The 129325-nt window shown below is 35.4% G+C and overlaps 1 long non-coding RNA gene across 1 annotated transcript; it reads left to right on the top strand.

Moving 5' to 3' along the window:
- The first annotated feature begins 7804 nt into the window (after positions 1–7804).
- On the top strand, positions 7805–102858 carry LOC149577915 (uncharacterized). Its single transcript, XR_016364022.1, has 2 exons — positions 7805–8557; positions 102380–102858. It is a non-coding gene; the product is annotated as an uncharacterized LOC149577915 (long non-coding RNA).
- The last annotated feature ends 26467 nt before the right edge of the window (positions 102859–129325 follow it).

Genomic DNA, 129325 nt, shown 5'->3' with positions numbered 1-129325 from the left:
TATCAAAGTTCAACTTAGACTCAGTTTTGGCCCTTTTAGTTTTTGAAAGCTTTCCCAGGCATTTGTTGACCAGGTGATCAATAGGCATGGATATTGGTACTAAACTCCTTTTCTTCTCAATAGAAGTTTCCAGTCACTTGGGGGTAGTAGGTTCTTTACTTTCCATAGGAGAAATTGTTGCTAAGGCCAAGGCATTGAATTGAGAACCAGTGTTTTCAGGAGACTTCTAAGGATCTGGGGTATTATCAGCCACGAAGGAAATGGGAGACTACTTCAAACTTACCTTTGCTTCGGTAGGATCTAGGTCAACTGTGACTGTCCCCTTCTCTTTGCTTGACATTGCCTTCTTAGTGCTAGAACGAGTTACCCTTCTAAACTTTTGGACCTCTTCTTGAACTTGAAGTTGAAGTGGCTTGGGAGTTGCTTCAACTTTGACTTCAGCTTTATCTTTAGGAGAACTTGCAATAGAGTCAACAACATTAGTTGATTCAACATTCTTTGATTTCAACCAATTCTTAGTTCTTTTCAACACCTCTGAAGTACGAGACATTAGGTCATCTTCTTCCCTCTTAGTCCAGTTGAGCTTAAGGATAGGTATGCATTCAATTTGTTCAACATAGAATGGGTCAATCACCTCTTCAACTTCATCTTCATTTATCTCCTGGGTATTGAGATCTACCTTAAACATACTAATCTGACTGACTGTCAATCTGGACCATAATCTCTTTTTGACTTCAAATTCATCAGGACAATTTGCCCAATAATCTTCCAAATGAGGAACATGGGTTAATGAAGATGCATGCCTAAAATTATCCCTAGCAAATCCTACATAATCAAACTCTTTTCTGGGAGTATATGGTTTGAGGCATAAATGTGACAATATAGGTTGTGCTAATCTGGCCTGTTTGTAGTTTGAACACCTATAGTGATCAATTTAAGTAGGGAACAAGAATGAAACTAACTTCTTTTTACTTTTAGAGCAGTCAAACACAAAAATGAGCTACCTACATATCTCTGATAAAACAATATTGTCTAAACAATAACTTAGCAACTTAAGTGGTTCACTAGAAAAACCCCCAACTCTAAGATATGTAAATTTAGGGAATTGAATATAAGAACAGCCATAAATTTAATAGCCTGCTTGGATTCCTTTGATAGCCTATGATTTTCATGACCTTGGAGCTTAAAAACTAACCTCCCAAGAAAGACATCATTAAACCTCTTGAATTCCTTGCAAGATTCAGTTGTAGGAAGGTCTTTGTAGTATTGGTAGATAGTCATCTCTTCTATCTAGGGTATATGTGGAAGTCCCTTCCATTCTTTGGATGCCACTAAAATATAAATTAGGAAGGAATACAGAAAGAACGAGTTGAAATTACCTACTGCTATGTAAATTCTCAGTTATTAAATCTGCCCAATCAATAAATTTTTCACCTTCAACAATCTTCAGAATGAAAAGATACATCCAACTTTCCCAACGAAAGTCATGACCATTGCCTTTGACCCTATTAAGAAGTAACACAATGTCTACTATTTCTTTAATGAAATGTTCAATTGTTAATGGCCTAGGCAATCTCGAGCCTCCTTTAGCTAGTCTCAATAACCAAGTTTGAGCCACAATGGAGTCATAATCTTTCTTTCTGTCATGATATAGATGCTTAGATTCCTCAAAGGTCCATGGTTCATAGGGTTCTTTATGAGAGATTCTCAGGGCTGCACTAACACTTGTCCTGCTTATTCTTACTAACACCTCCCTTGAAACTTTCTTTATGCATCTGGTGTTAAGGTCGTAGTGATTTGCGCACTCAGTTCTGGGCATTTAATAGCTGCTAGGAAGGCATCGACTTCCAACAAACCACTACTGGCTAACTTTTGATGTATGGGACCAGACTGAACATCCCTCGCTCATGCAATTACATCCCTTGGGTTTTTATTTACCATGAAAGTATCCTAAATTTGAGGAAGGGAGATCACAAGGAAAGATTTTTCAAGCTTAGGCATTTTGGGGTGAAAGAGCATCATGGTTCGATTTAAAAGACACAGATTTAAAGAACTAAACCAAAAACACTTCAAATGAAAGCCAAGCACAAAAATGACGAAGTGGGAGATAATGCACTTACAGTTTTTAGTTGAGTTCAAACTTCCACCTTCCTTGCTTACCAGTTGGCGTCAAGAGCTCAAAATGATTAAACGAGCACTCGTACAGGACAAGGGGGGTAATTATGGGCAGTAATTTCTTAGAAACCTAAGAACAGATATGAGCAGGCGAAAAATCTATTACAAACGTGCCACCTTTACTTTGACAAGACTTATAATGAAATTTGCAGTTAATACCCATCAAATCCACATGTAGCTCGACCTTTCATGATGTCACAAAATTCGTGCACCACCTTTTTCCATAAAGTAACCATACTTTAGCACGATTTCTCATAATTACCATAATTATTGCCTTTTGCATCTTTGATATCACCTTAAGGTGGGACCCATTCCATTGCCTCATAAGGATGAGCTTATAATCTGGCTATGCACTTTCTACAAGAAAATAAGCACACATCAAAAAATCTCAAAGTCAAAGTTGAACTCGAAGTTTGAATCAATTTCTGCTTCAACTTCAACTTCAACAAGTGGACTTGGGTCGACAGGTAGGACACTTTGCCGAGATGAAAAGGAAAGAGTGAAGTTGAACTTGAACTTGAAGTAAATCAGGCTTCAACTTCAACTTCAAGTTGCAAAATGACACTTGGGTGGTAACTTTGCACATCAAGAAAAAGATAGGGTAACATAACTCATCCAAGTCATTTATGTTGTCTCAAGTGTTGGGGCAAGGGAAGCAAAGCAACATGGTTATTTTCTTTAAAATAATGTGATCAACACATTATTTCAAAGAGAGGAAAAATGTATACACTTAAAAATTGCCAAGTCAATCAATTAAATGTTTTAATATTTAATCCATATCATTCTTCTCTTAGACATGATGAATTATTAAATTATTAGGTTAATTCATCTATGTTATGTCATACTATCCTAAGTCTCATAAGTTAGTCCTATTAAGTGATTTAATTAATTACTTAATTACACACACATGATGTGACCAAGTCTCCTAGTCCACATCCATGGTTTAAGTCACACGACACATCACACTTGCACCAATAATTAATTTAAATTAATTATTAATTAACCCTATTCTCTAACATGGCTTTGTCCTATGGACACTTATCTAATCAGATAAAGTCCTTGCCACCTCTCCTGCAATCTAGTAGATGGTCAAACCACCTCATTAAGTCAAGGGTGACTCACATGACAATTTTATTAAGAGTCCTGAGGAGAGTTGAGTCTCATTAGTCTTCTTTAAGTGGTCTTTGTGAGAGGGATGACAAATAGCTTCCCAATCCACATTAAATTCCTTTGTGTCAAGGTGAGAGGAACATAACCTCTATTTTTCCACTCACATTCCAACCACTCCCTCTTTTCTCTCTATTTGCTCAACCAAGTTGATCTCAACCATCCACTTGTCCAACTTTCACTTGCAATTGTTAGATTATGCCACCTAGGCTAGGGTCTCTCAAAAATCTATAAAAGGAGCATCATTTCTCCCATTATGGGCAATTATAATTTTGGAGCATTATAGAAATCTTAAGAGCAACTAGCAATTCTCAAGCAAAGCATTTTTAGCAATATAATAACATTCTAGGATCATTAGTATAGCATCTTCACAATGATATTAGGATTATAACTCACCAAATTTTTTCTATCATTTTGTCTAGTTTGAGAGTATTCTAGGACCTTCATCTTAGTGTTGTATTAGATTCGTAATCTCCAACACTTTGGAGAAATCTTGAAGAGAGGGCTAGATCTAAAGAATTTGAGAGCTCACCAAATCAAGCAGTTAAGGCTAAGAGGACAATGACGACAAGATACATGGGTAGGTGAAAGGTAAAAGTTGTATTTTTTATGCCTTTTGCTTGTGCAATCTTTATTGTGTATATAGATAGATTAGATTTAACTAAATGATCTCTTTTTAGGAATTACACACTTATTTTGGATACACGACCATACACATTGAAAACAAAAATGCTTGCATGAAACTGTTTTGAGATAACCTTCAAAATCTGCTTGCACTTGTCTTGCCTAATCATTTCCACGTCTAGAATATAATCACTCAAAAGGACAAGAAGATTGCCCAAGGCTCTATGAACCTCTACAAAATTGCAATCTCAACACTTGTAACACTTTGAAAAACTATCAAAACCATTTTCTTTAATTTTTGTCTCTTGAAAAAGAGCAATATTTGGTCTCACTTGATCAAGCCCCCTTTTAATCAAGTGGACCTTGTTAGGGGAAATACAGTCTTTGACATTCCATGATAAAACCCTCATTGCCTTTAAGACAATGTTATGTCTTTTCTTGATCTCAATTTACTTTGGCCAACGATGTTGCTTGCCATTTCCAACTTAACCCAATTATATTTGAGTGCTCACTTCTTCTTCCCCCCTAGCTTGGCTTTGTTTTGAAGGGAAGATGTTTGTTCAGACAATCTCTTTTCAATCACTCCAAGGCTATAATGAATATCCAATTCATCCCCCCTCCAAATTCTCATTACTTTAATCTTCAGACTCAAAATCTATAGAATTATCTCCACTATTTTTTACCCCATCAAAGGAGCTTCAAAGATTATAGATAGGAGAAATCTAAACATCTTTGAAGATCAAAACCCTTATCATTTTGATCAGGTGATATAAACCCATCGTCCTTGTCCGCATTTAAATTTGGGGTCAAGTTTGTCTTAGCAGAGGTTTGGATTGGAGCACCATCTATGATCCTGCTTGTCTTATCCACCATAAGCACGATCCTATCAATGACTTGCCTCTCTACATCCTTGCAAGAAATAACATAAATTCTATCCTCTGCAACATTGGTCTATCCTTCCCTAGTATCTTCTCCCAACCTTAAAGCTATGCAACACATTCCACTTAATTATAAAATTATAAAAAAGATAAATAAATAAATAAACTTTGCTTTCACTACAAAAATAATGTAGAATAGATGAAAAAAATAAAATATTTATCACAAAGACACTTTAAAACAAGGGACGCGATGCGTCATAGTTCCTACCATATGCTATAAAGCTCGTGAACTAAAGAAATAGATATCAAGGAAAATAGTGCAAGGTAGTTGCTGTTACAAGAACAGTGCAATTGAGAAATTGCACAAAAGCTTTTTGAATTTCTAAAATTACCAACCATTCCGACAAAATACTATTTTTTAAAATTACATACATTGATGTAATACATGTTCCTTTCTGTGAAATGGATGCAGTAGGCAAGAAAACCATATCTAGAGGATAGATAATAGTATGGTAAAGGGATTTTGGCTCTATGTGATGGTTAGTATATGTAGGTATAAAGAACAGAACAGAATATAACAATATAATTTTTTTATATGTATACAATACAAAGAGCACTGGCCTAGCCTAGCTATTAGTCTGTTTATAAAAAATATTAAAAGGTTTCATGATTACACCATAGTAAGATGTTTCCAAATCGAAGAGCAACTGTCGAGCCTGCTGGTCAGTAGGATGTTTCCAAATGAGAGAAATTAGAAGGTGGATGTTACCTAGCAATGAAGACAGCATTGTATTTTCTTGGGCGAGAAATGGGTATTTTCAATCACATATTGCGATTATTTTATAATTGTAATTGTACTATTATTTTAGTTTTACAAATCAGATTGTATTTATAAAGTCTAAATATAATGAAAATATTATATTTCTAAATTAAAAAGAAAATAAATTAAAAGTATAATTTTATTTGAATATAATTCAAAAAGATCAATTAAATAGTGCGGGTAGCAACAACGATTATGAAAATGAAAAATTAAATTAATAATAATAATCAAAGGAAAACTTTATTTAATTTCCTGACATGTTTATTATTAAAATTTTGAGATAAAAAAAGTAGTTTAATCAATGAATGCATGCAGCGCACATGCGTGCTAGTTGTTGAGGAGTTTGTGCAAGTTGCAGACAGATCTTGGCGTTATGACACGCATTGTAATAGGTGTAAATAGTTCAAATTTCCCTAAATTCAAATGCTTGCTTTGATAATAATTTTGCTTTGATAATAATAATTCAAATGCTTTGATAGATGGATTTGGGGGCCAAGCGACCAAGGTTGAAAACACCAGAGAAAAGCCCTTTTGTGTCAAGATTTGCGTGGGTGACATACTGAGAATTTGTTACAGTTTAAATTGTACCAAATATGACCATTGAGTCTCACGGCTATAGTGTGAAATCTGATTCTACACAACAAATTCTGTTGCCTTCAGTGGGAGAAATTGAAGCAGCAAGTCAAACATCGGTGGAATTCAGGTCATTATAATTGAGGCCAAACCTGGCGACAAGGGCAATGAGATGAGACACTCATGCCATGATTCTGATGTCGGGTGTAGTGGCTGTGTAAATGCTATGTTGCTTTCTCTCATATTTCTGTAGCAAATACTTTCTTTAGAGAAAATAGAGGAAGTAAAAGGGCTTAAATTACCAAATTCTTATACTATTGCCAATAACATGTTCAATTGCACACAAAATCTTTATTTTCATTTACAATTCTTATGCCTAAGTAGCAACGACATTGGTACTCATCTTCTATTATTGTAAGACAGCAGCGGATAATTAGAGCTAACAACGGATAGTTGGATTGCGATTGATCCTAACATCGCATCATCGATAAGCCTTATAAATAGTAGGCCATGGGCAAATTGCTTGCAGTGGTATTACGTAGTAATGAAGTGAATTCAGTACTGATTCCATCGTTGCGCACCTGCCTCACAGTCTGGTTGTAGGCGCAACAGCCGTTATGAAATCTATAGAATAATCAATTATGATGAGCCATAGTTAGTTTCATCTCCATCCGGGGCTCTTTTCAGCTGCTAGGAATTGACCGTGGCGTTTTTGGGCTGCACAATTTGTGGCACCAATCTTTTATCAGCTTCCGTGTCCTTCCAATACATTGTCCTTTCTAAAGGCTACAGTATTGCGGAGCCGAGAAACTTCATGCTCAACGCAGAAACTTCCAGAACCAACATTTAAGGGCTTATAATATAATAATATAAATTAATTCCATGAAATGTAAAGAAGAAGCGACTTATTTGCTGTTACAAAAAAGAAACCAAAATAAAATTAACAGAGAGGTGAAGTGATACCTAAAAGAAGAGAAGCCATATTCAAAACCAGACAGAGAAGAATTCGGTTTGCAAAAATCCTACCTATAGGGAGTAGGGGATTCTAGTTCCCCGCCTATGGCTAGTGCCCTAGCCGCTCCTTCATCTCTGTAGTATCTGCTTCCAAACCCTTAATTTGTCTCTACGGCAAAAAATCTTCCAAATCTATTGTGTTGGATTCAATCTGTTCTAATTTAGGTGACCAACATAATTTAAAACATTATCAGAACCCCCAAATCTGTTGTGTTGGATTCAATCTAGATGTGGCGGTGGAAAGACGGTGGAAAGAAGATGGGTTTTAGATAAACATCATATTAATGAACATTAATTGCATACGACCACCTTTTCAACCATCAACTTTTTATCCACCGCCTTAGCTTTTAATTTTAACCTAATTTTGCTTAGGGAAAAATATTTTATTCCTTGCCTAAATTGCTGAGAGCCAATGACAAGGTAAACAAATTGTATTTAAATATTTTTTTAAAATATTTTAATTGATAAACTTCTAATAGAACTTAGGATTTGGAAAAAATAATTAAAGTTGAACTAGTAGCATCTGACTGGCCTTTAGGCAGGAACTAAAAAATCCAATTTTTTTTTGAAAACGTATATTTTATCAAATAAAATAGATATAAAACTATTCAAATAACCTGTCTTCATTAGTTTTTAAGACAAAACTAGTTTAGAAAATAATTTTAATTGGTTTGAGATTTCCCAGCAATTCAACTTTATCGGCCTCGGCTTTCTGGAAGATCTCATTTGAAGGCAATGGGATCCCTCTGCAACTTTCGTCCTTCCCTTAGAATCAATACCATTCACACCAAAAAACGAGTCTTAAATCCCTTCAATGTACCTAACATTAGTACAAGACTTACGAGAACCAGGAATCAACCATCATGTTTGGTGCTTGCACAAAAAAATACCAACAATGGAAGAAACCCAGAAAAAAAGCCAGGAGGTAGCGATAGTTCTCTCAATGTTGGGAGCAACGGGATTTTGCCGAAGAAGGAAAGGGTAGCACGGAGTAAAAGGGGCAAGAAATATCAACGGCCAAGTGTTCTGGGAGAAACTTTTGCTATAGTTTTTGAGATTTCGAAGCTTTTGGTTCAAAGTTGTATCTATACTTTACTGAGACTGAAAAACTCAATAAAGTTTCAGTTTAACCGGCAGAATTTGAAGGACTTAGGTGTGGGCTTGCTCTACTTTCTTGTTGAATTAGTTTTCTTCTATCCTATCGATTACAGCTGGGAAATATTTTGGTTCGTTCTGGTTAATGTTCTGAAGTTCGTTGTTGTTCTTTGGATTGTCTTCCACGGCTATATTTGGCTGACCGCGTAAGGTATTTATCTATTTTTCATGCTTTATAGTCACCAGAGATAAGAATGTTGTACATAGTATTTTCCTGCATTTTGTAATAATTTCTTTTTTGTCGGCATTTAATTGAAACAAAAGGTTGGGTGCACAGATTCGAAATAAATAATTTAAACGTTCAAAAAGCTGATAAAAAACAGACTACAAAGAGAACAATTCTTCAATGCACTAGATTATTCACAAACAATTTTACTGTCAAAATGTCTTGTAAACTGTTGTGCTGATGGGCTACCTTGTATGAATCTGTATTCATTTGCTATACATGGTCGTGTTTGTTATTATTATTTAGTTGCCATTTTATGCGCAGGCTGTACTTTATAAGCGGTGTCATTCAAGGCTGTTGATTTAATTTTAAAACTGATTGATGTCAGGGCTTAAATGCTAAAAATTGATAGTCAGGCTGCCCATCTACCGTGAGATTTTCCTGCTGGGATTAGTCACCGGTAGGTGTACTCGTCACCAGGGAATATATACACATTTTGGGGTCTAGGGATTATGCTTAACTATAAGAGGAATCACTCCAGCCTTGCATATTGCACAGTCCTGGCATATATTCGATTTTTTGTACAAGTAAAGAGGGTTTGCACTACACAATTGGATGCTGGCTCGAAATGATGATATTTTGGTATGTGTGCCTGAAATACATCCTGGATCAGAGTAGGAAATTGGTACGTAAAAACCCCAGGTGTCATGAAACAACCACAACTTGGGATATATGTCTTTAGGAAACAGAACGAAATGATAGGAACGGGCATCAGTAGGCATGAAATGCATTAAAACAAACAAACAAATGTTGAAGTTTTACCTTAATGCCTGATATAGGTTGCAGAAAATTGCATTTGAAACAGGTTCTACTCCTCGAAAGCATTTCCAGAGTTTGTATCTATCTGAGAGGAAGCATTTGGTACTTGGAAACATTTTCTACATTCGGAAATACAACTGGCCTTCTGAAAATGACTCCTAGGATTTATGGTGGTCCCTTCATCATGAGGATGTTTCCAGGATCTCCACGGGTTGTTTCCTTAGCATCTTGGATATATGGGGATCCTCATAAATTGGTTGGCTTCCCCTGGCCCATGTCAAGAAATACATAATTTGTTTTAGAAACTCTTTTGTAGCAAATGGTAATTGATTAGCCATGGAGCCCATCCGTACCTAAAATTTGTTCAATTGTTTAGTCTGTGTCTGTATGGTATATTGTGAGCAGGCCTTACTGCAGTGCGTCAATATGCTAGTTGACAGGTTAAACTAAATTTGATCAAGCACATTTTTTATTTCTGTAGATGAATACAGTAAATCTGTAACATTTCCCTTTCATGTTTTGGTATCGGAGTATTAAAATGTATTTGGCTTGATATATAGACATGTTTTATCCGGACAACTTTTATCTTTGGTTACCAAATATACATGGAAATTGATGCAGGAGCATCAAGAACTGTCTGATAGATAGTGCTGCATCCCCCAAAAGATGATTTCATTTATTTTTGTTTTGTTTATTTTCTTTTAGTTTGTTTGTTGCAGGTGAGTCTCTGATTCTTGAACTCGGCACTTAAGAGAATTTAATTCCAAAAAAATAATAATTTGGTTGAGCAATTTAATATTCCAAAGTTCAATTAACCGGAGAAACAAAGGCTATCCATTGTTCTTTTATTTTTATGGTTTTCAAATCAAGATATTGCTGATTTATAAAGTGGGTCATTTTATATGCATGGTAAAGAACTATTGTACGCTTGAAAGTTCAATTCCCAACCTTTGGTTGTGGCCGGTTCATACAAATTAAGTTATATAGGAGGAGTCGATCTCTGGAGGAGTTACATATTTGAATTTCAGCAGGAGTTGCATTTCCAGATTGCTAGCAAGTGTTCTTGTAAGAAACCCATGCCCCTATTTTGGGTTTTGGGTATATAAAAGGTATGAAGAAAAAGAAGAGTAGAATGCCTGGTTGAAAAGAAGGGAATGTGAAGAAAACGGCGAGGAATTGAAATTGCAAAGGTTTTTTGGGCATCTCCGTCCAGAAAAAAAAAGGTCTCTTGGAGGTTTTGATGTGAAATAAACTGTTACTTGCTGTGTGGCTGCAAAGATCAAGAACTCTAATCAACACTCCACTCGATTTTAGAGTTTGATCCTTTTCCTGGATCAAATGATACCAGAACACAATGATTGGCTGGGTTGTGCTTTGAGAATTTTCTGGTTCCACTTCAATAGAAATAAGACTGTGTAGAAGGTGTAGAGTTCCTCCACTGAGAGAGTGGGTAGAGAAAGCATCTTCCAGGGTTTCTACTAAAGATAGTTGTGTATTTGAATTTTAACCCATGATTGTAGATTAAGAGTGAGAGGCAAGTGTTTGACAAAATGTCAAACAGAAAAAACTAAAAGATTTTCTTGAAAAGGCCAATTGAGTGGGCAGCTACAAAGCAAAATCAAAGGAATAAAATCCTTGAGATGATGGTAGACATACATTTGAGCTTGGATAGGTTGGAGGGTGCGCAACATGAATTAGTAGTAGATGTGATCAAAGATGATGGGAAATGCCATGCAGGTGACATAATGATAAAAAGAAAGTGTCGATGATATAAGAGGAAGATATAGAAGATATTGTAGTAGCAAACACATCTCTTTTTTGAGGCTTGGAGGTAAGAATTGAAGTTGCAGCAGAAATAATTTAAGAGGACAAAGGCATGAAAAATATAGGAGTAAAATTTCATGAGGAATAAGTTGAAACAACAGAATCAAAAGAGGTATTATTTAATTTTCTGGTCATGTTGATGTTGATTATGATGCTGATTTATATACAAAAGAGATAGATGAAGTTGAAATGGGCTTTAATAGTCCAATATTTGACAAATAAATTAATGAAGAAGACAATCTTCTAGGTTCCATTTGGTTCATGGAATTGTAGAATTCTAGATATCTACAATACTCAGATTAGCTAAATCTGTCATTTGCAAACCTAGTAGAACCATTTGGTTCACTTGGAAGATGAGTGGGAAGATACATTTTCTTCATTTGGTTCCTGAAGTTGGAATTGGAATTTGTTGGTTAATAGTTTGTTCTCTTAATAATTAGATAATCTTGACTCATTGATACCCAATGTTTGGAGAAACAAAAGGATGTTTACCAACAAATGGGTTAGTGTATTTATCTTATCACTGCCCTCTAAAATGATTAGGTACAGCTCCCTATGATTCTTGCAATAATATGCAATTAATATGTCTTTATGTGATAAAAAATTCTTGATATTATAATCTCTTAACTTGAGAGCAGTAAAGGATAACCAAGTTGTTTGTAGGTACAAACAGCTCAGGCAAGATGTATATGAATAACCTATCACACTCAATGGAATGACTGTAGTAGATTATTTTGATATTCTCTAACTTCTAATTTTATTCTAAATGCATTTACCCACCTATATGCAAAAGTTGGAAAGAAAGAATTATACATATGAAGGCAAGTAGAATTGCTTTGTCTATTAGCCTTGAATGAAATGGAATTCAACAAATATCTAATAGATTCACATATATTATCCTTCAATTAGATTATCTAACATGTATGAAACTATCAAGAGAAGAAACAAAACCATATATGAAACAATTACTGAACTGCAAATATCAAAATGAAGTGGAATCCATTTGATTATTTACAGGATCATACACAATTGTCTTTCAATTCTAAGTGCAAAGCTATCTAATGCGTGGACTACAAAACATGGAAAGAAAAGAAAATACTGTAAATGGAATTACAAAACCATTCCCTCTCAAGTTTGTCGACCTTTATTATGTCACAAGATATTACATTTATAGTTTGTTGTTATCATTTCTAAATTTTGGTAGAGCCACAGTCATATAGTAGAGAATAAAATATGGAAATATCCAATTTGTATTGTGATACGAGCACGTGCTATCTCTTCTATTGATGATATTGAATCCATGATATTTCTGAAAACACACCATGATTGTTCATCTTCATGCAGTCCTAGAAAATCCTGTGAAAAATTGTTTATTCTTCATTTTCTGTCTTTTCGCGCCAAATCCATATATTTCATATTTTAACGGTCACTGCATTTTCAAATTCTGGCCATCGTTGAGACTTTCCTTTATGGTTTCCATCATGGGTCCACCAAGTACACGTGTCTTCTTGTCGCTTTGACTAATTTCTACGCATCTCTCCATAGCTACATGGCGAGAAGCATTGATCTTTTAAGATTTGATGATGCTTGCAAAATTGACCCACCTCTGTCACTGTTAGAGAATCTATCCAATCAGAATACGCCAATCTGGAACCCATTTACCTTTTGCAGCTCACAAATTGAATTTGGCCCCACAGTGCCACATGTCGAATTGTCGCTAAGTTGCACAAAATAACGATCAAGCAACTTCATGTAGCGAGATAATGACATTTGTGGATCTCTTTCTGATTTGATAGTGATAACAAAACGATGTCAGCTCTCTTTGTTTTCATGGTGCGGGTCCCCCTTTTTGACTAGGCACATCATGGCGAACAGTTGGCACCATTCCATTGCTTGGAGAATCTAACATTGACTTTCTTTCCTTTCGCATAAATTATCAAACGAGCATCTTTATATAGTGACATTATGACCTCCGTAGATCATCTTTGATCTGACGGCTGAAGGCATCTAGCTTTCGTTTAATATTTGAAACGGTTCCCAATATGACAAGTAAGCATCTAACTTTTCAACTAGCCAATAGCACGCTTTCTTTTGTTCAATTGACTTTTCAACTTTGGTCTTTGCCACCTTTGACTTGTTTCTTTTGCCATTTCTGCAATTTTTAAGCATTCATTCTCTGAACTATTCTCACGATCTGTATATCAATCTTTAGCTTTAGTCTTCAATGTCCTCTTCTGTATTTGCTTTGTATATATTTGTGAAAATGCATCCTTCTCTAGATATAGATCCTTGACCTTGAAATTAGAAACTTTCAAAGATGAAGAAATGCTGTCATAAAGAACTGCTCCTTCACATGGATCTTGTATTCAACATGATTAAGAACAAAAATTATGAATCATTAGAGATATTCAGATCTTCTTCTCATCAGGAAAATGCATAACAAACCCTCCCAAAACCTAATTACCTAGTCAAGAAATAATATATTGCTCATATGATTTCCTGCATTAGGTTGACTCAAAGGGAGATGAGAAGAAAGACCATTATGAGGGAAAACTAGACTCAAGACTCAAGACTTTAACTTTTGACTTGACTCAAAAACCCTAAGGCAAGGGTATAGACTTAAACTTGGGCAACAAAACTACGCTAAGAAGATCAGATCAAAACGCTTGCTGAAAAGCTAATTTCAAGTTCTGCTCGGTATTTGTGGTGTTGGAGGAGTGGAGGAAGTCGAAGAACTCAGGATGTGTGGGTTGACGATAGAGAATTTTTTTGCAATGACCAAATTTCTGCCCCTATGTCTATTGCCACGCCTTCGAAAGAGCTTCAAATTTGAAGGAGGGAAGGGGATGGTGAAGGAGGCGCTTTAGAGGATCACCGAGCAATGCAAAGGGGCTGATTTTGTCCCATTTGTGGAGGCATTGCGAGAACTATGAATGAAGAAATATGAGAATGGGGATTCCATCGTTTGCTTGGATGGAGGATCAGCTGGTCCCGTTCTCCATTGGGGAGTTTTGGATATAGCAGAGGTGATAGCCATGAGTTTAAATTAGTGGAAAAGTCTTGAAGGACACGGTGTTTGAAGGATTTTTTTACCTGTAAATGCAGGAGAGGGTAGAGTTTCTTCATTCCTCTTTCCTTGCTAAGCAGAAACAACAGCCATATATTAAAATTACAAGACAAATTCAATACAAAATAGGTTAGCAAGTAAAGTATCTTCTGAAACCAATCAACTGACTAAAATGTTCGAGGAAAAAGATATCCATCCAGTTTACTCAGAACAGAAATCGAGAGAAAGGGCAAAGATTCACTTTTTACACTGTAGAAATGCAAAGAAAGCTACGGAGAACTTTTAGATCACAAACAATTCAATGAGAAAGAAATCTCAGAAAGCAGATTTGAAGAAGATGCATGCAAATCTGCTCGCTGTTGTCTATTATTAAACAATGTAATGTTCTGACAAACGTCTATTATTAAACAATGTAATGTTGTGACAAACGAATGTGAGAAATCAATAAAATGTAATTATTTCCAATCCTCAAAAAAGTGGAATTGAAATTCTTTTTTCAATTTCAGGTATCTAGACGGAAGACTAGTATTCTGAATTTGAGGGAAAATTAGAATTCCAAAATTCTAATTCCATTTTGTCATTTTGGACACAAACACAAAATTTTACAAATCCAGAATATGCAAATGCTAATTCCAGTCTAATTCTAGAAACCAAATGTACCTCTATTGAAAGAGGAGATACAAAGATTAGGACTATTTGAAGGGAAGATGATAACTGGCAAAAGGAAAGAGGTTGCAGCAGTGTAATATCCTCAGATATTCTCTCCAATTTTTTTACCGCAAATTTTTTTAGAATATAACAGATAAATTATGGAATAAAGACTGGCAATCTTAACCAGTAAATGCGCATAGAAAATACTGAAAATGTTATTGCCTTATAATATTCAGCAATACAATAACAGTCCAATCCTCAAAACAGTGATAACAGTCAGATTTGATAACCAAAAATGAATCTAAAATGCAACTGTGAACTCTGTTGCGAATTCACCACAGCTGATGAATCGGAGCTACATCCAATCCACCAAGAACCTGAGGGTTTGCATTCTCAGATCCTAGAATGAAGTTGACACCTCCTTTATTTCTCCAAAAGAAGTCTCAAACTAAATCAATATCCAAACATGCCCAATATGAACTCCTCATCCTTCATTTATGCTCTAAATGGTGATCCTTCAGTTATCCTTCTCCAGTCCTTTCGTCTTTTTCCCTCTTGTCACCTTAACCCACTTAATAATATCAATTTGACCCATTTATTAAATTTGCATTAAGCTTCCTAAAGCCAAATTTGATATTTTATGAATTTGACTTCAGAATTTCTAATGTCCAAAAAAAAGGAACATTTCAAGTCCTCCCTCAAGCAATCGGTGCCAGGATCCCATATAAATCTGCAAGTAGCTCTGTAGGCCAAACTGGAAATTACTGCTACACTCATCTGCTGCACTTCTCTGATTAAAGCTGCTCCATGCCTGAAATTGTGCAACCATTTGTCGATATGCTGCTGAAGTAAAGCATCAATCATACCAATATTAGGATCCCACACTGTTACACTATCACAATTATCAGATATGAGAAGATATAAATGTCTCGAGGAGCTATTAATACTGGACAATTCTCCATCTATGAGTGATCTTCCATGGAAATGCATACTAATTTCCATCATAATCATCCATCCTAAACTACTGGTGAAGATATCAAACTGTTCAATCGCTGATATCAATACCAAAGGTGCAGAGAGGCTATACATTTCGTCATCAATCTGAAATACACCTGGGCATATTGTTGTCATGAGTAAAGAAAGGACTAAGAATCCATCCCCTATGATCAAATTATAACTCCCATCAATTCTCAACCAAGATCTATTTAGCTGGTGAAGCAAGGAGTCTCTCCAACTCATGTGTAAGTTAGAAACTAAAACCATGTGTAAGCTGATTGGACAATGAGAAACAGTGTTAAATCTGAAAATTGGATCACCACACCAATCCTGTGAACCAAACTCACCGCTAGGAACTACGATTGGGTCCCACATCCTCTAGTCAAGATCATCCTCATCACGGAGATCAGAAAGTTCTTCAGTATTCAGCTCAAAGAGTGGATTATCAAATGTCTAGTCAACATCCACCTTGAACAAAGAATTCAATATGATCCAAATCTTTGTTACTTGATCTCTTGGGCAGCTAGCCAAGTCCTAAATCTGCTGAATGCTATCAAGTTCCTTAATCACTTCTTGAAAAAACTCATGCCTTCCTTTATCCTCTTGTTCCAATCTGATTTTCTGCTTCACGAAGAGCAACCAGTGTATTATCCAAGGCCTTTTGAGCAACATTAAGCTCCTTGTTGAGCCCATTAATCTCATCCTCTTTTTTCTTTAATCGACCAACATAATTTTCAGCAACCTTAAAGATGTAGTTACTCTCTGAAAGTAGGCATAAATAATCTGATTTCAACGATTCCAATGCTACTTTAACTGCATGTAAATCAACAATATGAGAATCTCTTTCCATTCTCATTTGCCTCTTTTTCATTTGTGCTTTCATGTACAAATCCTCAACAATCGTGTGAGTGTCATTATAGCTCATTAAAGCCGCAACAATCATATCTTCAAGAACTCTCAACTGATTCTTCAAAGCATGCTTCTAATCACTGTCATATGAAAATGCTTTTTCCAATTGGGCATCCAAGTCACCATCATCCTGGAATGTCATCTTTGTTTGGTCCTCTAAATTGCTTCCATTCCTTAAAGAGTTGCTGCTATTAAGAGCACATGGTTTATTGCTCCTCACCAAAGGGTCATCAATATCATTGTAGGCCTCAAGCTCCTTGTTTGATTGATTTGTATGAAAGGACAAGGTTGCTGTCATGTCATTATTTTCTAGCCAATTCACATCATGCAAAGACTCCCAACATGCTCTCTCTTTGAGCATCCTCTTCAAAATGCTTGTCTATAACCACCTCAAAGTCAGCTATATGGAGAGTTGTATAACCAATACTTGTGTTAGTTTGTAGGGGCAAAGCTGTGAGATTTTTATCTTCTTCATTGCTGGCCTGAATTTCTTGGTTTGCTTTAACTTCATTATAATCCTCACAAATATGATTAGATGTCCAAGTTAGTTTATTTGTGAAACAAATATGTTCTTTTTTCATTTTTGGAGATTCCACAACTTGTATGCCTGCTGAAATTAACTGAGGTTAAGTCATAAACTTTTTGAATATGTCCAACTTATATTCATTTAGCTCCTCCACAAGCTTGTAAGCCATAGGTGAGATTATGTTCTCCCTTCTCCACATAGCCTCTAAATCTAATTTCAATTGCTTACATTTGTTATCATTCTCATCAAGGATTGATGGCATGATAGTTTTAATGCAAGCTCTCACATGGTCTAGTTGATGTTTTCTGCATTCCCTTAAGAAACATTGTAGCATTTGTAGAATCATTTTTTCACAGCCAAGATCTAACATGATGATGAAAAATCTGGTTTTTTCCATTAGTTCAAGAATCCTTACCTTCTTTACACAAATAGGGTCCTTGTCATCATGTAATCCACACAAGCTATCCACTATCGATTGTAGAACCTTCTCCAAGATGTTATCAACATAAGGTGCAATAGGAGCTGTTATCCTAATAATCTCACTCAAACAAGAGGCAACAGTAAGTTTCACACCATAGTAGTACGTAATAGAGTACTTAGCATTAGTTAAGCTTTGTTAGGTTGGGTAGTTAGGAAATGAGGGGATGTGTCCATTGGTTTTCCCAACCAACAGACCATTATATGAGAACTTTGAATCATGAATGATGTACTCATGTTTTGATAATCAATAAAAGAAATAACATTTCCTTGCTGCTTCATATTTTGGTATGAACAATAAATGTTTTGTTAGTACTATTGAATCTATGTTGTATTACATTTTTTATCTTGTAAGAATAACCATTCTAGATTTTGGTGTTGTTGCCTAAGTCTAAACGTGGAGGTTGTCAGTGAGGAAGGATGGATTAATGGGAAGACCCTTCCCACCACATATACTAGTAATGAACAATGACAGTGAAGAGAAGGAAATAACCAGAGAAGATTGATTGACACACGATCTAGTGATGGCCTGTGAAGTTTTTGTCGACTAGTACGTGCAAAGGGAAGCTTGTGGGAGAGTGGTCCTGGAGAGCACGGTACGGGACAAACTTTCGGTACCACCAACGGTGTATGAATCCGATCTACTTGGACAAATTCCTCGACTATTGGCAAGAAACTTGGTATGTGTGGAGGAAGAAAGAGCGAAAATAGAAAAAGAACGAAGAAGGCAACAAGTGCTCCAACAGTTCGCTGAAAAGACACAAGAATGGGAACTGGAGGAGTGTGATAATTCACGGAAGATAAATAGACACTAAACCAATTCATGCCCTTCATTCCAAACAAATTACCAAGGTGGGTGCTAGAGGAAGAAATCAAAGAAGTTGCCTTGAGGATGTTTTGGTAGGAGGGAGTGTCTCGTTAGGAGGGAACGTCTTGACATGAGGGAAAAATAATAGAAGAATGGCAATGGACAAACTATAACTCCCTGGATTCATAGGGGATGGCTCGGAGGACCCCACACGTCAATGTAAACAATGCATAACCATCTAGCAAGCAAATGGAGACTTGGGATATAGCTCTTGACTAGCATGTAGACTTGGAGGTAGGCAAGAGGAATATATAGAATAATCTCCATGCAGCCTTTGAAGAAGAATTCAAACTCCTTCGGGATGATGATGAAATAGTTACAAAGAGCTATAATACAAGACAAGGGAAGAATGAATCGGTCAGAGTGTATAGTATGAGGCTGAAAGAATTGATACAAAGCTTGACAACAAGCTTGCAGATGGATTGAAGAAAAGGTGGTTTATTGAAGGCTTGACGCTGTCCCTAAGGAAAAAGATGAAAATAGTTCCACCATCAACCTTTGTGGATGTGTTTACACGCGCAATGGATATAGAAAGTGAGAATAAAACCTCCAAGGCTAGAAGGCATGGAAGTGGAAGTGAAAGCTTAGAAGAAAGTGGAGATGAATCCAAGACCATCCAAGCTCTGAGGAAGGATATGATGTGATTAATGAAAGAGGTAATAGGAAGTAAGGAAGAGAAAAGAGGAGGGAAGGAACTATGGTGCATAAACTGTGAAAAGGAGGACTATACAAAAGGGACATGCTCGCAAAAAACATTTTGTGAGATCTGTCAGGTGTTGGGACACGTAATCAAAGACTATTTTTACAATCTAAAAGCACAAAATGCACAAGTATTCTTCACCTAGGGAGAACAATCCACACCACCCTCCACCCCTCCATGAAATGCAAATACAGAAGCCTCACCTAGAGGATATAGAAATAATAGGCAGGGGAGCAATAATAACAACAATAACAACACATCCAGGAAAGATATCCAATACGACTCTAAAGGAAGACTTATGATCCAATGTAGATAGTGCAATGATTGGGGACATTTTGCACCCGATTGTCAAAATGGAGGAATGTCGTGTAAATGGTGTGGACTAGGTAACCATGCGGATGCCAATTGCCCTAGACAAATTAGGGTGAACATGCCCGAGATTGTAGAACTTGAGAATGAAGTATTAGCCATCACAAAAATGCAAGCCAGGAAACTAGAATATCCAGATGTAGCTACAGAAAAAGAAAGATTCTAGGAAGCTAGAAGGGTCATTAGAGATAATATGATAAAGGAAGGAGAAGCAAGTATGGTTAAACCCCCAAACACCCAGCCGGTAACAAACATCATGAAAAAAGTATTGGAGACCACCATTCCTATGAAAATTGCAGATCTACTAGAAAATCTACCTTAGTTGCGAGTAGCAATAACACAAGGGGAAAGTATTAAAGGAATACCTTTTAAGGAAGAGAAGGAAGAGGAAATGTAAATAGGCAAAGAAACCAACACCTTGTTCACCATAGGAATGGGGAGGACATCGATAGTGGTGGAAATGGAAATATTGGGATGTAAACTATCTAATACTATTGTCGATGAAGGCTTCAGGGTGAACATCCTACCTGAGGAAACTTGGAAGGCAATAGGGAAACCTACACTTGGGCCACCTACATTCCAATTGGTGGGTGCAAACCAACACAAAATTAAGCCAATAGGAACCTTGATGGGGTAAAAGGTAGTAATTGGTACACAAAAATTCCTGTTGAACTTTATGACAATCACCTTGGAGAAGAAAGGGTATGATGCGTTGTTGGGAAGATGATGGATAGTGGTAGTAAAGGCTACTCGTAATTGTAAGTGGAATACCCTATCCATGGAAGTTGACAGTAGGAAGTATACAATAGATCTAAGGAACCAGTCGGTAAGTGAGGATCTCCTATCTGATTCAGAGGAGGGAGAAAGTGGAGAAGGAGTAGAACCAGACAAGGAAGAAGTACTCTAGCTTGGGGAGTGCTCAGAAGACGAAACTAGCTCTCTCAATGGCCTATTTCATTGGCAGATGGGGGACTATGAAGTATTCCAGCCGGAATGTGACATGTTACAAATTGAAGATGCGAAGCTAGAAGAAAGGTACTTGGAAGCCTATAAAGTAAAGGAAAATGGGACCATAAAATTATCAACTGTAGAGAATACTCCGATAATAAATCTCATTAATGGATCTAGATTAAAACGTTTTAAGGAAAGAAAGGAACTTGCTCTTGCCTACTTCATAAATATAAAAGATGACAAGGAGGAGGTCAAGAGGAAGGTTATAAAAAGAAAAATAAAGGACAACCACCCAAAAAGAAATAACGGAGACACAAAATGGTCATACCATGTGCAAGCAAATCCTTTAGGGACTAAAATAAATAGAGAAGGACAAAGGATCAAAAGAAATGATTACGTCCAAGTAGCCATACCAAGGGAAGTTACACAGTACTAAAAGGACACAACGGTACAGAAGGAGACAAAGCACGTGCAAGTGGCCGTACATCCAGATTGGGAGGAGGCCTTATGTCTAGCTTGGGAAAAGGTTGTACATCGAATTGGGAACGAGGTTGTACGTCTAGTTGGTGAGGAGGCCGTACTCCGAGAAGAAGAGGTTAGGAGGAGAGGGATGTACATTGGAGGAAGAGGAGCCGTATAGGAGCAGCTAGAGTGAGTAACGAAGGAGGGAAGTTTGGTATTGTATGGGCACAAAGAGCCAAGGGGGAGGTTGGAGCCAAAGTTTGTATGCGAGGGGATAATGTAGTACGAGAAGAGGAGGCCGAGTTTGGAGCTAAAACTCGTACGCAAGGGTATAGTGGAATTCGAGTAGAGGAGGCCAAAGTTCAATGTATGCAGGTAGGAGATCAAGCCCGTATGCAGGGGGAAGATACAACCCGTACAACAAGAGGAAGCGTACACACACATTCAACCATACTCACACTTGTTTCTACAGCTGTCGTATGCCATAGACAGGATAAAAGCTGGAGGGAGGTGGATAGTATACAATTAATAGAACAGGAACGTGGCATGTGGCAGTACGAATGAAAGGAAACCACAACTGGAGGTAGTAGAGGAACGATCTACTGCCACATAGAAGTAGAGGGTAGAAACAGTTGGGGGAAATAGCTGGAGAGTGGACAAAACACTACACCATACCTCTAGCTCACGAACAACCGCCTCTCATACAAACACTGGCAGACATGGAAGTTGTATTCCAAAGGACATACTTAAGAACTCTAGCAAGGAAAAGACTTGGCAACACGGTTGGCTAAGGAGTGGGAGATTGAAAAAGTTGCACTCATTGACAAGTGGAAGGCAAAAAATGCTGCCTTGGAAGAATCTTGGAAGATAGAAAAGGCTGCTTTGGAAGATAGAGTCACAACAATAGAGGCAAACAAAAGATGGACGCTTTTGTGTGTTCTACAAGGAGTTCGTGCCAACCAAAAGACAGTTGAACAAGATCTTCAGCGACTTTGAGGGGCTCCAAGCACAGGGATGCCTTCCCAATCCTCTTCTTGAAATCTAGGGTTTTTGTTTTGTTGGGTAGTCGTTTGGAAGATGATTTCTTTTTTTTGGGGGGGATAAATGTAGTATGTAATAAAGTACTCAACATTAATTAAGCTTTGTTGGGTTAGATGGTTAGTAAGCAAGGGGATGCGTCCGTTGGGTTTCCCAACCAACAAACCATTATATAAGAACTTTGAATTATGTATGATGTACTCATGTTTTGATAATCAATAAAAGAAATAACATCTCCTCACTATTTGGTATTTTGGTATGAATAATAAATGTTCTGTTAGTACTATTGAATCTATGTTGTATTACTCCGTGTATCTTGTTAGAATAACCATTCTACAACCATTTTTTGGATGTTTTAATATATTGGACTGCACTAAGGCAACTATTGAAGTCTGCAAGGCCTAATTCAGAAGCCTCCAATCAGATTGATCAATCTCGGATAAACATAATTCCAATTCCTCCAATTTAGGGAAAAGATCATGGGCATCCGGTGATTTCAAGGATTTCAATTGTAAACCAATTACGTAGAGCCAATTGCCTATTTCCTATTCTTTTTGCAAGTCTTGTAGCTGATTACTATTGAATGTATCATTAATTTGCTTTGAGAAAACATTGTTCTTCAGATTTTCCATTGTGTAATTTGGTCAAAGAGTTTGCATTTATTCACTATTGAATACCAATAGCTTTGCCAGTCACGTTAACTAAGTTAGTTGATTGCAGACTCGCAATACCTCTTGCAATATTCTCACCAAAAGAACTGCCATATGCACTAGATGAACATCCTTTGCTTCTACGAACTTAGTACAATCATTTATCCATCTTAGAAGAAACAGTTTGTGTGCTACTAGGAGCAAAATCATTGTTACTGATCTGAGATTTATTAACAAGCTGCTTAGTATGTGTTCTTTTTCTTGGATCGCTGTAAATGTAATTGTATTGCCTTCTTGGTATATACTTTCAAAAGACAATGATCTTATTTTTATATAGAGAAAGAATCCAGAGTAAACATGTTCCTTCATGGGACATGTCTATTCATTAACATAATGATAATTATAATAGTTATTTGTGTATATATATTAATCATTGTATTAATTTCTCTAATATAATAACACATGATTATATAAATATATAATATCTCATATATATATATATATATGTCACACACACACATATGCACTTTAGTCTCATAGTTTATACAACTGAAGTTGCTAAACATCAACATTCCCTCTTAGCTAGGGAGGATAAACAAATGACCATATATTACGTTAATGTAATATAAGAATATCTTTGATTAAACGATATTCAACATTTTGAGTTCACATTTGATATTCATGAGTATTGGCCTCCAGTATATCAACATATGATATTCACCAAATACACAGAGTAACATTTTGATGTCACATATGATACCATGGGTATTGGCCTGCAGAATATCAACATATGATATTCACCAATTACTCAATAAGGTTTGATATGACATCTAATATCATGAGTATTGGTCTTCTAGAATATCGACATATGATATTCATCAAATACTCTTTGAGTAATGGCCTCCAAAATGTCGAGATGCAAGATATTCACCAAGTATTGTGAGTAATGGCCTCTTGAACATCAAGTTGCATGATATTCACTAAGTACTCTATATAATGGCCTCCAGAATGTCAATTTGCATAACATTCACCATGTACTCAAAATGTTTATGAGGTATGTGCACACGCATTCTCATAATGTGTACTATATAAACATCCACCATGCGAAGTATAATCTATCATGATCTGCACAGACATCATAAGACATCTATCACCATAGAAAATTAAGTTATTTTAAGATCGCCACCTCTCAATAACTTATGCAAATACAAGTGATAATCATTTGGAAGTCGTCACTTCCTCATGATGTACACAAGAGATAGGCCCATTAAGGTCATACAGTCACACACAAGGACTTTTGAACTCCCTCTGAAAATCAATCATCTGAGCTCCTCAACCAAAGGTACCTTTGATGAAGTGTCATAATCTCTTTGAATTTGATATGGTCAAGATCTTCAAAGATCGACTAAAACATATCCTATATTTGCTCGTTTAGACAAATATTTCAGACTCCCTCTAAATATCAATCTTCTGAGCTCCTTTACCTTAGACGAAGTGTTAGGCTTCCTTTGAATCAATCTTCTTTTTCCTCCAATTGATAGTTATCGATGACATCCATGTCACCTTCTTTGGTGGCAGCAATGTACTTCCTTTTACACAAACTATGGGTCTTTATCTTTGATTACTAGGCAACATTCGAAACAAAAACTAAATATTTCATAACTTGTAAATATTTAATTCTTCCCTTGCCTGTAATAGAAATCTCTCACAACGTTTATATTAATTCTTCCATTATTTGTTTACCATCAACCATGTACTTGATGCCCCAATAAAAACAATATAGTCATCATCATCAGCTTTGAAGTATCAAACTCATCTACCAATTCCTCATTGCCTTTGTGATAGGTCCCTCTTATCCCATGATGCCCATACGTGTGCTATGTCTATGGGAATGATCTAGGCATTATATGTGTCATGCACTCTTTCCAAATATACTCAGCTTACCCGTTATTGTTACTATATGCCTCTCTTACTTTTTTCTCTCTTCATTTCTATTCTTTAACAACACGTATGCTTGACAATCAGTTGACATGGCTAATTTTTTTGTGTGAAAAGATCAAAGGATGTAGTCGAATTCGAATGCTATATGTACCTTTTGTTACCCTATGTATTTTGTCTTCTATTTACATGATGATTTCCACATAGGTCACCCTTTCAAGTCGTAAGATGCTGGTTATAGCTTTCATTCGATGTCAATAGTGGGTCCCTGCCTTTGGACTTCTTTGTGATTGATATCTTCATGGTGATTAGTCTGCCTAATTAGCAATGGATCGTGTTTTGTTTTTATTCTCTAAGGAGTAGATCACCATTCGGAGAATATTTGCTTAGATCTATTTTCACACAGCTGTTGATTCCACTCCCAACACATACAATAATCACAACAATTTGCTACATTCTGCTGGAAGTGAATATCCCAACAAAGCAATTATAGATTATATTCTTCCAGACCCTTGTATCGCTTCATGGTGCTCCTCGCATGGTGTTGAATGAAAAAATCAAATAGCATACTTCCTCTGTTTCTTTGGTGAGATATAACTGCCGCTAGATATCAAACAAGAACAAGGATTTTCCATGCTTATTAAATGAACAATTCATCCCAAGCAGTGTTTGGTACTATGATTGGGAATCGCTTGCATTAAATATTAAATGATGCTAAACTCCATATCATATAAAAATGGCTCGATGGAATATTTCAGTGAATTGGGAATGCATTGACACTAAATAACTCTTGAATACCTCTGCGCAAAATTTGATATTCCCAGACTTCAAAATCTGCTATGTGCATTATTAGTCTAAATGAAGAATTTGGCCCCAAATTTAATTAAATGGGAGGCTATCATCTTGGAAATGAGGCTATGATACCATGTTGTTTTTCTTGGATCGCTGCAAATGTAATTGTATTGCCTTCTTGGTATATACTTTCCAAAGACAACGATCCTATATTTAAATAGAGAAAGAATCAGCATGTCTATTCATTAACATAATGATAATTATAATAGTTTTATATATATATATATATATTTGTGTGTGTGTGTGTGTGTATCATTGTATTAATTTCTCTAATATAATAACACACGATTATTATATACATGTATAATATCTCACATAATAATATATATATATATATATATATATATATCACACACAAATATATATGTGCACTTTAGTCTCATAGTTTTTCCAACTGAAGCTGCCAAACATCAACAATATGCTAACTGTATGTCCTTTGCACTTTATTGTGTTTCTACCACTTATGGCTTGTCGGTTATGGATAAACACTGACACAACTAATGCTAGAGAGAGTCTGCACCACAATCCTCTGTTATAATGTCGTCTCAGCCTGTCATCTTCCCACAAACTACAAGACCATTCCTTTCATCCCAATAAATATAATATCAACCCTTGCAATCCTCAATATTCGGCTGCTTAAATAATAGAACTACTGTCGTTGAAATATTTCTAAAATATTATAGTCAAGATTAATTTCTTCCCCATCATTCACCAAGTTCAACATAGTCAGTCTTAGATGCCCAAATTCTCTTCGCACTAGATACAAGACTGTAATATTTTCCCGAACATTAATTTTCCAGGAGAAATCGTTTTATTTCTCATTGCCACTGGTGGTCACTGTTTTAACTTGTAATCTCCGACACTTGGCTTCCTTGACATGCTGTAAGAAAGAAGGAAAATGCACAGACACAAAAGACATTGAAAATTGTATAGAGTAGTTTCCTTTGCCCAAAGTATAACTTTTCCGTGATTAATCATCTTCAGTGCAATTTAATATTTCAAATCAGTTCCTTCAAAATTCTTTAGCAAGGTAGCCTATAAAATCTTCATTCACGAGACACTAATATGTATTGCTGATAACTTTGGATTTCTGTTCCTGATTACGAGCGCACAATATCTCTAGCATTATTATCTTTTCATTGGTATAAATTTTTGTCGATGAACTACACAAGGTTGCTTCCAAACATTATTCTCGGCAAATAATGAATAAGTGCCATTATATTGAAGCTCGGGTCTTGCATGATCAATATTTAAATAAAATGTAGTTCGCTACATACGACAATTATACCTTTGCAAAAATTCATATGGTTTCTTAGGTTTGTCAATGATATTCCCACAATAAAGAATATGGGCTCTGTGAATATTGGTTGCTTAGTGTCCAAAAATTGATGTTTTGCATATAAGATGAATCTTTAACACCCCGACCAAAAATAATTGAACCTCCAAATATAAATCTCAATATTGCAAATGCTCCTCAACCTCGGAGAAGACTTTTGAGAAATGTAAACACCTTTGTGCTATTACTTTGAAACTCAGAGGCAACCAAATTTGTTTTGATAAATATTTCTTTAAGTTTGCCTCTGATAAAATCTCTGGTATTTGAATATTTTAATGCACAAATTCGACCCTTTAGGATGGCAGGATACACTGCTCTGATGCCAATGTAATATCCTTAGATATTCACCCCAATGTTTTTACCACAATAATTTTCAGAATATAACAGATAAATTATGCAATAAATACCAGCAATCTTAACCAGTAAATGCTCATAGAAAATACTCAAAATGTCATTGCATTATAATATTCAGCAATACAATAACAGTCCAATCCCAAAAATAGTGATAATAGTCAGATTGAATAACCAAAAATGAACCTGAAATGCAATTGTGAACTCCGTCACAAATTCACCATAGTTGACGAATCAGGGCTATGTCCAATCCACTAAGATCTTGAGGGTTTGCCTCCTCGGATCTTGGAATGAAGTCGACGCTTCCTTTATTTCTCCTAGAGAAATCTCAAACTGAATCAATATCCAAGCATGCCGAAAGTGAACTCCTCATCCTTCATTTATGCTCTAAACGATGACCCTTAAGTTATCCTTCGCCTGTCATTTCTTCTTTTTCCCTCTTGTCACCTTAACCCACTTAATAATATTAATTTGACCCATTTATTAAATTTGCATTTAGCTCCCTTAAGCCAAATTTAATATTTTACGAATTTGAACAGAATTTCTAATGTTGAAAAAAGGGCAATTACAAGCAGATACATGCCTCTTAAGGTATTAAGGTGTAAGATAAAGATTTTGCGGAAGTAAGGAAAGAGGAAACTTAAGATAAAATAAGAGATTAAGTGATCCAAATTATATAGAAGATCAAATGTTTGTAAGTATTTCTTCATTTAATTTTTTTTTTCTATGGCTTTTTAATTGGCCTTGTAGGAGGTCTTCTACTCAAAATTTCAAGTCGAAACTTTCATCAGTCCCTAAAATCGGGCTGCCATAGGCTCGCTGCTTTAGGGACTGAAATTAGACTTTTAGTTCTTCTTTGCAATGGTGTAAGCAGTTTCAAGTTCCAAGTTCTATGTCGAAAGTTATGACCCTGACAAGTTGGGGTAATTAGACATCTATTTTTGGATAGTTTTAGTTTAATTTTGTTGTTTTTATTATGGCCACTTAAACATATCGAATTCATGGCTATGGTGATTTTTGATATTCCATCATTGTATATACTCTTTCCATTTCGATTAATAAGATGGCTTTTGGTTTGCATACAACTCTTTATAGTCTGTGCAAGATTTTCGAGAATTTGAACATTGGTATCCTAAGGTATTTGATTCACTAGATATTGTGTTTACAGCCCACTTCGTAAATTCAGATCAGTGGTATCAGAGTGGGAACACTCCTATATGCCAACAAACACAAGAACTTCCTATCAAAGATTAGGATTGGCCACGAGAAATTTGTCGGAATACCTTCCTTTGCGGTGCACAGAACCAAAGATGTTGGATAATTCGGCAAACTCTGTGAAGAAGATGGTGGAAGAGGCTTTGGCTAGGCAATGAGAAGAGATGATGAGTAAGTTTTCAGAAATTTTGAAGACCCAAAAAGTGCCCAATTTAGTAGCACCGTTCCATGGGAACACCCTTTTTAAAGTACAAGTGAATTTTGATATCCCAAATTTTGAAGGAAAAGTTTATGCTGATGTTGTTGATAATTGGTTATCCAAGTTAGATTGATACTTCTCTGTAAATAATTTTTTTGATGCGGGATAAATAACATTTGCCCTCTTGAAAGCTGAAACCCATGTCAAACTAGCATTGGAAACAAGAATATTGAATAAAGAAAGTGACGATGGAGAAGAGTTGGGAATACTCTTTGATAACAAACCCAATTGGGGAGAATTTGTAGAATACATAAAAGAAGCATACTTGTCTGAAGATGTATGTGAACAAAAATATATAGAATGATAGTTGCTTCGAAAAAAGATGGACCAATCTGTACAAGATTACACCAATACATTTCATGCACTTTCTACAAAAATTGGTATAGAAGATTCATAGAAGCATTGAATTTTGAAATATCGTAGTGGGCTTCATAGATACATTCAAAATGAAATGGAACTCTTGAATATTGAAACATTGGCAACTGCTTACAAATATGCTACAAAACTCGAAGAAAAATTTAAACAGAAAGGAAAAAGAGATTACTTTTCAAATAATAAGCCAAGGGCTGAAGGCAGTTATAAATTTGGAGGAAATCTAGTGGGGAGGGACCCTCCCTCAAATTGGGCTACTAAAAAGATAGAAACATATACGGGCATGTGGTGTGAGATACATAAGAGTCCAACTCATAACATAAAGGAGTGTCGACACATCAATAACTTAATGACAGAAATATGAGGAGAGGAAGCTGAGCTCGAATCCATACTAATAGAAACTCCTGACAAACAAGACAATGGTTCGGTGCTAGAAGAAGACTCGTATGCCATAGTTGCAACAACGAAAGTAGTTCCATGTGAAGATGAAGAGATTGTTCCATTCACAGATTGGGTTGATGGAAAGCCTCTACATTTTATTGTTGATAGTGATAGCCAAAAGAACTTAATTTCTATGGAGACGGCCAAGAGATTAAGTTTAAAAATGACAAGACACCCACAACCATACTCTATGGGATGGGTTAATGAAGGAAAAGACATTTAGATAAATCAGCAGTGTCGCCTATCATACTCAATCAAACCATTCAAGGATGAAGTAATTTGTGATGTAGCACATGTAGATGTATGTGATGTTTTGTTGGTACAGCCATACATATATCAAAGGCATGGGTTGTATGAATCTAGACCACACAGTGTCACAATCAAGCTTGGTGAAAAGAGATATTGAATACCAGAGGTATGCCCAACTCAAGCTGTTTCTTTAATTAGTGCTAAACAATGTAAACGTGTAATTGCTCAAACTAGAACTTTTGTACTCCTCATGATTCGTTCTGAGAAAACAAAGTCAGTTGTCCTTAACACACACGCTAAGGTGGCCACAATAGTAGACCAGCAAAAGGAGATGGATAAAATCTTGAAAAAATACCATACTGTGTTTAAATCACCAGCAGGGGTTCCAACACACTGTCAAGTCAAGCATTCTATTGATCTAGTACTAGGAACACCATTACCACATGAGCCAATATATAGGAGGTCAGTTTTGGAAAATGATGAAATTGAGAGACAGAGTCAAGAACTGATTGAAAAGGGACATATTAGGTCAAGTGCTTCACCTTTTGGCAGCCCTATTGTTTTGGCAAGAAAGAAAGATGGGACATGGAGACTATGTATTGATTACAGGGCACGTAACAAAATTACTGTGAAAAATAGATATCCAATTCCTCGAATTGATGATCTTTTGGATTGTTTGAGGGGGCTAAGTTCTTTACAAAAATTGACTTGAAATCCAGATATCACCAAGTACCAATTGATCCAGTGGATGTATGGAAGACTGCATTCAAGTCCAAGGAAGGTTTTTTTGAATGGCTGGTTATGCCTTTTGGCCTTACAAATGCTCTTGCTACATTTATGAGGTTGATAAATGATGTTCTTAGACTATTCATTGATTCTTTTGTAGTTGTTTATTTGTATGATATCCTCATTTTTAGCAAAACTTGGTATGAACACCAGCAACATGTTGAACAAGTACTCTTGAGTTTGTAGAAACATAAACTCTATGCCAACACAGACAAGTGCTCTTTTGGTATGCAAAGAATCTAGTACTTAGGGTACATCATTGATCGTGAGGGTGTTCATGTGGACCCTTCAAAGATACAAATAATCAAAGATTGGCCATCTCATAAAAATTTCATGGAACTTCACAGTTTCTTGGGTCTAGCCAACTTCTATTGCAGATTTGTATTTGGTTTTTCACATTTATCATGGCCTCTTAATCAGTCACTCAAAGGTGGAGCACAAGCAAAATTTTAGTGCACAGAGGAAAAACAAAAAATATTTGAGGAATTAAACCTTAGATTATGTTCAGCTACAGTATTGGTCCTTCCAAATTTGCAACAATCATTTGAAATAGAAACAGATGCATCAGATTACGCTCTTGGCACTGTACTCATGCAATACGAGCACCCCGTTGCATATCATAGTGAGACATTTTCTAAAACAGTTTGAAGGTACCCCATCTATGAGAAGGAGTTGTATGCCATTGTTCAGGCTTGTAAATAGTGGAAACACTATATTTTGGGAAAGGAAACTGTGATATATATAGAGCATAAACCTCTTCAATTCTCGCAAACACAAGGCAAGTTGCAAAATGATAGGCGTCAAAGGTGGTCAGCTTATTTGCAACAATTTCACCTCAACATTCGTCATAAAAGGGTAGTAGCAATAAAGTAGTAGATTGTTTGAGTAGGCTTCCAATCAATAGGTTTGACAATGGTGTTGGATTCTTGTGGTCATCAAATAGAAACTTGTGCTCAACTATATGGTAATGATCTCGATTTTTGTGATATTTACAATGCAGTCTTAGAAGGGAAGCATGTTCTTGAATTTTATATACACGATGGGTTACTTTGTCATATTGGTCACATATGCGTCCCTAGTGAAGAAAGAAAGAAAATGATATGGGAAGCACACTATATTAAGATAATATCTTATACTTTCTATAATAGTCAACTACGTTTCAGTAGTCCGTCTTTCAGTCTAGATAGGAATGTTTCCTATCCCGTCTCTTTTTTCTTCAGTCCAGATAGGAATGTTTCCTATCCTGTCTCTAGTTTTGTTTCTAATTCCGTCTTCAGTCTTCGTTGTTTCTTTTAGAAACAACGTCCTTGTAATTCTTTATAAGGAATACATTTGTTCCTCTGTTAATCAATGAATGATCCGGAAATCCGTTAATCTGCCAACTCTTCTTGAATCTTGTAACATGGTATTAGAGCTATTACTTAAATTTTTTCGAAAAAATTTATAATTTCTTCGTGAAATTATTTGTTTAAATTTTTTCTGTTGAATTTCTCTAAATCCCGCTTAGGGTTTTCGGCCTAGAGAAATTCCCGAACTCGGGTCTGCCTGTGTTTGTTCAGCACACTCTAGCCCCATTCGTTCATGCACATCGATCCTTGAAGAAAAATCTGCCATTTTTTATTAAGAAATCTGAAGTTTTTTCAAGCTTTTTTCAACTAGGGCCGTTTTTTTTCGAAACCCTAATTTTTGGGGTCGAAAAAATATTTTGTTTGTAAATTCTTGGTGGGTTTTTCGAGAGCTCAACTGGGTTGTCGTCCGTTTTTCTGGGTGCCTCGATTTTTGTGCCTTGATTTTCGAGCCAGCAGATCCAGAAAACGACAGCAGATTCCTTCATTGAAAAATGTGCCATGGCATCTTTGACAAATATTTTGCTCGAACATAATTCCAAATTCAATGGTCACAATTATGGAACCTGGAAGTAACGCATCATCGCAATCTTCGAATATCGAAACACCGATCAACTTGTTCTGGGTGTTACGCAGCGTCCGACTTCTCTGGGTCCTGATCAAGATACATGGGATCTGAACAATCAAGAGGCAGTAATGCTTCTCAAACTATCCGTAGCTGATGACCAGCTTTCTCAGATTCCATCCGGCAAGACAGCTGCCGAAATCTGGACACATCTAAAAGGTCTTCATGAGACTTCCGACAAGAGCAGAGCCTTCTGAATCTGTTTTTGTTTTTTTGGGTTTGTTGATTTTCTCCTCAAAAATCATTTCAAGTTGTTTATAATACGCAAGGTTGTGTGAGATTCTGGGTTTGTTGATTTTCTCCTCAAAAATCATTTCAAGTTGTCTGTAATACGCAAGGTTGTGTGAGATTCTGGGTTTGTTGATTTTCTCCTCAAAAATCATTTCAAGTTGTCTGTAATACGCAAGGTTGTGTGAGATTCTGGGTTTGTTGATTTTCTCTTCAAAAATCATTTCAAGTTGTCTGTAATACGCAAGGTTGTGTGAGATTTTGGGTTTTACCGTTTTTTCCACAAAAACAAAGTTTTGTAAATGCAACTTATTTTGAGTCATAGCACTCTTCTGGCAAAGCTTCTTGGTTTCAGCATTTTGTAGATCTAGGGAGGGTCTCAATTATCACAGAATGTTCCGACATCCGTACGTTGACCATTAAGGGAGGGTATTAAGATAATATCTTATACTTTTTATAATAGTCAACTACTTGTCTGTAGTCCGTCTTTCAGTCTAGATAGGAATGTTTCCTATCCCGTCTCTTTTTTTTTCAGTCCAGATAGGAATGTTTCCTATCCTGTCTCTAGTTTTGTTTTTAATTCCGTCTTCAGTCTACGTTGTTTCTTTTAGAAACAACGTCCTTGTAATTCTTTATAAGGAACACATTTGTTCCTCTGTTAATCAATGAATGATCTGAAAACCCGTTAATCTGCGAACTCTTCTTGAATCTTGTAACACACTATAGTCGGGTGGTAGGACATTTTGGTATTGGTAAGACTATTGCAATTTTCCAAAAGTATTTCTATTGGCCAAAAATGAAACTTGATATCATTTTATATATAAAATCTTGTGTTGCATGTGCAATTGTAAAGCCTTCAAACCGTAAATTGGGCCTCTATCTACCATTACCTATCCTTGATAAAATAAACCATGGCATTGTGTTTCAATGGATTTTATGTCTGGGCTCCCAAGTAGCAGAAGGGGAAATGATTGTATATATGTGGTGGTAGATAGATTTTCTAAAATGGCTATCATGGTGGCCTGTAAAAAAATGATTTCAGCAGAGGATATCAGCAAGCTATTTTTTTAACATGTTTGGGTTCACTTTGGGTTTGCCAAAAAACATTATTTCAAATAGGGATAACAGGTTCCTTAGCAATTTTTGGTTTTCATTATGGGTTATAATGGACATGAGGTTGACAAAGTCTACAACATTCCATCCTCAAACAGATGACCAAACAAAGGTAGTCAATAGAATGATTATCCATATCCTTCGAATGTACCACTCCAAACACCCACGTATGTGGGATGAGAGTTTGCCTTATGTGCAACATAGCTACAAGTGTGCACTCCACACTACTTTAGGACACAGTCCATTTGAGGTTTGTCTTGTGTATCAAGCATTGACACCTATAGATGTAGTGCTACCTATCTTACAATCTAGTCAACCACTAACTATTGAAAAGAAGGCAGATAAAGCAGAAAAATTTATTGAAAAGATCAAATAGTTATAGCAACAAGTTCATGATATTCTAGAGCAGAGTAATAAGAAGTACAAGGAAAGACATGATCAGCATAGAACTCCCCATCATTTCCAGATTGGAGACAAGGTATGGCTACATCTTTAAAAGGAGAGCCTCCGAGGACCTAATAGAAAGCTTCATCCTATTCGGTATGGGCCATATACCATTAAGAAACAAGTTGGTGGGAATGCTTTTGAACTTGATCTGCCACAGTTTTTGGGATTACATCCAGTTTTTAATGTGGAACTGTTGTGACCCTATTTTCCTCCATTATTGAACATCTCTCAAGCTGCTGAACATATTCATTCTACAAAATTGAATCCATCCACTACTACTCCATTACAGTGTGATCATGTCATTGAAGTCATGCTGAAATCTTTGAGAAATCAGAAAATTCCTCTGTATAGAGTGGTTCGAGCTGGTCAATTCTCTCATCAGGGCAAATGGTTAACCAAGGAACAGATTGGAGCACAATTCCCCATTGATTGCAGAAGATTGATGCAATGGGACCCATTGCCTCTTAAGGGGGGAAGGAATGATCTAGATTATATAGAAGATCAAATGTTTGAAAGTATTTTTTTCATTCTAAAAAAAAGTTGTTCTATGTCTTTTTAATTGGCCTTTTCGGAGGTCTTCTGCTCAAAATTTCAAGTCAAAACTTTCATCAATCCCTAAAATTGAGCAATTGTAGGCTTGCTGTTTTAAGGACTGAAATTAGATTTTTAGTTCTTCTTTCCAACGGTGTAAGGGGTTTCGAATTTTGAGTTCTACGTCAAAAGTTATGACCTTGACAATTTGGGGTAATTAGACACCTAGTTTTGAATAGTTTTAGTTTAATTTTGTTGTTTTTATTATAGCCACTTAAACATTTTGAATTCATGGCTATGGTGATTGTTGATATTCCATTATTGCATATATTCTTTCAATTTTGATTAATAAGATGATTTTTGGTTTTCATACAACTGTTTCGAGTTTCTGCAAAATTTTTCAGAATTTGAACATTGCTATCGCAGGTATTTGATTCACTAGATATAGTATTTGCAGCCCACTTCTTAAATTCAGATCATTAAGTGCAGCAATAAGCTGGTACAATTTGAATTACAACAATGTATGATACATTTTGTTGACATGTGAGAAGATGAGAGTAAATGACAACCATGTGCAAAGAAGAAATTGAGATTTTTGATGAATTTGTTAATGTCGATTTCTATATAGAAGCTGTAGAAGATGAAGCAGAGTGAGAAGATGAGTTTTGGTGGGGTTCATATTATAGTAAGGTGAATCTCATAAGAGAAAGAAAGACGAGAAATAAGAAGGAAGAGACATGAATTTTCAGAGCAAGGTAAAGAAAAAGAAAGAACAAGTGGATAAGAATGAGAGGTGGTTGAAGAGGAACCACACTATTCTCAAATGTTCATGAGTTTCAGCTCATGGAACATTTCCACCTACTGGGGGTTTGTGGTAACCTTGCATCACCTAAAAGATGGATTTATTTATTTTTATTTTGTTGGTTTTCTTTGACTTTGTGTTTTGCAAGCAAGTTCTTGAACTTCAATACTCGTGAGAAAATTTAATCCCAAAAGAAAATTATAATTTGGTTGAGCAATATGGGGTTGGGCCTATGCATTGCTTTTTAATTTTGATGGCTCTCAAATCATGATATTGTTGCTTTGTATCATTAATTCACACATTAAAGAATTATTGTAAGCTGGAAAATTCAATTCTCAACCTTCGGTTGCGGTCATTTAATACAATTTAAATGCTCTAGAAAAACCTACACCCTTGAATAGCCGTTTGTCATTCTCGGTGCCAAATTGAGGAGTTACAGAGGAGGGTTTGCTGGAATCTATGGAGGAGTGACAAATTTGAATTGCAGCAGGAGTTACATTTCTAGATTGCCAAAACATGTTCTTGGAGGAAACCCATGCCCCTATTTTATGTTTTGGGTAATATTTTAAGGAGGTGTGGAGAAAAAGAAGAGTAGAATGCCTGGTTGGAAGAGAAGGGAATGTGGAGAAAATGGCAAGGAGTTGAAGTTGCAAAGGCTTCTTGGGCATTCCCAATGTCCATAAAAAAGAGGTTTCTTGAAGGTTTTGGCTTAAAATAATAAATTCTTAGTTGTATTGTGGCTGCAAAGATCGATGCTCCTTTTTCAGTTTCTTGATCTTTGTTGTGCATCAGAAATGTGGCTACTGCCCTAGGCATATGGTAATCTTCTTTGCTACTCTAATCCCCTTTACATAGCATCCTGATTATTTTGAAATACCCTTCATCTTTCTCTTCTCCAACAGCTAGAAGTAGTATTGTGTTATACGATTATCAAGGAATATGCACAAATATCCTGGTGATCTATTTGATCAACCTTTCCCCTAGGTTTATACCTATGTTGCACTTGCTGTGGCTTTTTGGTTGAGCATCACTATCAGATCTTTAAGTAGGTTGCAGAAATATGACTTTCAATGCTGGAAGAAGCAAACAGAGTTACTGTACCTTTACAAATTGGCACAAAATTTATAAATTGAAAGAATGATAATACAGAAAACTATGAGCTTAACATACAAAATAAACTTCAGGCTACAAACACTGTGGCCTTATCAGCTTGACACAACTGAATGAATGAATGAAAGAGCCATAGTCTTAAGTACTTTGTAATCTCTCCTTTAGATCACTTCTTCGACAATTTATTTTGATGGTAACATTTTCTGTTCTGTCCAACTGTGCTTCTTCAAATAGGGTAAACTTATGTCTGGCTTTTGTGCTTTGATGTTAAAGGTTCTAATTGCTGCATTTATAATGTTCTGATTCAAAACATTAACACTTCTATGATATCCACATAGCCAGAATGGATCTCATTGTATGCTGGACACTCCATCATCAAATGTTGTTGTGTCTCTACTGCACCCCTGTTGCAAAATAGGCATATCCTTTCTTCCCACCCTTCCTTGGGTATCAACTGTCTACCTATTTCACACCTCAAGTGATGAGAACTAGTGCTAAGTTGGGCTATGATCATTTTTGCTCTCCATTTGATATTTGCTTCTATATATGTTTTTTTGTCAGGGTCTCCCACGGGGTTAAATTCTTTAATATAATAGGATTTTTTGCATCCATGTTGTCTTGACCATATGATATTACTGAATTTTACTCAGTTTTTAAAAATTTCCTCATTGGTTTCCGGACATTCTTGTATGTTGACCTCTCATTTTTTCATCCATTTGTCATTTTGCTTCATCCACTTGTCCTTTCTTCTATCTGGCTTTTCCTCGATAATGAATACAGGTCAGCACTGTTGTTCCATTATTATTTGGTCCCTTTAAGTAGTTTAATAACTAGACCATTGCCGAGGCCTCTAATGGGAAAATACCTAGTTCTGCCAATAATACATGATAAGGAACAACAGTTTTAATCTTGAGGCTGCTGATGATAAGATGTTTTTGAATTCTTGACCCACCTAAAACCTTTTCTTTGCTGTGATTACATACAGAATGTCCAACTGCATCCACAATCTAATTAGCATTGCCTCCCTGTCCACCCAGAGACCCAGGCTTGCTGTAAGGTACTGGAATCAAATGCATGGGATTATTGAGATCATTTGAAAGAATGGTATACGTCCATCTGCAAGAGTATGGTGAATAGATTAGAGATTAGCAGATTTCTGTTCTAATGTGAGACAGCCATATTCTCAATAACCATTTACAGGTTCTATTGGAATACAAATCACTTCTTGCTTATAAAAATGGCCAACAATTCCTTCAGAAATGCAATCACATTACCCTGCAAAACTTGTACAGGGGATTCCAGAACGATGACTTCAGGCTGCACAACACAACCATGAGACTGCAGCAGAGGAGGCTCAAAGTAAGGGGCAGAGCATGAAGAACTTAACCTCCATTTGTTTTGTGCTGCACTGGTGTCTCCATTATGTGCATGAAGTTGCCTCCAATGGAAGCCTGGTAGCTGAAGGTACATGATTTCTCGGATCCATTAGAACACAAGCAAAAATTTAACCAGTTTCAAGAGCCCCAACATCAGAATAGGTGAAGACATGGCACAACTGCCTATCAGAGATGGCACCATGGTAAAATACTAAAAAGAGTTGTATACTCTCCTGAAGATCACTTCGTTGCCGTACCTGAAATCAAAATGTAAAGTCTTCCCCAAATGGACCCCAGTGTTTAACCATAATTCATCCATTAGGAGCTAACAACACTTACATAATACTTCTCATTAAAGACAGGAGAAGTATATGTAAGGTTTAGTCTCTCCCCTTCATTTATTTCAAAAGTGCAGATGCATTTTATATTTGGTGGTTTAATCTTAAACATGATCACCACAAGGACTTGTTACCATCTTGATGGATTTAACATGCTAGGGAACGAGATTTGCTTAGTCGAATTCTCCAGTGACACTCGCTAGTGACAACCATCCTCACTTGAGAGGCTGAGAGCATAAGGTTTGAAACCAATACAGACCATTGTCCTGCATAAACAGATTGTGAGTACTACTAATAAATCTCTTCCTAAAACAACCATAGAAGAGGTCTATAACTACTTAGAAAACCACAACACATTGAGGCTACAGTGACTGCTTGCTGTTACAAGACTGGCTGGTGCAGTTATCATGTATTGATTATTTTTATTGCCATTATGACAAGTTTTACAACAGAGGACCATACTTATAGGTAACTACTTGAATAATGGGTTGAAACTAGTCCACTATACCTCAGTTCAAGAGCATGGAAATAACAACTTCTCAAAGTCCAGTTTATGTATAGGGCCCCTGGACACAATATTACATTACAAAGAATTAGCCGAAATATTGTAGAGGTCCCTAACATGTTTCATTCTTGCTTCAGTGTCAAAAGTACGAACAGGGTCTAAGAAATGTTTCTTTTGAAGACTAATTTTGAGTTTCATCATTTTGTTTTTAATTGAGACGGGCATACTTTTATTCTTGACACAAGCCTTAGTGGTCTTCTTAATGACAACTCAGCTAGATCCTCTATGTGCACTAGTTTGCGTACATACAAAGTTCAGTGCTATTACGCTAAATCCCCCTTATTGAATCTCTACTGCCCAAAACTCAGAAACATAGCTTTGCAAGCACACATCTTATGCCTGGAGAGAATTTTCTGTAACACAAGCATTTATTATAAGGAAGATGTTGGGCATTATCATGCTCTTGTAACACCAAAGTCCCCTATACAATCTAGACCTCTTCTTCCCAGTAAGGCATCTTAGTCCCTAGGTCAGATGGTAACAGTCATGTCCCAGATATCAACATGGAATACAAAGATGCCATCAAGCTAAACACTAATGAAGTCATATGCTCTCCAACCATCTAACAATGAGTTTCAAACATTAGTATGTTATGAACGTATACCAAGATGAAGTATTCAATGCCCTCTGCTATAGTCTAATCACTACAACTTTTCCCAAATTAAAGACAGAGATTCTGCTAAAGGAATGTATTGTTAATATGAAACATTCATTCTTTACACTACTGGAATGAATGCCTTCATTTGTTTATGCAATGACATCATACTTAAAAGAGTAGTCATGATTATCACCAATTTCATCAATCTAATGATCCAACCCCTATAATTATGTGACAAGTTTACAAATTTGTTACTTTTTTTCTCTTTGGAGAGCTGCACTCAACAAACTAGGTGATGTTACAGTTATTCACAAATTTACAATCACAATGATTGACAATGAGGAACCTTATAGCAAGAAAACTGATAATATAATCATTATGAACTGCTGTGTCTAAATTTAATGCGAAATCTTCTGAATAACGAATGCATGCTTCAAAAGTCTGACAAACTTTGCTTCAAAATCAAATACTCTAGCAGTGTCCGAATCCCTTCTCGAGGAGTGCAAGCTTAATAATACACATTGATTCTATCTTTAGAACCATACATCACAAATGCCATTAGAGTGTTGCTCAGGGAAATTAATAATCAAGTTAATCATAAAGAACCTAACACAAAATGTTCCAATATTTTCTGGAGAAACTGACTGGATTGACTATCAAGTTCTGAAACTGTAGATAGGCTACAATGCCTTTTTCAAATGTGTGTGAACTGTACAAATTGCCGTTGTTGTATAAATGCATCAAAAGTAACACTTTTCTTTTTACAAATCCTTTGTTCTAGGGTTTTAACCTCATATTTTTCATTCAGAGATATCAACCATAGCAGCAAAAAACTTTTGTGGAAAAAGTAATAAGAAGAGAACCTATTTTTCAATTTAGAGGCATTGTAAATCATAGTGATATAGAGAGACCATAAACATGAGAGCAGGGATCCAGGGTGGCGGCCCTTGGCATGGGCAAGGGGGAATGCTCTTTGTGGGGTTCTAAGTGCAGTGCCCTTCCAGAGGGTTTGGGGGCGGTGTCCCTTGTGGGGCTTGGGGGAAATGCTTCCGAAGGGGTCAAGATTTAGTTTCCCTTATGAGGGTTTGGGGTTAGTGTTTCTAACTAGGTCAAGGTAGCACCCCTAGCATGCTTCATAGAATGACATAGGGCAGGGTTGAGGGGTGCAGCCCCCATCATGAAGCCAAATTAAAGCCTTTGAAATCATGCAAAGCTTTATGGTGTATTCTATACTGTATAATTTAATTTCTTTTAATGAATCTGAAAGACTTCTTCAAAGTCCAAACTTTTAAAAAAAATACTCGACTTTCACACTTTTAGACTTGCCTATTGTCTATGTTTTATTTATTTATAATTATTAATTAATAAGTATATGATATTAATATAATTAAGTTATTGCAGCTTTCAATTATAATACAAGAAATAGATAAGAGCTTAAAACCCTAACACTTACCCACAAACACAACATTCAAATTTGATGAAACCCAAAATAAATTTAAATCTGTGATGTCTCCAAATTGGAATTAATCTGTTTGTACACCAAAACAACAATGCCAACAATAACACACTAAAGTTAACCCAATTTGGTGCAGGAGCACCTAAAGTACAAGAACACAAGGAGGCCAAGAGTTCTTATATGAGATATTGAAAGTAATTTGAGTCATTTATGATGTATTCGAGTCCATTAAGTCAAGATGTAAAGGCTAGAGAAACCATTTGTCATAAGTTGTCAAAATTGTGCAAGGAGATCTTAATCTGATCAATAATGTCAAAATGGTTATTTTATAGGTCCGTAGACCTATTTTATCCATGTAAAGTCATTGGAGTCACAAGTTTGGTCTAGGTTGGGGTTATATAAAAGTTGTAATGCAAAAATGCATAAAATATTGTGAAAAAAATGCATAATGTTGTAAAGGGGAGGATTATTGGTTTAAAAGGTGGTTGGGAAGTTATAAACTACCACAACCACTATAAAATCATTCTATTGGTCATTCCAATTCAATGAATGAGAAGAAGGAAACATTTTGGATCTATTTTGGAGATTTTCTATATTGCTGTTTTGATTGGTGTTTTAGTTTTTGTGTTGTTTCCAGGCCTTGGCCGACCATGTACAGCCTGAAAACCATGTATAATCTTTATATTTTGATAGTGTGATGAATAATATTCCTTCTCTTTTCGGTTTGGAGTAATTTCATTAAGTTTTGAAGAAGTTATGAGCATTTTTGTGAAAGTGGTTGTTTGCAGATTTGAGAATCCTTGACAACAATCATATTGCAGGGTTTGGTACAGATACATTTGGAAGAATCAGAACCTCTAAATATATTCATTGGAAAGAGATGTGAATCAACTTTCATTCCCTTGAGTTGTTTTCATTCCAATTTATGGAAGTTATACATCTTTTAGTGAAAACTTGTTTTTAAATACTTTCAATGGAGTTGCAGGAAATGATTTGTGCTCACATAATGATTTATGATCAGAAACAATTAATGGCCTACATATTTGGAAAGTAGATTTATAGAAGGTTACTTTGAAGTTGGTTTAGGATCATTTGGATTTGTATTGAGAAACATATTGGATGCCCTAGGTAGGGTTACATGTTTTGTTTCTGGTTTATGACAGTGATAATGGGTCTTGGTGCAGAGACCATAAGTTGTAAATTATTTAATTGGATTGTTCTAGGCTTTGAATATGTTTGAATAGGCCTAGTTGGGAACAATTGCTCCAAAGGGTTTTGCATGAAGAAATCAGGAATAAAAGTTATGAATATTATACTCTGGAATAGAAATCAGACTATGTGAATGGTGAAATGTTGATAAAGCTTGTGTTGAAAATATTTTGTTTTACCTCATGAGATGCCTCTAATAGAAATGGATATTGAAGGGTATCGGAATGGATCCTATTAATTGGTTGGTTTGTAAGATGCTTTGCATCACAACTAATCTTTAACAATTTAAGAAATAAAGAACAAATTCACTGGTTAGTTGTTATGTCCCCTTTTTGGGACATTAGTCGCCAAATAAATAGTTGAGTTTTAAATTGCCAATTTATATCAGATTTAATGACAACTTAATTTAATTATTTAATAGAGCCATTAAGTAACTTCTATGACCACATGAGGCAAGAACCTACAACACAACGGTAAATTGTGAGCCTCTTATCAAAGATGTCTTGGGTACGAATCTACCCATGCTTAATAAAATAATAATTAATAATAATACATAATAATTCATCTTGGCTTCGGCCTTAGTTACCGATTCGGGATACGAATCCGATTCGGGCACGTGAATCGGATCCGTGGATTCGTGATTTTTTTTTCCCCGATTAGGATTCGTGAATATATATATATATATATATATATATATATATTACTGATCTTGCCCAAGCCCCAACTAGTAACATATATATATATATATATATATCTATATATTTATTTCTCTCATTTATTAGTATATATAATGCATAAAAAGGTCATTTTAGCACTAGAAAGCCAAAAAATATATTTAAAAAAGTCATATTAAATAATTTAGACTCACTTGAACCTGTCGATCCTTGAGGATTCACGCTGGATCCTTGAGGATTCGTGTCTGGATTCGTGCAGATCCGGGCAGGATCCTTGTTTTACACAGTGGATTCGTCAGGATTCATGGCCCACGAATCCGGACGAATCCATTGTGTAAAACAAGGATCCTGCCCGGATCTGCACGAATCCAGACACGAATCTGGATCCGGATCGGACCCGAATCCGGATCCGGCCTCTAGGGCACGAATCCGGTAACTAAGGCTTCGGCCTCTTACCGATCAAAAAAAAAAAAAAAAAAAAATTCTATGTCCACATGGAATTATAAAATAAAAGTTACTCCGCAATTATTTTTCCTCCAAGCAAAATTTAAAAATTAAAAGAGGGAAAATGTGGAGACAAAAAAAATGGAAGGTCAAGAGAAAGGCAGCTGGAAAGTCGAGTATTTTACTGAGGAAGGCTATTAAAGATGAAGGGGAGAATTTTCAGATATTAATTCGTTTTGACAAATTCTGACTGATGCATTCTCATTGGCTGGATAATTTTTGGAGTTAAAAACCTTTGGAGATTGACAGGAGACCTAGACGGAACGCTGGTTCTTCTAATAGTGGATTTGTGATGGAGTTCATTTTTGTGCTAAATTGGTGTAGTCTATGTCTGGGACAAATGTGTAGATAAGTTAAATGCCAGAGATAATAATATTGATGACTGTATGAGAATTAATGTTCTGTGATTTTAATCTGAATTTTCATTTAAAGTTTCAGTGAGGTCTTATAAGGTTTGATTACAAATGAAGTAAAATATATGCCATAGTAGCATCAACAACAAATCAATATAATATGGCATGAATTCTAATGTTTCAGTTGATTAGTTTTATTAAATTACCCTCAAACATTTAATAAGTTTGCTAATGGGATTCATTATGTTTTAGCCCGATTATTCTATAGTTTGCAATCAGTATCAATTCATATTTACAGAGATATAAGGTTTCGAGAATAAAGTATTTGGAAAAATGAATTGATTGCCAGGTTAAATGTTTATCGTGATTTCCATGAAAGTTCCAGCAAATAATTAAGACTAAGGAATCACAACTTTATTTTCATTCCATGGTCACAAAATTCATGTTTGCGTTACCTGAAGAACTCCGCATGGGAAAATATTATACTTGTGTTTTCTGAAGTCTCTGCAGATTTGTTTTGGAGCTTGAGCCATTATCAAGTGCGAGGAAGACAAAATGGCAATGATTTTGTAAGAAGCAGGGCTGAATGATCATGATAAATAATGGGCAACTTCAATCTTGAAGGTGATTAAAGTTCTGTTGTGCCATTTCTTTTCTCAAAGACGAGTGTACTGGGAGTCAAGAAATGACAATATGGGTCTTCTTTTGGTTTGATACAATGTTCTGAATGCTGGTCGAGCTTCTTGTAAATAACACAAGAGCCTTAGGGGAACACAGTTGCTAATGGTCTATGTGCCCTGTCATTTCTTAACAAATCTGCAGACTTGGTGGCTTACATGTCATTTCTTAACAAATCTGCAGACTCGGTGGTTTACGTGTACATTGTTGAGGCAATTTGTTCAAGAATTTTATTGTGGTAGCTGCCTAATCATTTCTGATATGGTGTGCTGGAAGAGTTGGCTTATAAAAGTCAGCATGCAATGCATTGCTGAAGATTGATTATTGGATTCAAATATGGACAGAATTGCTCAGAATTACTGTGGATAAGTGTGTCTGGTGGGTACTGGAAATCGGAGAATATTAGGATTAGGAGTCCAGTCTACTGCTGTTCTTGAAGTTAGGGATGATTGCTTGAAGGAATATTCCTGCTCATTACAGCAACCTAGAAAACTTTGACACTGCTCATGGAGGTTAGAACTGAAAGTCAGTTCTTCTGTATTCTGAATTCTAATGATAATGGGCTATATTCAGATAATTGCAATCTGTGTGATTATATTTAACATGCAAATGTAATTTGCGTTGAGGTTCCATCCAATAGGATGCGTTTGACAAAATGCCAGCTCTTATACAAATTAGAATTTGGTTATGGTTCACATCTGTTTATCATCTGAATGCATTGGAAGTTGATACCATGTATCTTGCAATGAGAATGGTTACCAAAACTAGGGCCAGATCCCGAGAAACTACCTATACAAGGTAAGTCATCTGATATTACAGTGGTGTTTGCAAACTGAACACACATTTCTCTGCAAACAGAGTGATCACTCCCACAAAGTGTTATAGATCAGCAAACTGTTTGACATAATGTCCCTGCATATTCTGTGAAGAAATCCTGATTGTTTTTGGTAGCTAAGTGTTTGACTAAGTAACAGTGCTGTGATTTATGAGATTTGTGATGCAATTTTTGGGTTAGAACTGGTAAGGGATGTTACAGCGTTATCAGAGCATCGAACCTGCCAATTTGTTGGGTATAATCAGAGGCTTGTCAGCAATGGAAAAAATGCCTAGTCTGAAAGAGGTCATGAAGAATCTTACTCAAGAACAACAGTAGTGAGCTCTGAATCCATAGCAAGATAAAAGAGGAGAAATCTTTAGTTTTTTAAAGGAACATCGTATTCTCCCTACATCTGTGAAGAAAGATCTATATTTCATTGATTTCATGAATTGGCATCCAAGGTTGCACTACAAGATTGATTTGAAAAAACAACAATATCATAAGATAGCACATATATGTTTGCACAAAGAGTTTGCAAAAACCTTTATCAGGAGTTTTCAGGGGTCATCAATCAGCCTATAGATGAACAAAGTTTCAAGCCGGATATTGAAGAAAATGAAAAGAAGACAGCAATTGAACAAAAGCATTTTAAAGATGTCATTGAAGTAGGTGTTTGGGAACAAAATAGTGGACCAAGATTTGAGGGAGAATCTATTTAGGAAATAAATTGACAAAAGAATATGGGCCAGCTAGGAAAGATAATGAAGAAAAGATTGCTTCAGGTGAGCACTCTTAGCTTTTTGTTGGTGATCTTTAGATTGATATAGATAAAGAGATGAGTTCTCCTGATGAATCTTGGAGTGTGTAACGCCCCGCCAAGGGATCCAAAAGAATTAACCTAAAGTTTCACTAAGTTTGTTAAACATTTTTTTTTATAGTAAGAATGTATAACATACACATCAAACACATAGTAGCGGAGGCAATAACATGTAATCATCGATAACCATACTTTGCAAGTTACATTTCTTAAAGATCCCAAGACATTGAGTCACGTTTAAATTTAATTAATTCTAAGTCTAACAATTACCACATATATATGGAAGAATAATCAGAAAGTCCCATGTCCATAATATACATTTGATCCAAATGCCTCTTGGCAAATTAATTCGGGATGCTCAATCATCCACTGTACAAGTCACAGGGTATGAAAGTCTTAAAAGAATATACATATGTAAAGATAAAGATACAACATCCTCAAATCCATGATACAAAGTTCAGTAAAAATATATGAAACTATTCACCATACATGATACATCCATACATCCATAATGATAAAACATCTATCATAAAATCTAACCATCCATCATAATAATCCAAGAACATAGTGAAGGTAAATGCCAACCAAGAAAACTCCAGCTACGGTGACCACGGAACGGATCTCAATGGTAAGAGTAAAAAACACTACCACCCGACCGCGTGGAACCTAAATGGTCCACTCCCACCGCGCTGAAGAGATAGTCTCAAGTCCCAAATTGGATAACAAAACCTATAATCATAAGTACTCTCTAAGTCCAGGAAATCCTATAAGTATGCTAACTCAAGGGTTCCTAAAAAGATCGACATCTAAAACCCAGAGGTACCACAAGACACGTAGGAAACCTAATATGCAAGCGGGAAAGTGTCATCGCAAAAGTCACGTAGAAGTTACCCAAGCAATCCCTTAGGAATCCCGGGTCCCTGCTGATCCCTGCGGCCACTAGTATCCTCTCGTACTGACGAGGCATACTACGGAATGCAAGGTCGTAACCAAGCATTCTCTCTACCCCATCCTAGTCTGTACTAGCACTCAAGGCATGGGAGAGAACATACAATTATCTTGTTAGGTTCATTTTCTCTCATTTAGTGTAAATGTTTTCACTTATTAAAACAACTTACAATGGGTTACTCCAGGCAGCCTCTTAGGGCCCCGATCCCCATTGCAAGCCACTTCCCGACTCTACACATAGATAACCTACCCTAGGCTCATGAACTCACAAATCAAAGAATCATAATAAAATCACCTCAGTCCTATATAAGCAACTGAAAAACATCATAAAAGATAAGCCACAAAAATTACATCAGTTCTTCATGAGCAACAGATAAGCATCAAATAATAATCATATAATCACAACAGTTCTCTATCAGCAACTGAAGGCATCAATGATAGATCACAAAATCCAATGGTTCTCCAATGAGCAACCAGAAAGTATCCCAATAGTAAATTACAATACTGATCGAAGACTCCAAAATGGTCAAGTCAACACATGACATCATCAAGAACATAACAAACACTTCAGTCCTCTCAAGCGACCGAAAAGCAATCCAAGTATAACTGATCGAGACTCAAAAATGGTTATCAAATATAACTGATCGAGACTCGAAAATGGTTAAGTTAGGTATCTCAAATACATACACCTCAGCTTCACACAAGGAAACTGGAAAGCAATAACAAACAGTAAATACATCCATAATAGAGCATACAATCACATTACCTTGGTTGGTTTGAAAAGATCGAGAACAAATCATCATAACATCACATTCACAACCCTGAGCCTCTGGTAACAACCTAAACTGGTCAACGCTAAACCAACCCCATAACACTCAAACATAAACAATATATAGAAAACATCATAGTCTCACAATTGGTTTTGATTTGAAAACATACAGTTGAGTTAAACAATAAGGTTTCAGTTTTCAGTGTTTATATTCAAGTAAAAAGTTTTATAGTTCAATTTGATTGATTGATAATATACTATTGAGTTAATGTGAGGTTTCCATTTCCAGTTGAACGTATGTTTTAAACAGATAGAACCCATAGTTCACCTTTACAAATTATCCCGTTCCTAACTCCAAATGAAACACCTAATTACCCCTAATTGATTTTAAGTCAAAGTCCTAAAATAATCTAAGGTAATAATTAAATTATTAATAATACTAGTTGATTATAATAATCTACGCTTCCATTAAAATCGGTGTTATAATATTAAATTTGCTTAAACAAATTTTCGATTTAATTAATCCTAATTAAGTCAAACTTAAATAAGATTAATTAATGATACATAAAGAATCATATTATATTTATTAATAATTTATTTATTTATAAAATTATTAATAAATAATAATAAAATTTCAATATAATTTAAAATTTAATAAATTTTAAATTAACTAATAATAATATTAAATAAAATAATTATATTTAAAACGATTTAAAAAAAAAACGATTTATAAAAAATTAAATCGTAATACTTTTAAAAAAAATGGCGTTTTTAAAGGCCCGCCGGCCTGCCGTCCACCTGCGGCCGCAGGTGTTACTGCTGCGGCAGCGTGGGAAAGTGTGTGGGGCGTGGGAAGTGGTGGCCCCGCCCCACCCCAAATACATTTTATTTATTTTTTAATAATTTTTTTTTTTTATATTTAAAATCTTTAACTTCATTTTAATAAATGTATAAAATAAATAAGTTTATTTTAAATTAGTTTTATTTAATTTTATTAAAACAATTTTCCTCCAAGGAAAAAATATATATATTTTTAAAATTAGAACTTTCAATTTTACATTCAAAACCCTTACCCAATTAAATCTTAATTTCTTAATCTAGAAAAAAAGGGTTCTAATAACTCTTCCAGTCTCCATGGATACAGAAATTATTGACGAACAATTAATAAATTCACAATATTGAAAGGTTAAAACTTTCATCACAGAGAATTCGGATTTACAAACCCCAGACACGAAGAAGACAGGAAAGGATAATTGCGTATTTAATGGATAATAAAAAACACAAGACCCTACCTGATCCTGATGCTATTATGCAATCTCCAGGAATTGTAAAAGAATTCGCTCCTCTCAATAACCTTCCTCTGGAAAACTTTCTTGGTATCAGCCTTCTGAAATTCGCTTCCAAAAGTTGTCTCCCCAAAAGTTCCCGTCCAAATTCGTGTGTCACAAAAATGAACCCCCAAAGTTGTGATAAGCAATTTTCTCCTCAAATCGGGGCACTAATTGTGCATTCACCCGAGAAGACTCTTTGCACAACTGAGTTAACTCCAAATTAACCTTTATTATCTTTTCTTTTATTTTGCATTCAACTTTCATGCACATTAAGTTGATTTTATTAAATAACTTTATTTAATATTCTACTTGACTTCTATTTTAAATTAATTTATTACTTTAATCTCATGTGTACTTCATGAAATTAAAATAACATTATTAATTTCTATTATTTAATCTTTTAATTTATTTCCCATATTTAAACTCATGCTTAGATCATGCGATCTAGAATTCTTAATAATTTTATATCTTTCAACTTTTAATTTATTTTAGAAACTTAATTGATAACATATTTAATTAATTTAAATAACAATAATATTTAGCATTTATTTAAAAATGAACTCCAAATATATTATTATTAAATTAAATAAATATTATCCTGTTCTAAATTTATCTTTGAACTTTAATTTCCAAATTTAATTCTTTTATTTAATTAATTTCTCAATTAATTAAATATTAAAGATATCATATTAATTCTCCATTAAATTAAATCATTAATTAATCTTTTTAATTAGACTTAATTAATAGAAAATACATCAAGGACTCATATAACAACATACGAAAACCCTACATAGAAAAAAACATACTAAATCAAAACAAAAAGGGTTATAATCCCGAAATCACATCATTTGATGCATTCGGAGGGTACTTAACTCAGATACTTGTCCTAATTATCAATTAGGACAATTGGCTAAAGGGTTTAGGAATTGGACTTAAGAGTTTATCTCCCCTCTCTTACCATTGAGACAATGCGATAGGGTACACTCATCCTGGCAATTTAGGGAAGTCGATACCCGGTACCTGCAACCTGCATAAAATCCACGCATGTACAGACACAATATTCTAAGCTAAACAAACAATGGTAGGAAGTGGTGTATCGTGTAGATCCCGACTAGTAGGTGACTACGACTCCCTTCCTTAACCACATCAGAAACACCATACATAAAGAAAACAAACACGCACACCATACACATGCAGTATGGGGTAAGTATCCATAAGAATGCACATGTGATAATAAACCATCAATATCTGAAAACATTGTATAATCATCATGCATATATGAAATATAGAGTAAAAATCAACTGAATCTAAGACAATATTTGATAATCACCAAACAATACTACTAATCATTAAACATAAAATTAGCCTAAAAGAGTTCGACAAAAATAACAGAAATGCGAACTAGGGGCAGGCACTACAGTGAGCATAAGTTGATTTCATCATTTCATCATCAAGAATGCATTGAAACTTGTTATGAAATTGCTAGATTTGCTCCTATTAAAGATGATCTAATATAATTTGAGAATGAGTAAGAACTCCAGGATACTTCTAATGAAGAATATGCATCTTCTTATGACAAAGAATCCTTTGAACATGTTGACATCACAACAACTTAAACCATGCAATCAAACCACCTTAATAAAGAAGAAACATATGAAACATCTACACAAGAGGTATTCATAGAGCATAGAGATTTAAGGCTTGAGAATGATGTATCACAAGAAGGTGAAGACAAATCAGAAATTTTAATGGGTTGCAGCCCAGGTCACTTTGCTGAGCTTGATTAAAGATCTTTAGCATGGCATAGTCTTGAGAACAAATTAGAAAATGAGGTGTGTGACAACACATGTACCATAGATGATTTTGAACAAAGGCCTTTAGCATTGCAAGATTTGGAGGACAGGTTATGGCTTACTGAGGAGAAGGTTGTACAGCTGTTAACAAGGGTGGATGCATCTCACAAATATATTGAAGATCTCATGTGGAACGCTCAAATTGAGAAAGGCAAAAAGATGTTGCAAAGGGAATCACTAGTATTCAATTGCAAATAATTAAATAAGCACATGAAGAGTTGAAGTTAGACTACTTGTAGTTGTTAAGGGATAGAGATCTACTCATCAAATTTACAGAAGACCAGGAAAATGAAGTTGATAATCTTTGTTATCAGCTAAGTATGGCTCATTTCTCTCTCTGTGAATCAGAAAATTAGATATTTGTTTTATCTATCACCAAGGAAGTGGGTACAAGGGAGATAGAGATTACAAATATTGGAGGGGGAATTAATTGTTGACTTGCTGGTCAACACCTCCTTGGAGATTGTTAACTTGGTGGTTAACACCATCTTTGGGTCGGGCTAATATGGCATTTGTATTGGGCATTGAAAGTTCGAGCTTTTGGTGCAATGTCAGATGCTCATATTAAGTGGTATCAGAGCATGGGCTCATGGGTTCGAGTCACTCTTCACTTGGTGCTCAAGGCTTAGTCGGTGCTGAGGGGGAGATTTTTGACTTGGTTGTCAACACCTTCTTGGAGATTGTTGACTTGGTGGTCAACACTTCCCGTGGGTCTGGCTAAATATGGCATTATAAATTCAAGCTTTTGGTGCAACAATAAATGATTATAACATTATTGAACTATTAAAGGAGGAAGTGGGGCACAATAGTTCCAGCTTTTTACATACTAAAGAGAACCAATATGTTGATATTTGGGAATTACATCAATAATCTAATCTTTAGAGCTTGCAAAATCAACCTACACTAGATGGTGCAAGTTGCAGCCATGGGATTGTTGCTGTAAGAGGTCTTACAAGTAAATTTTGTAGTGGTACACGCGGTGGATCAACATCTAATGATGATCAATTGAATCTAGAAGAAGAAACACATGAGTTTGTTTGTGCCACCCATGAAAGGTATGAATAAAATAGTTTAATGATGGTGGACATCAATTCTTTCACTACATATGATTTGATTGATCACACGAGTTATGTGACAACTTTTATTTTTATTTTTATTTTTTATTTTTATTTTTTTGATGGATGGTTCAAACCTGTGAGGCAACCTAGCGAGGGACGAAGTCTGTGAGCTACCAACCAGCGAAGGCCACCACATAGACTTTTTAGGGACTTGATACGGGTCCACTCGTGCTTGAAACCTCTTCGGCTTAGAGCCAAGGATTGAGGGGCATCCATGCCGTCAAAATCACCTGAAAGAAAGGAATCACCTAGTTCAAAATTGTGTGCCTAAGCTTGATGATGTATTTATTGTTTAGGATTTCTTGCAAAACATGATATCCCATTATTTGTTGTTTTTGATAAGTGCTAATTACACACACACACACACACAAATAGAAAGAGTTTACATTTTCCAAAGGAGGCCTTAAAGGTTGAATATGACTTTACATCCCAATTACATAGCAGTGATTAATCTACTACCCATCAACCAACACCACCCCCAAAACAAACCAAAATACACAAATACATTGACATGGTTTGTCAAAAGCAATGGTCATCCTAATTATGACATGCTGCAATTTGTTAATAGGTTTTTCGCACTTGGCTCATTTGTCTCCATCTTACAGTTTAGTTCTTGAAGGTTGTCATATGCAAATAATCATGAAACTTCTGGGTGTCGCAGCAACAATAACAGATGAATACATGGTTAGAACACAAATGATATTCAGGTTTATGTCATTGGATGACAGAATCACGGATTTTGGTTACATTAGAGTGGAGCAGTGGACAAATAGTGGGAACAAGAGGCTTAAAGAGAAGTTACTCAACGATTGCAGCAGCTTGACTATCGGGGAGGAATGTCATAGTTCTTGGAGAAAGCATCACGAGTGCAATATTGTTGGCCTTGGTTATCTGAATTTACTGGATGATAGACCTTCCATTTTGTTTATGTAAAATTAGCTTTCAATAATTTGATGCATGACACATATGCTTATTTATGTGAAGAAAATAGGAAGTTATCAGAACTTGGTAATTGTTCCAAATTTCCAGCGGAGCCAACCAATGCATTCCACATTGATTGCTTTCTAAGATATGCACATTAATTTATTTTCAGCCCACAAGTGGATAGTTTAGCCGTGTCCTCAATGATGCCTAAGAAATGGAAGGATAGTTGTTGCAAAGGATTACATACATCTCCATGGAAAGAGATTCTTTATCATTCAGAAGAAGAATTTGTAATTTGCAGAACTTCCGGTTTGCTCTTACAGGATAATCAGTATGCTGGAATATACAGTTATGAAATAGACATCTGGCAGAAAACATCAGGACTTGATATAATTTTTTGTTGCCCTTGTGATCCAAGGATCTTAATGGTGAATTAGCTTCATTTGAGCAGATTGTTTCACAGCGTGGCTAGGCTTGATTTTGAGATCAGTTGTTCCAGAATAAGCAATTTGAGATCAGTTGTTCCAGAACAAGCAATGAAATTGTTTGTAGATTTATATGTGATCCTGGTATTAGTATGCAGATTCTCAATTGCTTGAGGATAAACAATCTTGAGGGAGGATTGTAATGTCCCTCTTTTGGGACATTAGTTGCCAATCAAATAATTGAATTTTAAATTGTCAATTTATATCAGATTTTATGATAATTTAATTTTATCATTTAATAGAGCCATTAATAACTTTTGTTTGTTAAGATTATAGCTACAGTTGGATTGATTTAATCTTAAGATCAATGTTGATATATTTATATAATATTATACTTATATATTATATATAATACATGTTATATTGTGATTTATATTGTTAATATATATTAACTAATAATGATTAATAATATTATATATAATACATGTTATATTGTGATTTATATTGTTAATATATATTAACTAATAATGATTAATCATAGAGACATGTCTGTCTCCTACTCTTATATTTATAAGAGATTGGGATCTGCATTTGGAACATCTCTATAACAATGGCAATAAAATTACATTTGCAGAAACTGGTCCATGTTACTTAACATGGTATCAGAGCCACATTGTGAATGTAAAGAAACAATTTGTTTTCAAGAAACATTGGCATGCTGAGGAAGGGAGAGACGAGAGAATCAAAATTCGAATAAGAAATTAAAACTGCCCTGAAACATACCGTTGGCACATAGCATGAATGGTTTCATATTGTAGGCTGACTATATACATGCTATGTTTGGAGTGAGTTAAATGTTATTGGAATCCAATCCATCAATTATTGTGCAAATAAGCATCATCGATTTAAAAAACTTATGGAGCAGTGATTGTCATTTGGGTTACAATAATTAGGAAGCATAATCTATATCGAATGAGGAGTAACTTAGGGTATTACCATTAAAGGCCACATTAAAGAAATGGACATGGAAGAAAGTAGAGCATGCATACACCAGTCAAAGAGGCAAGAGGGAACACAACCAGCATAGTCTTGAAAAGTGATAAGAGAATGGGATATATGCAACCGAAAGAACATGTTCAACATATGATGCAATCAATCAAGAGTTAGAAATTCTATACATTCATCCTAACATCTAAAAGCAAAAGTAATCCATAGTCACATGCATATAGATAAGAGTGCTGGAAGGAAGACATGCTGGATAGGAGAAGGATGAGGTTTAGTTGGCAACCAAAACATAGAGAGTTAACAAAGGCAAGGATAGGGAAAATTCAAGAGCTTCCACCTTGTATATTGAGTATTGGTAATTGTATGTGGCATTACTTACAAGAAACAAAATAATTTACATTTGAATTTCAGGCAACATACCAACTAAGAAACTTTTGAAAATGATTCTTGTTGGCTACCACCACCACCATACATTTATCTCCACTGTTTCGTATGAGAAATACGAACTCTATTCAAAGTACAAAATCGGTAATGATATAGAACATGAACCGAAGCAAGAACGTATTGCGAAAAAGGAAGTGTTGCGTTTGAGATTATAAGAATCCAGTCAAAGTCCTTAGAAATTGCATGATTTGAGGTAGGGTGGCGATAGACCAAAGGCAAGCGGAAAAGAAAAGTTCAAAGTCTGCACAATATTTGGTAGCATGTGTAAAGTACCAACCTTCTTTTCCTGCAAGAACATCCTTAGACATAAAGGAAAAGATCAAGGCAAATAACTCTTATCGTATGTATATATGTAAATATTTTTCCTCCAAGTTCAATTTAAAATTTAAAATAGGGAAAATGTGGAAACAAAGAAATGGAAGGTTAAAGACAGGCAACTTGCAGGTCAAGCGTTTTCTTGGGGAAGGCTATTAAAGATGAAGGGCAGAATTTTTAGAGGATGTTCAGTTGTTAATTTTATTTGATAAATTTTGACTGATGCACTTGCATTGGTTGGATAATTTCTGGAGACGAAAACCATTGGAGATTGATAGGAGAGTTGGACAGCAACCTCGTTCTTCTAATGGTGGATTCGCAACTGAGTTCACATTTGTGCTAAATTGGTGAAGTCTTTGTCAGGGACAAATCTGCAGATAAGTTAAATGCCAGAGATAATAATACTGATGATTGTATGAGACTTTATGTTCTGCGATTGTATTCCAAATATTTATTTGAAATCCCAGTGGGGTCTTATAAGGTTTGATCACACGACATAAAATATTTTCTGTAGAAGTAAAAAGAGGTAAATCTTGCATCACTGACAAATTAATATAAAATGCTGTGAATTCTAATGTTTCAGTTGAATAGTTTTCTTGAATTACCCTCAAATTTTTAATAAGTTTGCTAACGGGACATATTATGTTTTAGCTCGACTATTCTATAGTTTGCAATTGGTATCATTTAATAATTACAGAGATTAAGGTTTGGAGAAGAAAGTGCTTGGAAAAAATGAATTGAATGCAAGGCTTAATGTTTATTTTGATTTCCATGAAAGTTCCAGAAAATAATAAAGACCAAGGCATTGTGACTTTATTTTAATTCCATGGTCATGACTTTCATGTTTGTGTTACCTGAAGAACTCCGAATGGGAAAATATTATACATATGTTTTCTGAAGTCTCTACAGATTTGTATTGAATCTGAGCCTTTATCAAGTGTGAGGGAGACAAAACGGCAATGATTTTGCAAGAAGCAGGACTGAACGATCATAATAAAAATTGGGTGACTTCAATCTTGAAGGTGATTAAAGTTCTGTTGTGCCAGTATACTGGTAGTCAAGAAATGACAATCTGGGTCTAGTTTTGGTTTGACACAACTTTCTGAATGCTGCACAAGCTTCTTGTACATAACACAAGAGCTTTATGGGAGCACAGTTGCTAATGGTCTCTATTCCCCTGTCATTTCTTTTCTCAAAGACGAGTATACTGGGAGTCAAGAAATGACAATCTGGTTTTACTTTTGGTTTGACACAACTTTCCCAATGCTGGACGAGCTTCTTGTACATAACACACAAGCTTTATGGGAGCACAGTTGCTAATGGTCTCTATGCGCCTGTCGTTTCTTAACAAATTTGCAGACTCAGTGGTCTATGTGGATATTATTGAGGCTGTTTGTTGAAGAATTTATAATGGTAGCTGCCAAATATTTCTGATATGGTTGAGTTGGCTTATAAAATCAACATGTAATACAATGCTGAGGATTGATTATTGGATTCAAATGAGGACAGGACTGCTCAGAATTACCATAGATAAGTGTCTGCTGGGCACTGGAAGTTGGAGAATATTAGAATTAAGATTCCAGTCTACTACTATTCTTAAAGTTAGGGATCATTGCTTGAAGGAATCTGCCTGCTCATCACAGCAACCAGCAGACTTTGAGGCTGCTTGTGGAGGTTAGAACTGAAGCATTTAGTTCTTCTGTATTCTGAATTTTTATGATAATGGACTATATTGAGATACTTGCAAACTGTGTGACTATATTTAGCATGTGAATATAATTTGCATCTAGGTTCCTTTCAATAGGACGTACAATATGCCAGCTCTGGTAGAAATTATAATTTGGTTATAGTTTTACATCTGTTCATCATTTGAATGCACTGGAACTTGATACGATGTATCTTGCAATGAGAATGTTTACCAAAACTAGGGTCAGAACCTATAAGAAACTATCAATACAAGGCTCTGATATTACAGTGGTATTTACAAGGAAACCAATCCTTTCGGAATCTTATTCCCTTTAAGCTAAATGACTTCATGACCAGTTTCAGAATCTATTTTAGACAGAACTTCATTTGGGTCATATTCACCTCCTTCAAAGTACATTTCATCAAAGCCTTCCTTTGTTTCAAGAAAGTTGATGATTTGAGTATCATCGTTGAATATTTGCCAATGTTCACAATTATCTGGAATACTTGGTCGATAGACCAATTGTATTTCATATATGTTGTCTTCAAAGTCTTGATGTGGAAGTAGCAGAGTAGCTGAAACAGCAAGTGCATCAGCTCTGTCATTCAATTCTCTAGGAACCACTGAAATATTGAAGGCATCAAATAGCTTGATGTAATCCCAAGCTAAATCATGGTAGTGTCTAAGTCGGTCATTTCTTGCTTGATACTGACCCTTGACACACTATCAACTGGGCATCTCCTTTAACATGCAAGTTCTAAATTCCTCTATCTTGCACTATGTTCAATCCCAATATCAAGGCTTCATATTCAGCTGTGTTATTGGTGTTAGGAAACTGCAACTTGTAAGAAAATGGGAAGAATTCACCATCAAGAGATATGAAAACAACTCCAACACCGAATCCCATAGAAGCACAACTACCTTTAAATTCCATAACCCAAACGGTAGTAGAGCTACTTGTACTTGCACCAGAATTATTTAGAATGATTCTACCTTCAAGAGAATCAATGGAATCACCTTCAGAGTGCATTTCTTCATCTTTAAAACAATCCATAGGATCATCTTTAAGAATATCTTTTTCTCTGGGAATGAAATCTTCCTCTATGGCTTCAACAACATCAACAAATTTTTCAATGTCTGATAGTAGTGAAGAACTTTCATAATCAGTCCAATCTTTGGCAAATTCGGAAACTTCATCAGTATGAAGGTATTAATTACCCATCCCTGCTGATTCAAAGAGATTCTAAGCATGTGGATCATTGGACTTGACTACTACATACTCCGCTTCTTTTTCAAGGTACAACTTCTGCATAACACCTTTAACAGGTATTTTGGCTTCAGTCATATCCATATTAAGTTCTCCTCTACATCTTTGCAAAAATTGTGACCAAGTAACATAGCATAGGAGGCTGGTACATCAGCAGCTAAGACTGTCATTTTGATCTTTTTCTCTGGGAAAGACGCAAAGGCAAATTGAGCATCTTTGATTTGCCCTTTCAGAGGCACTTGTTTGTTCTCCATAGAATAACAGCTATCAAAGACTTAGTTAAAGTCAAACTTAATGCATCTGCAACCTTGGCAAGCATGACATTATTAGAGGAACCAAAATCTATAATGCAGTTGCTTAACTTGAAACCATTGATCAAAAGAGAAAGATAGAAAGGCTTAATCTTTCTTGGAACTGAGGATGGAATGGTTACCAAGTTATTTGACATATTTTTGACTTCAAGAGTAACCAAATGAGTTTGGGTAGGTTGGGATTCTTTGACAAATTTAGCAAGTCTATCCAGCTGATTCGGATAGGCTTGTAGGTATTTTACCTTAGACATCTGAATTTTGGTCTTCTTAGCATGATCTATGATATCAAAAGCTTGAAAAGAATTTGCTAAGGAAGAATTCAAATTTTCAGCCTAAGTTTTAGGCATACTGGACTTCGAAACATTAGATGTAGGAGTAGTTTGATCAGCACGCACTTGATTTTTAGCTGGATCATTAGGTAGGCTGGGCAGTGATGTTCCCCTCTTCACAATGGTGATAGGCATTTGAGGAACGTTCAACTTTTCAGCCTCCTCTTGTTGTTGGGCTTGCTTAGTTTGTGAACGTGTTATCACCACATAAGCTTGTGCAAAATCAATTTCATGATCTTCATCATTGTACTATATGTAACCAATAGTAGAGTCACTAGTGGCTTGAGGATCATCATGATACAAAGTAGCATTAGCTTGGAAAGGATATACATCTTGATTATCATTTAGTGGATCAGCTTCGAAGTAACCAATAGCTATGTTACTTGGTGGTGCTTCGAGCGCAAGCCTCTCCGGAGGAGGAGGAAGCCTACTTTGATTCTTAGCTGCATAATTATTTGTAGCATTAGGATAAGGTTGCCTTGGAATATCCTTATATGGTGCTGCATATGAACCTTGAGATATCTGTTTCTTAAGAGCAAGAAGTTCATTTGCCGGCTTCTGAACTAGTGAATCAGATGTACTCGATGGAGAAGATTCCAGGAAGGAATTGTTCTTAAGGCTAGCATCTTTGCGAATCTTCCGCGCAAGTATCAGATCATCTTCAATTTCAGTGGCCAAAGATTGTGCGAGAGTCAATGTTGTAGAAGCAACCCTTATCAGTTAAAAACTGACTTCAGGAAGTTGAGTGTTGATGAAGAAACACTTCAAATTCGTGGCAATGGGCTAAGAAGTAGCAGGAATTCTATTAGCTAATTTATTGAACTTAGCAATAAACTCCTGCATTCCATCATTTGCCTCCTTCATTTGTGTGAGTTGTGCTAGGAGAGCATGCTCATCTTCTGCTGGCTTGAATCTTTCAAGGAACTTAGTATGCAGAGATGCCCAATTTGATAGAATTAGGTTCCAGATTATAGAACCAATCAGCTGCTATACCTTGTAAAGTCTCAATAAAGAGCCTTACAGATATGTCTTCATGTTCAACACCGAAGACCCCCACAACAATGTAGAACGCTTTAATGTGTTCATCCAGGTGTTGCTTACCATCTCCGTAGAATTTGGGAAAATTCTTATGAGAACCTTGAGTAATGCATACAATGGTGCTGCAAGATTTAATGGACCAAAAGCTTCTCCCCACAGACCGACAACCATATTGATGACTGGAGGGTTAGTAGTAGCAAGATGTAATTGTGCAATAGACACAAGGGGTATGAGGAAAAACTGAGAATCTTCACTGGGTATAATAGTCTTTCTTTAAGGAGGATAACTTGTAGTACGGGAGAGAGAAGGAATTTTGGTAAGTAAATCAAAATGAGCCTGTTGCACCCAAAATGGTCCGTTAGAGCTTGAAGAACTATCACTCTTCTTTCTCTGGGAATACATGTGTTCAAAAATTGCCAGTGTGATATCCGGTAATGCCAATCAAAATAAGGAACTAAACTTCAAACGAAAGCAAGAGGCGTCTGAATGTGTTCGTAACCCCAATAGAGTTGCCAAAAAATTGTTGGGTGGATATTTTGCAATCGACAGTTTTGGGTAAAAACCTTGTCGCAAAATAGGATGACCAGCCATAGGGTGCGAGACAAAGTCTCTCCTACCTTAAAGGGAAGGCTCCCCCTTCTCAATGTTCCTTGGATCAACTCAAGGTAAGCAAGAAGTCGAGAGATTTTGTAAAATGGGTGTTACCAATATCCTTTCTTCTTAACTTTCAAGAAAGAATCCACTTACTCGTGGAGCAAGTAATGAGCAGAGTGAATCTCTAACTACACTTCTATCAAGAGCTGGAAACAATGATACCAATAAACCTTCACTAACTCAAAGGCTACTTGAAAATGTACCAGTTTGGCTCTAAGTCTGGTCATACTTCTATATGGAAAAACTTTACAATTAGGGCACAAAGACTCTTAAAAGTAAGAATAACTTAACTATTTTGCAAATTAAGAAAGAAGTATAAGCTATAGACAAAGCTTCTATTTATACACTTCCATGATTGCTCTTGGTCAAAGCTTTGGCTCCAATTGCTTCTTAACTCTTTTATATTCAATTCACAAGATACAATTATCCAAAACACAAGATAACATGAATCAAAGATAACTTAGATGAATTATAGACAAAGCTTATAACTCACATAAGTAACAATCTCACTTAATTGAAGTTAAGTCTCAAATGCTCCTTTGTATTCACTTTCTGCCAAAATAGTGCTACACAAACAAAGTTTTGCTGACACAATTTCTCCAGAGCTCTCTTGCATAAAGATATTGATGATTTGATGATTTTACAATGAGGGGGCACCTTTTTATATTTGCACAGGAGTTGAGAAAAAGGTGGAGGAAAAAGTGGGAGCAACTCAACCAACTTTGACCTAGTCTAACTACAAGAGAAAATATAGGGTTACATGCAACTGCACATGCAATTCGCGTTACATCCTTTTACATACATGTAACTTGCATTACATGTAATTACACTTTTTCATGTAATGCATCCCTTTAAAACTACTAACATGAAATAAAAACAAAAACAAGAATCTCAAAGAGTGTTTCTCAGTGCCTTGAATTTGACGATGATGTCATGTATTGTGGGAAGATCAACAATTTCCATGGTCTTTGATATGACTTCTACTCTCATTGCATTTGCATATGCTAATTGCACAACTTTGGAATTTTCTTCTATAGTATCTAACAAGTGTTTTGTCAAGGATTTATACAAAACAAACTTGTTCATTGTGTGCAAACCAAAGTCTTCAGAATCTACATCAACATTGATCTTGATTGTATATTTTGCACTTACCCTTTCAACTACAATGAGATTACCAGAATCATCAATAACATGGCATCCCATCTATTCCAAATCACAAGTAATACTTGTTTCAACTGCTTGACAATCTCCAAAGGCTGCTTGAAACTTTGTGATCAGCTTCCTTAATGTTTCCTCTTTGTAACCAATGAGCCTTTGAAATCTGAAGAAGATTTCACACGATGGAAGAATGTCACATGAGATGAAGGCATCCAGATCAAATCTTACCATTTTATCCCAATCATCAAGGATTTCCTTCAAATTATCTGCTTCTTGAGTCAAAGAAATTAAGTTTCGCTCCATTTCATTCATCTCTTTGATGTGCCTAAGAACTGCAATATGTCTCCGTGATGGCTCAAACTCCTTCAAAAATGATTTCCTGTATCCAAGACTTGATGGCTTCAATCAACTCTCTCCTTAGAAGTTTGAGACATAACAAGAACACTCTGAGAAGATTGTTGCCGAATGACCTCATTTAGGCGAGAAACCTCCTGTTTCAGTTGATTTTTCTTCTGCCATAGCTCATGATTGCTCTTTGATAGATTAGCCAATGCATCTTGAACATCTTGCAAACAACTCAAACATGATTGCTTCCCGATTTCAACCTTAATAAACTTGTAATCAAAATGAGTAAGTTTTTCAATAGGTTTGTCCACCAATGGCTCAACAATTTCAACAAATTTGGTTTTATTTGAATCAACCAAAATCCTTGAAACAATCTTATCTTTTAAAGATTAAGATTTGGTCTTCTTAACAAGTAGATTGTCTGGGGGAACAACCACTTTTCTTCTATTTGTTGTTATTTTGCTCAACTATGCAGGCAGGTTGAAACCTTCATCCGTAGAAGCAAATACAGTGGAGACCATTGGCATTGATCTAGATTGTATTTTTGTTGTAACAAAACAAGATTAAGTCTACATAGTTGAAGGCACAAGAACATGCTGAGAAGGTTCTGTCACAAAAAGCTCAAAACTTGTCAAAGACGTATCATGTTGGGAAACTTGGCCACTGGTAAGAGTTGGAAAATCCTCAAACACATTTGCTAAATGTTCAAATTGTTTATTTGCAAGAATGCGAAGAACAGTAGAAGAAATAGGAAGAGCCATTATATTGACTTCTGAAACTGGAATTGAAGGAGTGAAAATTGGGGAGAATGAATCCACATTGTCATCTACTTCATGCAAAAAACACTCTTCATGTATAGACAGTGCACAAGCTTGTGTAGGCTTTGGGGGAGACATGATCACGACTTCCCCTTCTTCATCTGAATCTTCTTTATCAGATTGTCTCCAGCTCTTCTAGATTCTTGAATTGGGTTAGAGATTTGAGATGATTTGGCTCCTTTTCCACCCTTCAATTTGAATTTGAGGGAACCTTTAGGATCAGAAGATGAGGCACCATCTTTCCTTGTGATTGCCGGCTATGACTTTCTACTAGGAGGACCAAAACTTCCACAATCCAAGCTCATCTCAGGATTTACTCTTTTAAGGCCTTTATTTTTCAACCATTTATTGGTGCTCACTAAAATGGATTGAAATCTATCCATGATAGATGTACCTTCCTCTTGTTGCCACGAAATAGGAAAAGGGCACTTCTTATCAAAGTTGGCTTGATGAAATTCCGGATCAAGGATGTTGCCATCATCTTCAACTTGGAAATCTGAAGGGATCTCCAACATGTTAAGATCGATTATTTGCTGCAAGGTTAATCTGCAGTAGTCCATCTCATGATGTCAAGCTCTATCCTCATATCAATCCAGATGTCCTCGATGCAATGAACATGAGTGTAAGCTCTTTTCATTTGAGAATTCATCTCTTGGTAATCAAAGTCAAATCTAGCCTTGAACTTCTTCAAGGTGATCAACTGCAACTCTACTTCCATGTTCTTTGCTTTTGGTATAGAATTGATCTAATAGCTGCCAATAGACAAGGGTTTAGCTGAGGTAATGCCAAAACTAGGCCTATGCATAGCATGCTGATCACTCTGCATGTCCATGAGCTATCTAGCTAGATCTATAAAGATGATTCAATTTGTAGCATACCTAGGTAAGGTATACGGCTCGCCTTTGAAATACTCAACTCTCAAGTATGTGAAAGTTGGAAATTGAATGAAAATACAACAGTATTCATTAACCTTTTGCCATGTTGCAGGACACTCTTTTGACAAACAATTGTTTATTGAACAAGCACTGGAAATGGCCAAAGAAGTTATCTTGGACTTTTCAGTAATGAAATTTACTATTTGCCAAAGTGATTTGGTCATAGTAATCCCAAATGGGAACTTGAAGACGATCTCCCTTGGTTGAGAGACCAGAGAAAGATCCCATGGCAGCAACAATGTAAACAAGGTAAGAGTTCATCTAAAAGGGTGTTGAAGTTCCCACGTTGCCTATATGTTGGCAAAGTGTAGTGCTGATGAGCTCTCCCCAAAAGATGTATTCTTTGTTTTCCATTATTTGAAAGATGAACTTATACATCCATCGCTCAAAATCAGTAGAATCTTTGAGACCGCAAATTCTGCTGAGAAGGATGATGAGATCCTTATATTCTTGTTTGAGGTTAGACTGATGAACGGTCTTTGGCCATCTGGAGAAGTTGTTCCTTTCATTGTCTAATCACCCTTTTGCCCATTCCAGCATGCCAAAGATGATTCCTTGGTTAAATCTGCACATTCTGCTTTATGTGAAACCTTAAAGATTTGTTTAATAACCTCAGGATCAAGGCTAATGAGAACCTTGCTGTCAACATCTTTGATAGTCTTCGTCTTTGGAGTAAAATGCTGTGCACATCTGAGAACGAAATCAGGTTCTATGGCCCCCATAGGAAATGTAGACACCAAGTGAATGTTATTTATTTTGATACACTTCATTTCATGGCCAACTGGAGTTTCAACTCTTTGCAAAAAATCAGCCACATCCACATAACCAATCTTCATGTCTATCACATTATCAAGAATAGATATGACTGATGAGGGAACTGCATAAGCCAACTCTTTATCATATTGATATTTTGCCTTTGGATTTTGATGGTGAGGACATTCCTTGTGCTTGTACTGCAACACAAAAATCCGAAAACATAAATACATCGTTAGATGGAATCGCCATACAAGTTGATTTGTGATTAGCAACAAAGATTTGGAAACAAATTGGAGACTTTGTAGATCCGATGAAGATCTCAAAAAGAAATCAAATGTATATACAGTGAATGAAAATGGAATGCGGAATGAAGTGTTATAAAGGTGAAAATTGGAAGATGAAATGAAACGAAATGAAATGAAAATGTGTGAAGGTGGAATGTATGAGAATGTGTGCAAATGAAGATTGCTGATTTTCAAACAAAACTTAGGGTTTTCAAGACATTATTGCATGAAAAATGAGTACATGTAAGTGCAACGTGTAATGGGAGATGAAAGATGAGATGAGATGCGAATGCGGATGATGGATGCACTTTACATGCAAGTGCGAATGGAGGATGAGTTGGAAAGCATGAAAAATGTGGAAACATTTATTTGCTCATGGAGACACGAAGGCATATGGAGAGATGAAAATGGAAAATGGAAGTAGGATAATGAGCTTTATAGTCACCTTGGTGAAAAGATGAAGTCAACGTACATGAAAGATGAATATGACATCCTTTTGACTTTCAAAAAGTGACTTCTAATCAAAATCGAATCCTTTTGGATGTAATTACACATAAGGCATTTCGTGTAATCATGTTGTATGGAAGCGGAAAATGAGATTACATGCATGTAGAGATGGTGAATGAGATGGAAAACATGTAATCGCACTTGTCAAATGAGATGTGAGATGTTGTGGCATGGAAACGAAAAGTGGAACGTGATGATGCTTTCGCATGAAGTGAAACAACGAGTTCTTTCCCAAGAACTTGTGACTTCTCTAAAGTGGAGAAAGATGGCAAGCAAACACAAAACACAAAAACACAAAAGAAAAACATACCTTTGGAAAGTGATTCAAACATGCCAAGATGCAAAGCACTTCAACACAAATTCGAAATTGGAGTTTGGGAAAGAACCAAAAACATGAAGATGAACAAATTCTTCATTTTTAAAGGAAAAATGCACTTTCCATGGCATAGATTACAAGAAGTGGCAATCATCAGGCAATTATGTGCATAAAATCAGCAAGATAATAAAAAATTAAATAGCAAGAAAGAAGAAGTCCACTTACATGAAGATTAAGTGCCAAAAATGAAGGAGAGATGCTCCAATGTTAAATTTTTTTCCAAAAATGCTAAGACTTTTTCCAACTTTGCAAATTTGAATGGGAAAGGGCAGCAAACAAGTAGTTCTTGTTAAAAGATGCCGAAATGTGCCCTATTCATGCTCCAAAAATGCATGCTCATGGGACGTTTTTGGTGAAAAACGTGTTTCACCAAGGAGCATGAGCAAATTGATTTGGTGTTTAAACATCAAATTATACACCAATATGCAATGTAATTACCAAATAAGACCAAATCGATTATATTGGAGCAAAAATGTTGATAAAAAATGGATGTATTTGGAGTTATTCTTCAAAAATGTGCCCTATAATAGAGCTTCCAAAAATGATTTTCAGCATAGTAAATCCATTCTTGATGCAAGAAAACTCGTTGCCAAGCAAAAACACCTTCAATGGAGAAGATTCATGCAAATCCATGAAGAAAATCTCCCTCAATGATCAAAATCGGGTTCTTGGATGGCAAATACATGTATTTCTTCAAAATTGGACTTTTTGAAGGGCAATACACATTTAAAAATGTGCTTTTAGTATAAATTAGACGTTTTTGGGTGCATAGCATGTTTTCAAATCCTTCAACAAGGCAAATTGGAACTTTTGGAGGCAATGACATGTTTTAAAATGTGCAAGTGATCAAAATTGCACCTTTTGAAGGGCAATGCACATTTTAAGTTACATCTCACATTTTGGATGCAAAGACATAAAAACTTACTTTGTAATGCAATGACATAAAAAAGGTCCACTTTTGATAGCCTTTAGATGTAATGACATCAAAAAGGTCCACTTATGATTCCAAGTTGAACTTTATATGCAGTGACATGTAAAATGTCTACTTTTGATGGATTTTACATGTAATTGCATATAAAAGGTCCACTTTTAATAACTTAAAGTCATTTAATCAACTTAATTTCATAAAAATGTTACTCAATGGGACGTAAAAAATATTTATATATCATATTTAAAAATACCACACATAAATATCATTTAAAAAGTAACATTTAAATGAGCATTTGATTTAAAAATAAAAAATTAGATTGAAACTATATAGTTATATAATCAATTTAAGTAAAAATTTTAAAGTTAAAGTAACCTAAAAACATAACAAAAAGTGAATTTAAGTTATATTTTTCAAAAAGTGAAAGTCAAATTAAAAATGTAACATGATATTTTTAATTCGTGATGTTGCATAAAAAAGGTCCTCTTTCAAGGCACTAAAATGACCATAACTGTTGACTGACAACTCCGATTGAGCTCTAGGTTAGACTGAATTGAAGGGAAAACTGAAAGCCATGACATGAGCAAAACCAAAAGACTAAAAACCAACAAACGCAAACTCAAAAGCAAAGAAAAGGACAGTAAAGGCTTCAAACATGAGCAAAACCAAAGGACTAAAAACCAACAAATGCAAACTCAAAAGTAAAGTAAAGGACAATAAAGGTTTCAAAAATCAAGTAAAGGCTCGATAGAAAGCAAAATGAAAAAGATTTGACCAAAGCCTTTAATAAACTAATTTGATATATGAATTGAAATTGATCGATCGATCAACATTAAGCAATTGAATATCAAATTCAAACTTAGAGATACGTGAAACTAACTTGAAAATGTTTTGTGCTATTACTAGCATTTTGTTATATGAATGATTGATTGACTAAATGAATTCTTTAGATTGTATGATTCGAGGAATTGGTGCATGATGGTTAAGAGATTGTTGATTAGATGATTGATGAGTGATGATGTAATGAGTGTTGGTTTAGTATATTGGTGAATTGAATGAATGCCGATTTGATTGTGGTTTACTGATTGATCGTTTGCTTGATTTGATATTTGATGATTGCTTTTGTGGATTGATGATTTTTCCTTGAACTATTGGAATGATTCCTTCTATACTTCATTGGTGAAAGGGTCACCTCTTTTCATAAGATTTGAGTCTTCACCCTCCATTGCTACCCTTTGAGAGTAATGAATTTATATCCCAATTGATCTCTCTTGTCTCTCCTCCTGAAATGAAATCTTTTTACCTTTATATCTTCCAATGTAAGGGGGAGAGGTCACATTCTCTTCATCATGTCTGCCCCTTTGCAATGGTCACAACCTTGCACAATTACACCCCTTCAAAAAGCCATAACCCTTCATATCTTTTTCCTTTTGGATGAGTCACTTCCTTATTTTCTTTTTTGTTCCCTTTTCTCTTCCTTCCTCTCTCCCTTATAAATGAAGTTTTTTTCTCTCTTTTAGTAAACTTAATTTTAGTTATAGTTATGTTTAGTTTCATTCATTTATATTTATAATTTAAATTTTAAATTTTATTCTTTAAATTTTATTGATATTGTTTATTTTAAATCCTGCTTCAAAAAGGGAACATTACAAAATCCCACAATTATGCTTCACATTAAATTTATTTAGTGGCAAAAAGCCCAAACTCTTTGTTGCTTAGAATTGACTGGAAAAATGAATATTAACGAACATTAGGTAGAGGTTCTAAAATAAGGTAAAATGTCTTTAAACTCAGAATACAAAAAAGTTTCTTGATATGGGAATGGGTGTGGCTTTGGGGCCTGAAGTAAGAATATGGGTTCATACACACACACACACACACATATGTATGTATATATTTTAATACACACACACACTCACACATATCAAGGTTCTTTTAAAAACCAGAAAAAATGACATGAAACACAATGTTTTAATAGATATTATATGTGAACAATGCGAACATGTTTCATTCAAGGGCATATCCTCCTTTGAATCTTAGGGCAACCACTTCTCTACCCTAGCCAACTCTGAAGATACACCATATTAGGATGAAGGTTGATTTACGTTTGGATCTAGGGTTCCCTAAATCCCTATTTTTGTTACCAAACATTATATCTTCCCGTCTGCGGTCGAAGCATATAGAAAAACGAGAAGAATAGGAAACCCAAGATCAAATCTCCATGGTTGGGTTCTCCCTTCATTTGCAAGCAACAACTTGAAATGGGAAATGGTAGTATCAAGAAGGGCATGGAGAGCAGCAAGGCAAAACATGAACAGGAATAAAGGAGCAAGGGTATGACACGACATTTGTGGGTCATCTTGCTTATTTTGAAAACACCTTTGTCCGCTTTTAGAGCAAACCAAAATACCTTTGGGCAGGAAAGTTTCTCAACCTCTTGCTACTTCTTATAACTGTAGGGTATCAACCATTTCTGCACATTCTAGAGGCAATCGTTTCCAATTAAAAAGTTAATGTTATGAAGGTTTTGTAAAACCAACCCCCAAACATGGCAATTTCATCCCTAGGGCACTTTTGTGAAATCCTAGACAAGGAATCAATAATACAAAATTTCACCGTGAGGGTTTCTCAAATGGACCTAGGTTTCCCTTAGTTCAAAGGAAGAATAGGAAATTTTGACTGTGAGGGTTTCTCAAATGGACCTAGGGTTCTCTCGGTTCAAAGGAAGAATAGGAACTGAGCCTCCCAATCAAATTTGGGTGCAAGCCACTTTTAGCAAAGTCATCTAACTTGCATTCTAAAGAGAAGAAAGAAAATATTGTGCTTAACATGAACAATAAATATACTGAAGGTAGGAAAGGGTACTACAAAGATGATGGTCTTTTTTTTCGATGGTTAGGCTTTGACAATACTAGTGAGGAGGTTGCATAATGGTTTCAAGAAATCTTCCATGATTAGGTAGGTATAATATTCTCACTGAAACATTCCTTTTTATGAATTGTACAGAGGTATCCCTTAAAAAAGAATTCTTAAGTGGTAAGTGTGTAGATTTTAGAAATTAGAAGTTTATGTTCTTGGATTAGTGCCCTATTTCAGTCCCTTTGATGTTATTAGATGGGCTCTGCTTCCAAATTTTTCTGTTGAATTAATGTAAAGTGCTATTCTAAAGGACATAGGTAATTAGATAGGCTAATTTGTGAAATTATAAGATAGTTTGCTTGCTTATTCTGATCTCAAAATGACAGTTAAAATGAATAATTTGATTAAAACCCTTGAAAGCATCAACTTTTTTTTTTCTATTACGTATCATTAGCTCAATTAATTAGTTACTATTAGAATTTTATAATGTTTCTTTAACGGTCATATTAGCTAGTCTTTATTTTATTAGGTAGTTTCTATTCTTGTCGTTAGTTCACGATTGTTTCTTTTAGAAATGTGGTCTTTATAAATCTATATAAGGAACTTTCATTTTTTTTATAATACAACTAAAACAACATTGATTTACCATAACATGGTATCAAAGCAGATTGATGGGATTACATTAAATTGTGTAGATTTTTAAAGAAAAATTTGAGCCTCTTTTGATCTGAAATTTTTTCTAGAAAGTTATTTCTCGATTTCCAGAAATAAAAATCGTTAGAGGTATTTTAAGAAACTTTTGTGGTTCCTCTTTGAGATTTTTGGCTAGAAATCACAAGCCCGATTAAGGGCTTTGACCTGCGATTTCTTGGCTGTAGCAAGAGTCTCTGGTTTTTGAGGCTTGCACGTACTTGCATGTGCTAGTTTACCATGCAAAGTCTCGTGTTTTGGTGCTCTTAAAAATTCTTGATGGATTCTCATAAATTTTTTCCCTTAAAAAAATTTCTTATGGGTTTTTATAATTTTTCCCTTAAAAATTTCTGATTTTGTAATTCACAAAGTTGCGTGGGATTCTTTTCAGGGTTTATAATTTTCTTGTCAAAAATTGTTTGTTGGGTTTTATCGTTTTCCAAAAAAAACAAAGCTTTGTATTTTGTTATCCGTGTCTTAGATTGTGTTTGGTTTTGATTAATTTTTCACCTCAAAAATCATGCTGGGTTTTGATCAAATTTTCACCTAAAAAATTATGTTTGATTTTTCTGATTTTTCTCCTAAAAAATTGTGCCTTTGTAGTTTGTTTTGGGGCATCATGCTCATCTGCCAAGTTTGGAGGGTTCACCCATTTTTTCCTCAATATTGTGGTAGCTATTCTTAGTGTTTATCATTGTCCCAGGGAAGAGCAACTTTGTTATCCAGCATCAGGTTGGATGTTTTGTGATGATTTCTAATCAGATGTTTTGTTGATTCTTGGAGGGTTAGTGACAGACTCATCTCAGTGACAGAGTCAGTGGCAGGTTCTTGTCTCTTGTTGCAAAGCATTCTGAAGAAGGGGGCACCCTTCTCTGTTCTTTTATGGGTGAATCTTGGCTTCTTGGTCATTAACATTTTGCAGATCCTCAACAACAACAAAATGTTTTGAAGAATTTGTGATTAAAAGACAATAGTTAGACAATGACCATTAAGGGAGGGTATTAGAATATTATAATGTTTCTTTAATGGTTATCTTAGTTTATTAGGTAGTTTCTATTTCCTCTTTAGTTCATGATTGTTTCTTTTAGAAACGTCATTGTAAATCTGTATAAGGATCTTTCATCTCCTTTGTTTAATACAACTACAACAACATTGATTTACCATAACAGTTACATCAGATAAGAGTTCAACTTTGTGATGTTATCTCACATGAGATACTTAGAGCAAAAATAAACGACACATAATATAGTTCTCAACAAAGATAACATCAAAAGAGTTATGCTGTAACTACAAATTAACTGAAGAAGTGATCTTCTATATCATCAACCTCATAAGCTGGATCAAAATCAGATGCATTGGTATTAGGGGAGATTGCTGTGTTACTGAGGATCTTGTGGCATTGACCTTGTTGGTTCCCAAAACCATAGGTTGGAAATCCAAGAGCCTGCCACTTTTCCGATAGGATTCCACAATCAGTTTTGGCCAACAAACGAGAATACTTCTCGATTCCCCTGCACTTCTAGCTCCGCTACACCTAGGCAGGTAAACCTTCACCTCAAATGCTGACTGTCTAGTTCAAGGCTTTTTTATAGAGAATTTAAACTTCTAGAGTTCTCTGACTGGCCAGGTCCTTGAACTCGATCAAAATATGATTGAATATTGAATGTTTGAATTGTATAATATTTGTAAATAAGTGATTTAATGCTTGTAAGAAGGAAGTTACAGATTTTCTGAATTCAATAATAAAAAGATCAGTGCCTCTGCTCATCCGGGCAATAAAATCAACTTCAGTGAATTTTCATGTACAACTTTATAATGTTTTACACACTTTACTGCCAACAATTATATAATCAAATGCAATAGGTCAAATATATGTGCAATCTTAAATTTGTCCAGATTGAACTTTAACTCCTCTGGTAGGGAGACAAACTAGACACGTGGAAACAATTAAATATTTCACACTATCTGTGATAATCGAATTTAAATGCTAGAGGACTATGTCCACTTATCCAACATTTAAATTGTATACAGAATTCCAAAAAAATTTATAAAGGATGATTTGTCTGCAGTTTAAATCTCCACACCTTTAATGATAAACAAAGAACATTTTATTTTATTATAAAATATAATAATAGAATTTATATTACACAGTCATAATTTGCTCATTATCCCTTCATACAATATAAAATATAAAATACTCCTTGAAAATGTGTGAATGTTCGAATATTATTGTTCAATATGGAATATATCTTTTTCAAATGAATACATCCCCATTTATATCTTGGATATTTAATGAAATGTGACTTCTCAAATTCAGTCACTTCCCTACAAAAATAAATCACGCCCTTTGAAACTTAAATAATTTTCTTAAACTTGTGATAACCAAATTCTTCGATATACACAATGATTAATATGAAAGTCTTTTCCCTCGACACCTGCCATGAGTCTTTTTTCGAACATCTTTTACCTATATGTAGTGTATTTAAAGCTTCCTTATTCCATTAATCAGTGATGTGGTGAATGGAGCCTATTCTATCACGCCTTATATTTCCTTAGGTGTCTTCATTTCATTCTTTATCTGCATGATTCAATTCAGTATTAATTCTATAAATGATTTGTAAAAAATTCCTCAAATTTATGGGCCTGTTCTGAACTTAGAATTCTTTCTGTCGGGTTCCATGTATACAACACCATTCATGGTTTGCGACTGAATCATCAAATCGAGTGAATACGTGGGTTTATCCTTCTCAGCCCAATGATATTTTGTGGCATGTTATTTTTAACTTAACTTTTCTTTTTGAACATCTATGCTAGCATATTTATCTCACACACGACATTAGGTGTTTTCTCAAAAATCGACTATAGCCTGGAAGTTTGCCATCTTTGCCAGAATTAGATCACTGTCGTTGATGATATAAGTTTGCAAAAGTCCAATGTTGATTTATGCTGCATATAATGATGCTACATTCAGAAAATCTTCAGTTCATTATTCCAGTCGGACTGTGACTTCTATTTCTAACAATAGATTAAGGAAAATGAATTTCTATGCACAGGTGTCCAGAAATAAAACTCCAACTTGTTTGATAAAGGCACACCACGCACAGCTACAAGGTTTCAGTTCTTCTAATTGATTCCTTTCAATGTGATTAAAACATGCACCCACCAACCACTCTTTTGTCAATTATCTCCATATGTCCAGTTCTAGTACACACAAACATCAAGAACACTGCATTTCCCGTCTCCTCAAAATGTCTACGTTTCATATTATTTTCTAAGGTTCCAGATTATAATCTGCAACTACAGCATTCTTCAGAAATTATTTGTATGTCAATATGTGACTTGGGAAGGTTTTTGAGAAGTCTTCAAGTCTCCAGGAATTGATAGTGCATATGTGTGAAGCCAAGGAACCCTTTAATTTCCTTGTTTTCTGATTTGTACAGTAGTAATAAAGGATGTAACATTCATGCTCAATTCTGATATGACTGTGAATGGAAATATTGATTTTCGACCCAATTGTTTGTGCATTTGTTTCTTTTATTTTCAGTTCCATATATATATGGAATCTAAAATGCAAACCACTATTATATTCCATCATATTTAAAAATGGAAACTCAAAAAATTAGAGTTCCATCAGATCCATAGGCCAAGTGAGAGGTACTATTAGTAGTGTCGACTCCTCAATCTTTCCTCCATTTTCCACTCTCCTGGAGTTGTTGGATGAATTCAACCAAAGTGATATCAAAATCATCATTGTTAGGTGTTGTAATGTACCCGTAAGCAATTTGTCGCTTTTCCAGAAAAACTTTGCCATCTTTTAGGATATGCATAAATTTGCTTTCCTTCATTTTGATAATAACTGTGAGCTGCAGTGCAACACTAGTGCAAATGAGTCATCAAAGAGACTTAGTAAGGTATCTAGCCGTACTTGCAAACACATCATTAATCCTTATCTTCCAAATATTTTATAACAATATAGATGAAAAAATAGACTGAAAAGTGTTATAGAATTTGCTGCAAACAACAATGTTTCCAGATGCAAAAGAAAATCTTTATTTAACACCAGACCAAAAGGATCCCAAATTTCTTTTGCAAAGGTACAATAAAAAAAAAAAACATGGAAAACATGTAGAACAAGTACTGGGTTCATCTCTTGGTTTCTTGAAGGAGTTTGTGTAAGAGAAGTTGCCATAGAAAGTAGGATGATTTGGGTTCAATTGGTGGTGCCACAAGTTAAATAGATGCTTACTCCAGACTGGCGGTTGAAGCTGAAGATTGCAGTCGAGTTCTAGATGGTTAATAATGTATAGGTTATGGGTAAGTAAAGAGTAAACGTACGTAGCTTTCACCAGGTGGAGTGGTGTATTATTTGGCCAACATAGTTGAGAGGAGCAAAACTCATCTGTACAACAATTTATAGGGAGGCCAAGTTCAGAAAGGGAAGAGCTGAGGACAGAGTAGGTTCTACATTGAACAACTGGGATGCCAAAGTCTACCATCAACACATTCCATGGGATAATCTTAATGTCTCTGATAATATAATGAAAGGTCTTGATACCCTTGGTTGCCCATTTTTGTGTGGAACATCCTTGAAGCTTTGCCGGGACTTTCCACTGTGTTTTAGGTTCCACCAGATAGATTTCTGCCCACGCACAAGATGATCACCTTCAAGATATCCCTTCCGATAAAAGAATTGTCTGACATACTTCCGTGCTTTCCACATTGCTTTAAACACATTTGATCCACCTACTTTCACATTGCAATCCATTGTGAGGAGATTAAATAAGTTTAATCCAATCCAGAATTTTCCTTTGGAGGGATCAAGGGCATTATTGTGTCTAACCAACACTTTACATGGCTCTCCCCTTTGGCTGGCTTTAGAGATCCACTTAACAACAAGGGCTATACCCTGACTCGTCAAGCCTTTTAGGCCTAGGCCACCCAACTCTTCGCTCCTGGTATGCCATTCCCAATTGACAGCATGGATTTTCTTACCCCCTTTTCCATTTGACCATAGGTAATCCCAAATAATATTTTTTAAGAATCCAAATTGATTCTGATTAAACAACCAGGCTGAGGAGTACATAGAATAGGAGGATAAAATTTTCTAGCAAACTTGCACTCACTCGACTAAAGAGAGGACATTGTTGTTCCATTTATTCAGTTTTTTAACTCTCTTTTCTTTAACCTAAATTCACTTATCATTGATTTTTGAATTCATTGTGAATGAGATGCCAAGATATTTGACTACATGATTCAAGCCTCCCCAACCAATACCAAACCTATCCCACCACATGGGTGGATTGTCATCCCACCCAAGTAGTATGGGCTTGGATAAGGAGACCTTACTACCAGAGGCTTTGTAGAACAAGTCTAGTTTATCCATGAGATAACACAAATTATTCTCCTCTAGTTTGAACAAGATGGTAGTGTCGTCAACAAATTGAACATCAGAAAACTCTTCTTTATTTGGTAATATGATGCCTTGAATTTTAAGTGAGAGGCACATCCCTTAAAAGGTATTGGAGAGAGTTTGTTGCTATAACAAATAGGGAGGGGGCAAGGGGACACTTGCCTTATGGATTTGGTTAGATGAAAGAATTTAGGTCGTAAACCATTAATCTCAAGTGCAGTCCTTGCCCCATTTAAAAGTGTAGCAACCATTTTACAAAAGGCAGGTGGGAACCCCAATGCCTCTAAAATCATTTAAAATGAAATTCCATTCTATCCTATTATAGGATTTTTCATAATCTATGACAAGCGTACCACCTAGCTGTCTCAAAGATTTGGCCCATTCAAGAGTTTCCCAGCGAGAGATTAGGTTTTCAAGGAGCAAGTTTTAATTACGATAATAGGTAGTTTCTATTTCCATTTAATGGTTATCTATTGTATTCTATTGTAAATATTAGAATCTTTCTAATATTTAGTTAGCTGTTATTTATCTGTTAGCTAGACTAGAATGTCTCTATTCTTGATGATTATTTCCTAAGGAAACATTGTTTATTCCTTTGTATATATTGATCTTTTGATCATTGTTAATAACAAGCAAGCATTTTTATTAATTACTTATGATAATATGGTGTTAGAGCTACCTTAATTTTTTTCCGGAATAATTTTTAATAGAGATCTATAATTTATAATTTATAATTTCTCTTCGTAAATTATTTGCTTAAATTTTTTGAAATTAATTTTTTTGGGCTAGGGATTAACAAGGAGTCTGCAATTTGTTCTTATCATTGGGCAACCTCCTGCAATATACTTGTGCATTTTTTTGCTATGTTTGTGGTTTTTAGAGTGTGCTTTTTTCGCACCCTAGTTGTGAGTTTTGTAGCTGACATTACCCTGCAACCTATGCATCACTTTCTTTGCAAAAACATCTATTCTTGAGTCGTCTATTCCTGCATTAGACGTGCCTATATGAACGCCATAATTTCCCACTGAAATGATGTGATTTTCTGGTAACCACTTAGGGGACTTACATTATTCATACAATGGATGTCAACTATTTGCACTTCTAAAGATTTGGCTTCACAATGTGCAATGAAAATATAGTTTGATTTTCCAACCCTTCCACTTCAACTTCAATGTGAAACCTCTAATCTCTATTTCTACGTGTGCTTCTACTATTAATGGGAGTATGGATGAACTTGGACTCTACTAGATGCAACTTACTAATCAACTCCACTTATCTAGTGCAAGCTTCTAAGGAACACTTGAATGGTTATCAAATCAATGTCCTCTCTCCAATCCCTTCAAATGAATGAAAATTAAATATTGATCATCAATTGAAGTTAAGTGCATTCAATCATTAGTAAACCACACAAGGCACCCTTATCATCAATAAGAGGCTAGTGGCCCGAATTTGTTTGATTTAAGCAAGCAAACACCCACAATCTGTTTCGTCCAACTAACTACTTCTAAACAACATGAAATAAAATCCTAAATTAAATGAGTGATGCAAAAAACCACACAATACTCCAAAATGATCATATGTATCTACCACCATGACCAGCAATGAATAGAGAACAGTCTTGGTAATATTTTGGCAACAATTCTCTAACATAATTCCTTTCAAATGATGCGAGCAAGCCTTTATATAGGGGCTTCAATTCCAATGAATGGCCAAGATTGATTTGAAATCAAGAGCCAAGACATAAGCCCTAATTAGGGTTCTCATGACCATACCTACAAATAAAAAATGCCCATCCAATTACAATTACGCGCCACCATGTGGGTCAATAGAAAAGATACATTTATTTATGGGTCAATGAGAAATTCAAATGGATAAAAATTGGATAAGGATCAATGACATGTTGATCAATGAGACGAGAGCACTTTGTGGACAATGCCACCTCATCACCTTGGGAAATGTGTTCCTTACGCTCATCCTTTTACACCTATGTTCCCCCTAGTTTTCGGAATGGGGACTCCGGGGGACGGGTTTCCGAGATGGCAAATGTTTTTGGCGATTTTGGGGATGGGGGAACGACAAACGGGGGCAGTTATATAGATAGGGAAAGTTTAAAATATACATGTCATTCATATGAAACTAAGCACAAAGCATGTCATTTAAACATTATAGAACCTTAACATAGACCATTTGAATGACATCTAGGAAATATTAGTCGATTTTAGTACTTAATTGTCAATATGCATATCAATATGTGAACAAAAATATTTAAATATAAGTTTAGGATTGAACAACATCATAAAATCTAAAAATCTAAATATGCCCAAAGGCTAGATGACTGCCATAAAGTTCAACATAAAAAACAAAATATAGAAAAATGAAGCATATTGCTGCTCCTATTCTGCCCCTACCACCATGTATGAAGCAACATTTTTATGTATTTTTTGTTACTTTTTTTTTGCATGGAAAAAATTGGGGACGACTGACCATCCCCGTTATGGTCGAGGGACATCTGGACGTCCCCTTTCCGTATTGGGAACAGCAAGCCATCCCCCTTTTTTTCCCCATGCATCCCTAATTACCCAAAATGTCTCCTCCCTTTTTTGCACTTTTAGGGATGGCGAGGAGATGTCCCATACCCGTCCCCTCGTGCCAGGGATGTCCCATCTTAGAAACCAGGGTTTTTTTGCTAGGGTTGCCTCACTGGGGTACGTCGCTTTACACATTGAATAAATCTAGACATAATCTTATCAAATTGCCTCCATTTGACAATTGGCATGTTTTTATTGATTGATTATATGGTTGCCACCTCAACATTATTTTGCTTGTAAGGCAAACCAGCACTTGTAAATAATTGTGAACTTTTAAATGATAATTTTAGAAGACTTAGAAAACTATCACAAACTTGCTATTTTTAGTTCCCAATAACAAAAGATTAATGCAAATTGAAATCTCATCTCTTATCTTCAAATCGATTTGCAACCAATAATAGTCATCTTTAAAATTTATGATTTTTCTTGTTTAAAATTGATGCTAATTACTTAAATTAAGAGTCTTCTTGAGTAAATCAATTTGAATGTCTCTTTACAACTTCAAGATGATTGGAAAATATTTAATTTATTATTTAGTTTCCATTAATTTCACTTGCCCATTTGTTAGAAATGATGCTATTTGGATAAACTCATATTTAGAATCAATCCATATTTTGCAAAAATCAAGGTAAATTTAATGTCATCTTGATTTAAAACCCATTTTCATTTTGTAAAATTGGGGTAAATTATAATCTCATCCTAATTTAAAAACCATTTTTATTTATTATTATTTAATTTTCTTTAATTTTCATTATTCTCTCTCTTCTCAATTTTTTTAATAGATGCAACTTGGGTCTTACCTTGCTTAGAAATTAATTTCCATCCCAATTAATGTCATCAAAATCGATCTCCCCTTGCTTAATATTATTAAATATTTAATCCAAAGCTCAATGCAAGGTTTAATTACGTAAATGCTTATCTTCTAATTGTAAATTTTAATTTTCATGGTCATACCTTATCTCTTTCTTTCTTTTTCAATCATGAGATGAGAAGATGCTTCCTCTATCTTAAATTTGAGATGAGACGCGTTTGGATGGCAATAAAGAAGAGGCTTAGCTCAAAATCAAGGGCGACAAAGAGAAGTCTCAGCTCATTTCAAAGGGGACGACTAAAAGTCACAGATCATTTCAAAGGGAACATAGACAAGTCTTAGCTCTAAAATCAAGGGAATGAAGAAGAGTCAACTCATTTCAAAGGGAACATAGATAAGTCTCAACTCCAAAATCATACTTATCTTGATTCAACAACATTAAAGAAAAGTTTTTATTTTTGTTTCATTCGATCTTTGAATCGACATTTAAAATATATTGATTTTTCTCAAATAGACTAACACTTTTCTCTATAAGTACTAAATCTAGACTATGGACTTAAATTTTTTGAGCCTTGGTATGGAAACTTACCAAGTGATAGCATCCAAATCCAGATTCATGCACTTTAGTCCATTACGGGTTAGGTGCATCTAAGTCGACTCATTCTTCAATAGGCACGCGAGCAATTCCTGCTTGATTCAGTTTTTGTACGTAGCCCAAGTTCAAAAGTTTTCCCCACCTCTTAGACTTAGCTAAATTTTCCTAATTTTCAAACTCTATACAATCTCTTACATCTTGAATTACTACTAATTCTACTCTACCATCCAAGTCTACTAGCAAAAAGAGTAGGTCTCCATTTACAATGGGGCGATGGTGTGAAAACCTCACAACAGTAACATTTTCTTCCAGAGACTTCATTAAAAGGCACTTGTGTTGCATAGAGCAAGGTGAATTGATCATACCAGTGTAGTCTTGTTCCCAAGTTCCACCTCAGTCACCAGCTAAATTGGTAGAGGAAAGTTTTCTTGATAAGTAGCTTGATTGGTGATCTATGTCGAGCATTGTCTTTAGAGTAACTCCTCCAGTTCTTGAAACTTTCTCTCATTCTTGATAATGTTTTCCCTTTCTTCCTATGTATCAACTATCCCCTTGAAGGCATTTCTTATTTTGTCTTACATTCCCACATGCATGCTTTCACATTTACTTTCTTTCCATAAGGGTTCATCAACTTGCAATGATGCACTTGGTTACCTTCTTGAGTTATATGAAATTGATCTTTATTACCACCTACTTGTACAACTTGATCTTGCTTTGACTCAACTTCACCATTTTCTCTTTTCGTACATCTTCCTTGGAATTACATTTTCTATTTTCGAGAGCTAAAAAATCTTCGAATTCTAATGTTTTAGGGACTCTTTTGCACTTCATGTCTCTTACAGCAATTGGATAGCAACAAATTTTGAATCGAAGTGTGATTTTCCAATTCAATCCCTTGTCTTACACCTTTGAGGACAAGATTCTTGAAAACTTCAAATGTACTTTTGTTTCCTCAGAGGATGAATCTTGACTTCCTAGGATCTTTGTATAGCTTAGAAGTTCTTGCCAACCTCAAGACTTCCTCTACCTTTAGCCTATAAAGACCAAGGATTGTTTCCATAAATAAAATCTCACTGTTCTCACCATACCCTATAATCATCAACTTTAGCCTTGGTATACTGTCCCCACCTTATTTAGTTTTGAATACCCCTCCATGGTAACATGTGTGAAAAGTCAGTGGCCATATATCCACTCAATTTTCTTGAACAAGCTTGACCCAAAAGCATGCCATACCCATTTGGAAGGTCCACTATTGAAATATCAATGAATTGCTTAATTCTCGGATCAGATGCTAACTGCATGTGAGTGTTGTTATGTTCTTCAACCCCAAGAACTTTGATCTTGTCTAGCTGTGTCATTGTCCTGTTTTTTTGGTAGGCACCAAGACTAATCTCCTACATATAGCCAATGGCATTAAGTTGTCGGGCTATTGAATTGTCATGCCCAAACTACGAGAGCAAAAACACACATTTTTTTTTTTGAATAATAATTAATAATTAAACATGCTCTAAGTTGAAATGATAGATAAAAGTTTTAGTACAGGTTCTCTACATTAACTTTCAACAATAAGAAACAATTATTTAAATGACAATGTAATGTATTTGAGTGTAGATTCATTGAAAGTATATAATCAGCATCAACTATAAAACTCTTTGACAATTATCAATTTTCAAATTTATCGATATTAAAAGTCACTTTAAGGAAAAACAACTTAACTAGAATTTAAACTGAACATATGTATATCAAATTTATTAACTTAATCATTCCGACTATTTAACATATAAATCAACTATCATAAACTTACTAATTTAAATTTAATCCACTAACAACTAAATAAATTCTAACCAATTATGAAATTAAAGCTTCTTAAAAAAAATATTAAACAACTAAAACAAATCTAAAAAAAAACTTATCTAAATCTAATATCTATACTTTAAATAAATTAAAACTGACTTCCCTTAAATTAATTTTCATGACATGAATTAAAATAACTTAACACCAACTAACTTATATATCTAAATTAACATCTAACAAAACTTATTTTTAGCATCCAAAAATAATTAAATAAACAAACTAATTTTTACACTCTAATTACAACTAAACAAGTATTAGCATTCTAACTACTAACTTAAATCTAAAACTAACTTTAATATTAATATTAATAAAATAAACTAATCATAACTAAACACAATTCTTAACACCTACACTAACTTCTAACTCTAACAACTAGCAAATTTAAAACAAATTAACTATAAAAAACAAAGTTAATATAAAACTAACATAAACAAAAATACAAACAAACCTAACCTAATCTACCTACTCTACCTCCTGGGCAGGGCTTACCAAGCGCTGTCCTTGGGACAGCGCTCTGCCCAACCCTCCAACATGCAGGACAAGTGGGGGTCCACTGACACCCCCCTCCCATCAGCATGTGAGGAGGCGCCCAGACTTATTGAGGGCAAAAAGCAACATTAAAACAAAATTTAATCTCCTTCCAAGGGTCTGCGCTAACTAGGGAAGGGTAAAGAGTGACGTCATCACAATGATGACATTGACTTGCACGAAACTTTAAACACATTTTTAATTCCTTCCTCTATAGTAACGTCCAAGAAGGAGATAGCGCATTTATGATAAAAAGATTTATGGGTAGCAAATTTGATATTTAGGATATTAGAGATTATTATTAAGTTAGTTTAGTTATTTATATTTAATTTATTGATGATTAATTTCAAATTTAAATCCAAAAACAAGGAATTACGGAGAATATTCTTTGTTGCACAAATAGACTTATTTCTCCTTCCACGCAAAATCCAAAGAGCATTTTGCTCTTGAAAAAAATTTCTTTTTGAAGTTTTATTTTTCTAAGTATGGGTTTTAAAACGATGTATTTTTTTTTTGGATAGATTTAAAACATGGGTTTAAACATTGAGACACCATAATGCAATATTAATAGATTCCTCAACCAACTTGAATTGAACTAAAAACCGTAATGATTTTTCTTTCCTCAACCTAGTTTTTTTTTATAATTAACATATAAGAAAAAAAAACTTAAAAATTTTGCTCAATCAAACTGAATCTACATCGATGATATAATTTTCGTTTTCAACATAGAAGGGAACTTGAAATTTTTGCTAAATTTAAACCATCATCATTACATCTTATTTTGATATGCATCCATCTAATTAAAATTTACAATTAAATTACATGACAAGCAATTATACTCAAACACCAATTTTATTGGCAAACCTGATTCAAGGCTCAGCCGGGAAAGAATTAGGAAGAAAACCCGGCTTCGTTGCCAATTACAACAAGGTTTAAAATACAATTTACAATAGGATCTCAATCCCAAATTTCAACAATTTAATCAAATTTTCTTCATGACCCTAATCAAGGGATTTATAATGTTTTCTACAACTCATTTTTAGAACTATGGAGGAAACAAAATCTGATCAGGTGACCAAAAGCATGAACAAGAACAATTCAAAACATGCATATTTATACAAGGTTTTCACAATAAGATCTACAATAAATCAACACTAGGGAAAGGTGGATTCTTCCAACTAGGAGAAGTCGAGCACAACACCAAATCAGATGCCCAATCGGGGCTATTAACCAAGAACTTCCGTTCTTCCATTTAAAAATGCCATACTCATACGAGGTTTGTGCTGACGGGTAGGGGCCCATAACACCCTACCCTTTCTCCCTCTTCTCATCCTGAGAAGAGACTCTACACTGGTTGGAGTCCAACTAAACAGACCTTTCCCAAAATTGGTCACTTCTGCCCTCTCCAAGGGTGAGTAATACCAAAACACCCATGCAAGGAAAATCTCAAAATTGCAAACATAAACATGAAAGGAAAACAACCAAAATAACATGGTTTTCAAATCTTCCCAACATACCCACAAACATACAAACATTGAAACAACAACAAGGTAGCATAAGCATGAAACAAGAATAAAATCTGAACAAGGGAGATGAGAAATCCAACCTTCACAAAGAGGTAATGGCAATGAACAAGTTTGAGTAGAGTTTCCTTCTCCTTGCTTCAATCTTCAAGAACTCCTCTCTAAATGTAGAGATTGGGTAACAACCTCCACACGTCCAAGAAGGGCCTCTAAATAGGCCTCCAACTCAACCACCCAAGGGCTCAATAACTACTCCACCCACTTGCAATTCTAGAAACTCCTAACTCAACCTACACTATGATTAAACCCTAAGTGGAGATGAGGTGAAGTAACTCAAGATAATCATGGTCAATTTTCGCACAAAGGCAAAAAGAGACTTTTTGAGTGACCTCAAAAGTCAAAAAAAGGGGCTTAGGGGTTGGAAAAGACCCCTAACCCATACCCATACCCTTTGGGTAGAATAATTTCATGTTTTAAGCCTTAGGAAAAAAGTTTAGAGCCAAAAAAAAATCTAGGAATAAAATAGGACCAACTAACAACTCTAACAAAATAGATTAAGCACTAATCCTGATTAATGGTGACTAAACTCGATTAAGAACCCAAGTAGCAAACTGACACTAACTTAAACCGACTTAGGTCCATGGGTTACACAACTAATCCTAACTAGCACGCTAAAGAGCACAACCAATTCACGAGTGTCAAGCGACACTAAAGAACATAGTTATGAACATTAACATTTACTGAACACAGAAATAAAATACATACATCTCACAGTACAATACTTGAATTACGAACAACAAGGTTTCCACAAAAGGCACATAGAGATCAGTTCTGTTCCTTCGTAGGGTTTCTCGGCTAAATATCTGCACAATCATTGCACACATCAGTAGTCCCGTAAAATTACATGTACATAAATGTATACGTATCAAAAATTCACATAAATTAAAACATACATCAATAAGGGTTTCTTCATCCTGCTTAATTCTTAATCATTTAAAATCTCTTAAATCAAAGTCTCAATCCTACATTTACTGATTTCATCAACATACATATACATGAAACATTAAATGACAATCATCAAATATATCTGAAAGTAACATCACACAACATGAAATAATAAAGTATGTTCTAAGCATCAGATAATGTCTCGACATCTCGAGTCGTGAATATCAAATAATAGTAATGCATCACTATGCTACGATGGGTCGGGGCGAGGCCTCACATGAATATACCAAATAGTTGTGTGAAAGTTTTCAAACGTTCTCAAAGAGAGAAGAAATAGGGCTGGCTCATCTTTTCCTTCATATAAGACAACTGAATTTTCTTTACGAGTGTCCGATTTCATCTCCATCTGCTCAATTTTATTTGTACTTGTTGGATTTCCATTTTTGACTGTATTTTGACTAGTGCTTGCATCTTTACCATTTGATATATTCTTGGTCTCATTTAATGAATTTTGTACGACATAGATTGGAGTTGGCGAGCACTAAGCAATGTTACGTACATCTTGCTCAACATATTGCACACTGTGAACAACATTTGTATTTTGAACTGCATTGGATGTTCTATGGATATTCGATCTATTATGCATGGTGTTTGATGCACTTGAGTAATACTTCCTTGAATAGTATTATAATTCAAATTGCAAAGGATAGTTGTTCCCTTGATAATTCCCTCGATGATTTCCTTGTTAACTTTCCTTGGCCTTGATAACTCCTATGCATACTCTGTAGCTGATTGTTTTGATTCCTCAAACATGTAACTTCTGCTGACAACTATTTCATTTGCTCAATAATTTCCTTCATCTCATCCTTTTCTTCTTGAGACCTTGTAGATGCTGTTGCACCTTGAAGATATATAGGTTGTGGTGGAGGTTCTTGAGGAATAGGAATTCTTGGATGAAGCACCAACTGATTCAACGGGACTTGGGAGTCAGGTTAAGGAACATGATTCACAACTGCATGGCATGTCGAACGCTGGTTGAAACCATAGATTTGATTTGATGGAACTGGACAATCATTTGGTGCCATATGGAATGATGGTCCTGACACATTTTGACCCAAGCTTGTCCTTCACTTCAATAGCCTTAGCATAAGCTTCATTTAAATCCATTTGAGAAGGATGAGATTATCTTACAAACATGGAAGTGAGATGATCCAAGGCATTATAATAGATTTCCTTTTCTGCTGTATTATTGCAATGTAGGGAGCTGGTAACCTTGTGTACGCCTTATGAAATTGATCATTAAAAGAAGTAACTAGTTCACTTTCTTGTTCTCTGACTCGAACAAATTGTGAATATAATCTGTATGGTGAAACTGGCATACCGAACTTGTTTACAAATGCCTTCTCAACACTTCCCAAGAGTCTATAGAAGATGTAGGTAAATGTATAAACCAATGAAGAGCTTCATCTCCCAAGGAATGAGTGAAGAGCTGACATGCCACATCTCTATAACTAATATATCCATTGCATGACGCATCCTCAAAATTCTTGCTGTGTTCCTCAGCTGTTCTGTTTGGATCATTGATTTGAAAATTAGAACAAAACTTATTTGGGTTCTTAGGCATGTCATGATAATCATTGAAAGTCAATGGAGAGGAGTTGTTAACCAACCAAGGTCCACTGTGATGGTGCTTGATTTTTTATGAAATAAAATTTCCATGATTCTTAAATCTTTCTCGAACCGTTAAAAGGATATATTCATGACACAAGACAGGATACATTGTTCTATATGTATGGTGGAATGAGCATAGAATCCAGACTTTGAAAAGTTGCAGCAGACATTTGGAAGAAATATTGTGTACCCAGCAAAGCACAGTAAAATCACTATAGAAGACTTTAATGACACATTGATGGCATTTGACAAGCATACTAATGATCAGGCATTATGAAAGTTCAGTTATATGTCTGATCAGAATAAGGCATTTATGAGCAGAGGAAGCAGTTCCAGTAGAAGATAACAATGATACACTCGAGTCCCAACGTAAATACACAGGATTAATCTTCAATGCCAGAATGTAATTCATGTTTCCAAAGATTTGATAGCCTGGTTTGAACTCAGAGTTTTGAGAAGGAATGAACCAATACCCGTGAGTTCTGATATATGAACTAGTTAGTTTGGCACAGAATGCTATTGAAGGCGGCATTGATTTTGGAGAGGACCTAAAGTTACCTGGAGCTTTCCTCCACACAGTTCATGGTCTTGCACAAGGTGTTCAAAACTTTGAATTGTGTTCATCAATATCTAATTATTCTTTTGTTTTTTGTTTGCAGACATTGGAGCATGGATATTATCAACAACACCATAAACAACCACTCGCATTGAAGGGTAACCCAGAAGTGTTTTGATACATATGAGAAATCGTTACTGTAACTGTGGAAAAGTGAGTCTCTTGGCACCACCCGTTATGAATCAAAAGTGTTCCCGTAACAAATAATGAAGGATTTCAAGAATCAACTGAAACTTCAGGAACACCAGACACATTACACAGTATTGCTAGTACTGGAAAGAGAATTTGGAGCCAATGGGGATCTAAAACGAAAAGAAAATGAATAAGCCCGATAGGTTGGAGCGCCACCATGGAAACAGATAGGAAGAAATCAATGAAACATTTCCAGCATCTAAAACGCATGCAACCAGCATTGGAGATGATCTCAAAACCACCGTGAACTGGAGAAGGATAGAAAGGTAGGAGCCGAAGATAAAATATTGCGCCCAAAATAAATAAGTATGACTTGTGCGAGAGTCCCCATACTTTTCTGAAATAATCAATGGTTTGATATATTTACGTTTTAGTTTGTTATATTATGTTATGGGATTATCAAGCAGTTCCATTATGAACTGGTGCGATTTTTTAAAAGGGAACCGATACCCCTTGTTATTTTATAAATATAAGATGTAAAGTCACACAATGGACATTATTCATATCCATATACAAATTTTTACATACCCAAGTCATATATGCTCTATGATATATTTTATTCTTTTATTGGTAAAGAAATGAAGTTTTGAACTAAGCTTGTGGATTGTGGATTATTGAATATATTTACATGCGATTCTAGAGTCAAATTGCATTGGATGGATCATCTGTAAGGAGTGTCTCCAGTGTAATTTTATTTCTGGCGTGATCGGTAAGAAATATTTATTTTATTTTATTTGCACGAAGCTTTAGAGTTAAAATATTATATAGTTTTGTTCTTTATAATTATTATTTAAATTTCATAAATAATTTATATGATAGATAAGTTGACAGGATCAATTATAGCATTTTAAAATTGAACATCATAGATATTGAGGAATATTTAATTGTTTCCAAATTTGTGTCTAGTTCGTCTCCCAATCACAGGTTTTAAAATACATTCTAGACTATTTTAAAATTGCGTCCATATATTTGATGTGTCGCATCTTGATTACTAAATTGTTTATAATTGATGTGCGTAGAATTTTATAAAGTTGTATGTTTTAAACTTATAATACTGACTCTATCACCCTTTGGCACTGGTCTTTATATTTTTCATAATTCGCAATCCATATGCTGATAATTATTTCATATCTTTCCTTTGAAGAATTAATATTTTCATTTGTTGCAATCATTTACAATAATTACTTTTATTTAAAACACTCGTATATTCATTATTCTTAATTCCTAATCTGCAAATTTAAAGCTTTGCCATTCGGAAAATATTTGTTCTATCGGTATTCTAACCAATCTGCTGTAAGGATGTTGGATTCAAGTGATTTATTTAGGATCAAGTATACCCGCCTTGGCCTTGCAGAGCCAGAAGCATAGGGAACTCAAATGCCACTATTCAATTCCGTCAAGTTGGCCATAACCGGTTGGATATCCCAACATCGAGTTGGCAAGACTCGTAGGATTCCAATCTACGGTTTTGAGAACTAGCACACCGTTGGGAGCTGCCATTGTTGTTTGAACTGAAATCTTTTGAACTGGAGATACTTGAACTTGAATTGCTTGAGAGAGTATCTTATAAAGAGGTATTGCTAGATCTTTATGGAACCCTTGGTGAACGATCTTGAATATTTTCATAATGTGGGGTGTGAGAGATCTCACCCCCAACTTTAGATACTCTGCTTGAAGTTTAACCAAGCTCTTAGCTTTTCCAACCCTCAATTTCTATATATTTATCTCCACATCTTGCATTGTAAAAAGCTTTGCCTTGATGTTGACCAAACGAGGGGAGAAAACCAATTTCTCGTTTATAAAGTTGTCGTGCATAATCAAACTATTGAGTAGCTGCAATATAAATTTCAAATTGGTTCTTTCTAGTCTGAAATTCCTTCCAAAACAACTTGGGGTATTCTTTCTAGATAAATTATTTCTTCATGTCTTGCATTCATGAAATCAACTTTTCTGTTTCTCACTGTTTACTGCATAGGGTTAGAAGTTAACACATGTATAACACAATTCAATTCAGAACATGTACTTTATTCATGTATGCATTTGCTGATTACAATCCGATCATAATGACTACAATGATCTATGATGATTCCAAAATCCATCTCGGATGTGTACATATACCTTTCCGAAGGGGTGACTAAAGCGTCACGTGCCCGTTCGGATACTACTCTACCCATCGGCTACATTATACATTTACCGACAACATCATCCCCCCCAAAAGAAAAGTTGTCTCCGGACGACAATACAACAAAATTCATTAACAAAATTTCACTAACAAAATACACCAATGCATAAGTACTAGACAAAGGGATGCATCCCTGGCGTAGTGGCCATCTGCGTTCGCAACTCGTTCACCTCTGCCCTTAGTTTGTAGACCTGTTCTTTTTTGATGTTCAACTCTGCTTCCGCTTCCAACTGGAGCTCTAGGGCTGACTGCATCATCTCTCCGACCTCTCCCAATTCCTTCTCCTTCTCTGCTGCCATCTTTTCTTTTTCCATTAACAGGGCTACCCTCTTGGATTGCCAGGCTGCCCTCTCAGATTCCCAGGCTGCCCTCTCCGAGGCTAACCTAATAGCTGACTCCTCTCAAGCTCTCTCATCTGCTACCTGATCTGCTTGACTCCTCCGAAGAGTGTAGTACGTCTCCCTATGTAACTTCACTATCTCCTGAATCAATATCTCAATCCAACTCTCCATCTTAGGTTCCTTCGTCATGGACCAGTCCTGCCACATCTCCGTGGTCTCCACATTGGGCCATCCCCTCTCCTCAAAACAAACTGTAAAGGTAGCTGGACATCTCGTTTGCATGAAGGATATGACTCTCTCCAGCTCCTTCCCCATTGACTCCAATGCCTGCGTCTTTGTCGAATCTAAAACTTGACGAGTTCGAGACGCTAGAGCTGTGACATCATCAAGAAAGATTGCCTCTGTCATCACTGTCTCGTGCGCTAGTGGGTGTTCCTGCTGTGTACCCATAGCCTTCTCCACTGCATCTGCCATATGCTCAACAACGCTATACGGTACTCCCTCATTCTGTGCCTGTGCAACCTCTTGTAGTGGGTTCTTCGAAATTGCTTCCTGCATGGGTGTCGGCAAGGGTGTCGGCAAGTATGTCACTCAAGGTGCCGGAGTTCGGTGGAACTTTGTACTCGGAAAAGCACTCACCCTCTGGGTTCGGTCCTCTCTCTCGCTCAACCATCCCTATAATTGGGACTGCCCCACCAACCCATTTTGCAAGAACACAGTGCCTCATCACTTATAGAACTTCCTCCTTGGATCCTAACTGTAAAGTCTGTGCCAAAAATACAAAAGATATATCCATATTGGTCCTAAATTTGTAGTTGGTTTTCATAAACTCCTCTCCAAGAATAATGTCCACCCTCCAAAAAACAAGGATCATCAATCTTAAAAATCCCTCTCATCTGCTTGCTGCTAACTTCCCCTCTAAATGTGTGCAGTTGGTTGAGTGTATGTAGTGCAAAAATCACCTCCATTCCATTCTCTTGTCTCCTCCCTTCAATCAGACCAACTCACATTGGCTTGCTTCGAAATACCATGTAACTACTTGCTGTCCTGCCTTCAATTCCACACGAGCATGCTTCTTTCTTTCTAGAGTCTTCCTGCTCTTTCCCAAAGGCATTATTGATCACCTGTGTCACCTTTTGCAGTTCAATCAATGATGGATTCAAAATGTTACTCCATTGATCACATGGCTTCCATCCTTTTAGGTATATCAATACCATACTTATACATCATAGCCAGTTACAATCCATAACATATCCTTATTGGGGGAACCAACATTTAAATTTGTAACAAAACTAGCCTCCATTTTTCCTTAGTTTGCTATCATATCACTATGTGGCTTTCAAGACCATCCCCAATACCATCCCGTTGCTTTCAATTCTAGCCCTGCTTAGATCCATGAATCAAAATCTCCTCCATCAAGCTTTGTAAAATGTTCCACCATTTCCTCTTCCGCCTGATCCTTAAAAGTCTATGACATTGTATCAACAACCTCATTGGCTTCCTCCTTTTATTATATCATTGATTTTAATCTGCAAATCCCCTTCCAAGTGAAGCTTCATTGCTCTTAATTCTATGGCCATCTTGATAGCTAAGAGGGTTGGTTGAGCCTCAGCCGCATTGTTTGTCCTTTCCAATAATCTTTTTGCACCTAGCTTCTGCATGTTTTCTCTGCAATTCCTTACTACAAATCCAGCCCCCGATGGGCCAGGGTTTCCTTTTGATGCACCATCAAAATTAAATTTGTTTTCCATCCAATGTCCGGTGGTTTCCGAGGTTCCTGCCTAAACTTTTGAGTAGGAGTTATAACCCTCAAAGGCCCACTAACATGCATGTAATAATAATACTAATAACAATATTATAATGAGTAATATTAGAATTAAAATACTAAATAAATATTAAATTAATAATAGAATATAAAATATTATTATAGATATTCATATGTTTTCATAATAATCAAATATATATACATATATAATACAGTAAATAAACATCATTATAAGAAACTAGGTAATCAATTACAACTCTTGGGAGAGTTGCTTCTCACCTTTTCCCCCGCATAGGTGCATAGTTGGGAACGAACTCGGTCAATAGTGGAGGGAGGAGGAATAAAAGCTACAGTGAGCACAACAATATGCAATCAACATTATAGCAGATACGATAACAAATGGTTAAGAGAAGTCAATTATGCAATAGACAAAGATAACTCTTTTAATTGTACTGTTATGTTCTCCAGAGACAAGAGATCGAATAGGTTTAGAATGGAGGAGGAGGTCATTAAATACCATTGACTATAGATAAGCAAAAAGAAGCAAGCAATATTGGAAGGCTTCATTCGCAAAAGGCTTGTGAGCACTCGTGGACAGGGATTCCTCCTAACGGAAGATACTTATTGAAGCTTTCATGGAATAGTATATGCCATAGGCTACATGAACCCACAGATTAAATTCAGGAAGAGCAACATATATATCTTGCTATGGACCGAACAGATTAGAATCAGATCAGATCAGATCTATATATTATCCAAGGAAGATATTGAATCAGATTTCATGATCTACATTTCAATTGCTATCAAGAAGACACTCGATTGGCATCTAATTGTCAGTATATATTTAGGTTAGTGATCAGGAATAGCACCAAGAGACATTACCATTAAAATAAATATCAGAACCAATCACCATGAAGTGGGTGGTCTGATCATACCAAAACATCAGCCTCGTTTCTTTTAAAGTGCTATTAGGAACCGCAATCACTATTTCATTGCCATATGTGATAAGAAGGAGATCTTTAACATAGTTTGCAATGTTATATCTGAAACAGCGAGATATTAAGACGATAAGGTTCACATATAAATCAGTTATACCTTACTTCATTGTATCAATATAATCCTTGAATACAACATCATGCAAGATTTATAATTCAGATTCATCTCATAGTGCATTCCACATATGGCAGCTCAAGTAATAGATGATTAATTGAATCAAAGATAATCATTATTATGCAAGAGTTGTGAACTGTATAATTCTTGCAAGGCATCAATTCCCATCTCATTAATTGGCATAAGTAACGAAGAATATAGGACATCAATAAAATAGAAATCCAAAGATCATTATACATGTTGCTATTGTAACAAAGATGGTCGTATTGAAATTTATTGTTTTCAAAGGGCTAAGGACTTGCCAAACCAGAAGCTCAAGCCAAAGGCACTGATCACATCTAAAATTGTTGGAGAGTTTGATTTTGACGATGGTGGTCGTGACGTTCCTCAATATTAAATGAAAAATTCGCATTTTAATTTCTTTTTTCCTGAGTGAGTCTCATTTGTAAAAGTTGTTTTCAAAAGTCAAAGTCTGTGATTAATCCTTGATGGATAAGATAGGACAAAAGAGATGGTGTACTGATTCTCAATCCAAACATTAAGTTGTGGTATAAACCACTAGGAAGGTATGAGGGTGGCAAGTGTACTCGTATTCTCGCTTGATGCTGAGATAGCACATGTATAGTTTAATAAATAATGAGCTGTCTTGATTTGGTAGGAAGTTTGAGGGAGCCCTGATAGGCTTGGCAGATTTAAGTATGGATTTATTATAAAGCTCTTTAACACATGATGCAACTCTTGGATTCCAGGAAGGTCCATAACAAGAGGTTGCTTAGTAAAGCGTCTATAAATTTTATGGATCTATAGAGGCAAACTATCTACAGGTTTTTAGGATGAATTCATAGAAGTGAACATTTGCATGTCCAAGTTGATCAGAGCATTAAGTAGGTGTTCAAATTGTTGCAACTGGTAATGACCAAATCTATTAGGTAGGGTGTTGGTATAATTATTAACATTCACATTGTTTATTATAGGTTTGCGGACTATTATACTATTATTATATGTTTGTTGAGTTGCTTAGTCAAATATCCTCTTCCAATATCCTAGTCTTCATACCCTGGCTTCTTTTTTTGATCATTGCTCGTGGATTTTGACCTGAAGCTAGACAGTCTACAATCCTCTCTTGCAGATTTAAGTATGGATCTATTATAAAGCTCATTCACTGCAACTCTTGGATTCCAGGAAGGTCCATAAGAAGAGGTCACTTAGTAAAGCGTTTATAGATTTTATGGATCTATAGAGGCAAACTATCTATGGGTTTTTAGGATGGATTCATAGAAGTGAACATTTGCATGTTCAAGTTGATCAGAGCACTAAGAAGGTGTTCAAATTTTTGTAACATGTAATGACAAAACCTATTAGATTTGTCACTAAGGTAGGCTAGTGGTATATTTATTTAAAATTCACATAGTTTATTATAGGTTTGTGGACTATTATACTATTATTATACATTTGTTGAGTTTCTTAGTCAAGTATCCACCTCCAATATCCTAGTCTTCATACCTTGGCTTCTTTTTTTGATCATTGCTCATGTATTTTGACCTGAAGCTAGACAATCTACAATCCTTACCTCCTTTCTTGTGTTTTCCACACTTTCTTTCTTCACTTGTTTGTGTGATTTCAAAGTGGATCTAGATATTTTCATATCTAGTCCTAACCTTCCCCTCAATGCTTAGAAAACTTCCATTGCCGTCTTTTGCAGAGTTTCATGTCCTTCATACTTCCTTATCTTTCCTCTTCCCACCAGCCTTGTCCATGTCTTGCTCTAGTACTTTGACCTAACCACCAAATATTTATTCCTCCATCCAAATGTCAGATCTTAATGCCCAACCACTCTCACAACTTTTCTAGGCTACCATTACTCTTTTTTCTCCTTTGTGGAGCTCTTATGGACTTTGGGGTGCCCACATTGTTGTCCACATCTGACATCTAATCCTAGATATTGCCCCTCACCCCCCTCATGTTATGCATGAAACCCCACATCCTATTCTCATGCCCTGCTATACTCCCTATTTACTCCTAATGTTTCCAAACCTACTTAGAGCAGCCAGTGGATGGTGACCATGTTGCCATTGCTGAGGTAGGTGAACTTGTAGTTCCAATGGATCTTTGCATTAACCTTGGTCTTTTATCTAGTGGATTTTGTGAGCCTTGTCTCAAAGTGTACTCCAAAATGGTTATGTTCACTTCTCCATGGGGTTTTCACAATAATTTAGTTGCGGTTTTCTCTTTTCTCAAGCACAACCCATGAAGTCATCAAATAGCTTGATGATGAATGTGACTAGAATGTGATATCCACAATTCTTGGTATATGGCCTTGCAATTGCATGAATTGCTGGTGACCATGATTCTTCTCTTGAGGTAGCTCATATGCATTAAACAATTTATATTCCCATATTTTCATTATTTAGTACAGTGAAAAATAGGTTGTAGAGAAAGCACAAGGAAAAAAATTGTTGTAGCCGTTGGGGGTTAAAATTTATAACAAAGTGTTGAGATAACTTGTAATGTTTTGAGTTTATCCCAAATATGCATTGAGACATATTGAGATTTTGTAATCCTTGGAGAGTAGATTAAATTTGTTGATTCGATGTTGTCAGAACATATTAGTGCATATTATATGCATTTCTAGGTATTATTTTCAACTAATTGTCTAGCTAGACGATTGTAAAATCTTTGCAAAGGTTTTGTAAGGTATCTTTATAGAGTATATTAGCAATCGATAGGTTTATCCTTGAATTATTAAGTTAAGGTATTTTAACGTTTTTCAATTTCACTCATATCTTCATTTCTATACATAGAGCCGAGCCTATGCATGGGGTTTAAAGGGGTAGTCTTTAGCAATGGCTTGATTAAGATGTTGCAAGTGGGTTCTAGTCATTCCATCCTTTTGCATTTGAAATTTCTTGATTCTATTTGCCCAACTAGATGTAGTCACTTGTTTATTGCATGCTTAACCTCCCGACAGTCCTACATACCCTAACAAACAATTTTAAACATCATATTTAGTTGTGTTAGTCAAGTTTCATTCACTGCTTGCAATCTACATATCTCTAACAACATTAAGGACTATCAGGAAAAGGCCCTTGACACTTTGTGATGTAGTGAGAATCTGAGGGTACCCCTATTGGAGGTAATCCAGATCCCTGCAAATGACCACATAGAGGAAACATAACACAAGATACACAATCTAATACCAATGCAACACTTTATTCATAAATATAGCTATACACTTGCAATATGCCCAATTGCAAGGCCTTCTGGGTTAGGGCCAAATACAATAGCAATTACAAAACAGTTATGCAATATCCCTCTAGATCCAATTCTGACACTAGCTAGTCGAGATCCATGCACTGGTAGAAACCTCCAAGGAAGATCTCAACTTGTGCTCTCAAGCACACCAAGCAATCTCCTTGTTTCCCAAGCCTCAACTACTAGCCCTTCTCAAAATTTGCTCCTATACTTTATTCTCTTTTCCAAGCTAGATGACTAATGATTCACTCTTACAAATAAACACTCCACAAGACCCCCCACTTATACCCAACTAAGCCACAAGTCGGCCTAACCCTTACAAATAAAATAAATCCTTACATAAAATACTTGCATAAGCCACAAGTCGGCTGCAACACTCATTAACTATCCACAACCCAAATTAGATGCCAGAAGTTAGCTCACAGACAACTTGGGCACCACAGGAACCAAGACCAAACCGAGTGTCAGAAACCACCATCGAGCATCAGCATTCCACCAAGCATAACCGAGCTCCATCATTGACCGTGCCAACTAGGGCAACACTACTGAAAGTCCCAGTGCAAACCGAGCCACAATATACACTAAGTTCCTCCTTTGCGGACCGAGTCCCTTCACTGACTGAGTCCTCCAACTCCAAAGCCAAAATACCCCAACATGCAAGATTGTTAGCCAACCAAGGATGCTCCTGCATAAGACACCCCAGGTTCGAAAAGATGTTCTTAATAGTTGGAAGAACATCTTCTAAGATACAACACATAAATCTCAAATTGGTTCTTAACATACATATCCTCCAAGTCCTCAACTTGTACACACTACCCCTTGACCTTTTGCTTCTTCACATCCATCCTCAGTGTTCCATAGTTTTGCTTTCCACACTAATCTTTAACCCTCTCAGAATCGTTCAACTCAACTCGACTGCCAATACTCAGGTTCCTTCTACTGAGCTCTTCATTTTGCAAAGGAATCAGGGAATGCTTCTTGCCACCATTCACAATTGTAAACACATTCTCGACACAATCATGCACAACCTTGCAATCATACTGCCAAGGTCTACCAAGCAACATGTGATAACTGTTCATGTCCACAATATCACACAACACTTGATCCTTATACTACCCAATTTGAAAATCAACAAGGCACTACTTCGCTTCCAAAATATGCTCACCTTGCAACCAGCCAATCCTATAAGGGTAAGGATGTCTTATTCTCTTCAAATCAAGTTTCTAAACCATCTCCTCAGCAATAAGGTTGTCTGTACTACCACCATCCACAATCACCTTGCTGACTTTACCACTAGACTTAGAATGAGTCCTGAACAATTTACTCCTCTGACAAGATTCCAGTGTTCTCTAACCAACCAGTACTCACCAAGCTAGTAAATTCTCTCTTTGCTCAAGTTCATTGGTAAGGTTTTCAGCCTCATTCACAACAACTCTTCTATCACCAGCCTTAGAACATTCATAAGATCTGTGTCCTACTTCATGACATTTGTAGCAAGTACCCTTAAACTCACCTCTACCTACACTTCTCTTTTGAGCAATAGGTTTTGGTTCATCTTCTACACTTGGTTTAGCTTTTTGCCGAGCTATCCTCCTCCTTCCCTGTAGAATTACCTTGACTTTTCCTCTTCAACTTCTCTTCTACCTTTAGGGCATACTAATAAGCATCCTCAACTGAATCAATCTTTAATATACCAACCTCATCTTGGATATTGAATCTCAAACCATTAGTGTACCGAGCTACCTTCTCCTTTGACAATTCTTTATGCCTAGATCGAGTAATCAACTTGTAGAACTCCTCGGTATAATATTTCATAGTCATATCTTTCTGCTTCAAATTCTACAACCTCTTGAACAACTCAAGTTCATAATCAGCAAGAATGAACTTAGCCTTCAGCTTAGTTACCATCAACCTCCATCTAGTGATCTTCATTTCACCTTCCTCCTCTTTGTCTCTTTGTAGTTCTTTCCACCAAAGAGCAACATGTCATTTCAACTTAGTTTGTGCCAACCTTACTCTGAGTGGATCCTCGATATCCTCAAGCTCAAAGTAGTCTTCCAATTCACCAATCCTATCAATCAAGTCTTTAGTAGTTAAAGTACCCAAGAAATTAGAAACCTCCATCTTATGCTTCAACATCAATTGAGATCCAGGCCTAGCAAACTAACCAGCCTTATTTCCCATACGTCTCTCTACAAGATCAATTTTGTCCTCACTACTCGATCCAATAACTTACAAAGTCTTCAGGAACCTCCATATAACCATCTTCAGTACCAACATGCTGAGGTACACCTCTCAAAGCATTCATAATTTCAACAATCATGTCACTCTTCATCAATGCCATCTTTTCTGAGAACTTTGCTTCCACAACATCATAGAGATCATCGATCACCCTAAGGTCAAATCTTCTTGGAGGCATCTTCCAAGATTTTCGCAAACCCTTTGTAACAAATCCACAAATCCAAAAGATTGATAATCGTCTCTTCAAACCTTCAACCAAGTCCTGGTGCAAACTGCCTCAACTTCGGCGCTCGGTCTACACGCTCAGGAACAATTGAGCTTTGATACCATCTGATACAACGAGAATCTGAGGGTGCCCCTATTGGAGGTAATCCAGATCCTTGCAAATAACCACACAGTGGAAACACAACACAAGATACGCAATCTGATACCAAACGCAACACTTCATTCATAAATATAATTGTTTACATGCAATATGTTTGGTTGTAAGGCCTTCTGGGTTAGGGCCAAATACAATAGCAATTACAAAACAATTCTGCAAGATCCCTCAAGATCCAATCCCAACATTAGCTAGTCCAGATCCATGCTCTGGTAGAAACCTCCAAGGAAGATCTCAACTTGTGCTTGCAAGCCCACCAAGCAATCTCCTTGTTTCCCAAGCCTCAACTACTAGACCTCAAAATTTGCTCCTACACTTCATCCTCTTCTCCAAGATGGATGACTAATGACTCACTCTTTTGAATATGAATGAATGCCTAAAGACTCCACAAGACCCCCAATTTATACCCAACTAAGCCACAAGTTGGCCTAGCCCATTACAAATTAAAATAAACCCTTATTTGCATAAGCCACCAGTCGGTTGCAACACTCATTAACTACTCACAACCCAAATTAAATGTCAAAAGTTAGCTCACAGACAACTCGGGCACCATAGAAACCAAGATCAAACCGAGTGTCAAAAACCAACATCGAGCATTAGCATTCCACCAAGCATAACCAAGCTCCATCGTTGTCTGAGCCACCTTGGGCAACACTACTGTCGAGTCCCAGTGCAAGCTGAGCCACAGTATATGCCGAGTTACTCCTTCACGGATCGAGTCTCTTCACTTACTGTTTCCTCCAACTCCAAAGCCAAAATACCCCAACTCTAGAGCTAGAATACCCCAACGTGCATGATTGTAAGCCAACCAAGGATGCTTCTGCATCACTTTGTGTGGTAGCTCATCTACTTGAAGAAGGTTGAAGATGATGTTTTATTAATCTAGTATACAAATACCGAGTGAAAACTTGAATAGGAGTACATTATGCATTGGATATAGTTTGTGGCAAAGTCCATGTCCATTTCTTGGTATTTGTTACTAAATAGCATTTCAGAAAAGCATCCTTAGCTTAACAGAGCCAAAAGTAAAAGGTCTACACCCTTTAGTAGAATGTTCCAAAGTTTCCTTGCTTGAACATATAAATGTGAAGTCTTCCTCTTTGACTTCCGCTCTTATTGCTTAGGAGAAGCGTACCTCTGGGGATTTATAGACTTACGCCTCTGTGCGCCAACACACTTGGAGGTCAACTAAACTTGGGATGTTATTCCTAGAGGTATTTTCAACAGATTCAATCACAATTGAAGTTAAACAAATTGAAAGAGCTGCATAGTACCCAATGTACTCTTGGTCCCAAAGGTTGTCACTAGACTGAAAACTAGCATGCTATATATAAAATCTCTGTTAAACTGATATGAACATTGCATGATTGCAAGACTTATGCATGCAAACCACAGCTCTTAACAATAAGATCCATTATGACAATAAAGATGCTTTGCTAGTTGAATTGCCGATTCTTGAGTTGCATTCAAATCACTGACCTATCCTAAGCTACAGGTGTAAACTGTGTTTTTTAGTGCATGTTCGGTGGATCATAAATTTCTAGAGCCGATGCTTATTTATTGGTTTACAAAGTCAATTTATTAAGAAAAACAACACATTGAAGTAAAAATAGAGACATGATATCAAACAACAGGACATGCTTAATAATTCATCTCCAAACTCCAAAAATCTGTGTGCAATAAAGAAGAGACCATTACAAACCATGCATGTAATGAATTAAAATGTTGTGACATTTTTCAAATTCTTATTACAATTACTTGATTGTATTGGCTAATTTGGCTAGAGGAAACCTTATGCTACAATTTATCACATGGAAGCTCCCTTGAAGACCTGCAAGTGGCCAAGGGGACATTCAATTATAGACACCAGTTACAGATTTACAAAACATGTTGCTTTTACAGCCAATAAAATGTGGAGTTGAAACCAAAGATTGTTCTCAACACTTGCAGTCATGTGGGAATGTGAAACCTGCTGACCATATCAATGACAGGTTAATTGGTCTATATAGTTTTTTTTTCAATTGCCTAATTTGTAATTTGCTTGATTGAGAACTAGACATTTAGGAATTTTCTTTAGGACTAGATGTCATAAATGTGGCATGTGAAACATGATAAAATGTCGCAAGATCCATTGAATGGGAGTTTTGGAGCTTGGATGAAGATCTTTGGCGTCTAAAATTACACTCCACACTCATGGAAGCATTGCCACTCTCATCTTCAGTTGTTGGTACTTCCAGAAAGTTTATGCTCCTGGGATGGAGATTGGTTTGTAGGTGAGATAATTCCTTCTAGGGTAGTTGGAGGAGTGTCATTAATGGGATCTTGGAAATTTTAGAGTGGTTCAGGTGAACAGCTGGAAATGTCAGTATTTGATGTGAGATGGGAGGGCAACATTGCCCATAACAAAAGATGCTTGGAATTCCATCAAATCTCCACTAAATGTGTGAAGCACGCAAAGGAAGTAACGTGGAGAAATGTAGGAGAAAGATGTAGAACTAGACAAGGAAATGAAATGTTTGAATGAAAATCCAGAAGGAATTGTTTGGAAGTTTGCAGGGAAAGAATGGAAAGTTGGAGGTAAGAATGTGATGAGCTCCAAAGGAACTCCACAAATAGATGAAAGGCATGACAAAGCTGGTCAGAAGCTTTGGGGGAATTCAGAGTAGGACTAGCCAGCAGAAGTGAAAGTGGAAAGGGAGGAAGCCTGAAAGTGAATCAAGATTCTGAGAAAACATAATTTGTAGGGATGTGAGAAGGATCAGGGTACCAGAGGTTGGGAGGTGGAGACAAAACGAAAGGAGTTCCATAGAAACTCACAAATTTCCAAAATGTTGAAATGGGAAATCACAGGAAATAATTGAAGGTCAGGAAGAAGGGAATGGCAAGAATCCAGAGTCTTTGCACTTCTACAAAGCACGTAAAACTTGACTTGAAGTCAAAAAGGAAGAAGGAAGAGATGCATAAGAGATCAGGAGGTTAGGACATGGAAAGGGAATAAAAGAAGTCTGGATGTTTGTCGAAATCTTGCAAATTGATGGAATGAAAGAAATGGAGGGAGGAAGTGAAACATTAGTAATCAAGGATCGGGGATACTAAGGAATTCATGCCACAAGGTAAGAGTGAAAGGATGATTGAAAGTTCAGCTCCAAAAGAAAATATAGTGTAAAATGTTGTGGGTCTGGAGGTTACAGGAAAAGCATGCCAAGATGCCAACGAGATTGAGAAAGTCCAAAGTCAGAGAAAACACATGCTAGGAAGGGAAACTCTGAAAAGCTACCCGTTTTCTGAGAAATGACCAAAAATGTCCTTGGAGTTTTTTTTGGTATTTTGCAACTTTCAGCAACCGATGGGGATGTGGAGGTTGATGGAGAACTACACTTTGGCAAATTTGGCCAGGGGAGATCCCTTCGGAGATTCTTAGATCGACTGCAACTTAAATATGATAGGAAAAGATGGGGCTAAATGCGTAAGAGGGCTGGGATTCAAGCAAATTTAATGTACTGTTGGGTTGAGCTGCGACATAGACCATGGAATGACGCACAGAGCATTCTACATAAACAAAAACTGCAATAGCTCTTTAACGTGGAACATATTAATTGTAACTTTTGGAATGAAAAATTAAAAAAATTCTCAATGTCTTTTGGCTAAATGAAGTTTGTAGCATATTTGGAGAAGTTTTCAATATGATTGCATTTGAGGTAGTGACTGTTTTCTAAATCATCGTATAATTCAAATATTGTTTTTTGATTGTGAAAAAAACTGATTACCTATGATAATAAATGTATCTCATTGCCATGATAATTTAAATTTAATATTCTCTTGTTGTTTGGGCCAAACGACAATGAGATTTATGGAAGATATATTTTATCTTTCTCATTTCAAATTAAAAGAAATCAGTGAAATACTAGTTTATGTAATCCGATAGATTGTTTTTCTAGTGGTTGACCCCTCTCTTTATAAAGAATTGTGGGAAATCAAACAGAATCATTGTCCCATTATTATGCTACTCATTCACATGCTTTGTTGTTATTCTGTAGATACACTTACATATGGACTCCTGTCAAAGTTCACTCAGCATTGTATGAATGGCCAAGGAAGCAACCATCGGTTTCTCTGAGTCTTGGTGCACCCAAAAATTTCGAACTTCCTTCTACTTTTTATCTTGTTTTCTTGTAGTTGTATCTGAAAAACTCCTTTTCAATTATCACAAGCTGTTCTTTGAACAAATTCTAGTTGCAGCGAAATGTCTTTATGTTAGCTGTGTTTTTATTTTATTTTACAGTTACTGCAGTTTTGCAGGTGGTATCATTGTACCACTATAAAATATTGCAAATTTACTATAATTGCAGCGAACGCCTCATTTTTGTGGTAGACTCTTGAACTTGACTGTTGTAGGATTGATTCACTGGTCTCAAGTACTTTTCTCATTGGGACAGGGTAGTTAGGTAACAGTAACTAGATTTGCAAAATTTTACACATTCAAGAAATAGAGATGCTGGTTTATTTTCCTTGGTCATTATTTTCTTATTCAACCAATCTTCTTGGCTGATACATAATTATATGCATGCTCTATTTGACTTTTAATTTTATCTGTTGTCACATGTAATGTAATCATGAGGGGTTTGGAGATAACACAAAGTATCCACAGATGAGCTATTTATCTCCAGTCCATTCCAGGGTAGCCATATTATTTACACTAGGTCAGAGCGAGCTATTTGCTTTAATTTTCAATTTGGGTCGCTATTGATTTTAATGCACTGCCAGTCATGTTGGTCATTCTTGTCAACCATGTACAGAACATGTGAAACATGGTGGAGATGTGAGGGCTTCTTATATAATAAGAGCCAACATGATCCCCACACTTAACTATTCTTGTCTTGGATAACCAAAATGACCTCTCCTTGCCAAGGCATTGTGTCATTGAGGCAAAAACTGCTCAATGAAAGGATCCAAGCAGCTGGTCTCCAAAATGTCTAAACGATCAAAAAGCAAGATTATGGGAGGTGTTGCAACATTGACTTGCCAATATTACCTCCAACTTCAATGTTTTTGGGTGGAATCCAAACATGATATTAACTACACCAGAAAGCATGATTGTGCATTTTTTATTTGAGAAATTCAATTTGTGACAGATAAATAAAACATGCTTTTTACACAGAATATGGAATCTTTGTGGCAAAAAACATGCTTACTTGGGGAAATCTAAAATCCTTATGTAAATGTATCTGTAATATGAAGGTATTCTCAATCCTTGTGATGCTGTATTATTTACCAAGATGATGAAACTGCATTCATATCTTGAGTTCTTAGTTTCCATGTAAGTTTTATACAACTAATCTATCATGGAGTTGATAATATCATTTAACAACAAAGTAAAGTTATTGGTAATTTGATAAATAGGAATAAGAAGCAATATGAAAAATTGGCTTACCTAAGCATTCCTGTCAGCTAGTGGGATTCCTTGTCTTTGTGATGTCATAGAAATTGGGTAGGGGAAATAAGCCAATTGCCGCCCATGTATGCATTGCCGCCACGCCCAAACCCCCACTTACCACTACCTCTTCCCCCCAATTACTGTCATAAGAGCCCCAACATATGATTGCACACGTACTAATAGCCAATCACACGTACTAACAAGCTAATAGTTGATCATTTTTTAGTTTTCTTGGTTGCTGATTGGTCCATTTGTGCAAAAAGTACTATAATTGGGTTGAGTGGCTATTGGGGGGTCTTAGTGGCGGGTATAGAGAGAACATTTTAAAATGACACTTTTAGACCACCTCGCATTCTACAAGTTCTACAAAGAGCTCCGTAAATGCGGGAAAGCTGACAGGTTTCCTTTAAGCTCTTCACTCACCTATGAAGGTTCACCGAAAATATTGGCAAATTTCGATATGCAGATTAGAAACAATAGGTGCATGAGGCTAGCCTAGGAGTCTACTGGGTTGTTTACCCTCCAATTAATATGAGATACATCCCCCAACATGATCATTGAAGAAGGAAACATAAGCCTGCCAACAATTTATTAAAAAGAAATTGGAAGAGCATGGCTGATAAATAATTTTTGTGAAAAGTAAAAGCACCTTGCCAATTGTTGAGACAGTACTTCAAGGTAATTTTGTGGAAGATAGAGCATGAGAGGCTACAAATCTATAAGCTGACGGTGTACAATGAAAAATAATCAAGACAATCATTTAGCTTCGATAAGCTACCCACTGTAACATGGAGCTGCCTAGGTGCCATAACTTTCTATGACACCCATGGAATCAAGGATATTACCCTTTGATAAGTTTGTACAATTTTTTCATAATCTAGTTATATTGAGGACTGGTCGCATTCATTGAGAGCTAAAAGGGTAATTGTCACTTTTCCAAACATTATTGATCTGGATAAAAATCTTATGCTAATTATAGTTGAGAGCTTTACTAAGAATGCTCGTAAATTGTGGTTGTAGGAAGGTGATGCAAGATCACTTTAGGTGTAAGAGCAATCTTTCAACATAAAATATTTTTTATGTTTGTTTGTCTGTTATGGATTTTCCTAGCTATGATAATTCATTCTTCTCTCGTTTTGAGCACACAATCGAATATACAATAATCCCACAATGCAATACTGCACATTCATAAGAATGCTTTTTTATTTGTTATTAAAGTATCATGAGGGCTTCCTTGACATATTAATGTCTCTAGTCAAATGTTTAGTGCAGCTTAATGTGATCTATAACAACTACTGAGTAAAGACCTACCAATTAATTTTGTCATATATGATATTATTAGTTTCTTGGCAGGTTTTTATGTTTTCAAAAGCAAGTGTTGAACTTGTCTTTCACAAGACAACACAAAACATTAGTGTATGGAAAAACCTTTCTTCAAATTAGGAGGGAAGTACCTTGAGATCTAAATGAAACTAAATTAAGACTTAAATTGTAAACATGATATACAAATATAGATGCTATTCAATATTTTTTGAGGCAGTTTTTAAGAATTTAACATGATTTTGTGCCTTTGATTTTGCTTGAGATACATGCATTGGATTGTTAAAAGTTGTACCTTGAAAATGATATATTGAGAAAACATAGGATGCAACAAGTAATTTCAATAGACAAATGGCATTTTTAAAATTTGAAAATGACATTTTTAGAAAGACAAATGACAGTTTCTAGGTGATCAACATGGAGTATTTGTATAGTGCGAGAAAGATGTGTACAACACAATTTCAAGAAATAAACAACTAGGCCACATTCAAAGCCACAAGTTAGCCGGACCTATGTTATCAATACAAAGCTTGTCTTGATAAATTCTATTTTTAAGTTAGTTCTTGAAAGTATCAATACAATAAGCATAGAGACAAGATAATAAACTTGAACAATGCTTGTAGCATACACATAACAAGTTAGCCGGACCTATGTTATCAATACAAAGCTTGTGTTGATAAATTCTATTTTAAAGTTAGTTCTTGAAAGTATCAATACAATAAGCATAGAGACAAGATAATAAACTTGAACAATGCTTGTACCATACACATAACATCAATGCCTATGTAATGTACTCGTATATAATCCTTTAGGGTTTTGTTGTGAGGTCTTCACACCAATGCTCCATTAGGCATGGGGACACCCTTCTTTTTGCTTTTGTTGTAGTAGGTTTAGGTGGTGGAGTAGATTGGTACCAGTTTAAAGCCAGTTTAAAGTTTTCCAAGTCTCTTGAAAGTGAAACTTGTAGGACCAACCAAGGAGTGTCGAATTTGATCATGGAGATGGAATGACAATGGTTGAGTGTTTTAGCCTAGGTAATTAATATGTTTTAAGTGTCAAGGTTTGATTAGGGACAAATTAGTTTCTAGTTGGCAAAGATTATGAAATGCATGATAAACATTTATGTTATACCTTGCCACATTGAGCCTAAATTTTTGAGTTGATCTTTGTGCTACCCTACCACACAAGCATGCCAAATTCAAGTGACATTCAAGGGCCTGCCACATGAGCATGCTAAATTTGACTGGCATTCAAGAGCTTGCGACATGAGCATGTGAAACCCAAACTATACTTGGTGGCATTTGTCACATCCGTTGATGAATTCAAAGCACTTGCCACATGGCTAGGTTGGACTCGAGGGGTCTTCATATGACACTAGTCACGTGAAGCCTCTATTTTTGCGCCAAACAAAGCCAAATGTTTTCCCCTACCTTTTGAAGGCTTGAAATTTGATCTTTAGATTGCCACAAGAAGATAAGAATTTTGATTTTGTCTTTGACACATAAGTAGGGTGTTTTTTGGTGGTGAATATTCGTAATTTTGTGAATTTTAGAAATTTTTTGCTAGTAATTTGGCTAATAATTTAAGCTTTAGTGCAACTTAAATTGCCACATTTTTATTAAATTTAATTCTAAAATATTTAAAATTGCTCAATAATTTATTTTATAAAAAATTAAACTCAAAGATTGCCACAACCTTCGATACATGATTAGATTTGATCCATCTAAATATTATATATTATTGAAGAAATTAAAATTAATTCACCAATAATTATCATAATTATTAGTTACTCTAGGGATATATTACAAATATTTAGTTTTCACTATTGATTTAAAATATAATGTAATTATCCTCATAATTTACATGAGATAAAACATGTTCAATTTGATTTTCAATATTCCATGATGATTAGCAAACTTCCTATTTTAATTGAGATTTGCCAATATTTTCTACTCAAAAATTATGATTCCAATATAATCGCCAATGTAAATAATATTTAAAATAAAAAAATTAAGAGATTTGCTGATTAAAATAATTTGATTTTTTCAAAATAATGAAAGATTCACTAATAATTTATATCTTTTTCTGAGGGGGGTTTCTTAAAGTTGACCTTGAACATGAGTTGGTCATTTCCAAACTTGACACATGAAGCTTGAAGTGACTTACCACATGACCTTATAATTTCTAATCTACAAATATCCATGTTACGTGATCTCAAGTCCAATTATTACTTGCGATATGCTTGGAATTCTAAGCTTCTCTTGATGTCTAAAGCCATTAATTTTGATTTTCAAGTTGGCTTATCAAGGGTTACATTTTGCATTGGCCTTGCCATGTGGACAAACAAAATTTGAAGGTCATTCTTGCACTTGTGGCATAAAAAATCTCAACTTGACACATCATGACCTGATTTCAGAATGACAATTGCCTCATGAGGTCTTCAGACCTAGCTTGACATGTGGAGGTGTGAAACCCAATGTTTGACTTGCCCAACACAAGGTATGATTCCGATTCTGCAAATATTTTGCCCAATTAAAGGAGAGTTTATGAATTGGCATGATATATTTGCCCAATGGCACTTGGATTTGTGAAATCCATATATGTATTTCGTTGATACATGATCTATTTCCAAAATATAGGTTTAGATCTCACCCAATCCATGGTGTAATCCCAAAGATCACTTCAAGTGCCCTATAGGTCTATGGAACTTGAAATTCATGCCAAATGCTTAATGCAATTTTAAAATAGGTTTGTGATTTTTATGCAACTTGCTTCATCATTCCAAAAATGATTGACGATCTTTCCTAAAGACTTTGGGATTTCCAAAATGATCTGATTGGCTTTCAAACCTCAATAAAAAAAATGCTTAAAGATGTTGGCATTTGAGAAATCAAAGCCATTAAATGGTGAGATGCAAACATTCATTATCAAGAAATATTAAAGGGTTTGATCTTATAAATCAAGTGCCATACATTTAATGGACATGTATTTAATACCCAAGGGCCACACATTTAATTTGAGGAGCCACCAATTTAATATGAGGAGGTTACATGTTAAATTTACTTGTCTTTCTAAGAAAAGTCGAACCTATTGGAGAAAGGTGTGTCTCTTAGCATCAATGTGTTTATAAGTTATGTGTTGAATCCAACATAACACCGGACTCAAAATCATTACTCAAGAGAAAACAAAAGTCATCCTATAGCAAAAACAACTTAGTTAAGGTTTCTACAAGTCGTTTCGATGTGGGAAGAATCAAGACTTGCATTTCAAATCAATCTCTTTAAGTGCAAATTGAAGTAACAAAGGTTGATCAAATCCACGTTAGAAAGTTTAAACCTATAGTAGTAGTCGAGGAATTTCATTAGCCGTTTGGGTTTTAGACAAGTCACCATTAGTGCTTGGAAGCATATTTGACATTTGAGTGAATTGAAGGCATCTACATCGGATCCAACCAAGAAGTAGGCTTGTAGAGTTTCAAATTTCATTGTAAATTAGATGTCTGTAGACTCAAAATTTTCCATCAACAAGGTAAGTTGTTATTTATGATGTTCCCATGATGCATTTAAGGTTGTAGGAGCATTGTTTTGTGAGGATTTCAATTGAAAAAATCAATTGAGCTATTTAAATTTGGATTTTAACATCACCTGATAGTAATAAGATATTCAAGATTGGAAATTCAATATGGCCTCTATAATGATTTGAAGGTATACACAAGTCATCATTTCTGATATCTACCTCAATGTTGTGCATCAAAAAATGAAGCTTTTCCCAATTTACATATTGAGATTATGTACTTCCAAGCTTACTATCTTTTGCTCATGTAGAGCCATCTAAATCTGGACAGGAATAAATATACACATCTCCTTTTAAACTCCAATTTTATCCCTTTTATGTCCTCATATCATCTAAGAGACACTACATTTAGAATAGCAATTTCTAATAAAAGGGATAACTAATTGTTGCTCTTCAATACAAACTAGTTATCTTCAAAGATGGCCTTAAAGATAGTAATTGGCTTTGTCTTCTCTAAAAAACTTAAAAGTGCTACTCTTTTATGACTTAGACTTTGTTTCATTCGACTTGTCCTCAAACATGTGAGTAGTCTGCATCTCACGGAGTTAGCTACCAAATCCTTGACCATATTCTTCAATCAAATCATTGCTTTAAACATGACTTTGTAGAACATGATCTCCACTTATAATGGTTTTTGATAATTAAAGCAGCCTAACAAGGGGCTGACCTCATAAATTGTCCTTTGCTGATTGAATTAGACATTTCAATATGTTTGGGATTTAAGATTGAATCTCTCCCAAGTACATATATGAGCATTCTGTTGTGTCTTCCTTAGCCCAGGGCAGAAAATTAATGTGGATAAATCTAAAATTTTCTTCATGTACTATCCTTTATTGATTGAATCAAACATTTATAGTGTTTCAAGTTTACAACTAAACCTCTCCTAAGTACATATCTAGGCATCCTGTTGTTTCACAAACAAACATAATGGATCATTTTGGGATCCCATTCTCAAATCAATTCAAAATAGAGTCTTGTCTTGGAAAAACATTTGGTTTTTGCTTGTGGCAGAATCCTTGTGATAAAATTAATTTTGGCCAACATTCGTATCTATAATATGTCTGCCCTTTCACTTGCTAAGGGTGTTTTAGCATACATTGAAGCAAAAATGAGAAGTTTTCTTTGGAATGGGACCAAACAGTCCTAAGAAAATATTCATCTTCTAACTTGGGAGAAAGGTTTTGCACCTAAGGCATTGGGGTGTTGGAATTCACAAACTTGAGTGCAAAAACTTGACATTGGGTGCCAAGCTAGTATGAAAATGTTTTCCCATCCTCAATCCAAGTGGGTTGTCGTCCTTCAAAATAAATATTGGAATTATACTAATCAGGAAAGAATGTTATCCATTTCTAATCTCCTTTTGGTTACCATATGTGGAACTTTATGATCAAATGTAGTGAGGCTTTTCTTCCTTTTTTTACATGGATCATTTATGATGGTGCAAAAGATTATTTGTGGAGCATTTCTTGGAATAATTTCCCTTGTCTTAGAATGATGGATTCTCTAGTTCAATCCTTGGAGGTTTTGTCAACTATATTGAGGACTAAAGTAAAAAAGTACTATAGTATAATAAATAACAATAGTTTCCCACAAGCATTATGGAAAAATTTTTCATTTACTCCTATTTCAAAAGATTAAAAATTCAAACTTGTTAAAATTCTTGAACAAAGATCTATTCGCTTTAAGGATTCCCAAGGTCAACCTATATGGACCCCTTCTCCCTTAGGAACTTAATTAAAATTGGCTATCATGTTATTTTAAATAATAATCTTATACCTTGCTTTGAAATATTTAGACTTTGTTTAGATCCAAAAGTTTTGCCCTAGGCGAGATCCTTTTTATAGCTGGCACTTTCTCAAATAATACTAACTAGTGATAGGCTAGTTCCCCTTGGCATGCTTGCTAAAACAAGTAACAATATCTTGCTCCATTGCCCTTTTGCCACATACTCTTGGGAGTGGCTTGAATGGAAACTTCATCAATTTGGTGTGGCCATGCCTATTCTAGGATTCCTTTTTATGTTGTTTTTTGGGTAGTTTCTCCACATATTAGTTTGGAACATTTGGTGGTAGAGAAACATAAGAAAGTTTCAGAATGAGAGCTATCCCAGTGAGGTGGTCAAAGAATAGAAGTATCAATTTTTGAAGTAGTTAATATATATTGTCTCAAGTCTAAAAGTATTCAGTCTTGTTTCAACTTTTTCGACTCTTGCATTCTATCTAAATGGGACCATATTAAGGTACCTTTAAAAAAAATCTTCTTTCAAACAATGCCTCTTCATGATATAGCTTCATTTAGATAAAGATTAGATGATAATAATCTGCATATAACATATATACACTCCAATATGCCTTATATTGATGCATATATTAAACAATAGAATACAAATGATTATCATCCAATTTTTTTGATCATTATATCTAAGTATATCCTTAATCTGCATACAAATTCTTTATTATTATTTCCATATTCACCTTATATATAGTGATCGAGTCAAGATCATAGGATTGGGTTATATGCAAATTTAATTATGATTATTGACATTGTAAGATCGACTACTAGTATAGAGATATTTTTATAAACAAATGACCAAACACTGATTGGTAATCGGTTTAGTTAGGTGCCAAATGAAGAGACATGTATTGTGTGGACATGTCTTTACATTGTGGATACACATCCACCCAATAAACATATTTATTCTCAAATTTGATTGGGCAAAAGAGGATAGAAATTGATAAATGCTTTGCCTCATGTAGAGTTTTGTGATCAAACTTTAATATTCAATATTTATAAATATTGAATCAAATTCATAGACCGTTGAAATATACCAAGACCAATATGTTCTGATCATAATTTGTAAACAATAAAACAAAGATTAGCAATCATAGAATTTTGATAGAAAAGACATCTCATACATCTAAATATGATATAAATTTAATCTACATTGACATGGTATATGAGCCAAGTTAAGCAAGATCTAATTAAATTTGAGATATTAGATGGCACTCTCTTGATATTGTAGTCACATCTCATTCTTCATAATGTGAAATGCGATCATATTTGAGGATCATCTTGAAGGTGCAAATAACTTCACATTGTGGAAGTTAAGAATTTTGATGATACTAAAAGAGAACAAGTTAGGCTCATTTGTGAAAGATAAGAAGACAACAACTGAGAATGAACCAGATAAATCTCAATAGATTGAGAATAATGAAAAATCCATGAAACTAAAAATCACATAAGCATGAACAAATGAGAATCCATTAATGTACATTTCATGAGATTCACTAAGCCATGGGATGAATTGTCAATTGTTGGATATGAAATTGCTAGCAAAGAGTTTACACTAATAGCTTTAGGTGGCTTATCAAATTTATGGGAGTCATTTGTTTAAGGAACAAGTGTAAGATCAAAACTCCCAAAAGTTTATCACCGTGCTGTCTACAAGAAGACGCTGGATACATGACATAAGGAAACAAACAAAATCCTATAGACGAGGATATTCATGTTTTAAACACTAATTCTAATAAGGTAAGAAGACAAATATCAAAAGAAAAATAAGTTTTCTTTGAAAGGGTTCATGTAAGAAGAAGAAAGATGTTTCCTAAGTTCAATGTTTGTAAGAAACCCTACTTGTTTTTGATAAGATAAATTAACTTTGGCTAGCAGTAAATTTATCAAACAATTGTCATGCAAATAAAGACCTTAAGCAAGGTTACTACTGTCATACCATTGCAAAATTCTTCTTTATACTTCAATTATAGAAATTGATTCACTAATCAAACATTTCAACAAACAGCAGAGAGACACCTGACTATGGTAAGTTAAGAATATCACTGTAGTTTAGATTAACTATTGTTTTAGAAATAGATGATGGCCACTCAACAATTGGATTCAAAGATTTCAAAACTCCCATTTAATGGTGCATAAGTATATAAAGGTTGCCATACAAACAAACAATGGAGATAAATTAAATATTGTATTTTTCCAAACAAAGAGAACAACTACGCATTAGGAGATTGCATAATACATACGTAACTGCTAGGGAATGAACATTGATCACATACAGACCCAGTTTCCAACTGAAATATGTCAACAATTGAAGGAGAGTTTGACTTGGATGTTGTCGTAAGAGGTCACTGCTAGACCCTCTGGAACTTTACTTTAGTCATTGCCAGCCCACATGTACTGTTCCTTCTACCATCTACTGCTTGTTATCTCCATCATGAGGGAGTCTCGTACAATGTGTCTACTGTGGGACGAGCATTTGGTAACCACTGCTTCCAATCTCCTATGTTAATCCCTACCGTTGAATACAACTAGGAGGAGCCGACTATGACAAGGACCCATGGCAATGGAGAGCTAGATCCATGCTAAGCATTACCTTGTTCTCAACTATGAAGTGATCATTCTCTTGCCTGCCAACCAACTCATGTTTGCTGTTATGACCTATATGTTGCTAGCATAGACGACTATCTTCAATTACCTATTTCCTTCCTCTTGTGGTTGAAACTCAAAATTGACTTCAAATGTCCAATGTAGCAATTTGAATCCTTAGTCCAAAATGAAGTATGAGTCACTAGGTTTGCGTCTGGTCTCACTCTTTTCTCAAGGGTTTTCATCCTCAAGAAATAGCCAAGTCACATTAATGAAATCTTTTAGGATTTTGAATAACATAACATTTCATGTCCTCAATCCCAATGCAACTTCTTTCTTTTATAACCTCAAAGTGAGAGTAGATGCATTCAACTTAGCAACATGGGATAAAAGCCTATTTTGTCTTTTAGTCACTTAAGTCATTTTTTCATAAAGTGGATTTAAATAATAAAGTACTTTATAAATCAACTTAATAAAGCACTGTGACTTTAACCTTAGAATTCCCCACTTAAATGTCTCCTACGTTGAAACCAAAAGACTTTTGTGACTGGCTGACATCCTAAAAAAAATGCCATTAGCCTATCTGAATGGGAAGATAGACCAACTAGGCACCATTAGGTCTAGCGTGGAGAAGGGGACGTTACTATCCTCCCTTCCCAGGATTGCTTTCCCTCAAGCAACCTCAATGTCGGATGCTACAGGATTGACTCGCTTTCCCAAGTGGTATCTTCATATGGAAAATCCTTCTAGCGAATTAGATATTCCTTGATGGACTTGTTAGGCAACTTCCTTTCTCTGACCTCTATCACCTCTGTTGGAACTAATACTAACTTCCCTTCCTTATCAAGTGGAGGCAATCTAATGGAGGGTACTACATGTTGACCAATCGCTTTCTTGAGGCAAGAAATGTGGAAAACGTTATGAATCATGCTATCATCTAGCAAGTCTAGCTCATAAGCGACCTCCCCAACTCTCCGAGTAATGCAATAGGGACCAACAAATTTTGGCTGGAGTTTCTGAGACCCACTCTTCTTCAATGAAATTTTTCTATACGATTGGAGTCGAAGTCTGTCGAACGATGATCATTGTACATCTTCTGTTGATTCTGAGCTGGTAGAATGTTCTTCCGAAGGAATTTGAGAATGTCCTGTTGATCCTGTATCCAATCCCCAACTAGTGGTGCCCTGCTATCTTGCAAAAATAGATCTACGAACAATAGAGGTTTGCTACCATACAGAGCTCAAAATGGAGTCATCTAGATGGACATGTGATAGGAGTTGTAGCAACACTCCCCTAGGTACAACCAGTTAACCAAAACCCTCTGCTACCCTGCTATGTAGCTCTAGAGATAACCCTCCACCCATTTGTTTACTATCTCTGTCTGCCCATCCGTTTGGGGGTGGTAACTCGTGTTGGGTGTCAACTTTGCACCTACCAACCTGAATAGTTTCAGCCAAAAAGTGATGAGGAACTTGCTATCCCTATCGCTCACAATGGTGTAAGGAAGACCATGTAAATGATAAAGCTCTCAAAAGAATTAACTCCGCTACTTGAGGCGCTGACCAATCTACTGCTATGGAAAATAAATGAGAAAATTTCATCAATTTGTACACCACCACAAAAGTGGAATCTTTGCCCTGCACCCTCAGTAATCCTATAATAAAGTCCATGGAGATACTCTCCCATTTTTGCACTCGAATAGGAAGGCGTTGTAATAACCTGGCTGGAAACTCATGCTCTGACTTGTTCTACTAACAAGTCTGACATTCTCTTGACATGCTGGAAGACGTTGTCCTTGAGGCCCTTCCATGAAAATCTCTCCTTTACTTGTCTATAGGTTTTGAAAAAACTTGGGTGTCCTACTAATGGTGTATCATGAAGAGTTTCCATAATCTTACCCATGAGTTTAAATCTTGGTACTAGGGAGATGCTATCCTTATGCTATCCTGAAGTTGTCTATCCAAAATATGAAAAGCTTGAATATTCTTAGAATACTCAACCAACAACTGAGACCTCCAATCTGATGATATCTCAAAAATAGCACAACATTCTACCACTGTCTATTGGAAAGCACATCAACCACTACCTTGTTCTTACCGTTGACATACTTGATGTCAAAATCATAGGCTTGAATCTTTCTGATCCACTTTTGTTGTCTTTCATTTAGATCCTTCTGTTTTAAGTAGGGCAAATTGCTATGATTTGTCCTAATTGTGAATCTGCTACCCACCAAGTATTGTCTAAACTTGGCTAAAGCGTGCATAATGACCAATATTTCCTTGTCATAGGTGGAGTATAGTTTCTCACTGTCCTTGATGTTGCTACTCTCATTAGTGATTAGGTGCATATCCTACATTAGAATTGCGCCAATCCTGCTCCTTGAATCACACACTCTAAAACAAACAGTCGAGAGAAATTGGGTAGTGTCTAGACTGGGCATGTGCTCATCACTTGCTTGAGCTTATCAAAGGTCACCTTTGCAACCATTGTCCACCTGAATGACCCTTTCTCGTGTGAGATCGGTGAGGGGAGTTGCTATCTATAAGAATCCTCTAGTGAACCTCCTATAATAAGAACAAAGACCCATGAAGCCCCTCAAATTTGATACGTTCCTCAATGGTGGCCAATCTAAGATTGTGCGAATCTTTTCCCAGTGTACCTTTACCCTGTTTACACCAATCATGTGACCAAGGTATAGAATCTCTATTAAATTGAACTCACATTTTGACTCCTTCGCAAATAATAGTGCTCCTCTATAATATTTAGTACCTCATCTAAATGCTACAGGTGCTCCTCCCAAGTTCTATTGAAAACCAAGATGTCATAAAAAATACTAACACACTCCTTTACAATTGTTTTCTAAAAATATGGTTCATGGTTGATTGAAAAGTAGTCAGTGCAGTAATGAGTCCAAATGGCATAACCAAGAACTCATAGTGTCCATAGTGACATCAAAAAGCTATTTTATGCTTATCCTCCTCACGAACCCATATTTGATGGTATCCCAATTTGAGGTCAATCTTTGAGAAGTAAACCACCCCATGTAGCTCATCCATTAACTCATCAATGCGAGGGATAGGGTACCTATTCTTGAGGTATGTCCTCAAAAACCCTTTTTCTGGGGGAATGCCAGAGGTATGTCCTCAAAAAACCTCTTGTGTTTGTCAAGCACTAGCTAAATGTCAATATGAAACTACTATCCTGCATTTAAAATAGCCTTAGAGGAAATGAAACAATGTGCTACCCACTCTATGTCATCATGCTTCATAATAGCCTCCATCCCGTGGGTTGAAATCAACCTAGGTTCACCCTTTGGCATAGCCTTCAGGATCACTTGTCGACCATCTTGTAAGAACTCTAGCTGTATCTTATCATGATCAACTGTGTATTTTCCAATGGTCTATAACCACTATCTTCCCAACGTGACATCTAGTCCATCTAAATAGATCACATAAAAATCTACCTCAAGAAGGAAATCATCAAAATGAATTGGAAGTCTTGACACTTTCCCTGTGCATCTGAATCTCTCACCTCTTGCCACTCTGACCTCAAACCTGGGTATGTCATCAATTTGTAACTTCCTCTTTGTAACCTAGTGTATGCTTATGAAGTTATGTAATACCTTTGTATCTAACATACATACAATGCATTGTCCCCTAACTATTCCCTTCAAACAAAAGGGATGTCTCGTGGGATCGCTAGAAAGGGAAGCTATGATAGGACGCTATCCCTAAATGGATTCCTTCTTTCTCTCTTTAGGTGATCATTCCTCACCTTCTTTCTCATCGCTGCCATTAACATCGCTGCCCTCCTACTGCTCATCCTCTTCCTCTGAAAGTACCTTGACATAGTGTATTTTTCCTTTGCCAAGGCATCTATGATCTAGTTTCCATGGCTCTTTGCAAGTGAAGCATAGCTTCTCAAAGTCCATCCTTGGAGGTGTAGCCTTATGTTGGTTCTTGTTCTTTTGGTATGAAGTGGGTCCCTTATATGGGTTCTTAGGAGGCTATAATATCGAAGAGGGTGAATCTAGATCATGTGCGATCTTAATAGCATCATCCAAGGTGTTTGGCTTGAGTACCTTAACCAAACCTCTATATCTATCTCGTAGACTCTTAGTAAACAACATTATCTTAGATTGTTCTGACATATCTGGAACCATCACTAAAATTCGTTGAAACTCATTGATGAAATCATCTAGAGATCCAACCTCTAGGAAATGTGCCAAATCCCTATAGTAGACTTCTATATCCTTCTTGTCAAAGCAAGTGATCAACTTACCACCAATTATACAATGCTCCCTTTAAATGCATCGTAGCGAATCTAATGGCTTCCATCTCTGACATGGGCTTAAGTGTTAAGTAGGTGTCTAGCTTGTGAATCCAAGCTCTTGTAGATGTTTTACTGTTGCCATCAAAAGTAGGGAGAGATAGTTTGTTCATAGCATGCTTCAAATTTGTAATTTATGCTCTAGGTCTCATATCCTGCTGTGGTCTTTCTGTCTACCTTTTCTGAATTAAGTATTGAACGAAAGACAAACTTTGTTTATCAGGGTTTGGAAACAAATCTCATTTATCATACATTTCCATAACGTTCTTTTCCAGTAAGTTTGGTGCCACTGGTGGTGCTACCTCTTCCTCTACATTAAAAATGGCATAAAAGGCCTATCCGTATTTTGGGTAGGGCCCCTAACTACTCGGGGTGATCTTGCCACACTACCACCTCCACTGTGATTTTTCAAGGCTCTCTTGTTTACTGGAGCTAGTTGTTGCATAGTACCTGCAAACTGCTGAAGTGCATTAGTGATGTTGTTATGCCCATCTCTAATAGCCCACAATGTTTCCCTTACTTCTTGTTCCTATTTAGTCTCATTATGAGCCATTTGATTTTTTTTGCCTATTCAACCTGTTCCAAAAGTTAACTCATTCATTGAATAACTATCCTTTATGTCGATCTCAGAAGTGACTAAATTTATAAAGTTTCTTCCTAATACATGACTATCTTTTTTCTTGTTTATTCCAACCTATTACATAATAAATTTTCCCACAAAATGGCAGGACTTATGGCTCTGATACCACTGTAGGAAACCTTGCTTGGTTTTGATAAGATAAATTGAACTTTGGCTAGCAATAATTTTGTCAAATAGTTGTCATGCAAATAAGGATCTTAAGGAAGGTTACTACTATCATACCATTACAAAATTCTTCTTTATACTTTCACTATAGAAATCGATTCACTAATCAAACATTGTAGCAAACAACTGAGAGACACTTGACTATGATAAGTTAACGGTATCACTATAGTGCAATTTAACTATTATTTGACAAATAGATGATGAACGCTCAACAATTGGATTCAAAGATTTTGGAAATCTCATTTAATGGTGTGTAAGTATATAAAGATTTCCATACAAATAAACTATGGAGATTAATCAAATATTGTATTTTTCCAAACAAGGAGAACACCTACGCATTAGGAGATTGCATAATACATACCTAACTGGTAGGGAATGAATGTTGATCACATACAAACCCGATTTCCAATTGGAAAAGGCTGACAATTGAAGGAGAGTTCAACCTAGACGTTGCCATAAGAGGTCATTGTTAGACCCTCTAGAACTTTCTTGCAATCAACGACAACGCACATGTACTATTTTTTTTACCATCTACTAACTGTTATCTTCATCATGAGGGAGTCCTGTGTGGTGTGTTTATTGTTGGACGAGCATATGGTACCAACCACTAGTTCCAATCTCCTACATTAATCCCTACTGTTGAATATTGCTAGGAGGAGTCGACTATGATAAGGACCAATACCAATGGAGAGCTAGATCCACACTAATTATTGCCTTGTTCTTGGGCTATGAAATGTTCATTCTCCTGCCTGCCAACCAACTCACGCCTACTGTTATGACATGTACATTGCTAGCACAAACATGACTTCAGATGTCCAATGTAGCAATCTAAATCCTTAGTCCAAAATGAAGTATGAGTCACTGGGTTTGTGTCCAGTCTCACTCTTTTCTCAAGGGTTTTCATCCTCAAGAAATAGCCAAGTCAAATTAAAGCAACCTCTTAGGATTTTGAATAACATAACATTTCATGCCCTCAATCCCAATGCAACTACTTTCTTTTGTAACCTCAAAGTGAGGGGAGATGCGTTCAACTTATAAATGTGGGATAACAACCTATTTTGTCTTTTAGTCACTTAAGTCATTTTGTCATAAAGTGACTTTAAATAATAAAGTACTTTATAAATCAACTTAATAAAGCAATGTGACTTTAATATTAGAATTCCCCACTTAAATGTCTCCTCTGTTGAAAACAAAAGACTTCTATGACTGGAAACAAGTATGTTTTGGTAAGGTTGGGAAAATAAATATAGAATATGATATTGAGAAATTTGTTTCTACTCTACATTATCAAGCCAAGTATCAGACAAACTTAATAGCCGTGTGATTGATAGTGGCTCATCAAGACACATCACAAGATTTAGAGAACACTTAGATACTATGGTAGAAGAAATTGATGAAGAAGTAATGATTGGGGATGATTCTGTACATCCAATAAAAGGGGTTGGAACTTGTACTATCAAATTGAAATTTGGCCTCTCTATTTAACTTACTAGGGTGTAATATGCATGAGAAATTAAGAGGAACTTAGTATCCATATCTACCCTTGAACTTAATAGGTATAGAATTAGCTTTATCGATGGGAAATTTTGAGATGGCCAAAAAACTCCACCATAAAGAAAGTTCAAACAGTAGGCATGAGACAAGGATACCTATACCAAGTTTTTACTGAGAAAAATCAAGCCCTTGATCATGAGACTTCTAGCCCAAAAGAAATCTAGCATCAAAGAGTATGGCACATTCATTTTTGTGCGCTAACTTAAATTGAAAAATTAGTAACAAGACTACCCAAACTAATTTTAATTCATAATGGAGCATGCAATGGGTGTGTGCGAGGGAAAAATGCTAAGGGAACTTTTCAAAATAGCTTGAGTAGAACCATGTCTGTACATTCCATGGGAGGATTTCTATGTTATGTAATTTTTGTGGATGACTTCTCTAAAAAGACTTGGATATATTTCCTTAAGTGTAAAGAGTTTGAAGAAATCCTTAAAAGGTTGGAGGAGTTCAAAGCCTTTTGGAATATTCCTCTAGAAAGAAAATGAAAATACCAAGAAATGTTATAGGGAAAGAATACACTTTAGACATTTTGAATGAATTTTGAGTAAATGTTGGGATTGATAGGGAGTTGATTGTACCCTATAATCCACAACAAAATGGGGTCGTTGAGAGGGAAAATAGAACTATTGTAGAGACTTCCAAAATAATGTTTTTATGACCAAAACATAGAAACCTCATTTAGGATAGGAGCATCAAGAACAATTGTTTGCAATCAAAATAGATGTACCCATTGACACCTTGATAAAAAAATTCTTGAAAAGGCCTTTACTAGTGTAGAATGTGACATAAGTCACTTAAGAATATTTGGTTGCCCCATTTACATCTATGTGCCTAAAAGAGAAGATGTAAAAACTAGAGCCTTTTGGAAATAAATAAATTTTTGCAGGTTATAGTGAAAGCTCAAAAGCCTACATAATATATATACTTGGACATAAACAAGTAGAACTAGACAAAGATGCCATCTTTGAGGAAGAAATTGCCTTCAAAAGAGAAAATAGCTCTAATGAGAGAGAAATTTGGGATTCACCCAAAGATATCAAGGAGGATCATGTTCCTAAGTTTCAAAGGGAGTACTCAGAATAAACCACAAATGAAAACCAAAGTGCTCCTAAGAATTAGAGAGAGTATCAAGAGGAAAATTAAAATAATAACAACAAAAAGAGACCTATCAGATTGAGGAAGATTTAAATTATGCAGCACCCAAAGAGACCTTCAGAGAAAGTAAGAGACCCAACAGATTCTCAAGTTATGATGCCTTATTGAGTGAAATCATTATCTTAGGACCTACTAGTGTTATAGAAGCTCTCAAGCATTAGGTATGGGAAGATGCTATGACAAAAGAGTATCAATCCATCTTAAAAAATGATGTATGGGAAATAGTACCGAGATCTAAAGACAAATATGTTGTCTCTTCCAAATGACTCTTCAATTTTTTTTTTTTTTGTAGATGACAGTGTAAAGAAACACAAAGCACATTTTGTTGGTAGAGGGTTCTCACAAAATGAATGTATTGATTATGAAGATCCATTTGTGCTTGTTGCCTGATATACTTTTGTTAGAGAAGTCATAGCTATTTCAACAACTAAAAGATGGAAAATCCACCAGATGAATGTGACAACTGCATTCTTAAATGAGACTATTGAAGAAGAAGTTTATTTAGTACAACTTTAAGGTTTTGTGATTCATAATGCAACATCACATGTATGTAGATTAAAGAAAGCCCTATATGGACATAAACAACCTCCACAAGATTGTTATGAAAGGATTGCCAAATACCTTATGGAACTAGGGTCTACAAAGAAGGATGCATACCATATTGATATCTTCAAGTTATTAAAGGTAATATGTTAATATTAATTCTAAATGTTGATAACATGCTAATTACAGGGGTAGACCACCTTATTGTCTAATCTAAGGAGTAGGCCTAAAAATTTGACATGAGTGACTTGGACATTTTACGCTACTTCCTTGGATTGAAAGTCTAATAGAAATTTGATGGTATTATTTTGAATCAAGGAAAACATACTATTGATATTTTAAAGAGATTTGATATGTTTACTTGTAGGCTAATGTCCATACCAATGAAGAACAACTTATATATGTTGAAAGGTGCAGCAACAAAATATGGATTTGTAGATCCTACTCTTTATAGTGAGACAATTGGATCATTGATGTACCTAGTTAACACTCAACCAAATATTTATTATTTAGTGAATACTTTGAGCCAGTTTATATGTGGACCCTATGAGAGATACACCTTGTTCCTACAAAGCATATATTGAGTTACCTTCAAGGGACTATTGGATATGGTCTTAGATATAGAAATGTTGACCTAGATCTACATATATACTCTAAATTAGATTGGGTTGGAAGTGTAACTAATCAAAAAATCACATCAGGATGTTGCTTTAGTTTAAGATATACTATGATTTCTTAGATAAGAAAGAAACCATTTTCAGTGAGACATAGTACAACAAAAGCCAAATACATTGTAGCCTCTATAGGAGAAAGAGAAGCAATATGGCTTTAGAAGCTAATTGTGGGACTACTCGGTGAGCCCTTGAAACCTACTGCTATCCATTGCAATAACTAGATTTGTATTTAGCTGTTAGTGAATCCAATATTCCATGATCAATCAAAGCATATAGAGATTCCTTAGCACTATGTGAAAGACATGGTAAAAAGGAAAGTGATCTAGCTGGAGTATACTAGTACAAGTGATCAAACAACAAACATTCTTACCAAGCCTCTCTCCAGAGTTAAAGTTAAACACTTTAGGAAATTGGTATGATTTAAATGTAAGTTATTGAGATTAAGTCTCAAAATTGTACACACACACACACACATCCCCTGGAACTTACTGCTATCCATTGCAATAATTAGAGTTGTATTAAGCTTTCAGTGAATCCAATATTCCATGATCAATCAAATGATATAAAGATTCCTTAGCACTATGTGAAAGACATGGTAAAAAGGAATGTGATCCAGCTGGAGTATATTAGTACAAGTGATCAAACAACAAACATTCTCACCAAGCTTCTCTCTAGAGTTAAAGTTGAACACTTAAGGATACTTGGTATGATTGAAATGTAAGTTATTGAGATCAAGTCTCAAAATTGTTTACACACACACACACACACAGTCGTATAACACCCTATTCTTGATCCTAAGAGAAATTAACCTATTATGTTACAATGTTTATTGAACTGTTTCTTTATAAGTTTATACAATGTCAAGGTAGCAATGCAGAAGCAATACAAAACATACACACAAAATGCGCATGCAATACAAATATAGATTCCATTCCTCAATGTTTCTTTCATATCAAGTCACATTCAAGAAGTTTTATGAAATATCTTTAATCTTAATTATGAGGGAACCCAAGAGAAATTAACCTATTATGTTTTTGATTAAGTAAAATATGTTTCAAGGGGTGCAAAAACCCTTTAGGTCACCAACCAAAATAAGATGACCAAGGTGGCCTCATAAATAACACAATTCACTTCTGGCACCAAATAATACTCAATAAAACCATTTAGAACCCTTTACTCCCAAAGGAGTGCGATCTAAGAAGTCGATAGAGGACTGTTGGGAACATTTGTATTTTTTCCCTTTAACCTTTGTCCAACCTTCCTCCACCAGAGAAGCCTCCTCTCAATCCAAAGAATCGACATCATACACAACTCGAGAAACATGCAAAACCTAACCAGATAAATTGCCCCTAGGAACCTAACCCACAGAGGGAGGGGAAACTGTGACAACCACATCCAACAATGGAGCCAAGTTAGACGGGGTAGGGCCAATGTCACCATCAGCACCCACAAACGTAGGAGAATCCAAAAGAGTAGAATCTTTAAATACAAAGTGATGCTAAACCAAAGCCTTAGACCACCAAGAAGGCCTTTTCTTTGATTTCCTCAATTTCGCAGGACAACATGCCACAATATGTCCAGTTGTAGAGCAGACTCTACAATACTAAAGGAATTACTTCAAAGTCTAGCATCTAAATCTAGGAACCTTTAGGGACCTCAAGTTTAATCTTCTCAAGGAGGCCCTTCAAAGTTTTAATTGCCATGAGGATGCGAGCATAAGTAGTATGCATAATATCAGAAGATTTAAAATCCACCATTTGGAAGTCACCAATGGCATCACCCATAGCTTCAAGAAGCGAATCCAACCATAGGTGAAGAGGAAGATTTGGGAGCCTAACCTAAAGAGGCATATGAGAAAAAGATTCAGAAGCAAGGTCAAAATTCTTGTGTGAGGGTTTGGCCAACAAAGGGTAATGATCCTCCTAGTTGAAGTGACTACACAAAATAGCCCTCCTATCATCAATAACATCAAATTTTACTATGAAAAATCCCCTAGCCATAGGGTAAACCTGGATAGATCCATAAATCAATGGGTCCTAGTGCTTAGATATCCAAGCATGAAGAGCCTTAAGGGAAGGCTAGAAGCCTCAAAATCTGAAAATAGCAACCCTCTCAGAGAAGTCCACAATCGTATGAGCAATTTCTTCAGCAATATCATCCTCCAACTCCAACTGGTTAGACATGCAAATGGAGATAAGAGTCACAACCGCGGAGAAAGTCGAACGATCCATAGACAAAACCCCCAAACTATGGACATTAGCTTTGAATGTTGCCACATTTGAAAAAGAGGTAGCATTGCCGCTAGCAACAGAGGCAGGAAACCTAACCCTCAATCTACCACCGGAAGAAACAAGTTGAGCGGATGCGGCCCTAACAACCATTCTTGGCCTTGGTGATGGTGGGAGCAGTGAGTGGGAAATGAGAGTAGTGAACGGGAAACTTGCCTTTCATATAAAAATTAACCTATTATGTTACAATGCTTACTAAACTATTATTGTTTTAAAAATTATATAACATCAAAGTCACAATGTTGAAACAATATAAAAAATACATAAAAAATACACATGCAATACAAATATAGATTTCATTCATCAAGAGCTCCTTCATGTTGAGTCACATTTAAGAGGTTTTATTCATTAGTTTTAATCTTAACTACAATTTTCATAGTCATAAATGAATAACATATACATAATCTCATAAGTAGATACATAAGTACAATTGATATGATAAAGTACATCCTGATAACAACATCCATCACACATGTCGTAGGGTATGTAACAAAAAATACAAGTATAAAACAATACAATACATCATCCCATAGGATCTCAAGATACGAGATACATGAATATGTAGATACACATCATAATAGAAAGTCTCCAAGATATAAGAATAAGAATAATAATGGTACAAATGTATCAAAGCAATATCCAACATCAGTGCTAATTTGTAGGAGAGCCCAAATGGTAAGAAGTCACTACCTCTCAAATTCATGGTAACCTAGTCATGTTTCAATGCTTCACTCGAGAAAGCAAAAGAAAAAAACTTAATATGTTACAAAGTTTACTGAACTTATATTTCTCTCTCTAAAGTTTATACACCATCAAAGTAACAATGCATAAGCAATATTTACAAACACAAAATTTACACATGCAATTACGATATAGATTTCATTCGTCAAGGGTTCCTTCACTTTGAGTCACATTAGTTTTTTATTAATTGTTTAAGTCATAAGTACAATGTCCATAATCATAAAATATAACATATTAATCTGATAAGTAAATGCATGAATACAACTAATGCAATAAAATACATCTAATGGATAAAATCCACTACACATGTTGCAGAGTATGCAAGAATAGATAAAAGTACATCAAAATACAAGATACATGATAACATATACATACATCAACTGAATATAAGTCTCTAAGATGGGGATAAGAATGATAAAGGCACAATTGCATCATCGATCTTCCAACATTTGTAAATCTGAGGGGGACCCAAATGGTAGAAAGTCACGACCTCCCGATCGTGTGGTTACCTAGTCAAGCTTCTACTCCCACCATGCAGGGAAGACAATGAATGATCCACATACAAAAAATCAAACTATATAAAAATTTCTAGGCAAAGAATTGTAATAGCCAAATCTACCTCAAAGGTAACACAAACTACTCAAGAAGAAAATATAACCAAAGTTGAAAGAATACTCATCCAATACCAACACCACATACCAAGCCAACATACATATACCAAGTATGTATCAAGTACCAAAATTATGAGATAAAGTCCAAAAAAGATATCCACCTCAAGTCAAAAGACACATGTCAAAAGTACAATCACCATGACTCAACAATTACCATCAATGAAAGTGAACACCGAGAATAAATATATCCAATCGCCATCAATAAAAGTAAACACCAACAATATATACATCCAACAATAAGTACAACACCAATAACTGCACCACTAGAAGAAAATAAAAAATCTATGGAGGAGACTTAGGCTACATACTAGGGAGTGTCATCACTTGGTCAAGCTACTTGAGTTACCTTGGACTGGTCTCTCATTAGACCCCAAACCTTTAAGCGTTGAGTTGCCCTAGACTGGTCACACTGGAACCCAAACGCTAAACATGAAACATGTGGAACCAAAATATCCTTTCATGAAGATGAGGGAAACCAGTCATACCTTTCACTAGGTATCATCCCATTCCCATCCTTAGCCTGTACAAGCACTCAAGACATGGGCGAGACACATCTCTATCTTATATTTTTAATGTATCTCAAGGAAAAGGGTTAGGCAAGATATTTTAATTACTATGTTATCACTTGCTACACTACTTACAATAGGTTACCCAAGCATTGACCATTTTGGGTCTTGGACCCCTATTGCAAGAAACTCCCAAAGGCAAGTACCTAGACAACCTCCCATAAACACAATAACCACAAGTGTGTCCCATACTACAACACCCATAATGATAGAACTCAGTTCCTTAATAGACAATTCAAAAATAATTTGGTTCTAAAAAATTCAAGTCATCATATATGCTCACCAATTAAATCTCATAAATATAACCCTCAGTTTTGAATTATAAAGCACATCATGGCATCTAGTCAAATAACCATCATAAAATAAGTCTTAGAAGATGCCTCTAGTGCACATCCTAGTTTGGCTTGCTAAATAGCTCGCATAAAAGCTACCACACAATAAAATATCACATTAAAATTTCCAAAACTGATCACAAAATAAATACCATAAAACCTAAAATAAACACACATCAAATAATACAGGGTTCCATTGAATGATTTGGATTAGATTATTTTCAAAAGTCTTGTTTGATTATATAAAGAACATATAAGTGTAGATAAATTCAATATTTTAATTATGTAGTAAGTTTAGAATTAATTATTATTACTATTTAAATCCATAATATTTAACAATAAAGATAAAATATTTTCAAAGTTCATAACAACAGAATTTTATGCATTTTCTCTTTGTGAATCAATTGGTAATTTAAATTTTATAATCTCATATAGAATGATACATATCTACAACCTATATCAATGGAAAGATAATTCAATTTCACATATCTTTCATTATTACCAATCCCAAAGAAAAGTTCATTTGAATGGTGTAAAATATGAATCTTCCTAGCAGCATTATTCAGATAATATCTACAACCTATATCAATGGAAAGATAATTCAATTTCACATATCTTTCATTATTACCAATCCCAAAGAAAAGTTCATTTGAATGGTGTAAACTATGAATCTTCCTAGCAGCATTATTTAGATTTGAAGGTTATCACTTTAGAAGAAAGAGCATAGCTTTTGTTGGATCTTCGTGAAAATCAATAGAAATATTCATAATAGACTTATTTACAATCACAAAGAAGATATTTTCCTAACTATATATTTTGGAAACGTTATAAGTGAGCATTCGTGTGTCTCTAATTGAAAAATCAAGCTCAAATAGGCCTAGTTCTAGCACGACGGTCGATATTTTACATTGTCTGTACAAAATAATCATATATGATTTTTATATATGTCAAATAAAATCCAAATGGTTGCCTAAAAGTATCTTTAGATTTTTTAATTAAATATATTAGATAATAGTTATAGAAGAATCACATGTTTCAAATCCTCAAACAAATTTATTCATAATCTTGAATATAACTATATATTTTAATTAAATTTATATAAAATAGTAAAATAATAACTATAATACCAGCACCATAATTTATTTTAAATCTTCTCTCCTAGGGTTTCCCAAAAACTTTCTCAGAATATCAATTATGTCATAAACACAATTTTTACTAAATTTTTAATAATCTATATCTATTAGAATATTGAAGGTCCTCATTCAAATTCAAAGCTAAATTAACAATTAAGAAAACACAGAGAATACAATCTTTCCAACAAAAATTGCATAGAGATTTGAAAGTCCTGCCTTCAAACACCAAGTTGATTTGTTAAGAAGAAGAAGAAATTCCAATTTTAGACTTAATTCCCAAGCTTTGAAATGTTTTTTTTACTTCAAAATCTGAATGCATTACCTGTAACTTGTCTTTTAAAATCTTTGTTCTAAATTATTTTGTTGTTCTTCGAAAATCTTTTCACTCAAAATGACCAGAATGACCACATAATAAAGAAAAATAAATAAATAAAACTAAAGTTTCTAAAATGAGTAAACTTACAAAAGAAGGTCACTCAACTAAAATAAAATAATTTTTTTTTCTTTGTTTTCTAATATTTTTAAAAATAAATAAAATCACTTTACTTTTATTAAAAAAAAATTAATAATTATTTTCCTTTCTTTTAATATTAAATAAATAAAAATTCTTTATTTATTTACATTCTTTTCACAAAGTCATCTTTTTATTATTAAATAAATAAATATCATTTCTTTAAAATTGAATAACTTATTCCCCACTCAAAAATCTTATTTTAATTTAATTAATAAATATGCAACTAAATTGCATATAATTAGTTTAATCATCAATAATTACTAAATCTCACTAATTATGTGCAACTCTAATTTTATTATCATTAATTAAATATTCATGATAAATCAATATTTAGAATTTAATATTTTAATCAATTAAATAATGCTATGAAAACAATCACATTTACTAATCAAGAATCATTAAAGCAACATTAACATATAAGTAATCATAATCATTACACAACACATGAAATATATTCAACTATGTAATCATAAATAATATTTTAAAGTCATGAAATAACATCATACCATATATCTTTGAAAATAACACGTATGAAATAGGCCTAAAAGAGTTCAACATATATAATATAAAGCAAACTACGGGTGGGCATTACATCCACCCCCCTTAGAATTAGGCTTACTCCTCAAAGCCTGCTACTATGAGTAGGGTAATAGAAGGTCAAAACATACTATGCAAAAACTAGTACAAGCAAGTTAACTATGTTTACACTTTAGGTCACTAAGAGCAATATGATACTAGTTTAAGAATAAAATGAAAACTATATTGATCCAACATTCATCTATTTAATTACAAAAATAAATCTACACCAAGAAACTATTTCTCCTACTGCACCCAAAATCAAGAATGACATCTTAGAATCCATTAGAAAACATAAGGATACAATGCATTGGCATAAAGAAAGATTCTAGAACTAGATGTTATGAGTTTCCAAGTTTTAGATTCAAATGTTCTATCATTCCAAAGCATGTTGT

This window comes from Cupressus sempervirens, chromosome 1, assembly GCF_028749045.1.
Source record: "Cupressus sempervirens isolate cs-2001-9-10 chromosome 1, ASM2874904v1, whole genome shotgun sequence".
NCBI lineage: Eukaryota > Viridiplantae > Streptophyta > Pinopsida > Cupressales > Cupressaceae > Cupressus > Cupressus sempervirens.
Note: the sequence above shows the minus strand (reverse complement) of the source record. Positions and strands in the feature narration are given on the sequence as shown.